Source organism: Rhinatrema bivittatum, chromosome 10 (assembly GCF_901001135.1).
Source record: "Rhinatrema bivittatum chromosome 10, aRhiBiv1.1, whole genome shotgun sequence".
In the NCBI taxonomy this organism is placed as follows: domain Eukaryota; kingdom Metazoa; phylum Chordata; class Amphibia; order Gymnophiona; family Rhinatrematidae; genus Rhinatrema; species Rhinatrema bivittatum.
Window position 1 is genome coordinate 8,061,306 of NC_042624.1, and position 144,179 is coordinate 8,205,484.

Here is a 144,179-nt window from a genome sequence, read left to right on the forward strand (position 1 = left end):
TGTTGTACTTGCCAAGTCTCTGGGGGAAAGGGTAGCACACAAACTAATTTAGATGATGCTTGTTTGATAGTCGGTTGAAGAAAAAGCTTTCTATTAGCCCACCGTGGTCATTGCAAACTTTGTAATTATGTTGTTTCATGATCTGTTTTGCTCCATGACATTCTGCAATTGATGTACCTAGATCACACTCAAGTGGTCTGTCATATTTATACATGTGAATATTTTTTGAGATTGCCCTATGCTTTTGAGCTTCTGGGTTTTTTTCCTTTTTGTGTTCTTTTGGTTTTTGATTTTATTTGTTCTTTAGTCCTGTGATTTTGTGTCATTTGGTGTTATGTATAATGTGGATTATAATGTTCATTTTAATGACATTCAATTGTATTATTTATGTTTATAAGACAAAATTGTTTTTTGAATGAATAAATGTGTTTTTTGGATAGTAAGCTTTTCAGTGAAAGGTTGATACATTTTTCACTGTTCTAGATATGTTTATTCAGCTAGAAAAAAACTTAAGCCCTCTTCCATACCCTTTTCTAAAGGCTGCCGAAGAAGAGTTCTTGCAGGCCGCCATGTAGCCCATACCATCATAGCTGAAAAGGAAGGGACCTGGGAACCAGCAGCATGATGAAGAAGATGAGAAGAGAACCAGAGACCCTGAGCCTGTGAGAGTGTATATGTGTGTGAGAATAAGCAAGCCACTGAGTTTGAGAGAGTGTTTATGCGTGTGAGGGTGAGAGAGTCACTGAGTGTGTTTGTGTACAAATAGCCACTGAATGTGAGAGAATGCTTGAGTATTTATATGTGTGTGTTTAAAGAAGAGAAAACCAATGAGTGTAAGAGCGTGCTTTTGTGCCTATGTGTGTGAAGAAAGAGACACTGAGTATGAGAGTGCCTGTATGTGTATGTCTGTGTGTGTGTGTGTATTTAAGAGAGAGAGAGAGCCACTAAGCATCAGAAAGTATTTGAGTATATGTGTGTGAGTGAGAGGGAGGGAGCTACTAAGTGTGAGAGAGTGTGTGTGTGTGTGTGTGTGTGTGTATGTGTGTGTGTGTGTGTGTGTATATAAGAGGGAGAAAGAACACCACTGAATATCAAGCATGTCTTTGTGCCTGTGTGTGAAGAAAGAGCCACTGAGTATAAGAGTTCCTGTGTGTGACTGTGAAAGAAAATGAACATTTGTGTTAGGGTTTCTGGAAATCAAAGTTTCCCAGTATAGAGAGCAGGGGAATTTTATTATCCCTATTAGTTTTAATTGTTATTTGATATATCTGCTGTTTTTTTAAATACTTTATTGATTAATATAATATTTGCAGTGCTGCTCTTTCCTGGGTAGGGTGATTGATGTTTGAGTTCTGGGAGTTAGTGTTGTTTTGATATGGCAGATTTGTCTCTTCGGGTAAATTGTATTCTTGGCAGAATATGATAGATTTTATTGGACTATGAAAGTATTATCTTAAAATACTGTACATGAACTTTTGAGACAATACAAGACCCATCTTTAGATGTCAATGTCTCTGATCTGACATCTGAAGAAGAAGCCGCTCTAGTTTTAAAAGCTTTTGTACAATATTTTTAAGTACAGGTATTTTTTATTTTGCAGATACTTTTAGATGGCCTGGCTTGCTCTGTTTACCTAATAGGTGGTGTATTGGTGTTCTAAGGCCTGATGTAATATTTTACAGTGTTCAAAAAAAGAAAAAACAAAGGTGTGAAAAGTAATATCATACATCAAAAGTTTATAGAATTACTAAAAGAAACTGGTATCAGAAAGTTTTCTATGTGCGCAGACTTCATTTCCCTGCCTCTTGACTCGCAATGGGCTGCAAGCAGTATCAGGATATGGCACACTATTTAACAGTCATCTACTAGTTCTCAATTTTATGTGCAAAAACATATCATAACTGTTTTTGCATATAAAAATGAGAATTATTTTTTTCTATTTTTGATTTGATTTGAGGTGTGTGCTTACTATTTTTTTTTGTTTGTTTTTAGTTTGCATTAACATATTTGCAGTGTTGCCTTTTCATAGGTAGAGTTGCTACTATTTGAGTACTACAATACTGAAGGAAATAAATCACTAATCCCCGATCTTCGTCGGGGATTAGTACTGAGCAGTACTTATTGAATCACATTGCGGCAGTAATTAATGGAGGAAAGCCGTGGAGTTGAAAACTACTGGAATCTGCATTGAAAAGCACTTTAATGAACTACATGTGATGACTGAGATGAGATCTTATTGAGTACATGATGTTTATATAGGAGTCAATGTAAAACTTTATGATATGGTGCTAGAAATGATATGTTAAATAAATTGATGATTATATTTGTTCACTGCCTATATGCTATTCAGTATGTGATGTTTTAATGTGTGGCTGATTATATTGTATGTATTTAGGGGGTTGTATTAGGATGTATTATTCTTAATAAATGTTTTTTAAAATTATATATGAGATTAATAGTTAAGGTTCTCCTTTTGTGTTGGGTGATACTATTTGAGTACTGGCAGTTAGTGCTGTTTTAGAATGGAAGGTTTACTATATTGTAATTGTTTATTCAAGGCTTTCTGAGGGACAAGCCTACACCCAATGCATGTAATAAAATTCCTAATCATTTTATTTTGACCTAACATACTTAAAAAACCAGGGAATTAGTATCAGAATATTTGTGCTCAATCGTTTAGGCTCTTGCCCTTACAGGGCTGCAACCATTTTCATGGCAACAGTAGCACTTGATTTTTCACCTCATTTACCAATTCCCACTAAAACACAATTTTTTATTTTTCAACTTTTTTCATGTAGAAGGTGATGTGATTGGCTGAGATGGTGGCTGAATGATTTGATTGGTGAGAGCTCTAGGGGAGGAGGGGTGTTTAAATATCAGGAAGTCCTGATGAGATTTTCTGAGCGCGGAGTCGCCGTTTGTTTTTTGTGCTGCAGGGAGGAGTCGTGCAAGGCCAACTAAGCGAGTGAGTCCCGTTGTGTTGAAAGGCCAGAAAATTGTAAAATGGAAAGATTTTTGCCGAAAGGGAATAGTGTGTTAGTGGGTGTGTTTTTTCATTTTTATTATTAGGAAGAATCCCCTGAAGCAGGCGAGATGAGCCGCCGAAACATTGCAATGTCGGGAGGTTATAAATTTTAACAGTCACAAAAGTAGTGGGAGGTTGAACAGCTATAAAAGCAGAGTTAACTTTGAGTCAAAAGAGGAGGTGATGGAAGGAGGTTTCACGGAGTGTTTTTGGAAAAGAAAAAAGAAGAAAAAGATAAGTGACATTAAATTAAAGTGCAATTTTAAAAAAAGTTGAAAAATAAAAACTGTGTTTTAGTGGGAATTGGTAAATGAGATGAAAAATCAAGTGCTACTGTTGCCATGAAAATGGTTGCAGCCCTGTAAGGGCAAGAGCCTAAACGATTGAGCACAAATATTCTGATACTAATTCTCTGGTTTTTGAAGTATGTTAGTCCTCATGTACATTTGAGTATTAAGTGTAGGTATACATTGTGAGGAGAACAGCCCTAAAAATAGAAGTATTGGTTTTCATTTAGAAAATTCCTAATGCCATATGGGTTCCACCTGTTTTTTGTATGATGGGACAGAGGGAGTGAGACTGATGAATACTTATGTGGGTGGGTGGGAAGGGACAGGAGTCTGAAGGCTCTGAATCCCCTACTATAAATGTCACTGCATGCCACTGCAAGCAACACACTCTGCTATGGCAGGAGATCCATTGCTGAGGCATCTGTGGAATGTCTGAAGTGGCCTTAAGTACCTACAATAGCTGACATCATCGCTGGGTGTTCGGGTCAGGATTTCCACCATGGCTCCTGTAAGAGTAGGTGCATGCTTACAAAAAGCCAGAAGGAGCAGGATGAATGAGGAGCCTGGGCAACTTGCCAGCATGTGAGTCACATGGCATGGCCTTGGTAGCAGAGGGTGGAATTCCTGTCACATGCAGGGTCTGTCAGAATCAGGGGTAAGTGAGGTAGCTTGTGCACTTCATAATAATATTCCCCTCCAAAGCCTCTCCACCCCCAAGTTTTCGGGACCTGCTTTTCTTGGAAAATCTCCTATGGAACTCAGCTATGAGTTGGGGGGTCCTGCAGATTGGAGGCTGGCTCCCAAGAATTTTCCTCAGATCCATAGTTTTTCCAGGAGATAAGATGTTGCAACTGGTTTTGGACTCTTCAGAAATCTAAAATTTCCTGGACCTTGAATTGAGTATCTTCTTCCATAGCATCTTTGGAGGTCTGAAGGGGCGGTCTCCCTGCCAAGAAAGAATTGCAGGTTTCCACAGCGAGATGTAGAAATCATCATGGATCCATAAACATGATGGTAATTTGAGCTTGCAAGTCACAGGGCCCAGTTGTCACTCAATGGGAAATGGACACATGAATCGCAGTGCAAACTTTAAAGATGGCATTTTCAAGTGTGGGTTTTTAGTGCTGAGCCAAACCAGGCTTCCTGGGCAAAGGTGAGGTTCCGGCAATGTTTCTTGTCTGCATATCTTTTAAAATGCTCCACTGCTTGCTCTAGGAGATGCTCCACTGCTTGCTCTAGGATATGCTGTGTCTTTTGCCACTGTTCCTGGAGTTCCTGTCTCATCAGATTATCTGCCAGGCAAGAGACAGATGAGGATAGTGCCCGAACACTATGTAGAAGGACCTTCTGACATAAGCACTGGGGAACCACAGTCTTTCCAGGAGGAACTGTGAATGTGGCAGCAACCACAATATTCACAGGATTGATGATATGCTGTGGAGACTACAGAGAGCCCTCAGTATCAAAGGAACTTGAAAGAACATTGACACATCGGTTCTTCTCAGACGGACAGAACCACAACTGGAAGTCAAACTGATTAAGAAACAATGACCAGCGGGCATGCTGGGGATTAGGTATTTGCACTTGCTATAGACATTCCAGGTTTTTGTGATCTGTATAGATAGATGGGTGCTTGGTTCCTTCCAGCAAGTGTCGCCATCCTTCTAAAGTTAGCTTGTCCACTAACAGCTCACAATCAGAAATGATATAGTTGTCTGCCAAAGAGAATTGTTTTGAAAAATAGAAGCAGGTAACAAGTATACCACTATGGTTATACTGTAGTAAGACAGTGCCTACCCCAAGGTTAGACACATCTACCTCCAGGATAAATGGCTTGGATGGGTCTGTGCGGTGTAGACAGATCGAGGGTAAGCTCCTCTTTAAGACACTCAAATGCTTGGATTGCATCCCTAGCCCAGTTTTTGATGTCCAAATCCTTTTTAGTTAGGGCTGTGAGTGGGCCTGCCAAGGAGGAGTTATTATGAATAAATTGCCTATAGTAATTGGCAAACTCCAGGAAGCACCACAGCACCTTCAGATGCATGGGTCGTGACCACTCCAGTATGACTTTTCATTTATCTGTGTACATACGTAGGCCATGGCCAAAGATAATATAACCCAAGAAAGTACACTTCTCTAACCTGGCATAGAAGTGGTGCTCACAGACTCTCTGTTTCACAAGCATTGATGCTCCATCAAATACTTAAGAATATTAGGATATCATCCAGGTAAACTATCACATGGGAGTAGAGAAGGTTTTGGAAGATCTAGTTGACCATAAATTGAAAGATTGCAGGGGCAATGCACAAACTGCAGAGCATCACTAGGTATTCATAGTATCCATCACAGCTGTTAAAGGTGGTCTTCTCAGATTCTGATTAGGTTATATGTCCCTTAAAGATACAGCTTGGTAAATATCTGTGTACCCTGAAGATGATCAAAGAGCTCAGAGATCAAGGGAAGTGAACAGCGGTTCTTCTTGGTAATGAAGTTAAGACCATGGTAGTTAATGCATGGTTGTAACAACCCATCCTCCTTTCCTACATAAAAGAGGACAGGCAAATGACAAAGAGGAGTGAATTAAGGATCTGTTCAAATTCTCTTTTGGTCATAGCCTCAGTTTCAGGAGCAGTAGAGCGGGTATACTCTGCCTCTGGGCGGAACTTTGCCGTGGACCAGATCTATGGCACAGTTATAGGAGACCTCTGCCTGCTGTTTGCTAAACACTTCTGCAAACTCTGAGTATTGTGGTGGCAGAACTGGGAGCTCTGAGGTAATTGTCTGTGACATGGGCACCACAGGTCAAAATGTGGTAAGGCATTGCTCATGACATCTAAGTTTCCACTTGATAATTTGTAAAATGGCCCAGTCAGTGTGGAGCTGATGAAGTATAAACCATGGTAGGCCCTAGATGACTATATTGACTGCTTTAGGCAAGACAGAAAGGCTGATTTGTACTTTATACAGAATCCATGTTTACATAGTGAGGGGTACAGTGGCTCTTAAGAACATAAGAACATAAGAAATTGCCATACTGGGTCAGACCAAGGGTCCATCAAGCCCAGCATCCTGTTTCCAACAGTGGCCAATCCAGGCCATAAGAACCTGGCAAGTACCCAAAAACTAAGTCTATTCCATGTTACCATTGCTAATGGCAGTGGCTATTCTCTAAGTGAACTTAATAGCAGGTAATGGACTTCTCCTCCAAGAACTTATCCAATCCTTTTTTAAACACAGCTATACTAACTGCACGAACCACATTCTCTGGCAACAAATTCCAGAGTTTAATTGTGCGTTGAGTAAAAAAGAGCTTTCTCCGATTAGTTTTAAATGTGCCCCATGCTAACTTCATGGAGTGCCCCCTAGTCTTTCTACTATCTGAAAGAGTAAATAACAGATTCACATCTACCCGTTCTAGACCTCTCATGATTTTAAACACCTCTATCATATCCCCCCTCAGTCGTCTCTTCTCCAAGCTGAAAAGTCCTAACCTCTTTAGTCTTTCCTCATAGGGGAGTTGTTCCATTCCCCTTATCATTTTGGTAGCCCTTCTCTGTACCTTCTCCATCGCAATTATATCTTTTTTGAGATGCGGCGACCAGAATTGTACACAGTATTCAAGGTGCAGTCTCACCATGGAGCAATACAGAGGCATTATGACATTTTCCGTTTTATTCATCATTCCTTTTCTAATAATTCCCAACATTCTGTTTGCTTTTTTGACTGCCGCAGCACACTGCACCAACGATTTCAATGTGTTATCCACTATGACACCTAGATCTCTTTCTTGGGTTGTAGCACCTAATTTGGAACCCAACATTGTGTAATTATAGCATGGGTTATTTTTCCCTATATGCATCACCTTGCACTTATCCGCATTAAATTTCATCTGCCATTTGGATGCCCAATTTTCCAGTCTCACAAGGTCTTCCTGCAATTTATCACAATCTGCTTGTGATTTAACTACTCTGAACAATTTTGTGTCATCTGCAAATTTGATTATCTCACTCGTCGTATTTCTTTCCAGATCATTTATAAATATATTGAACAGTAAGGGTCCCAATACAGATCCCTGAGGCACTCCACTGTCCACTCCCTTCCACTGAGAAAATTGCCCATTCAATCCTACTCTCTGTTTCCTGTCTTTTAGCCAGTTTGCAATCCACGAAAGGACATCGCCACCTATCCCATGACTTTTTACTTTTCCTAGAAGCCTCTCATGAGGAACTTTGTCAAACGCCTTCTGAAAATCCAAGTATACTATATCTACTGGTTCACCTTTATCCACATGTTTATTAACTCCTTCAAAAAAGTGAAGCAGATTTGTGAGGCAAGACTTGCCCTGGGTAAAGCCATACTGACTTTGTTCCATTAAACCATGTCTTTCTATATGTTCTGTGATGTTGATGTTTAGAACACTTTCCACTATTTTTCCTGGCACTGAAGTCAGGCTAACCGGTCTGTAGTTTCCCGGATCGCCCCTGGAGCCCTTTTTAAATATTGGGGTTACATTTGCTATCCTCCAGTCTTCAGGTACAATGGATGATTTTAATGATAAGTTACAAATTTTTACTAATAGGTCTGAAATTTCATTTTTTAGTTCCTGTATACAATTGTATTCCAAAGGAACTGTTGGTATCTGGTAGTGATAGAATAAAGTCTCATGAATGAAGCTGCCTCTTACGCTGATATTCAAGAAGGTAAGAGCATCCCTCAGAGAGAGATGTACTGGTATTAACAGTTGTGAAGGGATGACCTAGGATGGCCAATCTCACCAGGCCTAGATCCTTGAGTTTCCCAACTTATTTGGACAGCAACTTGCAAAATGCTCAGATGCAGCACCCTATAGCACAGGTTGAGATTTTGGTGCCTTTGCTTTTCTCTGCAGATAGCTTGAATCGTTCAAACTGTACGGCCTACACTGTTGCCAGTCCTGGCTCAGGAGGAGAACAAGAGGTCACTGGGTACTGGAAATTTGGGGCAAGGCAGATGAGGCGGCAGACCGAGCCCCTTTCCTGAGCCCTTTCCTGAAACTTTAGGCCTAGACGGATGGTTAGGCGATTAGACCTTCCAATATCTCAGGCAGATCCCTGGCAGCCAACTCATTCTTTATACACTCTGAAAGCCCTTGCCTGAGGATCACAGTCAGACTGTCACTGGCCCAATGAAGTTCAGAGACCAGGGTGCGAAAATCCACTGCATCCACTGCATAATCCACAGACCAAGACCCTTGCCTAATCTGCAGTTCAGATGCCTTGGATGCCATGTAATCAGGCTCGTTGAAGATCTGCTAGAATTCTTGAAAGAAACAGTTCAAGTCTTCCAGGAAAGGATCATTTCTTTCCAGGAAGGGCAAGGCCGAAGCCAGGGCAGAGCCCCCCAGCAACGATAGAATGTAAGTTATCTTGACTTTATCAGTGGGGAACAAAGATATCTGAAGTTTGAACTCTATCCAATACTAATTTAGGAAGCCCCAACATTTCCCAGGATCTCCATTGTACCTCGGTGGCAGAGGCAGATGAGGGGTATGAGTGGTAGGCTATATCATGGGTGCTGGAGTGGAAGCTGGGGCAGACCAGGCAGCCATACCTTGGAGGTACCCGGCCATGGTATTCAGCTGGTCCTGCTGCTGCTGAAGTTGGTGTGCTAGCCTGAAGCCTGAAGTTGGTGTGCTAGCTGAAGCGAGCCTGCTGAGCTCATACCTCAGCAAACTGTAATAGGTGACATGGGTATGAGCTCTTTATGCTGCAGCGTAGTTGACTCAGCTTTGTAGGCGAACCTGTGAGGCCTACACTGGCAGCTGGTAAACACGCCCTGTAGCGGGACAGTCTAGAGCTTCACCTGTACCTGCTGCCTCCCCTGCAGGTTGAGCCTTTGGGTTCTGGCAGCTGGCAGGACTGAGGTAGGTTGCTAGGGCGGTGAAGCAAACAAGAGTCTAAAGGCAGACAGCAGACTAATAGGGTCAGAGATAGGTCAAGTTCGGGGCAGGCAGCTAACAAGAATGGTCAGGTCCAAGCAAGAGGTCAGATCCAGGCAGCAGGCTATCGTGATCAGGTCCAGTCAAGAGGTCAGGTCCAGCTGGCAAGCTCTCATGGCCAAGTCCAAGCAAAGGTCAAGATCTGGAGAGTCAGGCCAAGGTGAGATGGACAAGACAGCTGGATAAGGTAAGGCTGGATGAGGCAAGGTAGGAGAGACAGAAACCAGGAATGCAAGAAACACACTCTGCTATGGCAGGAGACCTGTTGCTGAGGCATCTCTGGGTGTCTGAAGTGGCCTTAAGTACCAGAGGTGGCTGACGTCATTGCTGGGCACCCGGGTCAGGATTCCCACCATGACTCTCTTAAGAGTAGTACATGCCTAGAGAAATCCGGAAGGGGTAGAATGATGGTGGACCATGGCCTTGGCAGTAGGGGGCAGTGTTCTTGCTGCATATAGGGCCCATCAGCATCGGGGGTAAGTGAGACGGCTCGTGGGAGAACCCCACATGGCACGCTTTGTAATAAGTAATCTAGGACTTACTCTTATAAGTCCCTATTTACGTGCATAAGTCAGCCATTTTTAAAACATGCTCACGTCAAGGAAATTAACCAATTTACCAATTAGTCTATCAGTTCTCCCAGTCCTTCTCTGGGTCATTGAGATTTTCCTGGTTCTTCTGCCTCAACTCCCCCTAGTTCACCAAGATCTCCCACTCTGTCAGTACTACATAATTATCAGGTGTAAAAATACACATGTAAGTTGGAAAATGTATGTGTGTGTCTTTTACAATAACAACTTATATATGTAAGTGTTGGCCCTGCTTCAGAATGCCCCAAGATGTATTTGCGTATTTTCAACTTTTCTAAAATATGTTGTATGTGGGTAGAGGCTATTATGTGCATATATACTAAATTTGTGTAATTTTGGAAAATTCACCTTTATTTGTTTAAAATTTTCCATTTGTTCTCTCCCTTTTCTCCTTCCCCATTGTGTCTGCAGTCCCAACATTCCCTCGCCCCCCAATCCAATCCTCCTTCATCTCCAGCTCTTTGTCACTCCCTATTGCCTCCTGCCCCTCACCGCTGCTGATCAGGCGAACAGACAGAGAAGAGTGGAGGAACATCCAGCTACTTCCTCTTTCTTTGCCAGTAGGGTCAGACTGCTGATCTGAATCACGTGAGCCAACATACTACCGCAAGTTTCAACGCGCCAGCCATGCAACCGAGAAAGAGGATGCAAGCTGAGGCAACACTGCTCTCCTTCTTCTGCTGGCCCTGATCAAGGGTGGTTGTACAGGCATCAGTGACAGCCCAGCCCAAATGGGCTGGGCTGTCACTGATGCCTACTTATGTTTTTTTCGCCTGTACCCCTCTGGCAAAGGCATCAGATCTCACAACCTAAAAACATATTCATTCATATAACTGTTAAAATAAGAAAGCAGCCTATGCATTAAAGGTGTGCTACATTTATCTTTATGTATATGTTTAAATATCTTTATTGAGTTTTATCCAACAGATACAAACAACATGCAATAAAAAGCAATGATAACCACAAACAAACGTAGGGTACACATTGATTCTTCCCAGCGTCCCCCACATATATTAGAGAAAGCCCAAATTCCACACCCCCCCCCCATAGCACCCCCCACTATCCCCGTTCCAATGGCTTATCTTTATTAAAGTTGATAAAACATACAAAGGCTTTCCCCGAGGGGGTGATTTTCACAGGCTTGCAAGGTAACGATGCAGTAAAGTCCTGTGCATTAAAACGCTCATTATAATCTATAGAAAGAATGACACAGAATTGCAGTACATGGTGACCACTAACAATTACTGTTTATCTCTTCAAAAGAGGAGCATCTTTTGTTACCCAAGAAACATTGTGCAGTGGGATGATGTAAAACACTGACCACACAACTTTAATTCTTTGCAAGCTTAGCAATTTCTTTCTTGCAGAGATGTGCCTTATAAGTACTTCCTTCACTCTGGATGTCACAATGGTATCAGAATAAGCTGCTCTCTATCTGAGGCATCAAAAGCTGGAGGAACTACTTTTTTTTTTTTTTACACCAACCACAATAACTGTGTCTGTTTGCATATATAATATGTAAAACAGCAATGTGACAGGAGACCAGAAAGAGCTGCAGAAGGTGCAGTAACAGCGTTGCTTTACTTAAGTCAGAGAAAGAGGGGAAAAGTTGTTGAGATAATGAGATCTAGGACCTCATTCTGGGATTGATGCAGCGAAGAAATTAAGGTGACGTAGCTCAAGAGAACGCTCTGTAAGTACTGAATTTCTGTTCAGCTGGATCATCTCCTTCCTTAAACAGCACCAAATAGAAGCTTCCAGGGTGTTTGGTCAAGGGAAAAAAGTAATGGTGCGCTTTGTTCATTAGTACTGGATAACGTAGTGTGGTTGCCTTGCTGAGCCGCTTGAATGAAACAAAATAAAGATCAAGAAATAGTCATTTTGTTTTGACCTGATGAAGGGAGTGTAAATCCCCTAAACTGGTCATGAATTGGATTGAGTTAATCCAATAAACAAGACTGCCTTATATATTTTTTTTTTGTTTTGTTTTTGTTTTTGTTATAGATCTTTATTCCCTTTCATTAATTCTGCATTTTTATACCTTCTTTCAGAAAATACTCTGTATCATACATGATGGAATTACTTTTATAAATAATATAGTGTGCAAAGCTTTATGTAAAACCAAGATTTGATGGCGTTGGTTGATTATGGCTGTTCTTTTGTATGGTTTTACAGAAGAATTGGTTTCTGTTACATAAAACACTGAACATATAATCTCACCACCAATACAACCATGAACAGAACTGCTGGAGGAAAAAAAAAACCTTTGCTTCCTTATAACAACTAATTTTACTTAATGCACTTCTTTTTAACTAAGATGTATTCCTACTGTTCTTTCATGAAGCGGGACCAAGGGGTAAGGTCATGGGCAACAGAGAGCACCAAGACTGAAATCCACACGTAAAGGTTATCATGCATCTGTGTATACTCTCATGGCAGGGCATGTTTCTTTCTCTTTTTATTTTGAAAAGATTTTAGTGAAATTACTGATGCTGAAAGATGCCAGACTGACAGCATTAAAAACTGGTTTATGAATGCTACAGATTCAGCATAGATGTACAGTAGCTACAGTAGCTTGGTGGTGCTGGTGGACGTGAGGACCGCTTAGTAACTTGCCTGCGTAGTGCAAAGGTGGCAGACCTCATGTGTCACCTAGATAGGATTTTAGTCAGTACTAGAAAGGAACTGGCTTTTGTGGTACATGTGGGCACCAACAACAGGAAGGTATAGGAGGGAAATTCTGGAACCCAAAATTAGGCTTTTAGGTAAAACTTTTAAATCTTATGTATGTATATTTGTTAACCGCCTAGTCGGACATGTAAATGTCTTATTGTTTGCGGTATATAAAATTTTTTAAATAAATAAATAGATCCAGAATCTCCAGGGTACCATTCTCTGAAATGCTCCCTGATCCACGTGCAGGATCCCAGATGCAGGCAGAGCTCAGGAGTCCCAATGTGTGGATGAGATAATAGTGCAGAGAAGAGGGATTTAGTTTTGTAAGCAACTGGGCAACATTTTGGAGAAGGGAGAGCCAATTCCGAAAGAATGGGGTCCACTCTGAACCAGACTGTGAGTGCTAGCCTTTAAAAAGGAGATAGAGCAGCTTTTAAACTAGAACATAGGGAAAAGCTGACAGTCGCTCAGCAGCGCATGGTTGGGAGAGAGGTATCTTCAACGGATACTAAAATAACAGGCAATCTAGGCCATCCCAATAGAGAGGTTCCAGTAAAAGTAAGAATAGCCTGTTTCTTTATAAGTAAAGAACAAGATGGCATTAAAAGATTTGACATTACCCCTGTCTACTGATAAACAATACAAACAAAAAACATACTTTGAAATGTCTGTATGCTAAAGCCAGCAGTCTAGAAAAATAAGATGGGAGAGTTAGAATGTGTAGTAAATGTATGAAGAGGTAGACATAATTGGCATCTCAGAGACTTGGTAGAAGGAGGATAACCAATGGGACAGTGCTATTAGGAGTGAGAAGAGGAAAAAATGTTTTGTTTATCATTTCATTTTCAGGGGTTTGATTTTCCAGGAATTTTGTTTCGTCAAATGTTTATTTATTTTTTTATTTCATTAAAAAACACAAAATAAACATTTAAACAAACCCACTTCCAAAAAATGAAAAAAAGAAACAGGACCTCAATGGGCCTTCTAAGCCCTCCACCCAAAAAAAATGCCAGGGACAGGACCCTTCCTGGCCCTTACTTACCCGTTCTGGGGGAGATCCATTGCTAAGGCCTAGGCCCAGCCTGAAACCTAGGCCTAGCATATGCCATAGCCTGAGATCGCGGAGACCTACCATGGTCTAGGCCTATAGAAAGCTGAGGCTTCAGCTTTGGCCTAGGCATTAGGATGGTACTGATGCCTAGGCCCAGACTGAAGCTTCAGCCTTGCGCAGACCTAGGCCATGATAGGTTGCCATGACCTTAGCCTACTCCCCATGCAAGGCACAGGCTTTAAGGCCTGGACCCAATGCCTGGGTGGCTTAGGCTTGGGCCTGGGCCCAGGCTCAATGCTGCAAGTCAGTCCAGAGACTGTGTCCTGACACTGGGCCCTTGACCCAGATCTAGGCCCAAATCTGAGACCTGAAGCAGAGGCTGGGTCCTGACACTTGCGCCTTGCCCTAGCACAGGGCCCTGACCCAGGCCCAATGCTGCAACCCGGTCTGGAGACCAGGCCCCAACACCAGGACCTTGACCCAGACCCAGGCCTGAAGGCTGGGTTCTGAAGCCTGGGCCTTGGCTATAGGATTTACTCACATTTTACTTGAGTAAATGGCTTTTGAAAATTGCTATGATAGTATGTTCCCTCTGACTGTAATTTTTAAACCGGCACGCGGGCATACATGTGCACTCATCAGCCCATGCCCAGGGACGCAACCATTTTATAACATACCTGCATGCATATATATGCATATATAATATGCATATATAATATGCATGCATGCATATTATAAAATAGCCCGACCATGCACAATTTTAAATGGGTGCACTCCCTTGCGCGCAAATGTCACTGCTACTGTGTAAGTGGGGGGATTTGAAAAGACACATGGGCTGATGCCATTGTGTGTTTTCCCAGTTCATTCCCAGTTCACCCAGTTAAGGGATAGGACTTCCAACGCCCCCCCCCCCCCCCCCCCAGTTTAATAGCCTGTCTTCTCCCATATTAGCCTTGACTTTTAAAACCCTGCTGATCTGACCCTAGCAGAAGTAAAGTGACATGGCATCCCGATGCGTGCCAGAGCACATAAGTGTTATTTTCCAGTTTAAATCCAGGAATGCCCATGCCCCACTCAGACCATGTCCACACCCCACCCCTTTTCTAGAAACTTTCATTGGTGTGCTCAGTGGCAAGTATGCACTTATCCGGGAGGTTTTTAAAATCCACTCAGTGTGCGCCGGCCCTACATATTCATGCATCCCCTAATCTTGGCGCCTATCAGGCTTTTAAAATTCACCTATTTATGCACATAAATCCTTTGAAAATTATCTCCTGAGTCTTCAATGTGTTTTTCGGTAACATTGTAGAAGAGCTAGCAGGAAAAGTGTATCTTTTTATGAATGATAAGTCAAAGGGAAAGAAAAGATGAAATGTGATGAAAGATGTGATGATGACTGTGCCATAATGACAAAAATTGCAAACTCATTCATTTGTTAATGAAAGATTCTAAGGATCAAACACCATTTTGGAGGGGAAGAACTAGCAGGAAGATCTTTAATATTGATTCACAGAAAACATATATCCAGATAGATTTAGGAAAAGATACAACAATGGTGATCTACAATGTAAGAATGGTGATCTAAAATGAAACTGGAACAGCCATTGTTGCCTAATTCATGATAAATGATGATGAACTAGCAGTTATTAAACAGGAGAGCTGGGTTTATCATGACTGATGACCTCAGGTTAGCCAGTCTAGGGAAGCCAGTAGTATACTTAGATGCATAAAGACAGGTATCTCTGTTTAGAAGAGAAAAGTAATGTTGTTTCTGTTAACGTCTCTGGTGAAACCTCCACCTTAAGTACTGTGTTCAGTTCTGGCAATCATATGTAGCATCTGCTACTATTTTTTCCCAAGGTCTACATATTTGGAGTCTTTCCCTGGCTTAAGCGATCCCCTTGTTGCTCCCTTGGTGGTTGAGCACGTTCAGAGTCTGAGGATAGGCGATATTGTAAGGTGGAGGAGTTGGGTGGGCTTCACAAAAGTGAAGGAGTTTTGAAGAGTTACAGTAAGTGAGAAGAGGAAGTGGTGAGGATTTTTGGAGTTTGATGTTGCACAGAAGAGTCAAAGGATCGCCCCCATCTGTTAGGGCTGGATTTTGCCTGTAACCTCCGTCTTCCATATTTTTTTTTATCTGTAAGCTGGTTCATGTTCTCTAATGTGGTAATATGTATAGCCCATATATATATATATATATAAAAGGGACCTATTTACTAATGTGCGATACTATGTAATCATTCTCTGAACGGAGAAATTACTACTTGTTGCGCTGGAGGTGGATCCTTGGCCTGGTGCAGGATTGGTATGGCCCTCTGGTCAGACCCAGAAAGTGCCTGCCACCAGGAGGCGGAGCACAGGAGAAGACAGATGCTAGCTGGAGCTTCGCCAATAGCAACCTGGGGTTTCCATAGATTGAGGCCTTGGGTACCCGGGCCGCCTGGTCTTAGGTGGGTCTCTCAGGGTCTCCTAGAGAATGATGGCGTTATTTTGACATTTCCGAATGACGGTTTATAAAACTCGTTAAATTAAAAAAATAAATAAATAAATGGAGAGGAAGTAAAGGGGCGTGCCCACCATGAACAAGGGTGCACAGTCGATGTCCAGGCGAGAAAGTCCAGAGGTTACAGGCCAAAATAGAGTGTCGAGTGGATAGCGAGGATAAAGGCCAGAGTATCAGTCCAGAATGGTCAGCTGAAGCAGGAGTCAATACCTTTAGTCAATCCTGGAGTAGTCAGATCAGGCAGAGGTCAAGTTCCAAGCAGCGGTCAGACGAAGTCAGTGTACAGGTAGAGGTCCGGTTGCAGGCAGCAATCAGACGTGGTCAGTGAACAGGCAGAGGTCAAAATCCGGGCAGCAGTCTGATGAGGTCAGGAGCAAGCAAAGGTCAGTACCATGAGATCAGTCCAAATGGTAATACCAGGAATGGAGAGACGAAGGAGCAGGAGATTCTGGAACAGGACACACTGGAACAGGAGACACCAGAACAGGCAAACTAGATAACACCGGAGTGTACGACCTGATTGCCAAAGCAGGGATCATGGGTTTGAGCTCTACCTTATGTATGGTGGTTCTGTGATGTCATCAGCGTGAACCTCTCAGGGTTTTCCCACGCTTGGCCCTTTAAAGGGTTGCAGGTTGGCCACGCGCATGCCTAGGGGCGGGGCCGAGGACGCGGATCCCCGATGGGAGCTCCGCTGTGAGGCCTGTACGGGAGACTGAGAACGGGGGAGCCAGGGAACTGCCTGCGGCTGTGGAGGAGGCGAGCCTGGAGCTTGTGGACAGGAGAGCAAGGTGAGCAGGGCCGGCCACGGAGCGGATGCGGCCGGAACGTGCAACACTACTTACCTGATAATGTCCTTTCCTTTTGTGTAGGTCAATCCTAGCAAGTGGGTTATGCATCTTTGCCAGCAGATAGAGATGGAGCAGAAACTCACAGCTAGATAGTCCCACCCTGACATCAGCCCACCAGTATTCTCTGGAAAAGCCAAACTGTAAAAAAAACCTGATTAAACTTGAACATTATTAGCAACAGGCAACTATTCATGTTTCTTGACCAACAGGAACACTGAGCTCAGCCAAAAGAAGGAACATATCTAGCAAACTGAGCTAGAGAAGCCACTTACCAGTTATCAACGAAGAGCAGGAATCATACACTGCATCACTCACCCTAAGAAGGCAAACCACAAAATCCAAATCAGGTAGATGAGGGTGAGTCTGGGATCGACCAACCCTTCACTAAAGGAAAGGTAGGTCAATCTCAACAAGTGGGAAGTACAAAAGTCAATCCCAAAAAGAGCGGGAAGTTGCCAGCAGCCCACTCAAAACCATTCACACAAAAGTGGCATCCTCTCTAGCCCTAACATCCAAGTGGTAATGCTTGGAGAAACATAGAAACATAGAAATACGGCAGAAGAAGACCCAATGGCCCATCCAGTCTGCCCAGCAAGCTTTCACACTTTTTTTTCCTCATACTTATCTGATACCCTTGGCCCTTATTAGTAACATTTTGGTTCTAGTTATTTTCCACCCCCACCATTGATGTAGATAAGTATCTGCATCTAAGTGAATTATCTAGCAGATACTTATTTGCTAGATACTTCACTTAGATGCAGATCCAGCACATCTGGATCTGCATCTAAGTGAAGTATCTAGCTTAATTGGTTAGGAGTAGTAACTGCTGCAATAAGCAAGCTACTCCCATGCTTATTTGTTTACCCAGCCTGTGCCATTCAGTCCTTGTTGGTTGTTGTCTGAATATAAATCCTCTTTTCTTCATTCCCCCTGCCATTGAAGCAGTGAGTTGCACTGGATATATATTCAAGTGAAGTATCAAGCTTAATTGATTCTGGGTAGTAGCCGCCATAACAAGCAAGCTACACCCATAATTATTTGTTTACCCAGACTATGTAATTCAGTCCTTGTTGGTTGTTGCCCAAATATAAATCCTCTTTTCCTCTTCCCCCCCCCTGCCACTGAAGAGAAGATGTGCAAAAATGAACATGTCATCCCTCAGCAAATTTCAGCAAGTAACAACAAGCAAAGCTCCTTCCACAATAGTGCCTGATCCCTCGTGGAATGCAGTCTAATCTGCTTCGTTAAGGCAACTTCAGCAGCAACATTAGGCTGCAGTAATGGCTTTCTTATCCCAGCAGGCAATTGTTTCCTACATTGCTGGGTCTCCCTGCTTACCTCCACCATGGAGCACAAACAGGCAATCAGACTTCCAAACTGTCTTAGTCATCTCCAAATAGCGCAGTAAACGATGCTTGACATCCAAAGGATGCAAAAGGTAATATTCAGCTTCATCTCTGTCCCTGTCCAAGGCAGGCAGAGAAATGGACTGATTCAAATGAAAGTCCAAAACCACTTTAGGAAAAAAGGAAGGCACAGTCCGATGCTGAACGACACCTGGCATCACACAGAGAAAAGGCTCATGGCAGAAAAGAGAATGTAGCTCAGAAACCTGAAAAGTCAGACCTACCAAGAATTAGAGAACAAAGTTAAGATTCCACAAAGGCACCAAAAGCCACAACAGGGGACGAAAATGTTTAACACTCTGTCTGGATGGGAAGACGAAGGCCTTCCATTGACTCTTCCCCTGTAACAATCCAGTGCCGCAACTGAAACTTTCAAGGTATTAAGGGACAAACCATTAAGTAAGCCATCCTGTAAAAATTCCAAAAACAAAGGAATATTACCTTGAGCGGTTGAGTACCTCGCGCAGAACACCAGACCTCAAAGACCTGGTGCAAAGAGCTCCTGTCTCTCAGAAAATTAGTTCAATCTCCGGAGGCTAGAGTGGCAGACCTGGAGGAGCTGAGGCAAACAGAGAAGTACATTGATCAGACCTTCAGGGACATAGTAGCCAAGTCCCAAATCCAATCTGGCAGCCTCAGTGCTGCCTTGGATAAGAAAGGTTTCCCAGTTGGAGAACACTACCCTGGTATAGCAGGAAGTGATCCTGTAGCAAGGACCTGCTCTCCAGGTGATGCATTCTCCTCTTGCACTGAGGACAATTCTTCCAGGACTATTGCCCGGGGGAAGGGTTAGGTCGGCCATCATAGTTGGTGATTTGATTATTAGAAATGTAGATAGCTGGGTGACTGGTAGTTGTGAGGACCACCTGGTAACTTGTCTGCCTGGTGCGAGGGGGTGGACCTCACACATCATCTATATAGGATTATAGACAGTGCTGGGGAGGAGCCGGCTGTCATAGTATATGGGGGCACCAACAACATAGGAAAATGTGAGAGGGAGGTTCTGGAAGCCAAATTTAGGATTTTAGGCAGAAAGCTGAAATCCAGAACTTCCAGGGTACCTGCTCCATGTGCAGGTCCCCAGAGGCAGGCAGAGCTTCCGAGTCTCAATGCGTGGATGAGTTGATGGTGCAGGGAAGGAGGATTCAGTTTTGTAAGGAACTGGACAACCTTTTGGGGAAAGGGAAGACTTATCTGAAAGGATGGGCTTCACCTTAACCAAAATGTAACCAGGCTGTTCGTGCTAATTTAAAAAAATGAGACAGAGCAGCTTTTAAACAAGAACAAGAGGGAAAGCCATGCATGGTTCGGATGAATGTATCTTTGAAGGATACTAATGAAATAGGAGAGTTAGGGATCCCAACAGAAAGGTTCCAATAAATGCAAAAGTAGCCCATGTGCCTATAAGTAAAGAATCACCTGAGCTAAAGAATTCCAAATTATCCATATCAACTGAAAAGAAAGTTTTTAAAACAAACAAAATTCACTTTGAAATGTCTGCATGTCAATGCCAGCAGTCTAAGAAGTAAGATGGGAGAGCTAGAATGCATAGCAGTGAAGATTGACATAGACAGACATAATTGTCTATCTATGTCAATCTTCCAACAGAGATCTGGTGGAAGGAGGATAACCAATGGGACAGTGCTATGTCAGGGTACAAATTATACTGCAATGATAGGGAGGATCAACTTGGAGGGGGTGTAACACTTTACGTCCAGGAGGGTATAGAGTCCAACAGGATAAAAATCATACAAGAGACTAAATGCTCAGTAGAATCTATATGACTAGAAGTCCCATGTGTGTTGGGTAAGAGTATAGTGATAGGAGTATACTATCGTCCACCTGGCCAAAATGATCTGACAGATGATGAAATGCTTAGAGAGATCAGGGAAGCTAACCGATTTGGCAGTGGAGTAATAAAGGGAGATTTCAATTACCCCAATATTGACTGGGTAAATGTAACATCAGAACATGCTAGAGACATAAAATTCCTGGATAGAATAAATGACTGCATCATGGAACAATTGCTTCAGGAACCAACGAGAGAAGGAACTATTTTAGATTTAATTCTTGGTGGAATGCATGATTTGGTGAGAGAGGAAATGGCGGTGAGGCCCCTTAGCAATAGTGATCATAACATGATCAAATTTGAACTAATGATTGGAAGGGGGACAATATGTAAATCTACAGCGCTAACACTAAATTTTCAAAAGTGAAACTTTGATAAAATGAGGAAATTAGTTATAAAAAAACTGAAAGCTGCAGCTGCAAAGCTTAAAAGTGTACAACAGGTATGGACATTGTTTAAAAATACAACTTAGAAGTTCAGTCCATATGTATTCCATGCATTAAGAAAGGTGGAAAGAAGGCAACATGATTACCAGCATGGTTAAAAGGTGAGGTGAAAGAGGCTATTTTAGCCAAAAAAACATCCTTCAAAAATTGGAAAAAGGATCCATGTGAGAGAAAATAGGAAAAAGCATAAGCATTGTCAAGTTAAGTGTAAAACATTAATAAGGCAGGCCAAAAGAGAATTTGAAATGAAGTTGGCCATAGAGGCAAAAACTTATAATAAAAACTTTTAAAAATATATCCGAAGCAAGAAACCTTTGAGGGAGTAGGTTGTACCTTTAGATGACCGAGGGGTTAAAGAGGCTCTTAGGGAAGATAAGGCCACTTGTTATTATTTGAGATAATTGTGGATGGATCCTTGGGCTGGTGGCAGATGACCACGCCCCCGGGGGAAGATCCCGAGAAGAGCCACCGGTCAGGCTCAGAGTTGGGAGACAGACACACACTAGATCTTTTATTAAACTGTATAGTGAACCACCAGAGGTGGCAGTAGTGAGCTGGAAGAGCCTGGCTGGGCTGTAGTCCCTCAGGCACTGGAACAGCGATCCCAGGATGGCTGAGCTGTAGAGAAACTGAATATAGTGAGTAGGCAGAGTATGCAGAGTTCAGGAACAGAACTTTGATGATAACACTCATACAATAGTCTCTTGCAGCAGCCCAGAGGCTGGAATGAAGTAGGCCCTCAAGGAGCGAGTACTAGAGATGTGAATCGTGTCCTCGATCGTCTTAACGATCGATTTCGGCTGGGAGGGGGAGGGAATCGTATTGTTGCCATTTGGGGGGGTAAAATATCGTGAAAAATCGTGAAAAATCAAAAAAACGTAAAATCGCAAAACCGGCACATTAAAACCCCCTAAAACCCCCCCCCGACCCTTTAAATTAAATCCCCCACCCTCCCGAACCCCCCCCCCCCCCAAATGACTTAAATAACCTGCGGGTCCAGCGGCAGTCCGGAACGGCAGCGGTCCGGAACGGGCTCCTGCTACTGAATCTTGTTGTCTTCAGCCGGCGCCATTTTCCAAAATGGCGCCGAAAAATGGCGGCGGCCATAGACGAACACGATTGGACGGCAGGAGGTCCTTCCGGACCCCCGCTGGACTTTTGGCAAGTCTTGTGGGGGTCAGGAGGCCCCCCCCCAAGCTGGCCAAAAGTTCCTGGAGGTCCAGCGGGGGTCAGGGAGCGATTTCCCGCCGCGAATCGTTTTCGTACGGAAAATGGCGCCGGCAGGAGATCGACTGCAGGAGGTCATTCAGCGAGGCGCCGGAACCCTCGCTGAACGACCTCCTGCAGTTGATCTCCTGCCGGCGCCATTTTCCGTACAAAAACGATTCGCGGCGGGAAATCGCTCCCTGACCCCCGCTGGACCTCCAGGAACTTTTGGCCAGCTTGGGGGGGGCCTCCTGACCCCCACAAGACTTGCCAAAAGTCCAGCGGGGGTCCGGAAGGACCTCCTGCCGTCCAATCGTGTTCGTCTATGGCTGCCGCCATTTTTCGGCGCCATTTTCCAAAATGGCGCCGGCCGAAGACAACAAGATTCAGTAGCAGGAGCCCGTTCCGGACCGCTGCCGTTCCGGACCGCCGCTGGACCCGCAGGTTATTTAAGTCATTTGGGGGGGGGGTCGGGAGGGTGGGGGATTTAATTTAAAGGGTCGGGGGTGGGTTTTAGTGTGCCGGCTCACGATTCTAACGATTTATAACGATAAATCGTTAGAATCTCTATTGTATTGTGTTCCATAACGGTTTAAGACGATATTAAAATTATCGGACGATAATTTTAATCGTCCTAAAACGATTCACATCCCTAGCGAGTACCTGGTTCCAGGGAAAGGTCTGAGAGAGAAATGGTAGCTCATTGGTGTTGTAGGCAGCGGTGACTTCCTGGCAGAAGTTGTACTCGGTAGCAGGTCCGGGAACATGGGCCCTCGAGGAGCGAGTACCAGTTCCAGACTGCGACCTGAAAAGTCAGAGAGAGAGTGAGGCCCCCGAGGAGTGGGTACCCCTGGTTAAGTTCGAGTTAGCAGAGTAGCAAGGTATGCAGAGAGCGAATCCCATCCGCAGCGATACCTGGAAGAATCCCCTTGCTAACTCGAATAGCTGGCAAAACGAAGACCTTAAATATCCGGGCTTGATGACGTCATCTTAGGGGGATGACCCTGAGGTTCACACCACTGCTGGTACTTGAGTCGGGGCCGTGCCGCGCAAGCACCCTTAGGCTTCAGGAGAACATGGCGGAAGGCAGCATCTAGCCGGTCCAGGGACGCCGGAGGAGGTTGGTAATATGATGCCGCGGCAGCCAAACTTCCATCAACCAAAGAGGGAGTCGCAAAAGAGGTAATGTGGGTGGAGTGGAGACGTCGGGCAGCGACGGTCACAACACCACTGCAGAAAGACTAAATGGATTTTTTGCTTCTGTGTTTACTAATGAGGATGTTGGAGAGTTACCAGTTCTGGAGGTGCTTTTCAAGGGTGATGATTTGAATGAACAGAATCACAGTCTCCAGAGGCACTCATCCAGCAGCACGCATCCAGTCTCCTGCAGCACTCATCCAGTCTCCTGCAGCACTCATCCAGCAGCACTCATCCAGCAGCACTCATCCAGTCCCCAGAGGCACTCATCCAGCAGCACGCATCCAGTCTCCTGCGGCACGCATCCAGTCTCCTGCGGCACGCATCCAGTCTCCAGAGGCACGCATCCAATCTCTAGCAGCACTCATCCAGGCTACAGAAGCACACATCCAGTCTCTAGCAGCACATCCAAGCTCCGGTAGCACTCATCCAGCACCGATCCAACCTGAACAATAATGTACTACTGACCACGCACCTACAAATCACTCATCCCAATCATGATTTCCCCCACTACACAGTTACTAGGACTCACCCTATTCACCATAATCCTATTCAACGCCCAATCTCTCACCAACAAAACTCTTATACTCAACGACATACTGCAGGACACAACCCCAGACGTTTGCGCCATAACAGAAACATGGCTCAAATCCACGGACATCACACTCATTAACCAATTACCAACGCAGACTTACGATTTCTTCTCCATCCCAAGACAAAAAAAAAGAGGAGGGGGTATCTTCCTAGCTGCAAAAAAATCCTTAAGGTTCTCACACCACCCCATCAGTACAGTAACTAAACTAGAACTAGGATTGTTCAAATCAGAACAACTCCAAATCCTGCTAGTCTACGCCCCGCCAGGCTTACTAGAGTCAGACTCCTCTCCTATCATCGAAACCATAACTCTGCATCTCAATCTTGACTCCCCTGCTATAATCCTGGGTGACTTCAATTTACATGTTGACAAAGTTCCCCTCTCTACAAACTGTGAAGCCCTCCTCACCGCACTGTCAGCGATGGGATTCAGACAACAAATCAATAAACCCACCCACAAAGCAGGCCACACGCTCGATCTACTCTTTACAAACACTGGTATTTCTCTTACAAAACAACCAAATTGCAAAAAAGTCCCATGGTCAGATCATTCTCTAATCTCCACCAGTTTTTCCTTACCTCGATCAGACTCCAAACTCAACTCAAGACCCTCTTTCCTATACAGAAAACCTTGCAACTCGGAACATCTAAGTAAAGCTCTAACCTCGGATCTACCACTCATTGAAGTATCTACCCCTAACGCTGCCCTCCAATCCTGGTCCAAAATAACAAAATCTATAGCAAACACTCTCTGCCCACTGACAACCAAAACAAGGTCTGCTAATACATCCAAACGTCAACCCTGGTATAATGATGAACTACGAAAACTCAAACAATTACTTCGGCAAAAAGAAAGAAAATGGCGCAAAGCCCCTTCACCAGCCTCACTCTCTGATTACAAACGATCACTCCATCTTTACAAAAGTACCACGTTGAAAATCAAAAGAGACTACTATGCCCGAAAGGTTCATCATCTCAGCTTTGACTCAAAAGCTCTATTCGCCTTCGTTTCCAGCCTCACTAAACCTATCACTCCAGATATACCACCCGAACAAGCCCAGACTAAAGCAGACACTCCAGATATACCACCCGAACAAGCCCAGACTAAAGCAGACGAATTGGCTCTTCATTTTAACAAAAAAATATCGGATCTCCTTAATCAGCTGATTCCAAACACTACGTCTCCAGATAACACATATCTTCCCCAAAATAAAGACATCCAGCTTAATGCCTTTGAACCCATCACAATCACAGAGATACAAAATGTATTAAAAAGAATGAAACCGTCATCACACCCATTTGATCAAATCCCTACCAAAATGCTTCTTCTTATCCCGGACACAATAGCAAAAACCCTAGCAGATATTATAAACTGCTCCTTATCACATGGCATCTACCCAGATGACCTAAAAACTGCCTCAATCAAGCCACTGCTAAAAAAACCAAATCTAAATGCATGTGATCCCAACAACTTCCGCCCTATTTCCAACCTACCATTTATAGCTAAAATCATGGAAAAACTGGTAAACACCCAACTATCCAACTACCTAGAGGACCACAGTATTCTGTCCCCAAACCAATATGGTTTTCGCAAAGCCGCAAGCACCGAAACGCTACTAATTTCACTCATGGACTACCTACTCTCTGGTATTGATAAAGGCCAAGCATATTTTCTAATCCTCCTTGACTTCTCGGCGGCCTTTGACACCGTCAACCACGCCCTTCTTCTAAAACAGCTGGCAAACATTGGTTTAACAGGTGCCACACTAAACTGGTTCAAAACATTTCTAGAAAACAGAGGATACAGAGTCAAAATTCATAATAAAGAATCCCAATACCACCCTTCTAATAGAGGAGTGCCGCAAGGATCATCACTTTCACCCACCCTTTTCAATGTCTACCTGCTACCACTCTGCCAACTACTAACAAAATTAAGCCTGAAACATTTCCTTTTTGCAGACGACGTACAGATCGTAATCCCTATTAAAGAATCAATCTCAAAAACAATGGAATACTGGGACAGTTGCCTATTAGAAATTAAACTTCTCCTCAACAGTCTAAACCTTGTACTCAATGCTTCGAAAACAGAATTCCTGCTCATATCACCGGAAAACAATAACACACTTCCTAAACCACCCACACTCCTTCAAACAACCCACGTAAGAGACTTAGGAGCCATCCTAGACAATCGTCTCAACCTCAAAACATTCATTAACCAAACCACCAAAGATTGCTTCTACAAATTACATATCCTGAAAAGAATAAAACCGCTGTTTCACACTCAGGACTTCAGAACAATCTTGCAAGCAATAATCTTTTCCAAACTAGATTATTGCAACTCATTACTATTAGGCCTCCCAGCTTCTTACACCAAACCTTTACAAATGGTTCAGAACTCTGCAGCCAGAGTCCTTACAAATTCCAGGAAAATTGACCACATTTCACCTATTCTCAAAAACCTCCATTGGCTTCCGATCCACTATAGAATCATGTACAAAACCATTAACATCATATACAAAACTATCAACCAACACACGCAACTTGACCTACAAATACCACTTAAAAAATTCACCTCCGCCAGGCCTATCAGGGAACACTACAAAGAGTCACTCCAAATTCCAAAGGCCAAAACCTACCAACATAAATCCTTGAGTCTCAGAGCCTTCTCATCAGCAGGTCCAGCTCTCTGGAACTCGATCCCACCTGATTTGAGACAAGAGCCATGCTCTTTAACATTTAGGAAAAGACTAAAAACTTGGCTTTTCAAAAAAGCATTTCCAAGCCTTGAATAAAACCTCCTCTCACTAGCACTAACTCGTATGCAATAATGGAATGTAAACACGAATCAACCAACCTCAAACCCTCTCTCACTAATTCCTGCTGAATATTTATCATACTATTACCATTCACAACTGTCATATTTATTCATTTGATTACCTATGTACCGTTTCATTTTTCACTTGCTATTCTAATGTATCAATAGGCTGAAATGTAAATATTGTGCTGTTCAATTTCTCCCCTTCCATCCCAAGTTTATTTTCCTTGTTTTTTGTAACTTTCCCTCTCCCTTTTTCTGATTCACTGTATTTAAAGTTCAAGGTTCTTATTGAAAATATTGTTTTTTACGTTACGTTATGCTTTACACTCCTTGTTATTTGTAAACCGGGTTGATGTGATGCCTATCATGAAACTCGGTATAACAAAAACAATAAATAAATAATAATAAAATTGTGAACCTGGAAGATAGTAGGCCAGATTGACAAACTAAAGAATTGCGAATCACCTGGACCAGATGATATGCACCCCAGGTTTCTGAAGGAATTAAAAAATGAAATTTCAGATCTATTAGTTAAAATTTGTAACCTATCATTAAAATTATTCATTGTACCTGAAGACTGGAGGGTGGCCAATATAACCCCAATATTTAAGAAGGGCTCCGGGGTGATCCAGGAAACTATAGTCCAGTGAGCCTAACTTCAGTGCCAGGAAAAATAGCGGAAACTATTCTAAAGATCAAAATCATAGAGCATATAGAAAGATATGGTTTAATGGAACAAAGTCAGCATGGCTTTACCCAAGGCAAGGTTTGCCTCATAAATCTGCTTCATTTTTTGAAAGGGTTAATAAACATGTGGATAAAGATGAGCCAGTAGATGTAGTGTATTTGGATTTTCAGATGACATTTGACAAAATTCCCTCATGAAGGGCTTCTAAGGAAAGTAAAAAGTCATGGGATAGGAGGTGATATCCTTTCATGGATTACAAACTGGTTAAAAGACAGGAAACAGAGAGTAGAAATAAATGGTCAATTTTCTCAGTGGAAAAGAGTAAAAAGTGGAGTGCCTTAGGGATCTGTACTTGGACTGGTGCTTTCAACATATTTATAAATGATCTGGAAAGGAATTCAATGGGTGAGGTAATTAGATTTGCAGATGTTACAAAATAATTCTTAGTAGTTAAATCACAAGTGGATTATGATAAATTACAGAGGACCTTGCATTGCTGGAAGATTGGGCATCCAAATGGCAGATGAAATTTAATGTGGACAAGTGCAAGGTAATGCATATAGGGAAAAATAATCCATGCTGCAGTTACATGATGTTAGGTTCCATATTAGGAGCTACCACTCTGGAAAATGATCTAGGCGTCAGAGTAGATAATACATTGAAATCGTTGGCTCAGTGTGCTGCGGCAGTCAAAAAAGCAAACAGAATGGTGAAAGGAATGGTGAACAAACCGGAAAATATCATAATTCCTCTGATTCCTCAATGGTGAGACTGGATCTAGAGTACTGTGTACAATTCTGGTCGCTGCATCTCAAAAAAGATCTAGTTGCAATGGAGAAGGTATAGAGGAACAAGACCAAAATGATAAAGCGGATGGAACAGCTCCCCTATGAGGAAAAGCTAAAGAGGTTAGGGCTGTTCATCTTGGAGAAGAGACGGCTGAGGCGGGATATGATAGAGGTCTTTAAAATCATGAGAGGTCTAGAACAGGTAAATGTGAATTGGTAATTTACTCTTTTGGATAATAGAAGGACTAGGGGGCACTCCATGAAGTTAGCAAGTAGCACATTTAAAACTAATCAGAGAGAATTTTTTTTCACTCAATGCACAATTAAGCTCTGGAATTTATTGCCAGAGGATATGCTTAGTGCAGTTAGTGTAGCTGGATTTAAAAAGGTTTGGATAAGTTCATAGAGGAGACGTCCATTAACTGCTATTAATCAAATTGTCTTAGAGAATTGCCACTGCTATTACTCGCATCAGTAGCATGGGATCTACTTAGTAGGGATGTGAATCAGGCTTCAGATGATTGAAAATATCATCGATATTTTCAAAATCATAAAAAATTAGGGGCTCCCCCAAAACGATAGGAAACCCCCACGATATTGTTCGTGGGGGTTCTCTTATCGTTTTGGGGGAGGGTGGGAAAAACAGCACACAAAAATAACCCCTAAACCCACCCCGACTCTTTAAAACTAATCCCTTTGCTTCCCCCACCCTCCCAACCCCCACAAAAACATTTTACAGGTACCCGGTGGTCCAGTGGGGGTCCCGGGAGTGATCTCCCGCTCTCGGGCTGTCGGCTGCCACTAATAAAAATGGCGCCGATGGCTCTTTGCCCTTACCATGTGACAGGGTATCCGTGCCATTGGCTGGCCCCTGTCACATGGTAGGAGCACTGGATGGCCTGTGCCATTTTTAAAGATGGCGCCGGCCATCCAGTGCCATCCAGGTGAATAAATATGCTTCAACAGCCAAGCCCTTTCAATGGCCAAACCATAAGACAGAACCAACCCGGATGCTCGTGTAGAATGGGCCCCTGACGTAACAGGTCCATCCAAGATGGTAGCCGAAGGCGACTTCCCACCAGAAGTCTCTGGAGATTTGCGTGCCATGTCCTTTCAGGCCAATCCTGAGCTACTGTGTTGGTTTGACTTGAAATTTTTGGTACCAGCCTACCTATGAAAGGCCAAGGCGGTAATGCATACAGCAGGGCGCCATGTGGCCAATCCTGAACAAGAGCGTCCATGCCCATTGCTTTTGGGTTCTTCCAAAAATGAAAAATTGTGGAAATTTCTCCTATATCTGAAAAAAGTATTGTCACCTCACTTTACTTCTTTGGTCATCCTATCTTCCACTTGACCTTTTGCCTTCCTAATTTCCTTCCTTGTCTCCCTCAGCTTCACCAGATATTCTTCTTTGTGCTTCTGTATTTGGGAACCTTTGTACTTCTTGAATGCTGTTCTTTTTGCTTTCATGTTTTTTTAGCCATCTCTTTTAAGAACCAAATTAGTTCTTTTTCCTCTTACTCTTGTTTACCTTTCTTACATAGGGGCGGATACAGTGTTAACCCATGATTGGATGCGCGTTTTCGATGCGCTAACGTTACCTCTTATTTAGTAAGGGGTCGAAAACGCGCATCCAACCCCCCGAACCTAATAGCGCCCGCAACATGCAAATGTATGTTGCGGGCCCTATTAGGTATTCCCGTGCGATTCAGAAAGCAAAATGTGCAGCCAAGCCACACATTTTACTTTCAGAAATTAGCGCCTACCCAAAGGTAGGCGCTAATTTCACCGGGCACCGGGAAAATGCACAGAAAAGCAGTAAAAACTGCTTTTCGGTTCACCTTCCAACTTAACATCATGGCGATATTAAGTTGGAGGTCCCGAAAGTTACAAAAATTTAGAAAAAAAAATTTGAAGTCGGCCCGCGGCTTGAAAACTGGACGCTCAATTTTGCCGGCGCCCGGTTTCCGAACCCGTGGCTGTCAGCGGGTTTGAGAACCGACGCTGGCAAAATTGAGTGTCGGCTGTCAAACCTGCTGACAGCCGCTGCTCCTGTCCAAAAAGAGGCGCTAGGGACGCGCTAGTGTCCCTAACGCCTCTTTTTACCTGTTTTTACTGCCGGACCTAATTTGAATACAGAATCGTGCGCACAGGAGAGTGGTTTGTGCGCTCGCTGGGAAAGCGGGCGTTTGCCCGCTCTCCCACGGACTTTACTGTATTGGCCCAATAGAGAGTTATTCTCTTTGTAATAGCTCCTTTTAATATGTCCCACTGTTTTCCACTTCGCCCATCATCTTCCAGGTTTCTAATTCCCCGTCAAGATGCTTCCCCATTTTACTAAAGTCTGTGTTCCTGAAATTCAAAGCTTGGATTTTCGTATGACTTCTCTCTTACCTGGTTGCGATTTTGAACCACACTGTCTTAATGATCACTAGTGCTCAAGTGAGCACCTACCCGGACATTAGAGACATCTTCCCTGTGTGTGAGCACTAGGGCGAGTGCCACTCCCCGGTTCCATCACCCTTTGTTTGAGCAGAGCTCAGATATTCTGAGAATTGTAAAAGATGTGGGTGTGTGGCTTTGATGAGGAACTGAATTCCCAGTAATGTTTTTCTTTTTTTAGTAGTCATCTTTTATATGAGTTTCCAAGATCATGTAGGTCCTTTCTTCATATAAATTATTTTTAATAAAGTGAGCACTTGTTTATATGCTTTCCGACTTCATTTCTCTTTATTTGAGAGGAGATGATCTTCCTTATATAGTACTCAGTCATCTCCCACCTCATAGGGTCAGAGCCACCAACTGTCCAAGATCATATCCACAGATCAGGGGGACAGAGACTGCTAGTTCATGCTTTTAGAAACGGCGCCTCACCATTTCACTGCTGGCCCAATCAAGTGATGCTGGCGTCCTTCCACCGAAAAGTCAGAGCATAAGCTTGTCTTCTCAGGCACTCGCTTAGAGTCAGAGAAAACGTTCTTGAAAAGGAGGAGAGAGAGAGAAAAGATGGCATTGGCGAAGGGCTTTCTGTTATTCTCACTGCTGTCACTGGGAGAGACAGAGGTGCTGCTGCGTTTTGTCTGTTCCAGTGAGCAGGGCAAAGGGCCAGTGCCAGTGAAAAAACAAATAGTGGTGATATTTATTGTGTATTTAGTGTATGCTCTTTCATTGGTAGCTCAAGTATTAGTGATTTTTGTTTTGTCTCTGAATGCTCAATGCACTGCTTGAGTAGCAGAGAGTGGCACTGCCTTGCCAGTATCTTTTTGGTCAGTTTTTTCTGTGTGTGAAAAAGAAGCTAATCTGAAATGCACACACACACACACTGTGTATGTGTGTGTGTACGTGTGTGTATATGTGTGTGTGTGAGAGAGAGAGGGATTTATTCCACACACTGTGAAGAATAGCCCTAGCCACTAGCCAGACTGAGACAGAGAAATAACCCAGTAGGCACTTATAATACAATCATGCCACTGTGAGCAAAAGGGAGATGAGGGAATGGCAGGGGCAGAGGATTGCGTTTCTTCCTGTCATGCTGCCTATGCCCTGCTGCTCCTGCTACACCTTTGTGGTGTTACTGACGTGCTGCCCTGCTGCTCATTTTACACCTTCGTGGTGTTGCTGCCGTGCTGCCCTGCTGCTCATTTTACACCTTCGTGGTGTTGCTGCCGTGCTGCCCTGCTGCTCATGCTACACCTTCGTGGTGTTGCTGCCCTGCTGCTCATTTTCCATTTCTAGGCCATGCTGCCTAGCTGCCTTGCTCCGGACACTTCACAAGGGGGTTCTTGCTGCCGCTCAGCCTTACCTGCCGTTCACCAGACTCTACAGCTTGGGGTGTTCTCGCCACGGTGGGTGGCTGCTTTGCACCTCTCTTGGTGTCTTGGGGTGTTCATTAGGGATGTGGAGTCGTTTGCAACAAAATAGGAAATAAAGATGATCTTTCCTATTTTGTGGCATTTAGGGAAGGAAAAACAAATGATAGCAAAACCCATGAAATTTCGTGTGGTTTTCCTAGCATATTTTATTTTGGTGGGGGGAAGTATACACCTACAAAACAAACCCACCCCAACCCTTCAAATTTAATTAAATATAAAGCCCCCCACCTTCCCAAGCCCCCCAAGACTCACCCAAACTCCCTGGTGGTGCAGCAGGGGGCCAAGGAGGACATTGGCTGCCAGTAATCAAAATAGCACCAGTGGCCCTTTGCCCTTACAGGGGCTACCGGTGCCATTGGCCAGCCCCTGTCACATGGTAGGAGCAATTGATGGCCCGTTCCCGGGCCCCCCCCCCCCCCCCCATGCAAGACCACCAGGGAGTTTGGGTGAGTCTTGAAGGGTCAGGAGGGTCGGGAGGGTGGGGGGCTTTATATTTAATTAAATTTGAAATATTGGGGCGGGTTTGGGGGGGTTCTAATGAAATATTAACAAACAAAAAAAAATCTGATCTGGGGGGGGGGGACGACCAAAATGGCCCACCCGCAAGTCGAAAACGAAATGGGCATGATTTTTGAATGTTTTTTGTTCTATGTAATTGCTCCAGGGCAAGTATTCTGTTTGTTTCACTGTAAACCGGTTTGATTTGTATCCAATGCAAGAAGATCGGTATATAAAAGCCAAAAATAAATAAATAAATGATACAAAAAGCTATGCACACCTCTAGCGTTCACCCCTCTCTCAGTGCCTCTGTGGGTTTTGTCTGCCACCTTTGCTGCTTCGTTCCCTCTTCATGGTGCATTGGGATGTTTATGCTGCTCTCGGTGCCACACACTTTGCCTCTCAGGCTGATGTCATGGGTTCATGCCGCTGCTGTTGCTGCTCCCTTTTCTAGCCTTGCACGGGTCTTCCCACCTTTGCTGCTTCGTTCCCTCTTCATGGTGCATTGGGATGTTTATGCCGCTCTCGATGCCACACACTTTGCCTCTCATGCTGCTGCTGTTGCTGCTCCCTTTTCTAGCCTTGCACGGGTCTTCCCACCTTTGCTGCTGTGTTCCCTCTTCATGGTGCATTGGGATGTTTATGCCGCTCTCGGTGCCACACACTTTGCCTCTCATGCCGCTGCTGTTGCTGCTCCCTTTTCTAGCCTTGCACGGGTCTTCCCACCTTTGCTGCTGTGTTCCCTCTTCATGGTGCATTGGGATGTTTATGCCGCTCTCGGTGCCACACACTTTGCCTCTCATGCTGCTGCTGTTGCTGCTCCCTTTTCTAGCCTTGCACGGGTCTTCCCACCTTTGCTGCTTCGTTCCCTCTTCATGGTGCATTGGGATGTTTATGCCACTCTCGGTGCCACACTTTGCCTCTCAGGCTGATGTCATGGGTTCATGCTGCTGCTGTTGCTGCTCCCTTTTCTAGCCTTGCACGGGTCTTCCCACCTTTGCTGCTTCGTTCCCTCTTCATGGTGCATTGGGATGTTTATGCCACTCTCGGTGCCACACTTTGCCTCTCAGGCTGATGTCATGGGTTCATGCCGCTGCTGTTGCTGCTCCCTTTTCTAGCCTTGCACGGGTCTTCCCACCTTTGCTGCTTCGTTCCCTCTTCATGGTGCATTGGGATGTTTATGCCGCTCTCGGTGCCACACACTTTGCCTCTCATGCCGCTGCTGTTGCTGCTCCATTTTCTAGCCTTGCACGGGTCTTCCCACCTTTGCTGCTGCCATTGCTCCTTTCACAGAGCTCCTCTGATGCCGTCTTAGAGAAACCCTGCCCCTTTTGTCCCTTTACGGTGACTTAGGCTATCTGTGCCGCTTCGCTACGGTCTTGATGCCTTGTCGTTCTCTTCCCCCTTCTGAGGATGGATACCCAGCAGTTTCATTAGAACTGATTAGAAAACCCCTGTTTTGGAAGCTCCAAATAGGCTGCATTGTTTGCCTCATTAATGGAAAATGAAAAAAAGAAATGGAATGAATAAACACTTTTTTTTTTTCATTTGAAATGAACCAAACAAATGGAGTTAACCTACAAAACAAATAAATGAACCAACATGAAAATCTTGCCTCTGCGCATCCCTGGTTACTTGAATTGATTAAAAAACTATTACAAAGCCATTAGGAATTATTTGCAGAAATTCATGGAAAATGTTTAATACCCCAGAGGCCTGGAAACAGGTAAAGGGGAGGGGGGAAAGTAGGAAGCTGGCTCTAAGAAACCATTCAGCTTCAAAATCTGCAGCAGAAGAAGAACAATGTGTACAAGGAGAAGAACATTCACAGGCTGTGCTCCCAGCCTCTGAAATGCCTTGCCGCCGTCATTCACAGACACCCCAGACCTGCCAACTTTCAGAAAAGCAGCATCCAACGTCCAGCAGCGTCCTGAAGGCCACTACGACCTCATCGAGACCTCACACCAGCCATATCAGTCTGGACCCCCTGAAAATCTGTCTCTTCTCCCTCAGGAAACCACATCCAAGCTTCCCACTAAGCTTCCTACCCCCTCGAAATGTACCTATTTCAGCTTCCACCCCCGAAACACCTGCTTTTACCTTTGCAATCTTTCTCGGCATCCCATACTTTGTAACTAATCTTGATTATTGATGTAGTAACTGACTTTAAACTCTTTTTGTTGGAAAAGTGTCTCGTAAACAAGTGATAGTGCTGGTAAAGAAATAACCATTATGAACAGTTCATGAGAATGGGGGTGCACACGGGGAGCAGAAGAAGGGATGCCGCTACATGCGGAGAGTGAGACACTTTTACTGCCCCTTATATTGCCAGACATGTGAGAGAGGCAGATACGGGGGGCTGGGGAAGTAAGAGAGCCAGTAAGGAGACAGGCTTGCGGGAATGGTGAGAGAGCATGGAAGACAGGAGCTGGGGGTGTGAGAGAGCTGGTCAGTATGGAGGAGAGAGACTGGGTGGGCGAGTTGGGATAGAATGCTAGGCTGATGAGAAAATTAGAAATGAGGGCGTGGAGCGATGAGGCAATTATGAGGAGGCAATGGATGTGTTTATCCTCTTAGTACATTCTTCTTTCTCCAAGACATTGAGGGCAGTCTGCCTCGCAAGGATATATTATTGCTAAGCATAAGCAGTAAGCACTCCTCTCATACAGCGAAACTGCAACCTCTGACATATCATACTATTCTTTGTTAAGTGCATGAGTGTATAACTAGCTTAAAAAATTTGCTCAAAGTGTAATTATAAATATGAAGTGGGTTTCAATAAGGGTTTAGTCTTGAAAATGGAACTGTTCAATATTTCTATTAATGATTTGGATGATGGCATAGAAGGTCTGCTTTTAAAATCTCTGACTGATATCAAGTTAGGAGCAATCACAAGTATCTTAGAAACAGAATGCAAAGCTACATTGAAAAGGGCAAGAACGGCCGGACATAGGAGGAAATTCAACATGAACACAGGCAAGGAAAAAAAGTCAGAAGAATAAATAAAAACCAGTAAAAGAATGACTTAGGCAATGGTGCTACTCCAGAACAGGATCTAGGGAGTTAGAGTCCACCCACAAGCCGAATTTGCATCAGTGTTGTCATACTGCACTGGGATCTATTGAAACAAATATCACTTCTAACAAAAGAAAAGCAGTTCTTCCATTCATCGCAACACCTCAAAAAGGACAGAGAGGAAAAGGTCCAGGGGAAATATTTCTAAACTAATACTACAAACATGGAGAGCAGTAAACTATGACCAGGATCTTAAAAACAAAAGCAAGACCCATAAAAAAAAAGAAAAAAGGATTTTACGTTGCTAGAGGTTGTCAAATGTTCAGCCATTTAACCTCTCCAGGAGCTTATGAAAGTGGAGAGAGACCCTAACCCAGTGGAAGAGCAGAACAGGCAGACACTGACACTACAGGTTTTCTAAAAATGACACCATTCCCAGGATGACCTTTACAGAAAGATTAACCGTTCTTGAAAATGTAGACAAAGAACAAACAGACTTTCATTCAATATCAGGCCAGCTTATCTTCTCTGTCCACCTCTGTTTACTTGGAACAAACACGCATTTATTATGGAAAGTAAAAAGAAAACACACCCTGCATTTACTTCCCAGTGTCCTCTGGCCAAAAGCCCTGCTATGAATGGCTCTATAACTTCAGGTTTTCTTATATTACAAAAGTATATCGTTCTAATTATTATACAGCTTTATTTAATGAGTGAAAAATGGCTCTTTAGATAATTTGTTTCAGTTAAAGCAAACAATCTTTAAGGTCCTCCATTCCTATTTAGATTATTAATTTTTCTTTAAAAATATTGGGGCAATTTTCAAAGGTACCTGCATAGATGCAACGTTTGCAGGTACTTTTGCCCGAGCATATTTTTACAAGTAAATCTTCCCTTTGAAAATTGCCTCAGGCTAAAAAATACCCACAGAGATGTGTCACCTGCTTTTTCTTTGGATTTTTTTTCCACAAAAATAACCTGCAGATTTGAAAATGTAATTTATGGGGCCCACCCATTTTCTGCATACATCACCTTTAATATTTCACTCAGCATCTATGCAAATGAACGACTGTACAGAACATGGGTTTGCATGCCCTTTTGTATGCACAGTAAGTGGTGTGGATTTGGGACAGGGAAAGGATTTAAGTGCATACTGTTGATTTTCAAAAATAGGATTGTCAATTCATATGCAGAAAGTTAGATATGATCTTGAACAGCTCTAACTTTGTATGTGTGCCCTGCACTGGGTCCCGCACATAAATCCACTTTGAAATTCAGGATGAAGTCTAAGGTAAAATGTATCCTCAGACGTTAACCCTACGCAGGCCACTGATTTCTCTTTTTGACCTGGAAGGTCGTATAAAAATATTCGTAATAAATAAATAAATAAATAGCCCTCCCTCTGTGCAAATGTTTTGAATGATCCTCTTAAATAATCATTTTTGCCATCTTAAGTAAAATCACATTAAGATGTTGCACTGCTGATCACCATGAAAATCCCATGTGGGCGCCAGGCTTCACAAGGTGGTTCAATCTGTATAAGCCTGATTATAGTGCAACCCTTCCCCGACCCTCTTCCTCTTCCTCTTTCCAAATGCTGGAGGAGTTGTTGCCTTCTGGCTGTTCCTGGGCGAGTCAGCCCTGGAAGGAAAGAAAGAGGTCCAGCAGCTTGTGTCACAGTCATCTCTTCCAAGCAGCCTGAGATTTCTTACAATATTCTGATGAGAAGACACCAGACTTGTTGTAGCAGTGACATAGGCCACATACTCTCTGGGGGAAGTGATGTCTGATCAGTAAGGTGACAAAGATGGTGAAGATAACAGTCCAGAGGGATGAAAGAGGAAGGGGAAATGGGGTAGGAAGTTGTACTGTTTAGATAAAAGAATAGCAGTCCAATAGGATATGAGAGTGAAGTGGTGGGCTGACTGGGCTATGAGTCTGAGAAGCTTCAGCTTTCCTGAAATTAAATGTAAAGAGAGCTACAAGGGAACACTATTTGCAGGGTCTATCCGCTGCAACCAAGGAAAGAGGTATGATGCCAGAGCCCTGAGGGAAAGAGAGGTCCAAGACCAGATGACAAGAAAGCTAGAACTTTGCTGAAAATATGTAACTGTAGACTGCTATTTTTCTGTTGCCAGCACTGCTGAGGTAAGCAGGATTTGGTTATTTAATTTGCCTTTAAATAATAAGGTCTGTAAAAGACTAGGCAGAATCCAGCCTACTCATATTCTGGCAAGCTAAAGCTTGCTCAAGCTGTATTATATATGGTGACATTCAGTGGGACGTTCCTGCTCTAAGCACCTGCACAGGCAGGGACCTACACTAGCCATAAGAAAAGGAAGACATTTTTATTTCTTTGTCTCTGCTCTGGCAGTTTTGCACAGAGTAGGGACTTTAAAACAGCAACAGCACTGAATAACAAACCCTGTTAAGCTTCCCTGAGTCCTGGCTGCAATTGCAGCCATAAAGTAATATACAACAGGCCAAAGTGGAAAGCCCTGCCTGGACAGACAGAAGAAAAAGAGTCAGCGCCGGACAGGCTAGAAAGGTTTTTTTCGAATAAGGTAAGGATTTGCCACAAGAAAGCCTCTGTAGGGTCAAGGATTATTAACTAACATGGAGCGATTAGTGCAGACCATCACTGAAGGACCACAACAACTCCAGAGAGGAGTTGAAGTCCTACATGAACAGTTTAACTACCTAGCCCAAGCAGTGCAAGCCACCTCAACCTAGATAACTCCATTGCCTACGGAGTTATTTAAAATTAAAATTGGAAGAAGGCCTGGATGTTTTCTTAAGGAACTTTGAGAGAACTGCCCGCATGGTTGGCTGGCCCGAAGACATATGGACCACCTATCTGCTGATGCTGCTTATCAGCAGAAGCCAAGTAGCTTTCAGGCTGCCAACCCAGATGGAAGAGCTAGCTTTTCAGAAATTAAAACCACCATCCTGGAAAGGGTAGGACATACTATGGAAACCTATTAGCAACAGTTCCAGCATGACACCCTACAGCCCAGGGAAAGTCCACAGAGCCTTTTTCATCACCTAAAGGATATTAGATGAAAGTGGCTACAGTCAGAGGTGAAAACAAGCCTCCAAGTAGCCAAGCAGGTCCCCCTGAAACAGTTCCTGGACAGGCTGGACTGACTCATGCAGAATTGGGTGTCTTGATAACAAGGGCTTACCCTAGAGAAAGCACTGGAAGTGGCAGACATCTTCTATCAGTTCAGATGATGCCACAAATAATACAGAAGCCACAAAGGCAACCCACACCGGGTCCCCGCTGTGGCAGTGAGAGTGCATGGTCCTAACAAAGGTCCTCCGAGCAGGACAGCACTGGTTCCATACTACCCGCACAAACCATAAGCCCACCAGCTTATTTTGACTGTGGGAAGAGGGGTCATTTGGCCAAGGTCTGTCGCCAGCACTAGAGATTAAAGTTCACACTGGCAAGGATGACCTTTGGGTCACAGGAGAAAAGAAGTTCCTGAGGTACCTGCACAACCAAGTAGCAAGGGTATAGATATTTTCTCCTTCTGCTCCCTTTGTGCAGAGAATGGGCATGAGGAGGCGTTTTACCCTTATAGGACAGAGGGGAAAATGACTCCTTTGTGGAAAGCAATGAAGTTAAAGCAGAACAGGTCCTGCAAGCATGCTCCCATTGTGGAGAGACAGAGCACACTGTCAAAGTCTGCCCCTGGCTTGAAGCTGAAGAATGGGAGCGTGGATGGGCACATACTTTAGCAAAGCTTCAAAGCTGTAACATTATGGGGTAACTTAAAGACTTTGAGCTAGATGAGATCCCTACCCAAGCTCTGGTAGTTTCAGGGTGCAGGAAGACTCTTATCAGTAAGAAGTTAGCCCAGGGAAGCTGTATATCTGTAAACTATTACATCTCTGTTGCCAGCACTGCTGAGGGAAGCAGGTTTTTGGTTGTTTAATTTGCCTATAAATAATAAGGCCCAGTCTAGTCTGTCCTCCAGCAAGCTGAAGAGCGCTCACGCTGTATTACAGGCAGGGCCGGAGGAACCACTATGTGAGCTAGGCCTGTGTCTAGGGCGCCAAGTGGTAGGAGGCAACGTGGTAGGCATCAGAATTTCTAAAGGGCAAAAAGTGCCCTTTCAAAATATTGCCGCCTACTGCAGTGCCCTGCCTCCCCCCCCCCCCCCGTGGCACCCTCCCGACGCCCCCCTGGTGGTCCAGCAGAGGGCCCGGGAGCGATTTGCTGCTCCTGAGCCCTCGGCTGTCACTAACCAAAATGGCGCCAGTGCCCTTTAGCCCTTACCATGTGACAGGGGCCAACCAATGGCACCGGTAGCCCTTGTCACATGGTAGGGGCTGAAGGTCACCAGCGCCATTTTGATTAATGGCAGCCAGACCCTGGGAGTGGCAGATCACTCCCGGGCCCCTACTGGACCACCAGGTGAGTTTTCTTTTGGGAGGGGGGGGTTGGAAGGGTGGGGGAGGAGTTGGGGCTGCGACCGGGGATGGGGCAGCATGACGGGGAGGCAGCGCAAGGCTGAAATTGCCTAGGGCGCCCAATCCCCTTGCACCGGCCCTAATTACAGGGCCCTCAAGGAAGACCAAGGAAAGCACAGGAGAGAGGAGTAATTTGGGATTGCCACACTTCTTTTTTGCCCTCGAGGTGATTTGTCAGCATTTGAAGGCCTGAAGAGGAATTTGACTGCACAAATTTCCCAAATTTCATCTGCATACCAGAATATCAATGGGCAACTTTTAGTTGTGAGAAGAAATTGGAGGAGAACAATAAGAAATTGTGTTTTTTGGATCCGACAGTGGTCTAACTAAAAAAACACTGAGGCTATTCTGGTCAAAAATAATTTAGTATTGAATCATAAATAACATCATCAAGTCCAAGAACCCGTGTTTGATTAACTTTCCCAAGATGGATTTAATTTCAGCAAAAAATCATTTTTAAGAAATACACTGTATGCTTGAAATACTTGAATTCCACCGGAATCATTACCCCCAATACCTAAAGCTTTTTATCTTCTACCATCAAGAGGAGTGTTGAGGAAGAAAGAACAGGGAGAGGGGTCTACTTTTCATCAGATAACCAGGACTTCATTTTTGTGGAAGGAAAAATTCAGTGCCACTTAGTCAGATAAGTTTTGACTAATCCAGCTAAGTGGTGGTGGCTGAATATCTGCCCAGGATCAGTGCCCGCACTGAGCCAAATAACTACTTATATCCGGCTAAGAAGTGGGTGAGACAGGGGCATAATGGGAGGCGTTCAGCCATAGACCGTTCCTAAAGTTAGCCACATTGACTTGACCAGGCCGCACCACCGAATTTCCCGTGATGTTAGTGGGTTGGGTTTTCCGGCTCAGTAGCTCAGCTGCATAGCGGCTGAATATAAAACTTTAATCGTGAATCTTGTATTGAAGCTAGACCGTGACTGGATCATAAAACTGTTTTGTTTACATAGAGATGAGGTTTTCTGTAAGATAAGAATTTTTCCGGATGTGGCACGTGCTACTCAAAAGAGAAAGCAGCAATTTTTGTTGTTAAGACTAAGGGTGCTGCAGGTTGGGGTGCTTTTTTTTCCCTCAAGAACCTTCTAAATGCTTGATTAAACATAAGTATCTCAAATATGGTTTGTTTTTTTTTTAGCCCAGTCAGCTTGCACTTTTTCTCAGTGGTAAGCCTGTGGCTGGAAATCTGAATTAAAGGTCTAATGCTCCCTATTACTTTGGGCTACGTCTTCAAACTACAGTTTGAGATTTCTTGTGGCAGTAATACTTGAAATTGGGCACCTCCTATCCCTCCTCCCCCATTAGTGGACTTTTGGGTAATTAATTGGTTTCATTTTATTTATTTATTTATTTTTATGAGACTACTGATGTAACACATTTCTTTATGAGTTAGTCTAGGAATTTTTTTGAAACTTAATAAAAAAATTACACAAATAAATAAGATACTGTTTAACATCAGCAGCTTGCACCTTCGTGTCCACCACCTCCCCTGCCCGTTCACCCATCACCAAAGCGACTCCCACAATAAAACACACTTTTACTTAGTTTGGGAAAAACAGGCCACAGCTTTATTGACCGTTAACATACACAATACTACCGGTACCCAAGTCACTGGTGTGACTCACAAGATAAGAGTCCCGGGCATCGTGCCAGCACCCACCATGTTAAGCCAGACTGCCAAACATCTTCCAGCCCCCCACCATGGCTCCGAGCAAGGGGGCCATCTCCTCTGGGCAGCCCACGTCCACGTGATATACTACTTCATCCCCTAGGACTTCCGGTTTGCCCACACCATGTCCTCCAGGTCCCTGTTTGCCTACCAACTTGGGTAGCCTCGCCACTGGCCTGGGATAGTATCTTACTTGTCCCAGCCCCACCACCACCACCACCACTATTTCTGCGGCCTACCCACCATCACTCAATGATCGTTCCAATGCCTCCTGCATGGCATTATTAAAGAGGTCGTATCCCACTCCAGATAGGTATATCTCATCCGGCTGGTATAGGCCCTCGCATAACTCATCTGCCCATTCATGCCTAATTTGTTACTCCCCCATCTTCTGAACCCATGATCCTATCTGCCTATTCACCTTCTTCCTACTCCTGCCCCACAGTTTGTTGTCCCACTACTTGATGCGGGGTATGATATCCAACCATATAAGCTTGGTCCAGGGGGTTATATCTATTAAAGTTGCTAAATCTCTCTTTATCATATCAATCAATTGCTTGCACGAATACTTGCCCAGATCATTACCTCCCAAATGTTTCACTATAATGTCTGGTCTCTAGAATGTGCTCGTGCCGCACCTCAGGTAGCAATTGCCCCCATACTTCAGAACAGTACAACTACTCATATTCTCAACCATCGACTACTGCAACTCACTACTCCTCGGACTGCCATCTTCCTACATCAAACCACTCCAGATCCTAGAAAACTCAGCTGCCAGAATCCTTACTGGCACAAAAAAGAATGATCATATAACCCCTATACTTATATCACTACACTGGCTACCAATAAAATTCCGAATAGAACACAAAACTCTGACCATCGTACACAAACTATTATATAATGAACGAACAGACCATAGAAACATAGAAACATAGAAATGACGGCAGAAGAAGCCCAAACGGCACATCCAGTCTGCCCAGCAAGCTTTCGCACTCCTTTTCTTTTCTCATGCTTATCTGTTACTCTTGGCCCTTAGTAACCTTTTGGTTCTATTTCCCTTCCACCCCCATCATTAATGTAGAGAGCAGTGTTGAAACTGCATCTAAGTGAATATCTAGTTTAATTAGTTAGGGGTAGTAACCGCCGCAATAAGCAAGCTACACCCATGCTTATTTGTTTACCCAGACTATGTAATTCAGTCCTTGTTGGTTGTTGTCTATATATAGATCCACTTTTCTTCATTCCCCCCTGCCATTGAAGCAGAGAGCTATGCTGGATATGCATTGAAAGTGAAGAATCAGACTTTCTCCCCTGCCGTTGAAGCAGAGAGCTATGCTGGATATGCGTGAAGTATCAGTCTTTCTCCCCTGCCGTTGAAGCTGAGAGCTATGCTGGATATGCATTGAAAGTGAAGTATCAGGCTTATTAGGTTTGGGGTAGTAACTGCCGTAACAAGCAAGCTACTTCCCGCTTTTTTGTGAATGGAATCCTTTATTCCACATTACCTTTGCCGTTGAAGCTTAGAGCAATGTTGGAGTCGCATTAACCATGTGTATGTTTATTGAATAAGGGTATTACCTCCATTTAGTAGCCGTCATTCCCGTGAGCCACCCCCTCTTCATTCACATCCTCTAGACTTTATGGATCCATAGTATTTATCCCACGCCTCTTTGAAGTCCTTCACAGTTCTGGTCTTCACCACTTCCCCCGGAAGGGTATTCCAGGCATCCACCACCCTCTCCGTGAAGCAATACTTCCTGACATTGGTTCTGAATCTTCCTTCCTGGAGTTTAAAATCGAGACCCCTGGTTCTGCTGATTTTTTTTCGACGGAAAAGGTTTGTTGTTAACTTGGATCATTAAAACCTTTCAAGTATCTGAAAGTCTGTATTATATCTCCCCTGCTCCTCCTTTCCTCCAGGGTGTACATATTTAGATTCTTCAATCTCTCCTCATAAGACATTCGATGAAGACCATCCACCTTTTTGGTCTCCCTTCTCTGGACCGCCTCCATCCTGTCTCTTTCCCTTCGGAGATACGGTCTCCAGAACTGAGCACAGTACTCCAGGTGACGCCTCACCAAGGACCTGTACAAGGGGATAATCACTTCCCTTTTCTTACTCGATATTCCTCGCTCTATGTAGCCCAGCATTCTTCTGGCTTTAGCTATCACATTGTCACATTGTTTCGCCGACTTCAGATCAGGCAGGTTTAAACCTCACCCCCCCATAATATGCAACAAAACTTACGATCAAACAACATAAGCCTTCTGACAGTCCCCCCCCCATCAAAGATGCACAACTGAGCACAATCAGGGAAAGGGCTTTCTCCATCACCAGCCCCAAAATCTGGAATACCCTTCCGAAAGAATTAAGAATGCAACGCAACCTAAAAACATTCAAGAAGGATCTAAAAACATGGTTGTTCTACAAAGCCTACAATGACACTCAAGAAACATAACAACCAAATCACAACAGACCTCATAACTAAACCCAAGCAAACCCAAAACCAACAACAAGACCACTTGACAGGAACAATCTGCAACACAAACAAGAAGGAGTACCAATTCCGGACTGCTTATGGCAGATTGGAATGATATCGAGTGGGGACTGTTGAGGGCATCTGTCACCCTGGCAGCATGGAAAGCGTATTGCAGGGTTTTAGTAAGGTGCAGGAATTTTGACAGGGTCAAGAATGGGAGGCCTCCGGTATCTGTTGGCGAAACAGATCCCACTTAGCGCGGGAAAGGGAATATGCTATTTGGTTGCTGATACCAGGCACATGCCTGGCTCTGATAGTCGTGTTCAATCGAAAGCCTTGAAGTATCACCTCTCTCAGCAATGCCGCCATGTGAGGGCATCGTGCTGCTTGTTTGTTAATGACCGCCACCATCGCCTGATTATCACACCAAAAAACTATTCTTTTATCATGCAACTTAGCTCCCCAAACTGTCAAAGCTACAAGTATCGGGAATAACTGGAGTAAGGTTGTGTTCTTTACTAAGCTGTTCTCCCTCCACTCACTTGGCCATAGGGCTGCGCACCAAGCGCCCTGACAGAAAGCCCGAATCCCCAGCCGCCTGAGGCATCAGTATGCATATCCAAATCCTGATTTAACACCACATCATCCTGTCAGATGGAAAACCCCATTACATTTGCCCAGGAATTCCAGCCACATCAATATATCTTTCTTCATAGGACCTGACATTCTAATATGGTGGTGTGAGTGCCTCACTCCCCTTGTCACATCAGCTAAACGTCTCAGGAGTGCCCTCCCCATGGGAATCACTCGGCATGCAAAATTCAGACTTCCAATTATCGACTGCATAGCAACCAATGTGACCTTTTTGCTTGATAAGGCCTGCCTAAGCATATAGAAACATAGAAACATAGAAACATAGAAACATAGAAATGACGGCAGAAGAAGACCAAATGGCCCATCCAGTCTGCCCAGCAAGCTTCCCTCATTTTTTCTCTCATACTTATCTGTTTCTCTTAGCTCTTGGTTCTAATTCCCTTCCACCCCCGCCATTAATGTAGAGAGCGGTGATGGAGCTGCATCCAAGTGAAATATCTAGCTTGATTAGTTAGAGGTAGTAGGGGTAGTAACCGCCGCAATAAGCAAGCTACACCCATGCTTATTTGTTTTTACCCAGATTATGTTATACAGCCCTTATTGGTTGTTTATCTTCTCCCCTGCCGTTGAAGCAGGGAGCTATGCTGGATATGCGTGAGGTATCAGTTTTTTTCTTCTCCCCTGCCGTTGAAGCAGAGAGCTATGCTGGATATGCATCGAAAGTGAAGTATCAGGCACATTTGGTTTGGGGTAGTAACCGCCGTAACAAGCCAGCTACTCCCCGCTTTGTGAGTGTGAATACTTTTTTCTTCTCCCCTGCCGTTGAAGTTATGCTGGATATGCGTGAAGTATCAGTTTTTCTTTTCCCCTGCCGTTGAAGCAGAGAGCTCTGCTGGATGTGTGAAGTAACAGTTTTTCTTCTCCCCTGCTGTTGAAGCAGAGAACTATGCTGGATATGCATTGAAAGTGAAGTATAAGAATGGAGTGATCAAGCTAGTTGAAAGGCATCAGGAATAGTCCATAACTTGTGCAGTTTCTCGATTGGCAACCTCGATGTCATTGCCTGTGTATCTAGCTCGATTCCTAAAAAGGATATAATTTTAGCTGGCCCTTCTGTTTTTTCCTATGCTAATGGCACCCCAAACTCCTCTGCCATATTCTGAAATGTCAGAAGGGTTCATGAACAAGTTTCCATACCAGGCAGACCTATTAATAAGAAATCATCAAGGTAATGCACCATATTATTGTTCCCCGTCTTTTTTGCCAATACTCAATGCAAGAATGTGCTAAACAACTCGAAGTATGCACAAGATATGGAACACCCCATAGGCATGCACTTGTCAAAATAGTAAAAACCTCTAAACTGAAAACTCAAAATGGGGAAGCTGTCAGGGTGAACCGGGAGCAATCTAAAGCTGATTTGATATCCACCTTCGCCATTAACGCCTCTTTTCCGCATAGCTTCAATAAGGCAATTGCTGTGTCAAATGAAGCATATTGCACCGAACACTCTTCCTCCAGCAAGCTGTCATTCACCTACTCCCCGGGTGGGTGTGATAGGTTTTGTATTATCCTAAACTCTCACGGTTCTTTCTTTAGCACAACCGCCAAAGGTGATATCATCAATGCCCAGAATGGGGGGTCTGCGAATGGTCCTGCCATTATGCCTAGCTGAATCTCCTTGTCTACCTTTTGCTGAATTATGTCTGAATGTTGGACATCAGAAGGGCCGTTCACTGAAATTGTGTTACTAATTTTTCCTTTAAAGGGTATAATAAAACCATGTTGGAAACCTTCCTTTAGCTTCTAAGCATCCTTGCGCCTAGGGTAGATTGCCAGCCATTTATCCATAGCTGTCAAAACTCAGTCATACTGGTGAGGGTGCCCTGCCAAATTGGCTGTTACTTTCCTTTCCCACAACTCTTTCCTGGATTTCACAGGCCCCTCTTTGTATACTTAGTCACCGGATGTGGTGCGGCACGTACGGAACAAATATGTTCAAACTTACACTTCTGGAAGTTACACCCTGACTTATTAAAATACCAGCATACCTTACTGTTTCCTCCAATGATTACCACCTGACATAGGTGGGTCACTTTATGACCACCCTGCCTTATTGGATACCCCTGCGTCCACCACCTTGTTGGTCATTTGTTGCAGCCACAGCCCCATATCTTGTGTTCCCCAGGACATAAATCGATTTTTCCTCCATCTTATCCCTGAAATTTTCATTGTGATTTAGCCATGCCCATCCCTGGTATTCCCTGTATGCCTCCAGAATAGTGTCTGCATAACTGAGTATTGAAGCATAAGGTGAGGGGTCATCCCATCCTAACACGCTAATCATTCTCAGGACTGCCCTGGTCCAATTGGTTATGTTTCTGGGAACCTTTGCTTCTGCCCTCTTTTTTCTTCCCCATCTTTTTCTCTGCTGCTCCTTTTTGACCTTCTAGTATTGTAAAAATATCTATATATTCCATCTTCCTTAGCATATTTCTCAAGGCCTTAGGTACAGTTTCCCAAAGCTCAGATAAGCTTGGATGAGCCAGTGGTGTACTGCTTGCCTCCAGGGGATCTCACCCGGACCGAGACGGAGTGTCTACCGAGGAGTCACTCCCATCAGAATTGCTCTCCAAACCTGCACTTGAACAACTCTTATTCCTTTTTCTTTCTGTACCCTTCCTTTTCGCTTCACGTGATACCCTTGACTCCTCACCTCGCGATTCTGCTGCTGGCTCTTGCTCTGCTCCTGATCCGGTGGGGGCTTCAGACATCTCTGTGTCATTGCTGTCCTTGTTAGTTGATGTTCTAGCATTCACTCCTGCATCATGCGATGCCTGAACTCCTCCCGATCCCCTGATGTTGCTTGACTCTCCAGCCGCACAGTCGTCAAGATATACCTTGTATCTCCCTGCCGCACCTGGCTTACCGCATCCGTCATCTGTCTGCTTCCTTCTGCCGTAGCTGTATTCTCCGCTGCTACTGTATAAGTCCCGATACCGCCCTGCCAGGTCACTGCTGGCTGCCACCATGGGTTATCCATCTGTGGGTATGCTTGAGGGAATATGGGTGGCCATTGCAGCGCAGTTGTGGGCCATGGTGCGTCTCTGCAGGGGTTCTCATCTTGCCCTCTGCATGTGGTCACTGTCGTGACTTCCCCTTGCAGTCCTGGTCCCATTGGTGGCCACATAGGCCAAAATGGCCATTGAGCTAGGCCGTAGGACCCACCCATCGCATGTCAAGCAGCTTGCCCTTGTTCGATGGTCTGCTCTAGTATGCCTCCTCTGCTTTGCTCGCCCTGGGCCGCTGCAATGCTACTGGTCTGTGGCGTGTCCGGTTCCCTTTCCTGTGTCATTGCCTGTCCCTTCGTGCTTTCCGCTGGTTGAGACCTTTGCCTCCTCGTCTGCAGTCCACCAGGCCTCCCTCCATCCATCTCACCTCCCATAGCCATGCTTAGGACCTCATTTTTTTGTGCTCACTGCGAACAGCCTCCCTTGACTCCATGCCTCTGCCCTCCTGCCTTGGTTGCTCCTTTTCTTCCTCCAGCCATATGGCTTAATATGCAGGCTGTTAGCCCTGTCCTCCCTGCTTCAGCAGGGTCTTTGATTTAAGGCTGGAGGGGAGGTTTCTTCCCCAATGGTGTCGATTGATGCCTACCTTGCATCTCCTGTAGTCTCGTGGGTCCATACTAGGTGGGAGGTGGGTCGGGTGCCCATTGGTCGTCTTCTTGTCCCGGGTCCGCCCACTCGCCTCCTCGTGCCCCTCGATCCGCTGCAACATGCAGCTTGTAAGCCCCTGCCTCACAGTCCTGCAATGTGGGTGCCGGTCGAGCAAAAAGGAAGTGCCAGGCGCCCGCGGCAAAGCTATGGCTGGCCTCGGTCTCGCGATGAACGTGAGGCCGACATCAACTGCTGCGACGTGACATCATCACACGCTCTCTCCGCCCCCTCCCTTTGCTCCTCGATCGAGTAACTCAGCGGAAATGCCATGGCAGGTAAGGGGAGGTCCCTCCGGGCTTATGCCATGTTAATGGGGGGACCCTCCCCACAATGAGCGCGTCAGCCTTTCTTATTATTGTACCTTGGGAAGGGTTTGGGAGTTCTTCCCTACAGGTTGCTGGGCTATCCTGCCATGTTTATGTGCTATTTCCATGTTTTGAGGCTCACTATGAGCTCCAAGGCTCTGCTGTGCTGCCACAGTTAAAACCGCATGTTTCTGAACTGGGTGCATTGGCCTGAAGTTTATTTTTAGAATAATAGAAAGCTGTAACAACAAGGAAGCCTCCAGCAGTAGAAGGAAGTAGGGAACCATCTGATGATGTCAGATGTTACCTGCATCTGATGTCATCAAGCTGCTGTGCTGGTCCCTTTCTGTCGTGGTGGCTATTTGCTTTTGTTGTCATCGATTGGAATAGATGTAAGTTAGGCATTCGTTTTTGGAATTTTCAAGGAATTAGAGAGGGCAATATAATAAGAGATTCAGGAAATGATCCAGAATTTGATGACTGAAAAATGATTGAGAAGAATTACCCTTTGGCCTTTTATCTACCTCTGCTCCTGGATGCTGGATCACCCCAAGAACATCTATGAACTTCAATGTAATTCTCAGTATAAGAGACTGGGACATGCAAGCTTTCTAAAAGTGAATGCTTAATCAGAATTGGTAATATAACCAAGTACTGGAAAAAAGGTTTATGATTGTTTGGATTCAGTGGTAAGAGTTGATAAAAAAAATTTGTTGAGTCATGTTTCCTTTTAAACCCTCTTAAAGAAGCCTACATTGGTCCCTTTCCATTGGCCTGCTGAGCCCCTGATCAGTATGACATCCATCAAGCAGTTTGGTGGGCTGCCTGGGTCCAGGGGGCCTGAAGCCATGACGAACACTTTAAAAACAGGCATCCTGCAGTGCTAAAGCCATGAAGAAAGATTGTGTTGTGATGTTGATTATGGACAAGAAATGTAAAGAAAACATTTCTGCCCTTCCTTTTTTGATTCTGCCTTTCATTCCGCTTTGGGGACCACTGGATAGCCATCTGATTCACCTTTCTACTGCTGCTGAATGTGTAGCTCAGGAGGTTGCAGGCAAGGTCTCATTGAGCCCTGGAGCTCCAACCCCACTGTCTCTATGATTAGCAGTGTGGATTCTCTTCTCATTTGTACCTGCACAGGGGATTCAAGCGCTGGAATCTTGGAATCTCCAGAAGGTGCAAAGCAGATGGCCTCACGTGAAACTGGTCAGCTTCTCCTTGCTACCAATAGGACACGGAGCACAGTGACTGATGTTCGTGCTGAGACTAACTCTGTTCTAACTTAAGTCCATCTGATACGGGAATGGGTATCTGAACTAAGTGCTGTGGTGGTCAAAGGAGGTATTTCTGAACCTTTTGGGGTAACTTTGATGGACATTTGGCAAGTGGTAACCCGAACAGAGTCCTCCATGGTTCAAAGAGTAGCTGAGTTATGTACTATTACCATAGGAACTGTTTCTATGCTTTCAGATCTGGATAATAGAATTAATAATCTCGAAAAGCAATCTGTTTCTATATTAAACTTGATAACTAATGTACAGTCTGTATTAGCTGCTAAAGTGAAGGATTGCTTATACTTACATGCTAAGATGGACAACCACGGGTTTGGAAAACAGACGCCGGCAAGATTGAGCGTCCGTCTTCCAACCCTTGGGCCCGCGGGCAGATTTATAATTTTTTTTGGGGGGGGCCTCCGACTTTGCATGTTGCGGGTGCTATTAGTTTCAGGGGGTTGGCCGCGCATTTTTGACGCGCTATTTTTACCCCTTATACAGTAAGTGGGCTTATAACAGGGGCTAACAGTGCGCTCAGCCTGAATGCACTTTACTGCATCGTCCTGTTAGTCTGTATTTGATGAGGACCTATTTGTGTTCTGTGTTTATGACTGAGGAAAATTATTCTGCTAACATGCAGTTTCTGTGAAGGACTCTGCAACAGTCTGGATTATGCTGTTATCCCAACAGAAGTTATTTGACGCATGCGCCGAGTGTGCTTTTGCAGAGTTTTTTTTGTTGCATCACAGTGTGTCTGGTAATGACCTAAGATGGTCCCTATCTTTAATTAAACCCTGCCTATTAATCCTTTAAGGGGTTCATTTTATTACAGCCTGCATAGATTTGCGGAATGTTATTTGCCTAAATTACAATTTCCAAAGGGAACTTCTAAGTGTAAATTCACTTTGAAAATTATCCCACAAAAACTACTTGCACCAAGTTATACCTGTTACTTGGACAGGGAAAGCTTTAGAAGAAATACACACCTATACTTTTCAAAATTGAAACGTATGCATGAAAGAAACCCAGCCCAGACTTTGCTCTCCCCAGTGCACTTAAAATTACAAGCATGCAGGCTCTTATAACTATACATGTGCATTGGCTGGGCAATTTTCCAAAAGGCCATTTCTTCAAGTAAAGCATCATGTGCTTTACCCACAGAAGTCCCTTTGAAAATTACCTTCTAAATATTTCCCACATTCTTTCCAAATGCTTATTTATCCAGCCGCGTGCATGTTATAAAATCCAGGGTCAGCGCATGCAAGGGGGTGCACACTAGTGCACCTTGCAGGTGCCGAGTGCTAGGGGAGCCCCGATGGCTTTTCTCCTTCCCTCCGAGGCTGCTCAGAAATCGGAGCGGCCTCGGTGGGAACTTTCCTTCAGCCCCCCCACCTTCCCCTCCCTTCCCCTATCTAACCCGCCCCCCAGCCCTAACTAAATCCCCCCTACCTTTATTTTGCCCGCAGCCAGCGCGAGATCCCCTGGCACAGCAGCAAATGGCCACTATGTCGGAGGCCTCGGTCCCGCCCCCACCCTGCCCCTGGACCGATGCCCCACCCACGCTCCGCCCCTTTCACAAAGCCCCGGGACATACGCGCGTCCCGGGGCTTTGTGTGCGTTGCTGGGCCTATACATAATTGGCTCGGTGCGAGTAACCCTTTTAAAATCCACCCCTTTGGTCTTAATGACTGCATAAATTGGTACATTCTATAATAAATTAACTTTTGAATGACCATTTATCACTTCAGCTCTAATATTGAACCACATAATCTGGTGATCACTTGATCCCAGGTGATTATCAACTACAACATCAGAGCTACTGTCCCCGTTGGTAAGTACCAGGTCCAGTATTACCCCCTCCCAGGAAGGTTCCATTGCCAGTTAACAGAACAATTCTTCTTGCAAAGAATCCAGGATCTCCTTATTTCTAGACTGCAGCTGGGATGTCCCAATCAACATCTGGCAGATTGAAATCCCCTAACAATAGTACATCCCCTTTCATAGCAATTTTGTGAATATCCTCCAATAAATCTCTATCCACCTCTCTCTATCAGTGCACACATATGAAAGAGGCGCAGTAGGCTGCAGGCAACTTGAATTGAAATTTGAGGGACAATTGTGCAAGACATTTCAAGAACTGTGCTCTGATTATGGAGTCCACGAAAGCTCCAGACATTTTTATCTTCAGCTAAGTGATATATTATGGCACCATAGAGAGGGAGGATGAGAGCATGAGGTCCCTCCTCTGTTTGAGAAAGTGTTTTGCACGATGATGTTCCAAGGAAAAGTATCTCATTGTTGAATAAGGCCATTATGGGATATCTTCAGAAGAGAGAACTCCAGTTTGCTTGTATTAGGCAGTGGAATGTTGATCTACAGCTGTCTCTGTAGAGGACTAGAGGAGAAAATGGAAACATGCCCACAAATTTTCTATATGTAGTCAGAATGTTGGTCTGTTTTTCACACTGTACATATAGGGAGGTACCTACTCTTTTATGTTAAATTCAGTCCAAAAGTTCCCATATGTAGATAGGAGCCATCCATGCTGGAGGGGTTGCAGCATGGGCGGTTCCTATCTTCATATGTGATGGGACTGTCCTAAAGTGAAGGGTTTCTGGGGAAAAAGGCCAATCGGCCCAGCAAGCTCCCAAACTTATTTTCCCATACTTATCTGTTTCATTATTTTCCCATACTTATCTGTTTCATCAGCCACCAAGTTCAGGGCCCCTGATGGTAACTGTTTGATTCAAATTTCCTACCATCCCCTGTTGTTGATGCAGAGAGTAATATTTGAGTTGCATCAAAGGTGAGCATAAGGCTTAATGGTTAAGGGTAGTAACCACGCATCAAGCAAGTTATCCTGATACTTGGTTACCCAGACTGCACAGATCAATGCCTTCATGGATGTTATCTGAAAGTAAAACCTGTTTTCCACATTTCCCCCTACTGTTGAAGCAAAGAGCAGTGCTGTATATGTATTCAAAGGGATGTAATCAGGCATAATTGGTTTAGGGTAGTAACTGCCGTAATAAGCAAGCTACCCCCACGTTTATTTGTTTACCCAGATTGTGAAGTTCAGTCTTTGTTGGTGGTTGTCTGAATACAAATCCTGTTTTCCACATTTCCCTCTGCCATAGAAGCAGAGAACGACTCTGTATATGCATTCAAAGTGATGTATCAGGCTTAATTGGATTTAGGGTAGTAACCACCGTAATAAGCAAGATTGTGAAGTTCAGTCCTTGTTGATTGTTATCTGAATGCAAATCCTCTTTTCCACATTTCCCCTTGCAGTTGAAGCAGAGAGCAATGTTGGAGTTGCGAAGGCTTATTAAGTAAGGGTAGTAATCATCAGGTAGTAGCCTCCACTCCAGTACTCCACCCCCATGGCTCTTCTCTTCATTCCCATCCTCTAGCCTTTATGGATCCAGTGTTTATCCCATGCTCCTTTGAAATCTTTCACAGTTTTAGTCTTCACTTCCTCCGGAAGGGCATTCCAGTCATCCACCACCCTCTCCGTGAAGAAATACTTCCTGACATTGGTTCTGAGTCTTCCTCCCTGGAGCTTCAAATTGTGACCCCTTGTTCTACTGATTTTTTTTTCAACGGAAAAGGTTTGTTGTTGACCATGGATCATTAAAACCTTTCAAGTACCTGCAAGTCTGTATCATATCACCCCTGCTCCTTCTCTCCTCCAGGGTGTACATATTTAGGTTCTTCAATCTCTCCTCATAAGTCATTTTATGAAGAACACCCACCTTTTTGGTCGCCCTTCTCTGGTCTGCCTCCATCCTGTCTCTGTCCCTTTGGAGATACGGTCTCCAGAACTGAACACAGTACTCCAGGTGAGGCCTCACCAAGGCCCTGTACAAGGGGATCATCACTTCCTTTCTCTTATTAGATATTCCTCTCTCTATGCAGTCCAGCTTTCTTCTGGCTTTAGCTATCGCCTTGTCACATTGTTTCGCCAACTTCAGATCATTAGACACTATCAGCCCAAGGTCTCTCTCCTGCTCCATGCACATCAGACCTTCAGCCCCCATCAAATACAGTTCTTTCGGATTTCCACATCCTATATGCATGACTCTGCACTTCTTGGCATTGAATCTCAGCTGCCATATCTTCGACCACTCTTCCAGCTTCCATAAATACCGTCTCATTCTCTCCACTCCTTCCGTCATATTCACTCTGTTGCAGATCTTATTATCATCAGCAAAAAGACAGACCTTACCTTCTATTCCGTCCGCAATGTCGCTCACAAAGATATTGAACAGGACCGATCCCAACACCGATCTTTGCAGCACTCTGCTTAACACCACTCTCTCTTCAGAGTAAGTTCCATTTACCATCACATATTGTCTTCTGTCCAATAACCAGTTTGCAATCCAAGCCACCACCTCGGCACTCACTCCTAAGCTTCTCATTTTATTCACAAGCCTCCTGTGCAGGCCTGTATCAAAAGCTTTGCTGAAATCCAAGTAGATGACATCGAGCGCACTTCCTTGATCTAATTCCCTAGTCACCCAATCAAAAAGATCAATCAGATTTGTCTGACAGGACCTTCCCTTGGTGAATCCATGCTGCCTCTGGTCCAGCAATTCTTCCAACTGTAGATAGTTCACTATTCTTTCTTTCAGTGACTCCATTACTTTACCTAAAACCGAGGTGAGGCTAACCAGCCTGTAGTTTCCAGCCTCTTCTCTGCTCCCACTCTTGTGAAGCGAGACCACCACCACTCTTCTCCAATCATTCGGCATCACTCCCGTTTCTAGGGATCTATTGAACAGGTCACACAGTGGACCCACCAGCACATCTCTGAGCTTCCTCAGTATCCTGGGATGAACCTCATCAGGCCCCATGGCTTTGTCAACTTTCAGTTTTCCTAGCTCTTCCCATACATTCTCTTCTGTAAACGGAGTTACATCTTCTCCACTCCCCTCCAGTTTCTTGTTAATTAGTGACTAGCGACTTCTCCAGGGTCCTCTTTAGTGAACACCGAACTGAAGTATTTGTTTAATATTTCTGCCATTTCTTCATCTCTCTCCACGTATTGATCCTTTTCACCTTTCAATTTCACTATTTCACTTTGGATTTTCATCCTTTCTCTGATGTATCTGAAAAATGTTTTGTCACCCCGCTTTACTTCTTTGGCAATCCTTTCTTCCGCTTGACTTTTTCCATCTTGATTACTTTCTTTGTCTCCCTCAGTTCCACCAGATATTCTTCCTTGCGCTCCTCCCTTTGGGATCCTTTATATTTCTTGAACGCTGTACTTTTAGCTTTTATTTTGTCAGCCACCTCCTTTGAGAACCAGATAGATTTCATTTTTCTTTTGCTTTTCTTTACTTTTCTAACATATAGATTTGCTGCCTTGGTAATTGCTCCTTTTAGTTTGGTCCATTGTTGTTCCACATCTCTCTTGTTCACCCAGCCTTTTAGTTCTTACTCCAGGTTCTTCCCCATTTCATCAAAGTCCGTGTTTTTGAACAGCAAAACTCAGGTCATCGTGTTTCTTCTCCATATCCTATTTGTGATATGAAACCATACCGTTTGATGATCACTGGTGCTGAGGTGGGCACCCACCTGGACATTAGAGACATTATCTCCATTAGTGAATACTAAATCAAATATAGCTCCCTCCCTTGTGGGTTCCATTACCATTTGTTTGAACAGAGCGCCTTGCAGGGCATCCACTATCTCTCTACTACTGTTAGATTCTGCAGAAGGGATTCTCCAGTCTACATCCAGCAGATTAAAATCTCCAACAATCACCACTTCTCCCTTCTTTCCCATCTTTTGGATGTCTTCAACCAGATCTCTGGCCTGTAAACCACTCCAATAAAAATGGATGCCCCATCATCTTTTTTTAGGTCAGCCCATAGTGCTTCTTCTTTGCCCCATCTTCCCTGCAGCTCAGATGATTGGATATTGTTTTTGACATAAAGAGCCATTCCTCCCCCTTTTCTGTCCTCTCTGTCCTTCCTTAAGTTATAGCCCGGTATTGCCATATCCCAATCATGTGAATCCGTGAACCACGTCTCCGTGACAGCAACAACATCCAAGTCCGCCTCTACCATTAAGGCTTGCAGATCTGGGATTTTATTGCCCAAACTACGAGCATTTGTGCTCATAGCTTTCCAGCTTTTCTTGTTCAGGTTACTGCTTTTCTTGGACTCCTTTTGTGACTTATTTAGTTGAGTTTTGTTATCCACTTCACCCTTTTCCATTGCATTTGTATTTGGGGGGTGACATTCTAATTTCTTTCTGCCACCCCCAGTTTCTAGTTTAAATAACTTATAGGACTTATTTTAACTCTTAGGAGGGTCTTTCACCCTTACTCCAAAGTTGTGTTTTCTTGGATTGTGGAATGATGGGTGCCTTAGCACCTCAAAAAAGGCTTTCCTGAGATATTTGATACTAGCAGATAGATTTGTGATCAGTGGAAACCAATACCAACTATGGAATTATGGTTTAAGCAAGTTCATGAATTTGCACTGATTGAAAAATTGGCTTACATGTTTATATGTTTTTGTATGATAAAATCTGGAACAGCTTTTGGATTTACTGGAATAGATGGGGAACTTGCCCTGATTGATTGATTGATTGATAACTGATAATGGATGATGTGTTTATGCCTCTATTTTGGTGTTGAACCTTCAATTTGTTTTGGGGCTCTTTCTAGTATCCCTAGCTTTCAGGAGAGATGAAGAATTTACATGGAATTATTAGCTATACCCATTGTATATTGTATAACCATATTGCTGTTTTGTTACTGCTGTTTCAGTACCTACCTGCTCTCCAGAACAGTAGGTTGCGAGGGCCAGCTGGCCCCACCCTGCCCCACTCTGCCTCTTTTTAATCAAGCCGGTCTTTGGACATGCGCATATATCCCAGTTTTAACTCACGCCAGTCTTTTAAATTTTGGCTGCTAGGTTCTATGGTTTTTTTTCCAGACTTTTGTGTTACTTTACAAAGTACCTATTAATCAAGGGAGTCTGTGTCATTGTTACCGAGTTGTCAACAGCATTTGAATTTTATTTTTTTGTATAGTGAATAGTAAGAAGGAACAATCGGGTTCAGCTCAATCAGTTATTTCATAGATAACCATCAGGCAATGCTACGGATTTCTATTAATTTATAAATTTATGTGTAACTCTGGTAGGATAGAATTCTGGTGCTGTCCCCAAAGGCACAAGGAAATAAAATAGACCCTATCTGCAGCCAGTTCACATGTAGCTTTTCACTTCTGAGGTCCAAGGCCCTTTTGCATTTTCCAACGTACATAACCCTTTTTCCACTCTCTATTAACAGCACTGATAATCTGCACAATCAATAACAGCAGTGATCACATTGTGAAGCAATGAGGTTTCCAACTTCTTTACTGATAGTTGATAAAATGGACTAAAGATTATTTACAGCACATACATTTCAAATAAAATGGATGAACAATAATGAAGAAAAAAATTAATAAATTTGAAACAGATATTCAAAATCCATTTAGACAAATAACTTAAAAGTTATTTGTCTAATTGGCAAACCAGCATATTGAGTGACTTATCCAGCTAAATTCTAGCTGGATAAGTGAGGAGGGATCCGGGGGCAGGTGGAAGGTGTATTCAGGACACAGACCTGCTCTAAAGATATCCAGATAAAATTATCCAGCTATTTTAAGATAGCTGGGTATATTTAGAGGCATGACCGTGCCACTGAATAAACCCTGCTAGTTAGCTGGGTATGAAATAAGCTGAGCGCATGCACATGTACGCGCAATTTTAAGTGGTGTGTGCGCGCAAATCCTGCTTCTACCTCATAAGTGTTGGGATTTTACAAGAAACGCACATCCATGTCATTGCCATTTTAACCAGTTTGTTCCCAGTTCGCCCAGGCAAGAGATAGCACTTCCCAACCCCCCTAGTTTAATAGTCTCTCTTTCTCCTCTTAGCTCCGACCTTTAAAACCCCGCTGACTAGCCTATATTTTTTTTATTTTATTACTTACATTTCATCATTAGCCGGGGACACCGGCGCATGCACGCACAAATCTCAGTCTTCCCCAAAATGCGCACGCCCTGTTCAGATCACGTCCTCATTCTGCCCCTTTTTAAATCATTTGATTTGTGCATGTAATGGGAGATATCTGCGTATGTAGGCAGTTAATAAAATCTGCCCAGAGCATGCCGGCCCAACTTATGCATGTATCTCCTGGCTTTGGCACATATAAGGTTTTTAAAATTCCACCATCACCAGGCACCCTGCAACATATCACCACCGCCATGAGAGGAAAAAAAATAAAAGAAAATACCAGCGGGAAATGAGAAGGGAATAGCGATGGGAGAGCCCCGATCGGGAGACCCGCCCCCGATGTCATCAAAGGCAACGACGGACCATTAAATGGCGCCTTTCCACCAGGCGCCGCACGCCTTGCGTCGCGCCAAAGGGGCGCGACAAAGGGGCATTCCCCTTTGTGCACCCCTTCGTGCAATCCATAGTGCTAGTTCTAGTTAATCTTTGTAAAAGGATGTCTTTCTTTGTTAACAGTCATATTAATAAGCTTGTAACCTTCCCATGTTTGTAAACCGTTATGATGGCTTTATAATGAAGCCGAATGACAGCATATAAAACCTGATAAATAAATAAAATAAATGAATAAATAAGTCTATCCTTAGCAGTATGAACTGGAATAACTTGAGAAACTGGTCTTTTTCTGTCATCATGTACTATATGAGGCCAATATTTTAAAAAATGATGTTAGGAATGTGGACCCCAGTGATAGAATAACAGCCAACCTTGAGTAGAACTGCTCCAAGATTCGGCCGAGCTGGTCAGGACACGGGATCCACCCAAAGTCTGGGTCGGAGGCAGGCGGCAGGTGGGAGATCCAAATGCAGTCTGGGTCAGAGGCAGGCAGCAAGCAAACAATCCAAGAAGGCAATATGGGTTAGAGACAGGCAGTAAGTAAACAATCCAAAAAGCAGTCCGGGTCAGAGGCAGGCAGCGAGCAAACATTTAAAGGGATGTGCAGAAGAAAAAAATTTGTTTTAGTTTGTTCATTCATTTCATTGGGACCCCAATTCTTTTCATTAGTTTCAAAGGAAAAAAAAAATATTCGTTTATTAGTTTGATTCATCTTTCGTTGCCATTAAAGTCAATGGAGGAAGTATTACAGCCTATTTTTGGCTGCAGAATTGGGGTTTTCTTATCAATTCTGATGGAACTTCTGGGGGAGCAATCATCAGAAGGGGAAAACAGCTCCAAGGTACTTAAACTGTGGCAAAGTGGCACCAATGTGGCATGAATAGCCTAAGGCACTGTAAAGGGGCAAAGGGGTACCAGAAATGGCAGGAGTGCTTTAACATAGGTGCAAAGCATCAGCAAGAGTGTCAAAAACACCCCACAGCTTCAAAAGAGGGCACCAATAACAATTGCATGAACCCTCAAAGGCAGCACAAGAGGCAAAGTGGCAAGCAAGTGGCATCAACATCCTATAACACAATGAAGGGGGAACATAGCGAGCAGAAAGGATGTCAGAAAAAACCCATGGCACCGATAAAGGGACAAAGCAGCAGAAAGACTAGCATCAACACACTGAGGAACCATGATAGTGGCAAGAACGCCACAAGGAGTAAAGTTGTCTGGTGTATGGCAGCAAGGCAGAGTGGCAGAAAATTGATAGGGGCAAGACAGGCTGGCACAGTGGAGGTAGTCAAGTCCCTGTGGTGTTGATAGGGGCATGATAGGCAGGCACAGTGGAGGTAGACAGGCCCCTGTGGTGTTGATAGGGGCAAGACAAGGAGGCAGAGTAAATGAAGTCAGGTCCATGTGCTGATATATCTGGAGCATATGAGGCAGGCAGAGCTGCTGCAAGGCTTTAAAGTGCTTTTATTCATCTTGCCATTCACAGGGAAAATCTGGAAACCCAAGCAAAGGCATGTTTATTTTCAAAAACACTAGCTTTTCCATCAACTATGGTGCCAGCCTTGAGCGATGAGGGCTCATGATTTCCCCTGTCACTGAAAAGACATTCACTGGGCACACTGGTTGGTGGACAGGACAGATATCGCTGAGCCACTTTGGCTAGGTGTGGCCAGACAGTGAACTTGTGTGCCCAATATGCCAGCGCATATGTCTCAATGTCCTCAGTGGGCTCTGTGAGATACTGTGTCAATGATATTTGTGCTGGTGTCTCCTTTGCTTGGGTGGGCTGAGATTCCTTCTTGCCAGCTGCTTTCGCTCTAGCCTGTGCCAAAAGAGATGATTTTTTTAGGGGCAACATGTCTTTGGTGTACTGAAGTGGAGGAGGAAGTACTAACTGTTGCTGACAGCTGCTCCTGCTTGGGCTAGCACTATTCTCTGAAGTACCTGCTGTTTCCTCCTCTGCTTCATGCCTAATCTGTCTCTGCCTATGGCACTCCTGTTCACAGACCTTTTCTAACAACATGTTCTTCACAAATGTGAGACAATCGGACTGTAGGGTGAGTTTCCCTTTCACATGGGGATCACAGACTGTGGCAAGCATGTATGTGTCGTGTTTTGTTAAAGGTCTTAATCTCTCTTGCACCTGCTTCTAAAAAAGTCCAGACAACACAGCACCTCTGCTGTCATTCCTACTTCCTGCTTAAAGCTCTCCAATTTTTCCTTCAGAATATTAACTATAGGGATGATGTTACCCAAGGTGGCACTTCTGGAACTTAGCTCCTCTGTGGCATCCTTGAAGGGCTTCGGGATTTTTACCAGCTGACTCATGACTAACCAATTATGATGCCCTAGTGGACTATGCACACCTATCTCCATTTCCAGAGAAAGATCATGAAGGGGTGCCTGCTGCTCCACTAATCTCTGCAATATCATATAGGTGGAATTCTACCAGGTGCCAGTGTCTTGAATGAGACGCTTGTTAGGCATCCCCAAATCAATCTGCTTTTGATGGAGAACCTGCCCCATCTGCTATGTTCCTGCACTTCTGTATTAATTCCTGCAGGTAGTCATTGTCTTCGTTCTTGGACTCCAACCGCAGAGCTAATTTCAATACCAAGTGCAGAGAGTGTGCAAAACATCAGATGTTCTGAAAGCCCCCTTCGGATATTGTCTTTACCATGTTTGCACCATTGTCTGTGACAAAGAACCCTTACTGAAGATTCCTGGCTCTCTTGTGTAGCTGCAGCCCTCCAGCATGATCCATGATAGAATATTGGCCAAGGTATGGGCCTGGTCCATCAGGTGGATGTGCAGTAAAGCCCACCTGCACCCTGATACTTTCTCACTGATAGAGCTGCTGCCTGCCCCTGCTTCAGCCATGTCCCACTAGTTTACTGTCAGGGAGAGGTAAAAGTGTGAAGTGTTCATGGTGGTCCAGATATCACAGGTCAAATGCACACTCCCCTCTGCTTTAGCTAGCAGTGGCTGGATGTGATTGCAACACTGGTTGTACAGGATGGGGATGACCTTTCTGCTAAATGTGGTTCTGGAGGGGACTTTGTAATTTGGAGCTAAGACCTGCAGCAAACACTTGAAACCCACATTTTCCACTACCTGCAGGGGCTGGTCATCAAGGGCAATCAATTCCCCGATGCTCCTGGTTACAACCTTTGAGGTTGCCTGCCTCCTTTCCCAGGATAGCACTACCGAACACCACTCCATTTCCTCTATGGTGGGTTGTCACTTCTGACGTATGGCAGGGGGTTGATGGCCTGCCACCTGACTGCTGGAAGAGGCTGAAGGTGTGGGATGATTCTGATCCTTTTCAACCACTTTACGCTGCTTGGAAAAAGGGGTACCCTGACTGGTACTGCCACCATCCCCAGATGGCAGTACTGTTAGGTGTTGCTTCTGCATATGATGCATCATTCCAGAATTGATTAGATGGTCCACTTGCTTGCCTCTGGTAATATCTCTGGCACAGTAATTACACTGAGCAAAACACGAGTCCTCCCTCACTTTAAAGTGGCTCCAGATCACAGATTTCTTTCATGATCCCTTCTCTATGGCCTTCGGGGTGGATGCTGGCACTGGAGTTGAAGTAGTGGGTGGACCCTGAGAAGCAATGCCAGGGACATCAGTCACACTCTCTGCCTGTGCTGACTGCTCTTCCTTTTCCTCATCATCAGTTTTCTCTCTCTCCTCCAGCACTGAAGTGGAGACTAAGATGGATCTAACTAATCCTCCTAAACCTTCTTCAGCTATTATTTCTTCCATTTCTGATGAAGGGAATCCCATACAAGATGATTCTTCATCAGAATCAGAAGCAAACAGTGACTGCGCTACATCATCAGCGCTAACTAGAGAAATACACTGTCACACTGCTGCTTTTGGGACTCGCTCTTTTGCTTTCTCCACTGCCCCATCTGCCTTGGATGGCTCAGCCTCCCCTTCCCTCATCTCCAAAACAACAGGTGCTGGCGGTGCATCATCTTTAAATTTAAGTTTATTCTGGCTAGAACTGCTTGCCTCTCCAGAGATTTTGGATTGGAACAGGTCCCTTTTTAACTTTAATGGGGGACTCCCTCTTGAAGTGCCTCCTCTACCAGTGCCAATAACATTTTTCCCTCGACCTCTACCTTTCCCTGACATCATGGATTTTAATGTCACTGCCTACTGGGGATTTGGATTAAAAGGATTCTTTTTTTATTAGTTGTAATGTGCTGAACACCACTGAACCAATATATGTGAGTGTGGAAAACTACACAGACATGCAATGCAGTGTTTTGCTGTACACTACAACTGAGACTGCTCTATGTGCACAAAACCTGAAACTCTAGATAAAACACTGGAAGCTTCAGCCTGACTACCCCTGCTGTGAGTATGCAAGCCAAATTCCTACAGTACTCCTCTCTGTGCACTCATTGTGATACTGCTTATAGTTGTACAATGCCCAGACAGCCACTGCAACTCTCCCACTATCTCCCACCCACACCACCCAAACACTGCCTGCAACCCCAGGGGGGTTAAGATCAGCAGCAAAATGCCACTGCTGGCAGCTTGTCACTCCTTTTCTCTCAGTGAGTGAGACAGAGAGACAGTCTGAGTGTAGTAAAAAAAAAAAAAGAAAAAAGTGCAGTAAAAAAAAGCCTGCCTGCCTGGCACAGCAACAAAAAAGGACAAAAATATTTTTCAGCAATTGAATAGCTCAGATTTGAGACACTAAGAGAGCTCAATCCATCAAACAACCTTCTCAGATAGAACCTAAGAAGAACATACACTGTGGTACACTTGCTCAAGGTAGAAAAAACACCAGGATCAGCATCACTAAGTCCACAAAGCAGTGATTGGCTGAATTAGAAAAATGCTTCACTCTGATATGTTGGCATTCTGGTCTCCTTGCTGACCTGTCCGACCCACTCTATGACAGGGCTGTGAGATCACTTATGACTCACAGTAAAGGGCTAGTTGCTATGGATACTCCCACATGACCTTCTCCTATTGCAAAAGGCTGATAAAGCGCTGTGGCCCAAACAAATGAAAGTAATATGAAATGTTTCATTCGTGGGGGTTGTCATTCATTTCGCAGTCCCACAAATGAAACAAATAGGGACCTATTTGTTGTGGATGTCACATTCATTGTAAACGAATGCACATCCCTCGCAAACAATCCAAGAAGCAGTCAAAGTTAGAGGCAGGCAGCAAGCAAACAATCCAAGAAGGCAATCCAGGTCACAGGGAGAAAAGGTAATCCAATGAAGAGCACCAGCACAACCAAGCTTGTAGCCGAGGCATTTGCTGGTGCTGAAGAGCCAGTTTAAGTAACAATTTTTCCCACGCTGGCGCCAGGCCTGTCAGGAATGTCAGCATGGGGGGAGGAGCTTCACTGGGCTGATTCGTGCATAGCCCGCGGCCATACTGCCGGCGGGAAGAGAGCGCATAGTGTCAGGAGTGCTCTCCCAAAGGAGAGGTAGGGGTCTATGCCGTAACAGTACCCCCTCCGCATGGTTCTCTCCTCTGCCTTTTATGCTTGGGTTTGAGGGGAAATCGCCGATGAAAGTCACCTATTAATTGAAGTGCTTGAATGTTCTTGATTGTTCCCAAGCGTTTTCCTCTGGGCCATAATTTTTCCAGGATATTAAGTATTAAAATGATCAACCTTTTTGTCTACTGTCTAGAATTTCATCCACCTCATATTGCGTGTCCTCCTTCACAATGTCGGGTGAGACTTGTTTAGGCTTTTTGGAAGGCTAGGACAAGATCGCTGGTTTAAGCAGGGAAATATGAAATGCATTGTGGATATGGAGTGTTGGTGGTAATCACAACTTATATATGTGACCTCTCCAATCTGTTTCTCAACTAGGAATGGATCCACGAAGCAAGGGGCGAATTTCAAGGAAGGCATGCGAAGTCTAAAGTAATGGATACTTAACTAGACTATGTCTCCTTGCTGAAGTTGCGGGGCTGGTCTTCATTTCTTGTCTGCCTGTTCTTTTGCCTTGATTGCAGCCTGTTATAAGAGGGTGCAAGTGTCCTTCCATGAGCCCTTCAGATTTTGGGTGGCCAGTTCAACCCCAGGGCAAAATGAAGGGGTGGCAATGGGTAGCGGTATTCAGGTGTGTCGACTGAAGACCAAATAGAAGGATGATGTCCCGTGGCCTGTGTGCAGTGATTATTATGACACATCTCAACCCAAGGGAGTAAAGAAGACCAGATGTCCTGGTGTTGATTCCCATAACAGCGCAGGAATGTCTTGAGTGATTGATTAGTTCATTCTGCCAACCCATTAGTTTGTGGGTGATAGGCTGAGGGAAAGTCGAGTTGTATTCTGTATTTTTTGCACAAATTTTTCCAACAACATGCCGTGAACTGCACTCCTCTGTCCGAAAGGATATGTTGGGGGAGTCCGTGGATTCAGAAGATGTGCTGAATAAATAGACGAGCCAACTCTGAAGCTGAAGGTAAACCAGGAAGGGGAACAAAGTGGGACATCTTAGAACAATGGTCTACCACAACCCATATGGTATTGTTCCATTCAGATAGGGATAGTTCTGTGATGAAATCAGTAGCAATATGGGACCAAGGTCTGTCAGGAATAGATAAGGGTTGTAATAACCCCTAGTGTTGAATCCGGGAGGATTTGTGCATGGCACAAGTAGGACAGGATTCAACGAATGTCTTAGTGTCCTCCTTCCAATATGGCCACCAATAATGGCGGGAGAGAAGCTCTCTGGTGCGCTGGAGACCTGGATGGCTTTCATAATTAATACACCTTAAATAAAGGCTTGCTTGAAGAAAAATGTCTTTAGGAGGCTTTTCAACATCTTGGTGCAGCCTGTTAGCTTGAGCTCCTGAAGGAGTGAGTTCCACAGTGCTGGTGGGGCAATTGAGAATTCATGTTCTCCAGTATCCAGCAATTTTGCTATGTCCAGCAAGGCTCTTTGGTAGGAGCGAACAGCTCTTGTTGGGTTTTATACATGCAGCATTTTGAAAGACAAACAATCAGATCTTTTTTTTTTTTTTAATCTGCAGAAATTATGCACATTAAAAGTGCCTGCATACAGGGATTATTCTTCTCTTAGCAAACTCAATTGTTGCCCTGGGCTCCCAAAGTTTGGCGGGGGGGGGGGCAGAAAACCCTCCATGTACCACCCATCCACTGTGAAGGCATGGCATCGCAAGAAAGAAGGAAATGGATGCTGGGTAGATATGGAAGGTGGAGACAGAGAGAAAGCAGAGTGGGTGTAGATATTGGGAAGAAAGAGTTCTGTGTTGGTAAGGGTAGGTGGAAAGAGAGAGGGGATTCTGATCATGTAGAAGGTGAAAAGAGAGTAATGATAGGCACTGCAAAAAGGGGTCAAAGAGATTGTGGCGATACTGTTTTGCTGAACAAGGAGTGAAGGGGAGAAAAAGGAGGATGTAGCAGGATGCAGGGGGAGTAGAATAGAAGAGAAATGCTGGACAGGGGGGTAGAGAAAAGGGATGCTGGACTGAGGACAGGGAAAATGAAGCAGGATGCAGGGAGAGAAGAGAAATGCTGGACAGGGGGTGTTGCATCGGCCAGCCCCGGCTCCCCGGGGATGGTGAGGGGGTGCCCCCAGTGCAGCTCTCTTCTTTGAAGCCTTGCTGGCTGCCGACGTGTTTTTGGGAGCATGGCTGAGACGCCGCCACCAACTGCTCCTCGGGTCTGCGCTCCTTAGGCACATCATCCCCGGATGATGACACCGTCGGGCCCTGGCAACAGGTCTCCACGTTTGTCATGTAATTAGTTGCTAATCCTTCATTCCTGTTCCTGCTCCTTGCTCGTTTGTTCCAGTCCTGTGTTCCTGTTTCCAGCTCCTGATTACTTTGGATGGATTCCTGGCTCTGATTCTTGCTTCTCCTGACTACGCTTTTGGACGCATTCCTGGCTTTGACTTGTGCTTGTACCTTGACCTTGTTTCCAGCTGCCTGCACTGACCGGCAACTGTCTTCTACCTCGCTCCGATGGACCCTGCCTTTCCACTGCTTCCTGGTACCTTGCCTTGGATACTCTTCTCAAAGATCAACCACGCGGAGGCCCGCCTAAGACAAGCCGGCCCCGGTACCCAAAGGCTCAACCTGCGGGGAATGATGGCTGGTATTGGCAAAGCTCCAGTTGGCCTCCGCTTTCCGTTCAGCTCTGCCTTCCGGCGGTGGGAACCGGTGGGGGCTTCTCCCGCGGGTAGCGCCAACTCCACCTCAGGCCAAGGGTCCACCTTCGCAACAGGGGGGTAGAGAAAAGGGATGCAGAACTCTGTGGGCAGGGAAAAAGAAACAGGATGCAGGAATTCATAAAGAGGTAGTTGCTGGATGGGGCAAGACAAGGGGGATGCTTTGACAGATATGTAAGAGGGCACCTAATATCCATGCACTGATCCTGCCTAAGTAATTATTTATTTATTTAAAACATTTGTGAACCACTCAACCCGAACGCTCAAGACAGCAAACAATAAAAACGCTCATAAAATCACAACTATTGGGAACTATGCAGCCTTTTTGAGAATTGCCTTCCCCCAAAAAAATATCCTTTTGTTCGCAAAATAAACAATATCAGAACCTTCCACATGTGCAAAGAACAAGTAACGGATTCACAACAGCCCTCGGCGAGGACAGGGAATGGAGACATACATAAATTCAACCTATTGGTAGAAATTGTATAAGCAACGGCTTTTTTACCTGAGCACATTCTGCAAAAAAACTAAGCTGCCACGGAATGGAGTTGCTCAGAAATAATTTCCCTTCTCCAATTATGTTTTGTGTAGTTTGCCACGTCTGTAGCACTATTTGCACAAGGTGACATGCAATATAAAAGATGTGTCTCAGGTGAACTGTTGTAATCCAAAAAACAAACGTTAGCAGAGGCATGAAACATAGCATGAGAAACAGATTGTATGTGCCACGTTTAGCTAGCAGGCACTGAATCACAGGCACAAATGATACCCGTCCAACAGCCATCAAAAGAAAATGAGAAGTTTTGGAGGGGAGGCACCATCAACAATGTATTTTTAAGCTGTAAGTACTTTGTTCCTGTCTTACTTGTAGCTTTTTATTTAAATGTTTTTCATTTCCTAATTTCAGTTCAACAAAAGTGCTTTTAGGGTTCTTTCCTCTCTCGGCTTAATGTGCCATTTTAGTTTCTTTGCATTTTCTGTTGCAAGGGTTTCTGGCAAAAAGTGATTTTTCTGTGCCCAGGGTACACAGCGCACCTCCTGGAACCCGCTACAGATTCTGACATTTCACTGTCACGTTCAAATATACTGTTAAATTATCTCTGACACTTTCACAAGTAGATGATGTGTTCCTGAATTACTAAGATTTATTTCTCATAAACACAGAATGGCAGAAAAGTCACTAAAATGACGGTTTCCTCCAAATTCCTTGTGAAATGTCAAGATTAGAAGCAGAAGAGCTTGTGCTTAATTGCTAGCCCTGGCAATGCTTTCTTCTTCATTGGGGTGAGGGTTCAGTCGAACCTGCCTCCTGTTTTCTTTTTCTTTCAGCTCATTCAGACTTGGTGCTTGGATGAGCACTGGTGCCACGAGCCTTCATTCTTTACCCTGTTTAATAGACACAATGTCCCTAGTCTGGTCATTGCAGTAGTGGTCCTACAGCCAGGAGCCATGCTCAAGGGTTCATTCCACAACCTGGATCCTAGGATCTAACTCCAGCCATCGGATGTCACCCTTTCTAATGACCAAGATTCCCTACTCCGCTCAAGGCCTACGTCATCCTTAGCCCCAGCTTACCAGAGGTGTGGAAGACTCACGTCAAGGATCAAACCAGGGACATTCTTCGAGGCAGTGCACTGAGTTGGCCCCTGGAAATGCTTTCTAATGAACGCTGCAGAGGAGACACTGAGAAAGTTGTAGCTTGAGTTCACTGAGAGAGCTGGATCTTGGGATATGTATTGGCATTCGTGGAGAGAAGGCAACAAGATGGCTGCAAGTCAACTAATCCTAAGAAATAAAAGTAACTTTTTGAAAAACAACATAGATAGGAGAATAAAAGCCTGCAGTTTGCAATTTCTGTTACGGAAAGTAGAGAGACCATCAAGCTAGGTTGAGAGAACCTTGCACAAATATCATCTTGGAGTGAGTTTCCTCACTCCAAAGCTCATCAAATCTTCACAAGAGACCACTGTTCTGTTCGTACATCTCACGTTGAATGTCAAAGTGGCCCCTAACCCCCTACACTGATACCTAAACCTCACCTCGAGTTACTAGGTGGGCCTTCCATAGGGATACAAATACATATCTAGGGAGAGGACATTACAGCTAGGTGCTCTCTCTCTCTCTCTCTCTCATATATATTAACAATGGTCCCCCAGTGGTTGTATGCAGGTATGGCACTTATCACAAAGTCTGAAAATGTTAGCACAATTTGTGCTAACTTAGATCTTTGCATAGGTAATTAGCACAAATTGCAATAAACTGTATATTAGCATAAAACACACCCCTATTGCATGCTATACATATTGCATTTTGATAAATCCAGGCCTGAGTTTGGTTTCTCCACCTCTTAATTCTTTCAGACTAATGTGAAACAGACTCATTTTGGGATTTGCCTGGTACTTCCAGGTGATCCAGACTGGCCACTCTCAGAGAGAGGCTGCTCTGCTCAGTGGACCATCGGTCCAACCCTGCATGGCACCTCATGTTAGAAGTATTTTGAAGGAGCTAAAGGGAGACCTTGGAAGCAGAAGGAATTTTAGGCAGGACTCTAAGTATGGTAAAAGGATTGTGGAAAATGGTAAAGCCATGGGAGCAGGTAACCTCAAGGTTAGTAAGGTCACCTTCTTAAAGAGAAAAGCATTAATCAGCCAGTTCTCTTATAGAGTTAGATTTTATTTTATCTGTGCTACCTGTGTTCCATAGGTTAGGAAGCAGGATCCACCCAGAAAAAGGAGCTGCTAGTAAAGAAAGCCAGTTCCAGGCTGGAAGAAATCTGAAGCCTGCCTGTGCATGAGTGCTTTCCTCGGATGATAGCTGGGAAAAGCCTAGCACAGAACCTGAGCAGCCTTATCACAATCATAAGCTGATATACATTGCAAGCGATATCTTTAATCGCATGAGTCTTACCTGTATTAGCTCAAACTTGTAAGAGGTGACATTTTAAGGCCATTAGACATGCTTTCCTCCAGACCTATTAATATAGTTCCTCCAGATTTCTCACTGATCCATAATTTAGAATAACAGAAAATTAATTAAATTGACTGAGAAAATAGGCACTGCTATTACTGCTATTACTAAGAACATAAGAACATAAGAACATGCCATACTGGGTCAGACCAAGGGTCCATCAAGCCCAGCATCCTGTTTCCAACAGTGGCCAATCCAGGCCATAAGAACCTGGCAAGTACCCAAAAACTAAGTCTACTAGGGTGTAGCCACGCGTATCTTATAAAATCCGGGGTCGGCGCGTGCAAGGGGGTGTACATTTGTGCAACCGGCGAGCGCTGCCTGTTCCCTCCCTTTCCCTACCTAACCAATCCCCCCGGCCCTATCTAACCCCCACCCCCTACCTTTTGTTGGCAGATTTACGCCTGCTGAAAGCAGACGTAAATCTGCGCGTGCCATCACCCGACCCGGGGGCTGGTCCGGAGGCCTGGACCATGCCCCCGGGCTGGTGCCACGCCCCCGGTCCCACCCCGAACCGCCCCTGACCCCAGACACGCCTGGACACGCCCCCTCCTCGCCCCTTTTACGAAGCCCCGGGACTTGCGCGCCGGCGGCCTATGCAAAATAGGCGCGCCGGCACGCGCAGGGCATTTAAAATCCGGCCCTTAGTTTTTGGGTACTTGCCAGGTTCTTATGGCCTGGATTGGCCACTGTTGGAAACAGGATGCTGGGCTTGATGGACCCTTGGTCTGACCCAGCATGGCATTTTCTTATGTTCTTATCTATTGCTGTTCTTCCAAATGAATAACAGGAAATAATCTGCTTTGAGATCTGCCAGATTACTGTCAGTTTGCTGGGCTCAGTGGACCTTGGTCTGACCCAGTATGGCATGTTCTCATGTTCTTTGTAATAAATGCTATGGGGAAAGATTCCCTCACAGCCCATGGCAGAAAGGCCCATAGATCTGACAAATGGTCCCATCCTCAAACACCTTCCACACCAGTCCTGATTTTATGTCTTGGCCTCCTGGTGCATGCTGATAACATTAGTACTGATTTCAAATAGAAGAAACAGAATTACAGGAATACAGTGTGATGCAAGCTCAAAAACCCGGAAAAGTCAGAAGGGTTCCTTTAGAGGTACATTTTAGGTGTGTAAACAGCCGTTAGAAAATAGTGCAGAACTCAGTGTGAGGAAAAGCACAAACATTTATGTGCACTGAGGAGCAGTGTTCCTGCATGGCGGGGGAAGGATTACGGTGGGGCGTATCCAAACCTATTTTTATTTTAAAATGTACAAGTGTAGTTTCACCCACACAAGTTATACCAGGGGCTTCCCAAATGTGCCTGGGAACCCCACAGACAGTTGGGTTTTCAGGATATCCACAATGCATATGCATGAGAGAAATCTGCATATCATGGACACTCAGTATATCAAACGTATCTCATGCATATTCCCCAGAACAGGTTTGGAAAGCCCTGAAGTAAACCCTCAATACAGCAGATGTAACTGTATGGCTGAATGTGTGTGAATACCAGGGCTCACATGCAGACAATTGTCAAAGTAAACATTTGCACATAAGTTTGCTTTGAAAATGTGGGAAAAGTCTGTGTGTAAAACTGCTTTGCATATAATTCCCCTCCCTGAAGCCAGGGAGAGTTCCTCGCCTAAGAGCAGGTCTGTCATGTATAATTACCACTGTGATAGCCAATCTAGCACCCACATTTCTGCGATTCTGCACTAAAACTCACACAAACGTGTTTTTTTTTTACCATGCATGCAGTAAAAATTGTTCCCTGTACTCTAAAATTCATGCAACATGCAATGCACCTCATTTTTTATTGTATACATACAAATGATACAACATGTGCTCACACACATTTAACATGCTAACAAAAATGTAGAGAGTCTCTGTACTACAGGCACAGATAGCTGAGCTTGTGCACTCCTCTTTTCCTTAAGGATCTGTTCTCTTGTGGCAAAACTGAATACCTGAGACAGAAATGGACCCCAAGCAAGGAAGGAAAACAAAGGAAATAACTTCCAGGAAAAGGAAAAACCTAACCAAAAGCACAGGCCTCTGCTCTCTGTCAAAGAGGAGTAGGAGGAAGAGGAAACAGCAGAGGAATCGGGGCGGGGGAGGCTGGGCATAACCCTGGACACTGTGCGACACACGCGCGCCATGCTTATGACCCTCACATAACATCCAACTGTAGAATCTGCAGGGAGAAGAACGACGAATCTGCCAGCCCCTAGGAGTTGAGCAGGCTCTCTCCGCAACCCTGTACTTTTGGGGGCAGGACGAGACTTTTTCCCCTGGCAGTGCCATGGGCGGGAAGCACCAAGATATTGGGGAAAAGAGCAGGGTGTGGCAGCTGCAACCCCCTAACTGAGGCTACAATAGCAGGAGGGAAAGGAGATGCGGCTGCAAGGCTGAAGCTGCGTCAATAGGAGAGACACAGTTCAGGAGTCTCAGCGCATCACTGTTTTGACTCAAGACTCAGAAAGCTTGCAGTGGTGACAGAAATGATCATTATTCATCTCGCTCGTGCCATTGTATAACGCATGGAATGGCCATTTATTAGAGACAGCAAAACCTTTGTGCTTTAGTACCGTGAAGAGTGTACAGCAATATTTTTAACTTCGGTTGTCATATGCTAAACCTTTACTGGAAAACACATTTTCGTGGTGCCAATAAATGTGGATTTGAATAGGAAGGTCAAAAGGCTGTGTTGGTGTCCTTTTCTATTCCAAAGAGATGGATAACAAGTTGCATTATTGTTCAAAGGCTTGTGGGTACAGTTTTTAAGTGTCACTTCTTGCACTGAAGTGAACTCGTTTTAAACAAATGCATTTTTTTGAACAGAGAGTCCATTTTTGGTCCATTTCAACTAGAATGAAACAAAAATAAACTTGACAGAAAGTAACCAACATTTGCAGATATGTTTGGCTTCTTTTGAATATTTTTCTTTTATTTAAAAAGAAATGGGCTTTTCCAGAGCCCCTTGCTGCCTCCTTGGTTCCCAGGGCCTCCCTGGACCCTTCTACTACCCCCAACCCTCCTGCAGACCCCCCATACATCGTACATACATGCAGCATACAAAAACACTGGATCGGCTTGTCCTGAGACAGGCACCATTTTGAAAAATCTTATCACCTGTCTCATGGCCAGCCAGCAAGGTGATTTCTGGCAGTTCAAGGATCAGCGGGTTAAACCAATCGACTCCTGAAAAACACAGGTGTTCATAAAACTGTTCAAAAATCCTCATGAGCCAACAATGGTTTGAATTTCTGCAACATACATAACTTGCAGTTCCAAGCTCTGATTGGGTTATAAACACGGAACGTCACGGAGAGCTTCAGTCCAAGCGTTCCCCAAGATCTCGCAACTGTTTAGGGAATCCAGGTACATGCTCTTAAAACTTTAACAAGGGAAGATGATCCAGTAAAGGTTAACCTGCTAAGCATGATAAGTTCAGTCTTAGCAGTGCTCATGGAAAGCCTGCTCTGAAAAAAAACAAAAACATTTCTGGATTGTGGCTAAATAGATTTCTAATGATTTAAATATATGATACACAGAATAACTAACTGGTACAAAAAATTGTATATCATCTGCATATTACTCTGAAATGCAGGTCCAGCTCTGCCAGCAGCTCAGAGTAATGACAGAATATACAGTATATTGAAGAGGACTAATCCCCGAGGAACGCCTTTCTCTATAGGTTACCACTTAGACATCATACATTTCAATATGAAGCTGCAGTAAGTGAACTAAACCACTGTAACACTACACAATTTATTCCATTCTCCTTTAATCACATGAGTAAAATCGTATGACCTAAAGTGTTGAACGCTGCCAACAGAACATATTTCTGGCCTCTGTCAAGTGCATACAAGAGAGATAATATCAATAGTCGAAAGCATCAAGATTTCAGTGCTGTAATTCTTTATAAACCCAAATTGAAGAGGACTCTAGATTGAATGTTCTTTAAAATAGTCAATTGGACAAGGACAGAATTTCCAATTACTTTTGCCAAGAATGTTAATGATGACACTGGATGATAATTGGGGAGCAGGTTTGGGGTCTGATGATAGTTGTTTTTTTAATGGAACAAGCAGAAGCCAATTTGATCTCATATGGTCATATCCTTTCCTATAATGATAGATTAACAAGATTGGCAATAATGGTGAAATATCGGCACAAATAATTTAAAATAAAACATTGGGTATAGGATTCAATGCTCAAGATGATCTATTTAATTTAGGCAATAATTGCTGAACCTCAGTTGAAAACAGATCCTATCCTAAGAATTCATGAGATTCAGTAATGGCCACAGAATCAACAGATGGAGGAAAACTATTATAAAAATCCTCAGTCTTCTTAACAAAATTGTGGTCAGAATTGATGGTTTCTAACTGACTAACTTCCCTCGAAGTCCATCTACATCAATGTGACCTCATTTTGTTACTACCTAAATCACTACCCAAGTCAGATTCTACAGCTAAATTGGATCTCCAACTTGATCAGACCATGTAATGCAAGATCTCACAACAGATCTTGTCAGTTGCTCCATTCACAACTTGCACCTAACCTAGTACAGCCATGGACTCTAAAAAAAAAGAAAATGTCTCACAAGGATACTTGACCCATGTAAAAATTGAAATCACCAAGAATTTTTCTTCACTATTGGCTAAAAATTCAATCAGTGGGGACATATTATAATCTAGTAATCCAGGTAGGCAATATACTAACCAAACAATATTTCATGTAGATGGTATTGAAAAAAACAATTCACCATGGAGATGTGGACATTCGTGCATTTGCAAAGTGGTTTCAGTGAGTTTTACTGCATTAATAGATAATGAGCTACTTTGTATGGTTTTGCATATTATTACTTCATTAGCATAGATTTAGCATTAACATTATCTCAATTTACTTTACACGTTAACAGAACTGCTAACATATGTTAACCAATTGCAATAGCCTTTAATGCGTTTTAATACTAGTGATAGCATTAATACATTTTAGTAAATTGGTCCCAAGGGCACCTAATTCTAGGCAAAGTGCACTTAATACAGGTAAATGGCTTTTGAAAATTGCTATGATAGTATTTACTTTTACATGTGCAACTCCTGTGAAAATTCACCTACTAGGCAGGTTAAATCTTCAACACTTACAGTTCTCTTCTCTTTGGGAACAAACAAGCAGATTCAGGTCCCAAAAACACAGTTCAGGTGCATGGTTTCTCAATCTCATGTGCTCCTCAGTCTGGTCACACATTGGAAAAATAGAAACATGACGGCAGAAAAAGACCGTAAGGCCCATCTGGTCTGCCCATCTATATTTATCCTAAGCTTTCTTGAATTCAAATACTGTTTGTGTCTCCACCACCTCCACTGAAAGCCTGTCCCATGTATCCACAATCCTCTCTGTAAAAAAATATTTCCTAAGATTACTCCTGAGTCTCACCATCATCTCATGACCTCTCCTTCTAGAGCCTCCTGTGCATGGAAAACTTTGAGATATTTAAATGTCTCTGTCGTATCCCCCCCATTTCACCTTTCCTCTGGGAGGTACATGTTTAGATCTTTCATTCTGTCCCCATATGCTTTAGAATGAAGACCACTGACAATTGTAGTAGCCATCCTCTGGACTGACTGCTATCAGTTTATATTCTTTTTAAGGTGCAGTCTTCAGAATTGTATACAGTATTCTAAATGAGATCTCACTAGGGACCTATACAGGAACAATATCACCTCTCTTTTTCTGTTGACATTCCTCTCCTTATGCAGCCAAGGATATTTCTGGCTTTTCCCATCTTAAACAGATGGGTTGCAATCAGATGCTATCACCTCCAGATCCTACTCTTCCTTCATGCTTAGAAGAATTTTACTCCAACACTGTACATCTCCCTTGGGTTACAGTAAATACATTACTCTGCAATTTTTAGCATTAAATTTTAGCTGCCAAACCTTAGACCATAGACCTCCTCATGTTTTCCACACTTTTCTGGCTGTATTCACTGTTTCAGATTTTGTATCATCAGCACAAAGACAAACCTTTCATTATCAACATTCCAATAAGTCGCTCATGAAAATGTTGAAAAGAATCAGTCCAAGAACTGACCCCATAGGCACACCACTAGTAATGTCCCCTTCCTCAGGGTAAACTGCATTTACTACTACCCTTTGTTGTTTCCCATGCAGGCAATTTCTAATCCAGTCAGTCACTCTGACCCATACCAAGGTGCGCAATTTATTTATAAGTTGCTTATGTGCAACTATGTCAAAGGCCTTACTAAAATCCATGTATATTACATTTACATGCCTGGGAACTCTCTGGATTTGACCTGGAGACTCCAGAGTTCTAATGGAATTGCTGGGTCTCTGGGCCAACAGCTGTAATCTCCAGGTGCCCTGCAGCTGCTTCAGCCAGTTTAGAAAGCCCAGCATCCTATCTCCAGCATTAGCCAGTTTGAGATGGCAGTAAAAGGTCTATTTATTGTCGCATGTCCCCAAGGATAAGCATTGATTTTCCCCAGTCTGTTTAGCTAAAACGTTTCCTTCAGGAACATGGTCCCAAGCCTCTTTCAAACCCCTCTGTTCTAATTGCCTTGCCCACGTCCTCTGGCAGCAAATCCCATAGCTTGATTGTGTGCTGAATGAAAAAAATTATTCAAGTATTTGTTTTAAACCTGCTGGTTGATAGTTTTATGGAGTGCACCTTGTCTTAGCACTAGCCAGTATGTTCAGTGGCTCAAAGGCAGAAAATCAGCCTCAAACTAGCACAGCCCTTGGTTGAGGCTACTCAAAGTACATTTTGCCCTGACAAAAGACCCCTTGATTTGGAGTCTTTTGTCCCAAATAAAAAGCCTGGGAACTATTGGCTGTATACCCAGCAGTGCTTTATCATAGATTCAAATGCATGAAACATTATTGGCATTTGTGCATGTTTTGCAAAGTAATGCTTTAGTGCCTTGGCAACATTATTTCATAATGCTTTATTACACTATGAATATAACTGATCAAGCAAAGAGAATCTTTGAATATTTTTTATATAACAAACTGCTCAAGATAGTAATTTATGTATGAGTGTTGTATTTCAGTCTATACTACATTAATGCAATATATCACTAATAACATTCGATTACTATATTGTAACACTCCTATATACAATAACAGCACTCCAGAAACAATAATGTTATTAGGATTTCTGTGACCTACAGCAAATCATTAAACTTCTTTTGCTATGCTTTCCTTCATTGTTTTTTTTCCCTACTTTCCCAGGTAATACAGCCTTGCTCTGGCAAAACAAAACACAATTTCCATTGTATTTGTTTTTCTTTTTAAAGGAAAATGAGCCCAAAGATATGTTGGCTTTGTAGATTATCCAGTACAGAATCCAGTGAAAAAGCATCAAAGTAAGTATGATTGAAAGTCTACAATCTGATATCTCTCAAATGAAACATGAAGAGACATTATTGCTTTACATACCAGCATACATATGATAAGAGACCAAATGGAGTAGGTACATAGATGAAATGCAATAGGATAATCCCTGAGAACAAAATAATTCTGGTAGGTAATATGTAAAGAAAAGAAACTGGTTTGTGGTTAGATATGAAGTCAAGATGGAAGAGAAAGAAGATGAAAAGCTAGGACAAAACCAAAATTCAAAACCTAGGCCTTTAAACAAGCAAGAATGCTAAAATGTAAACCACTCTGGTATTATAACATGTGATAAATTATATTTTGATGTGAATATCCCAGTTTTATTTCAGAGCTCAAAGCGATAACAATACAAAAAAGAAAAATATAAGGAAAGAAAAAACCTACCCTTCCCATCCCCACAGGTTTTACATAGACTGGGCAGACCAAATGGTCTTTATCTGCTAACATTTGCAATGTCACAATGTAGATCTCATGCACACGCCCCTAATGCCATTTGATGTAATAATAATAATAATAATAATAATAAAGGACATTATGGTAACATCTCATTCAGATTTGAACAAGTTATATAATCTTCCTCATCATGCAAAGATCATGAGACTATATTTTGACAGTCACAAAATGGTCAATAGTAAATTGTAGTAGATATAGAAAAAGAACAGATGACTCATAGGCACAGTTTAATGGCAGAAAGCCAACATGGATTTATCTGAGGGAAGTCTTACCTCACCAATCTGCTACATTTTTTTGAGGGTGCAAATAAACACATGGATAAAGGTGAGCCAGTTGATAAAGGTCTAGAACGGGTAGATGTGTATCGGTTATTTACTCTTTCAGATAATAGAAAGACTAGGGGGCACTCCATGAAGTTAGCATGTGGCACATTTAAAACTAATCGGTGAAAGTTCTTTTTCACTCAACGCACAATTAAACTCTGGAATTTGTTGCCAGAAGATGTGGTTAGTGCAGTTAGTGTAGCTGTGTTTAAAAAAGGATTGGATAAGTTCTTGGAGGAGAAGTCCATTACCTGCTATTAATTAAGTTGATTTAGAAAATAGTCACTGCTAGTACTAGCAACGGTAACATGGAATAGACTTAGTTTTTGGATACTTGCCAGGTTCTTATGGCCTGGATTGGCCACTGTTGGAAACAGGATGCTGGGCTTGATGGACCCTTGGTCTGACCCATCACGGCATGTTCTTAAGTTCTTATGCTCTTATGATATAGTGTACCTGAGTTTCCAGAAAGCATTTGACAAAGTCTCTCATGAAAGGCTTCTTAGGAAATTAAAAAGTCATGGAATGGGGGCAGTGCTGTATTGTGTATTGGGAACCAGTTAAAAGATAGGAAACAGAGAGTGGGCTAAATGGTAAATTTTCCCAATGGAGAAAGGTGAATTCTGGAGTGCCCCAGGGATCTGTTCTGGGACCATTGCTTTTTAAGATATTTAGAAATGACCAGGAAATGGAAACAAAGAGTGAGGTAATCAAATTTACTAATGACATAAATTATTCAAAGTTGTTAAATCACAAGAGGATTGTGAGAAATTGCAAGAGGACCCGGCAAAACTGAAAGACTGGATGCAAATAATTTAACTTACCTCTAAACACCATTCAACCTCTTCAAATCCTGCAGAATGCAGGTGCAAGAATCCTTTCAGGTGCCAAAAAGCATGAACACATCACCCCAATCCTCATATCATTTCATTGGCTGCAAATAAAATACAAGATCGAATATAAAGTCCTTTCCATCCTACATAAAATTATATATGAAGAACAGAAAAATTGGCTAAGCCCCTACTTTCAACTCCATACCCCAAGTAGAAACCTGAGGTCAGCAAATAAAGGACTCCTAAAAACACCACCAACGCACTCAGATCAACTCACGTCTACTCAAAATAGAGCGATATCCCTTGGAAGCCCAAAACTTTGGAACTCCCTCCCAACTAAACTCAGAATTCAAGAAAACCTAAAAACATTCAAAAAAGAATTAAAAACTTGGTTGTTGAACAAAGCATATCAAACCACCCAAAGAATCAACTAATCATCACCGCCCTCCATTACAACCTCATGATTAAATGAATATCAGCACAACTATACTTTTCTAAAATAAGAATGAACTCATTTTGATCTTAAGCATGAATTTGTTTACTACTAAGCCTAATAATATGTTATGTTTTTACACCCCTTGATAACCCCTTTATCCCTATAACCTTATTTTGTAAACCGTTATGATGGCGTTATTTTGACGTTTCCAAATGACGGTATATAAAACTTGTAAAATAAATAAATAAATAAATAATGTGAACAAGTGAAAAATGATGCAATTCGGAAAGAGTAGCCAAAATTATAACTATACAATGCAAGGTTCCACATTAGGAGTCACCATTCAGGAAAAGGATCTAGGCTTCATCATTAATAATACATTCAAATCTGCTCAGTGTGCAGAAGCAGCCAAGAAAGCAAATAGAATGCTAGGGATTATTAGGAAAGGAATGGAGAATAAAACAGTGAATATCATAACGCCTCTGTATCACTCCATGGTGCAACCTCATCTTGAGTATTGTGTGTCATTCTGTTCACCACATCTCAAAAAAGATATAGCAGAATTAGAAAAGATACAGAGACGGCCAACCAAAATGATAAAGGGGATGGAACAATTCTCCTATAAGGAAAAGCTAAAAAGGTTAGGACTCTTCAGTTTGAAGAAGAGATGACTGGAGGGAGATACAACAGAGGTCTATAAAATAATGAGTGGAGTGGAATGAGTAAATGTTAATCAGTGGTTTACTCCTTCAAAAAGTACAAAGACCAAGAGACACACAATGAGGTTAATAGATGATATATCTAAAACTAATACATTTATTTTACTCAATGCATAATTAAGCTCTGGAATTTGTTGCCAGAGGATGTGGTGAAACCTGTTAGTGTAACTGCATTTAAAAAAGGTTTAGACAAGTTTCTGGAGGAAATCTGCCATTAAACATTATTAAGGTAGATTTGCAGAAATCTACTGCTTATTCTTGGGATTAGCAACTTGGAATCTATCGACCCCTTGGGATCCAGCCAGGTACTTGTGATTTGGATTGACCATTGTTGGAAACAGGATACTGGGCTTGATGGACCTTTAGTCTGATGCAGTATGGCAAGTCTTATGATCTTATCATCAGCAAAACTGTAATTAAATGTATAATAAAAAAATTATGATCAACTAGATCTTGAAAACTGCAGTAGAAATAATCATCAGCTAGGGAGTTAGGAAATACTCAACACTAGGGATGTGAATCGTGTCCTCGATCGTCTTAACGATCGATTTCGGCTGGGAGGGGGAGGGAATCGTATTGTTGCCGTTTGGGGGGGTAAAATATTGTGAAAAATCGTGAAAAATCTAAAAATCTAAAAATCGCAAAACCGGCACATTAAAACCCCCTAAAACCCACCCCCGACCCTTTAAATTAAATCCCCCACCCTCCCGAACCCCCCCCCAAATGAGTTAAATAACCTGCGGGTCCAGCGGCGGTCCGGAACGGCAGCGGTCCGGAACGGGCTCCTGCTCCTGAATCTTGTTGTCTTCAGCCGGCGCCATTTTCCAAAATGGCGCCGAAAAATGGCGGCGGCCATAGACGAACACGATTGGACGGCAGGAGGTCCTTCCGGACCCCCGCTGGACTTTTGGCAAGTCTCGTGGGGGTCAGGAGGCCCCCCACAAGCTGGCCAAAAGTTCCTGGAGGTCCAGCGGAGGTCAGGGAGCGATTTCCCGCCGCGAATCGTTTTCGTACGGAAAATGGCGCCGGCAGGAGATCGACTGCAGGAGGTCGTTCAGCGAGGGTTCCGGCGCCTCGCTGAACAACCTCCTGCAGTCGATCTCCTGCCGGCGCCATTTTCCGTACGAAAACGATTCGCGGCGGGAAATCGCTCCCTGACCCCCGCTGGACCTCCAGGAACTTTTGGCCAGCTTGTGGGGGGCCTCCTGACCCCCACGAGACTTGCCAAAAGTCCAGCGGGGGTCCGGAAGGACCTCCTGCCGTCCAATCGTGTTCGTCTATGGCCGCCGCCATTTCTCGGCGCCATTTTGGAAAATGGCGCCGGCTGAAGACAACAAGATTCAGGAGCAGGAGCCCGTTCCGGACCGCTGCCGTTCCGGACCGCCGCTGGACCCGCAGGTTATTTAACTCATTTGGGGGGGGTTCGGGAGGGTGGGGGATTTAATTTAAAGGGTCGGGGGTGGGTTTTAGGGGGTTTTAGTGTGCCGGCTCACGATTCTAACGATTTATAACGATAAATCGTTAGAATCTCTATTGTATGGTGTTCCATAACGGTTTAAGACGATATTAAAATTATCGGACGATAATTTTAATCGTCCTAAAACGATTCACATCCCTACTCAACACCAGAGCCTTTCCAGCCACTTGTTAGTGAAGAAACTCCTGGGGTAAATCCATATACTTGGTATCGTTCTCTGTTCCAGTTTGCAAATCAACCTGTTTGACAAGACTCCTTTGCAGTCAAGGATATATTGCCATTATTTCCCTCTGTCAAGAGATCATCTTTTAATTCTTTCCCACTCAGCATCCTCCTCTACTCCAAACTAACTTCCCTCTCCTGGAAGCCCCAGGGGCTCTGACTTTGAGCCCCAGACCCCACCCTCCTCCCCATCCATTCCCCAAGGAGAGCTATAGAAGCAAGATAGGAAGAACAAAGGATTTGCAAGGCATACAGACTTCACTCTCCTCCCACTGGGGAGGATCTGAAATACCAACACAACCCTTACCTCTAACATCACTGTGAAGACCCTTCGATAATAAAGGGCACTTTCCATCGACAAAACTAATTTGTACATGTGTGGCTCAGGCCCTTGAGTTATTCTGCTACAGTCATGCAATTATGTAATGTATATAACACTAACGGGTAGATTTTTAAAACATGTGTGTACACATCCATGTGCACGCGCTACCTGGTGAGCACACATGGACGCGTGATTTTATAACATGCGCGCACAGGTGAGCCACGCATGTTATAAAATCAGTGGTGGTGCATGCAAGGGCGGGGGCCGATTTTGTCTATATTTGCGTGGTGACGCATCGGGGCCTTCCCCAGTCCCCTCCCAGTCCATTCCAATTAAGGAGCAAACTGGGAGGGAACTCTCCTACCCCCTACCCTAACCTCCCTTCCCCTTCCCCATCCTACCCGCCCCTATCCTAGGCCCCCCCCATTTTGTTCCCTTTTTTTTTTGTTGCTCCTGCAAAGCAGCTGTAGTAAGTTGCACGCACTGGCACAGCGGCAAGGGATTCATGTCAGATGTTATCTGCGCAGGTGATGAGAGCATGGAAGTGCATGGTATGCAGCATGAATGAGTAGATCTTTTTCCTTGAGGTGAAGCAGAAAATGTTGGAGTACATTTTGATAACCTAGATGGGTTGTCAGGGTGCAGAAGCTGAGGGAGTTCACAGAGCCTAGAAATGCTGAGCAAATCCAAATGCATGGGGCTCTGAGTCGGGTGGGGACATCCGGTCTGCAGGACCCCCTTCAGAAAAGAGTATTATTAGGGTGACGAGGTATTCCTGTTTTCCTGGATAACAGGTAACACAAGGGATTGCAAGACTCATGGAGCTGGGCTAGGGTCTCTGGGTATGTCTAATGTAGTTCAGGAGATCTCCAACCTTTGTGATCCTGACCAGCGATAGCCAATGGCAAATCATGGGAGACTCGAACATGCTCACACTCTGTCATGGGTTGAAGAGCAGACGCTCAGCTAGAAATTCCATGTTTATGGCCAACGGAGCTTCTCTGGTCAGGAAGATCAAGTTCCAGGCTTTAATCAGGTCTTGATAGAAAACAGACAGCCTCAAGAAGGTCTTCCATAACCTCTCAGATGAGTAGAAGAAAAGCTGCCAGTCATATTGTCAGTTGTACAACAGAGAAGATAGTATCACCACTGCAGAGATAGGTCTACCTCTGGCTCTTCTCTTGCCCTCTTTCCAGGGTTTATTTATCCTTCTCCCTCAGAAGAAATGTTGTCAAAGGGAGAGGTGAACTAGGAGTTGGGAGGATCCGATGCTTCCTCCATGGGGGTTGACTCAAGTGTGAGCATTGACAGGGAAGTCAGTTGCTCTCCTTCCTTAATCTGCTCTATTGTCTCTTTGGTAGCAGCTGAATCTCCAGAGGCTTTCTCCACCCTTTCTATTGAAACTGGGGACATTTGAGGCTTCTGCTGATGGTGGCAGCCACATTCCCATTAGATGCAATCCCCTGCAAGGTGGATTTCACAGGGGTGGCTGCCTCATTCTCATCCGAGACAGTGCCCTGAAAGTTAGAATTCACAGGGGTGACTCTCACAATCTCATAGGAGGCAGTCCCATTCGAGGTGAATTTCACAGGGGTGGCAGCCTCATTCTTATCATGTGAGGTGTTTTTGCAGGGGTATCTGCCTCAGCAGTAGTGAGGTGAGGGGCACTTCTCTTTGGGATGGTGGGTGAAGAGACTGCATCCTCATCATCACTCTGGCATGCCCTGTTAGTTTAATTTGTGGCTTTCTTTGGCACACCAGAGGATGTTGTTACTTTATTGCCAAGTTATGCAGTGGGAGTTCTGGCAATGATGTTCTTGGATGAAATGGAATTAGAGGCCACCCCTATTGAGGCCTGGTGATTCTCAGCATTGACAGCCATATTGGAGTAGTGAACATCTGCAATTTTGACAATGGATGGGGAGGCCTGAGTGGTGACAACTGGACGGTTCCTAGCAGCAGTGATAGGGATGCTAGGACCTTGGCCCCCAGAGGTATTGGTGGAGTTTAGGATGGAAGGCTTTGTAACTGCCAAGGTGTTAATAGCACCTGCAAATGAGGGGATGGCAGAGGAGGTTGTCTCAGGCCTGGCAGACATGTCGGATTTCTTAGCCTTGGGGCATAATTTGTGGGTATGCCCCACCTCCCGGCACAGGAAGCACCTTACCTCATCTATGCTGCAGTAGACAGTGTGCGGAGTCCCCTCATGTGAGATAATGAAAGACCCCGCCGTCTTCTCCCTTCCCATCATGATCACTGGCAGTCTATAGTTTAGGATGTGACCCTCCCCCCCAAGACTTGCCAAAAGTCCCTGGGGGTCTAGCGGGAGTCCAGGAGCGATCTCTTCATCGACTGCCAGTAATCAAAATGGCGCCGATAGCCTTTGCCCATACTATGTCACAGGGGCTACTGGTGTCATTGGTCAGCCCCTGTCACATGGCAGGAGCACAAGATGGCGCAGATGGCCATGTGAAGGGGCTGACCAATGGCACCGTAGCCCCTGTGACATAGGTCAGAGGCTATTGGTGCCATTTTGAGCAAGGCAGGCACGCCTGGCACGGAGGGACAAATCACTCGCGGGACCCTGCAGGACCACCAGTGATGTTAGTAAGTCTTGGGGAGGGATCGGGATGGTGGGGGGGTTGTAAGTAATGCTTGGGGTGGTTTTTAATTTAAAAAAATAAAATGTGCCCCTCCCCCGTACAAACCCGAAAAATGGATTTTCCCTGAAGTTCGGGGAAAATCCGTTTCAGGGTTCGGGGCCCCCGATCCACGACGAATTAGGCAATTTCATTGAAATTGCCTAATTCATGATAAACGATTGCACATCTGCAGTGCTTTATGGAAAGACCGTCATGCCAGGAAGCCTGCTGCATGTCAGAGTCTGGCACAAGTGCGGAATCATTAATTTCGTTAACATGTACGCTCCGAGCACAGGGCCCAGTAGGCATCATTTCTTCAGCCAGATGTTAACCATTCTTGACAGCTTAGATGTCGACGAAGCTATGGTGCTTGGGGGGTGATTTTAACTGTGCCCTCGAGGCCCTGGACAGGACAGCCAGGAACCACGCCAGAGCTGGTCAGTTGTCCTGAGGGAGTTAGTCTGCCGCTTATCCCTGGTTGACATCTGGCGAAAACACCATCCTGAGTCCTCCAACACCTTCACCTTTGTCAGGGTAAGAAAAGGGGTGGTGCCCCAATCCTGAATCAACAGGATCTATATATCCAGCCACCAGAAGTCATGAGCCCGGTCCAGTGCCATTAGACTGGCACTATTCACAGATCACAATGCAGTGACTGTGACGGTTGGCTTGGAGTCAGCAGAGCCCCAAGCAGCCTGTTGGCATTTTAACAACTCCATACTGGAGGGCGTGGGCTTTGTGACATTGGCTGGGAATTTTGGGATGACTGGCATGGCTACGAGGTGGTGGGACATGGGAAAAGTCCATCTCAAGATCCTCTGTCAGGAGAATGCCAGAGGTGCCAGCAGGAGGTGCGATGCTGGGATCGAGTACCTTGAGTGGGAAGTACTCAATCTTGATTTTGTAGAGGTAGTTGCCAGTTTCTCATCTGAAAGTTAGAATTAGCATAAGAACATAAGAAAATGCCATACTGGGTCAGACCAAGGGTCCATCAAGCCCAGCATCCTGTTTCCAACAGTTGCCAATCCAAGCCATAAGAACCTGGCAAGTACCCAAAAACTAAGTCTAGTCCATGTTACCATTGCTAATGGCAGTGGCTATTCTCTAAGTGAAATTAATAGCAGGTAATGGACTTCTCCTCCAAGAACTTATCCAATCCTTTTTTAAACACAGCAGGGGGGTGACTGCCACATACTCATAGGGGGCAGTCCTCTTTGAGGTGGATTCTGCAGGGGTGGCTGCCTCATTCTCACCCAAGGCTGTTCCCTGTGAGATATTATTTGCAGGGTTAGCTGCGGTGAGGAACAGGCCTCTTTGGGATGGTGAGTAGAGAGACTGCATTTTCACCATCACTCTGGCATGCCCTGCTAGTGGCACGCTAGAGGAAGTTGTTAACTTATTCCCATATTTGGCAGTAGGAGTTCTGGCTGTGATGTTCCTGGGGTTCTCTGAATATAGGGTGGCACATTTGATAGTATCACCTTGGTTCTGTGGGCTTCCAGAGGCTTAACTGGTATGAAGACCCCCTTCACCACAATACCCTTATGTGTGGCGGTCAGCTTACGAAGGAAAAATGATATTTTTCCGTACATCCTGCCATCCACCACAATGGCTGCAGGACCCATCACGTCAGCCTGTACCATGAAATGGTCCTCAATAGTTGCCCCTCCCATTGCCGGACACGTTACCCCATGCCTCTGGGTTAGCCTGTGGAAGGGGTAGGTGACATATTGTATTGGGTATGGGGGCTCTACTGCCTGATCCTGGCTGCTGTGCTCATCCTCCATCCCTCCCGGCAGAGCCACCGGCTGCTGCACCTGACACCACCCTCGCATGGGATCTTGTTTGCAGCGGTTTGACTGCAGCAGAAGTGGAAGCAATGACCGGGGAGGAACTGGGGCTCTAAGCTTTGTCTTTATTGTGCTGCTGCTGCGTGAGGTGTTTTATTAATTTCCACAGCAGCAGGGACAGCGCTCGTCTTGCTGGCCGGTGACGCAGCCACCTCTGAGGTGGAAGGAAGGGTAGTGTCGGTCAGAATGGCTGTGTCAGTGGTAGAAGTCGCTGAGGCAGGAACGGTGTTTCCATGGCCGGAGTAGTAGCGCCAGCCACTAAAAGGTCCCCTAAAATAGGGGTCTCTGCCCCAGCAGATAACAGTGTCCTGCAACAGCAGAGGGGTCATTATAAGCTGTTGCTGGGTTAGATGCTGCATTTTGAGGGGGTGCAGCTATAGGGGCAGCTGCAGCTGATGTTGTTGCTGCAGCTTTTGGGCTGCCAGACAGAAAGTCACAGATGTTCTTTGGCATTTTCCAGCTCACACCTTCCCCCTCCACCCCTAGCTTTCTTAGGGCCTTCATAAGGGTGCTTCTTCCCCATTGCCCAGGCTGTTCTTTCTATTGAGGTATGGGCAATGGGGACTGGGATTGAAGCAGCCTCTACTGAAGGACTAGGGGACACTCCATGAAGTTAGCATGGGGCACATTTAAAACTAATCGGAGAAAGTTCTTTTTTACTCAACGCACAATTAAACTCTGGAATTTGTTGCCAGAGAATGTGGTTCGTGCAGTTAGTATAGCTGTGTTTAAAAAAGGATTGGATAAGTTCTTGGAGGAGAAGTCCATTACCTGCTATTAAGTTCACTTAGAGAATAGCCACTGCCATTAGCAATGGTTACATGGAATAGACTTAGTTTTTGGGTACTTGCCAGGTTCTTATGGCCTGGATTGGCCACTGTTGGAAACAGGATGCTGGGCTTGATGGACCCTTGGTCTGACCCAGTATGGCATTTTCTTATGTTCTTAAACTAAAAGAGATGTGAAAGATTCCTTAAAGTGTGACTTTTTTCTTTTTTTTTATTCAGATTAAATGTGTAAAAATAAGTGAAATGACAGTGAAGTTTTAACTGAACAAGTGAACCTGTGCTCCAAATTTAAAAAGAGACTGCACAGTGGAGTGAGAAGTACAAAAAAACTAGAAATAAAACTTACTTAGACAAGGAGGCCTCTTGGCTGCTCTGGGAAGGCCTGCAGCAGGGATTCTGATTAAAGCTCAGCTGGGCTTCAGAGCTTGTGGCCCAGCTGAGCAGCTCAGCCCTCCCCAATTAAAGAAAATAAAAAGGTAAGAGCTTGCTGCTCTTTTAACTTATACAACTAAAATAAAATCAAAAAGGGCAATTGTTGGGGGAAGGGTTGAAATTAAATAACTAAACCAAACAAAACAGTTGAAATAAACCTCTTCCTCCAGCTCCAATGGGAGGCTGAAGAAAAGAGCACAACAGAACTTAAAAACTGCAAAGCAAATAAGAAAGGAAATGTGCCTTGAAATTAACCTTGCCTAAACCAAAACTCACCCTAAAACTGAATCCCTGAAAAACTGTCCCTGCCTAAGTAAAACTCCCTCCCCCCCCTAATCTGCCTTACCTATTTTTTTTGTTAAGTTGCTGCTCCTCCAGAGCAGAAGCAACTGGCGCGCACTCCCCCAGCACAATGGCAAATAGCCTCTCCAGCCCGCCCCCCAGACCACCTCTATCTGCCCCCCAGACTGCCCCCTTTTCAGTCCCTGCCACTTAATCGCATACTGGGGTTAATGCGTGTGGCCAGGCCCGGGATTAAATGGTTTTTAAATCTCTGCTATAGGAGCAATGATGTGCACACAGCCTCTCTCTAAGATGGAAAGCCAGGAATGGATCAGCCTGGCCTGAAACACTGGAGCCAGTTGGTAACCCTAGTGTGCACGGAGAACAGTACTGCTGCGAGACAGTATAGGCAGGTCTGGATTTGCCAACAGGCACACTAGGCCTGTGCTTAAAGTCTATAGATGAACTGAAGATTTGCTGTCTCCTAGCTGTTCTGAATCTCATTAAACAGAGAACAGCTGTCTGCTTCCTGCTTCAGCTCCTCCCCTCCCCTCCTCCAGTTCAGAGAATAGGAGGGGAGGGGTGAGGCTGGAAGGGACAGAGAATAAAGCAGGCTGCTCTCTACTCCAGTCTCTTCCTTTCCTGTGCTGTACAGGGAATCAGGGAACTGGAGGAGAAGGGTGAGGCCAGAGCACACAGCAGGGAGGAAAGGGAAGCCACTCTGCTTCTTTGCCCAGCCTCTCTCTTCTTGTCATTCAGGGATTTGAGGGAATGAGATGAGTCTGGAGCAGAACACAGAAAGCTGTGCCTTAGACCTTCTGCTCTCTTGTCTCTTATCTGGGGAGGAGGGATCTATTTCAAGTCTTAGGGTGGGGGCAGGACAGCCAAAGGCCACTCCGTCCCTTTTGAAGAGGAAATTCCTTTCTCCGGTGCCCCCTGGTGGAGACACCGGAGACTAATAAAAATAGAGGGGAAGGAAGGGGGGAGAGCCTAGGTTGCCCTGCGGCCCTGTTTCCAGCCCTGCAGTCCGGTTCCTAGCCTTTCCTTATTTGCAGTGTCTGCTTTGCCTCCGTTGTCCCGCAGCCACCGCAAGCTCCCTTGGCAGCACGAGGGGGAGGGGGAGAGGTGCCGATAACCAGGGGAGGGGGCCTCCGCCTTTTGGTGGTGGGGAAGGGGGATGCAAGCGCCAACAGTGTCTGGGGAAGGCAAAATCATGAATCCGTTGCTGAGAATAAGTGCACATGCAGAGCACGGCATGCCAGTATGACAGCCGTGGTTTGTGTGTGAGTATAGCTCTGTTTATCCGTGAGACCGAGCACAGCGTATATCCGTGAGACTGAGGACAGCGTATATCTGTGAGACGGAGGACAGCGTATATCCGTGAGACCGAGCACAGCGTATATCCGTGAGACCGAGGACAGCGTATATCCGTGAGACCGAGCACAGCGTATATCCGTGAGACGGAGGACAGCGTATATCCGTGAGACGGAGGACAGCGTATATCCGTGAGACTGAGGACAGCGTATATCCGTGAGACGGAGGACAGCGTATATCCGTGAGACCGAGCACAGCGTATATCCGTGAGACGGAAGACAGCGTATATCCGTGAGACGGAAGACAGCGTATATCCGTGAGACGGAGGACAGCGTATATCCGTGAGACCGAGCACAGCGTATATCCGTGAGACGGAGGACAGCGTATATCCGTGAGACGGAGGACAGCGTATATCCGTGAGACCGAGCACAGCGTATATCCGTGAGACGGAGGACAGCGTATATCCGTGAGACCGAGCACAGCGTATATCCGTGAGACGGAGGACAGCGTATATCCGTGAGACCGAGCACAGCGTATATCCGTGAGACGGAGGACAGCGTATATCCGTGAGACGGAGGACAGCGTATATCCGTGAGACCGAGGACAGCGTATATCCGTGAGACCGAGCACAGCGTATATCCGTGAGACCGAGCACAGCGTATATCCGTGAGACCGAGCACAGCGTATATCCGTGAGACACTATCAGTCAGAGAGAAGACCCCTTTTTTTTTTTTTTTTTAAACAAAACCGGAAATTTTAACCAACTTTGCCTTTTCTTTCAATTTGTTTCATAAACAAAAGAGAGACAAATTATAATTTGTTTCTTTTAATTCCTCTTCTTTTGAAAAAGTATAACTCAACCACCCCAAAATAAAAAAAACAACTTTCCCAGGACTCCTGAGTCCCCGCCAGAAAGCCCTCTTACCCCACTGCTGTTCCTTGCTGGGCAGGAGGAATCCATGTTACTGCTTCCCCGGAGTCTGGCTCCGGCCTGGCTGCTGCCATTTTGTACAGTGACATTAATGATGGCGCCGGCACCGGTCTGCAGGCTGCACGAGTAATCCCACCGTACAAAACGGTATCAGCCATGCCCAGGGCCAGGCAAGGGTCATTTTGCCTGAAAGAAATTAAAAACGGCGCCAGCCTAGATCCCTCAGTGACCCTCACGGGAGCAGGAACGACCGGGGGTTCTCTCCATTTCCTGCTGGGGGAGGAACTGGTAAGAGGGCCAGAAGTGGGTGTGTGTGTAGGGGGGGGGGGGGGGGGGGGGTTATGGATGGGGATGGGGATGAGACCCAGATGAGAACAGATGGGCTCAGGAAATGTTTTAGCTTAACGCTTTTTTTTTAATCGTATTTTTTTTTTTTATTTCTCTGACCTATATTTAAACAAACTTACAAACGTTCCCTGTATACACTTGGGCAAGCGAAGCCTTGTGACCTTGCAGGACAGTGTCAGGAGGTGCATGTGAGTGTGGACTGTGATTAAATCTGGGCACCAGTAACAATAGCCTAACAGCAGATCTTGGGGTCCCTCGCCACTACTTGCATCCTGGCAGCAAGATTTATTTAGTTTTGACACAAGTGTCAAGGATATTTGGATTGCTTTCAGATTAAATGCGGTTATGAGATTTTTATGACATGGCATTTTTATGATATTTTTATGAATAAATAAATAAAAATGGCAATCGGGTGAAGGGACAAAGGGAGGCAAATAATAAATAAATAAATAAATAAATAAATAAATAAATAAAATAAAGGTTCCTAGAGAAAAAAGATGGCTTTGCTTAGCTTGCCCTCCCTGCTGCTTTCGGCACACGGCTGTACCATAAATATTTCCTAGTGATAGCTCTACCTGCGGCAGTGGTTGCTTCTGTTTTCTTCTGTTTCAAAACATAAACATGGACCTGCTCTCTGCACCTTTTTGGGATCTGCTAGGTATTCCCCAGTGACTTGACTTGGCCACCGTCTTTGTCAGGATGCCGGGCTCAGTGGACCTTTGCTCTGACCCTAATGCCACTTCTTATATGCTTATGAGATTTAAGATGCCTTTTGCCTGAGGCATTTGATAGAAAACAATGCACTTATAAGCTAATTGTGATTTTAATGTCCTTATTATAAATGTAATAGCAGGGCCCCCAGCTGGTCCTGTTCACTTGTGAATACTCAACGCAGTATACTATGCGTGATATATTGGCATTATGATGACATCACGGTGTTACGTTTGCTAATGAAAGATTGAAGCTCAATGTATGAAACCACGTTCCTTATCATAAATGAAAATAGCAATTCATAAATGATGATTTTCTTATTAAGTCATTAATGCCTCTGTTCCTGGCTATATAATATTTTCTCTTTATCTACCCCAAGGCTTTCCTTAGAGGAAGTACTACAGTGGTCTCAATCATTTCAAGACTTGATGGCTACTAAATGTAAGTCTGATGGCGTTCTACTCTACTGATATGTTAGATGTCGCCTGGCATAAGAATCAGACAACCCAGAATCTGATACCTGCTACTTATCGCTCTGGCCCACTCCACTGTAGGATCCAACTCTGATTTTTATATAATAACACAAAAAGCAAAAAACATAGGCCAAAAATTCACAGCCAGTTATGTGGATAAAACATGGATTTGTGCATGAAAGTGGCTAATTAGAAGCTTTACTGATGTGTGTAAAAAGAACATGCATAACTCAAACTCACTCTCATGCAACAAAGATGTTTTCTAGGGCGGGACTCAGAGAGTTCAATGTATTTGCTTACTTTCAATTTAAAAAACATAGGGCAGATTTTCAAAGGGTTATGTGCATAAGATACGCGCGTAACCCCCGAAAACCTGCCCCTGCCTGCCCCTGTGCGCGCCGAGCCTATCTTGCATAGGCTCGGCGGTGCTTGCAAGCCCCGGGACGCGCGTATGTCCTGGGGCTTCAAAAAAGGGGCGGGAAGGGGGCAGGTCAGGGGGCATGGCGGCAGTCTGGGGGCCAGGGGGCAGTCTGGGGGCATGGCGGAGGTTCGGGGGCGGTCCTGGGGATGGTCCTGAGTCCTCCGGCACAGCGGCCTGTGCCGGGGGATGGCGAGCCAGTGCGTGCAAGTTACGCCTGCCCGGAAATAAAAAGTAGGGGGGATTTAGTTGGGGCTGGGGGGTTGGTTAGATAGGGGAAGGGAGGGGAAGGGTGGGGGGGGAAATCGCAAAAAAAGTTCCCTCCAAGGCCGCTCCGATTTCAGAGCGGCCTTGGAGGGAACGGGGAAAGCCACTGGGGCCAAGCGCATGTTATAAAATCCGGGGTATGCATGCGCAAGGTGCTCAAGTGTGCACCCCCTTGCGCGCGCCGACCCCGGATTTTATAACATGCACTTAGCTGCGCATGCTTGTTATAAAATCGGGCGTAGATTCGTTCGCGCCGGGTTGTGCAAACAAATATACACCCGCACATAAGTTTAAAAATCTGGCCCTATATGTGTGTGTATTTACAAATCATGCCATGCCAGGAGCAGGTGTAACTTTGTATGGGGCAGTTTGTGTGTATACTTGTGAGACCTTGTGAGTCTGAAAAATTGGGCATCCAAATGGCAGATGAAATTTAATGTGGATAAGTGCAAGGTGATGCATATAGGGAAAAATAACCCTTGTAGTTACACGATGTTAGGTTCCATATTAGGTGCTACAACCCAAGAAAGAGATCTAGGTGTCATAGTGGATAACACATTGAAATCGTCTGTTCAGTGTGCTGCGGCAGTCAAAAAGGCAAACAGAATGTTGGGAATTATTAGAAAGGGAATGATGAATAAAACGGAAAATGTCATAATGCCTCTGTATCGCTCCATGGTGAGACCGCACCTTGAATACTGTGTACAATTCTGGTCGCCGCATCTCAAAAAAGATATAGTTGCGATGGAGAAGGTACAGAGAAGGGCAACCAAAATGATAAAGGGAATGGAACAGCTCCCCTATGAGGAAAGACTAAAGAGGTTAGGACTTTTCAGCTTGGAGAAGAGACGACTGAGGGGGGATATGATAGAGGGGTTTAAAATCATGAGAGGTCTAGAACGGGTAGATGCGATTTCGGAGCGGCCTTGGAGGGAACGGGGAAAGCCATTGGGGCTCCCCTCGGGCTTGGCGCGTGCAAGGTGCACATGTGTGCACCCCCTTATGCTCGCTGAGCCCGGATTTTATAACATGCACGCGGCAGCGCGTGCATGTTATAAATCGGGCGTAGATTTTAAGATCTGGCCCAATATGAAAAGCCTGCAAATCAGTTTCTTTTCCAAAAATATCAGAGAAGGAAAATGAACAGATGGAATTATGCAAGCTGAATAACTCCCAGGCTTTTTAGACCATTTTGTGCTACTTTTGTCTAAAATGTAAATCTAGCCCTAGGAATTCACACAAGGAAACATCTGCCCATGCACCCTATTCTCATTCATGTTTTCAGCAGTCAGGGAGTTGTTCATCCTATTTTCAAAGCTGTCCATTGTAGATGGTTCCTGGATTTTAACAGTGATTACTTAAAAAAACAATCATAATGCTTCCTCTAAACTAAATTTGTTTTAAATTGCTTTAAATTACTGCATTTATCATGAACAATCGCTGAGCTAAGGTAGAAAGCTTCTCACAGTCACTGCTCACGCAATACAAGACGGTGATGTCTATTTCTATATGACTGCCATAGAAACAAATTGACTAAGCAAAATGTACACAAAAGACGTCCTAAAATGCAGAATTTATTAGGGATTTGTCAATAGCTCCAGAATGATTTTGATTGCACAGTTTTCTGGGGTGGACACTGTTCCCCTTCAAAAAGTGTCTGGAAATTAAATGTCTTGGCTAATGATGCAGTCTTTCAAAATTGTGTAAGCAGACTGACCTGCAGAGTTTTTACACTTTTTGAGGGTAATGTTCAAAAGTATTTCCATGTGTGAAAGAGTATATTCTTAAACAGACCTGGCCTTTTGCAAAACTGTACACCCAATAATGCAGGTGAACTTATACATGTACTGTGTGTCTTATTTATTTGTAAATTAACCCAGTCTAAGCAGAGTTCTTCCCGGGGTGAGTCGGGAGGGATTTTGACATCCATTTATTTATTATTTTTATATACCGACATTCATCTCAATCTCAATATCACACCGGTTTACATTCAGGTACTGTAGGAATGTCTCTATCCCTAGAGGGCTTACAATCTAAGTTTTTGTACCTGAGGCAATGGAGGGTAAAGTGACTTGCCCAAGGTCACAAGGAGCAACAGCAGGACTTGAACCCTGGTCTCCTGGTTCATAGTCCACTGCTTTAACCACTAGGCTATTCCTCCTCCCCCATGCTTTCGGATTTCCAAATCTATGCATGTACATTTTCAAGAAAACATTCTGCAAACATTTTAGTAGGTAGGAATGTGAGGCGATAGATTTGGTGGGATAATTGTCAAAGTAGATTCATGTGCGTAAGCCTGCTTTGAAAACTAGAATAACTTGTCTGCATATGTGCCTACCAACTTGTGTGCAATATAGCAGTATTACCCTCTTTATAATCTCTTTTTGCTCAGTACAGTCTGGCTCTAAGAACTTCAGAAGAAAACTGAACAATTTTTGGAGCACAAGTTTAAGGCAAAATGAGAATTTGAAGACTCAGGAGGATTTGGGACATTGGGTTGATCTGTACGTATAGATTTGGGAAGAGAATGTTGCTTGAGGAGGCAGAACGGTTCATTTCAGATGCAAAATTATGATTCAACTTCTGGATTATCATATTGAGATAATTGGGAGGCAGTTAGAAAGAGGCTGAACTCGATGGACTTCTGAAACCCCCTTGAAATGAATTTAGTTGCCAGTGCCGTCTCTGGAAGATTTTACCAAGAGCACTTAAACTGCATTGAAGTCGATACACGGCAGTTCAGTAAGTTTTGCAAAGTTTGCACCGTGTGGAAAAACAGTAAATAGCATGCATAATGTTGCAACCGGGTGTACTATTTTCACTTTTAGCACAAAAACCAAAAAAAAAGCAGACTTTGCAAAGATTTTCATCTTCACAAATAGAAAAATGTCACCTGTACTTTCATGCTTGGGAAATTTTATAATACATTTAGGGGGAGATTTTCAAAAAGCATGCGTGCACACATCAATGCCGATTTTATAACATGTACGAGCTGGCAGACTGGGAGGAAACTTCCCAACCCCCTACAGTAAACTCCCTTCCCCTTCCCTTATCCTACCCTCCCCCTATCCCTATCCTAACTATCCCAAATTGTTTTATTTTACCTATTGCTCCTGCCAAGGAGCAGGGAGCAGGAGCAGGTTGCAAGTGCCCGCCTGGAGGCAGGCACAAAAGATAGGATAAAACTTTTGAGGGGGGTTAGAGTAGGGATAGGGAGGGGAAAGGTTAGAGGAAGCGGTGGGAAGGTCAGGCTAGGGAGAAGGGAATGGAGGAAGGCAGCGCCGCTCGGCGCGTGCAAGTTGCACAACTGTGCACCCCCTTGCGAGTGCCGACCCTGGATTTTTTAAGATGGCGCCGGCTGTCCATTGCTCATACCATGTGACAGAGGCTGGCCAATGGCACCGATAGCCCCTGTCAAATGATAAGGGCAAAGGGCCACCAGCGCCATTTTGATTACTGGCAGCCGACGGCCCGAGAGCAGGAGATCTCTCCCGGGACCCTCGCTGGCCCACCAGGGACTTTTGGCAAGTTTTGGGGGGGTCGGGAGGGTGGGGGTTTGTAGTTAATTGAATTTGAAGGGTTGGAGTCGGTTTGGGGGTTTTTTTTTCGGGGCAGCCGAAAAAATGCAGCCCAAACTACAAGAAAATGAAATTTCCCTCGGCGGGCCAATAACAAAGACCGAGCCAAAAGGTTTGGCCAAATCACATCTTTAGTTTTCATTGTTAAAATATGGAGGTAAGCACATAAGTCTTGGCCCTGCTCCAGAATGCCCATGCCCCACCCCTTTTCCATCTCCTTATTCTTCACATGTGCATGGGTACATTCGTGTGTACATTGTGGCTTTTTAAAATCCATGTTGCTCTCATGGGGCCAACGTAAGCACATATGTGGCAATTTTTGCATGCACCTGTTGGCGTGCGACGCGGACTTTGGGATATTTTTCATCTTTACAAAGAGTAAAATTTTGCACATACTTGTAAACTTGCAAAATTTTATTTAAATTCATAGTTCATGAGTGCTGTGATGCAAAATTATGCAAAGCAGCTGATTGACTTACAGGTGAATTTTCAAAGGAGTTATACATGTAAATGTAATATACTAACATAGCAATTTTCAAAAGCCATTTTTCTCCGTAAGGGCACTTTACACATGTAAAGCCTAAGAATAATTCAATGTCTTAGCAATTTTCAAAAGTCCACTTATATGGGTGAAGTGCACTTACATGTGTAAAACTAGTTTTAAGCATGTAAATGCTTTTGAAAATTACCCCCTGTGCGCGTAGAAAATGTGCACATGAAATTGGTTTTGTAAGGCTAATTTTCCAAAACCTTTAATGAGGTGATTTTTACAAAATCAGCCTTACAAATCCAATTTCATGTGTACTTCTACTATGTACTAATAGTTAATCGACTGCTTTGCATAATTTTGCATCGCAGCAATGCAACTGTAAATGTAAGTAAAATTTTGCAAGCATAAACATTTTGTGCAAATTTTTTTGAAAAGCCTAAAACCTTCACAAAACCTATTTTAACTCTACTTCAATGATGTATATTAAACTTTTTCTAAAGTTAACTGTAGTAAAAGTATGTTAATTTTTTTTTTTTTGCCAGCTTCGTTTGCATGCAGAGAAAAATAATGTGGTCCATCTTCAGCTACTATTCAGCGATTACAGCCAGATTACTTTAGGACAGTCAAAGAACTGTGCGAAAGATAACCTGAGAAACATATCCACCCCAGCTAATCCTATAAGCATGTTCAGTAACATGGGCATGCTTCTTAATATTCCTGGCTATCTTAGGTTTAGCTGGAGAAGTTTAGCTGTCCTAAAGTTATCTGGATATGTTAGCTGAATAGTGGCTGAAAATCAGCATTTATCTGGTTACTTACCCACATAGTTGATTCCACTCTCTAGAATGCCCTTACCCCACTTTAACCTCAAGTAACCCAGAAAATGTTTTAGCCAGATAAAAATTCAGACAACTAGCTCTTAGCCACTCAACGGGGCAGAATCTTCAAATCCTGCCATTTTTCCTTCTGTGTCTGAACTTAGCTGGTTAAAATGCTTTGAATGTCAATGTCACTATTTGCAAAACACCGCACGGCGTGCAAAAATGCACCATGAGGCTTATATGCTAAGGTTCACTGGTTTTGTCTACACCGTTGAGTTTTGTGTGAGATAGCTTTTTATGGATGCAAATGAGCTGGGTAGAAAAATCTTTCATACAGAAAGCTTTGTAAAATCCTCTAACCACATATCATTGAAGTTAAAGTTTTTGTGAAATCAGCCTTCTGACGTCAGTTTTGCGTATCCTTTAACCACATCCTACTGGTTAATAATGAGCTGCTGTGCATTAATAAGCATCACATCAGCTCAATAACTACATTTTAATAACTTTTTGTAAGTGTAAATGTAAGCATAACATTTCGCTATGTGTATGTTAAAAGAAGAAAAGAGTTCATGCAGACACACGTCGGTCACATAAGTTACATTATTCCTCATTTCCCTGCACAAAGCGCTGCAGTCTTTAACGGTGCCTGTACAACCTCCGTGTGTTCAAAGAGTCCTAGCTCAGTCTTGGAATATTTTGTTTTCAGGTGAGCAGCTTGCTTCATGCGAACGTGGTCGTCTCCTTTCTATGAAAGCTTTCACCCGAGAAACTAGAGAATGTTTTTTCAAAAGGGATTTACAGCTGCGTTAGATTATGCCAGATGAAAATGTTCCTCCTAGCAACAAGTACAAATGCACATGGCTTTCACCACACGCATGCTTTTAGGTGAATTGAAAAGGGGAGGGGGTGTACAGCAGACGGTGATTTGATTTCCCAAACTCCGCATACTGTTCTAGCCCTGATTGGCTGCCCGCAGAAATAGGAGGTGCCTGCATATTTCCCATTAGAGAGAAGCTGATATTGTAGGGAGGGGATGAGATGAGAGGGCTGGGGGAATTGAGGGATAGAATTATAAAAAAAAAAAAAAAAAGACGAAGAAGGAGATTGCACTCTACTAAATTTGTTTTCTTTTGTAGTCTGTTATTGTTTAATAAAGATGTTGAAAGATAAAATAGAAGTTACGCGATTGCACCTGAACACCAGGGGCTATCGAAAAGTGTCCTCATACTAGAGAGTATTTCATGCCAACTTTCCAGATCATCTAAGGTTTCATTAAAAAGCAGAAAACATTTTGATGGTTTTGTGAAAAGTAATGCACTGTTGATGACAAATTCCCATAAATCCTTATCTAAAATAAATTGAAATTGATGGGTAAGTTTTTACATGCCTCAATGAGCAGGTTGAAATTGAAGGAGAGGGTTTTTGAAGTGTATGATTTTGGTGTTTGAACTTTTGCAAATCTTTAATCTTTAAGGATGCCAAGGCTGAAGGACCTTTCCTTACCGCTCGTACCCACATCTCCCAGCTCCCTTTGCCAATCAGAAGGCACAGTTCTTGTTCCACTTTTCTCGCTATGGTACCTTATTTTTCCCATGCCTGTAAAAGGGAATTGTTAACTTATTGGTTCAGATGTACATATGAACAGCTTTTGGTCTTCCTACATATTATTATAAACATTTGCATTTTTATTCTGTATTTTCAGATGGTCCAGTAGTATATCGAGCTTTCCTAAAATCTGAATACAGCGATGAGAACATCGAATTCTGGTTTGCTTGTGAAAGTTACAAGAAAATTCGATCCCAGTGGAAAAGAATTTCAAGGGCCAAGAAACTTTATAAAATGTACATCCAGCCCAATTCTGCCAGAGAGGTGAATAAACATTGTCCAGTACTCATGAAAAAGGACGCACAGACCCCCTGGTATCCTAGTTATCCAAATAAGGCAGTTATATATTCTACTGCTTTCCTTACACTGCAAGAAAAGAGACACAGTATAGACACATTGCTAGAAGGGTCTCAATATCAAAACAGGGCTTTTTGAAATAGTATTCTGTACAATATGAATATTTATTTATTTATTTTATTTAAGGTTTTTCTATACCGGCATTCATGATAAGATCATATCATGCCGGTTTACATATAACAGGGGGTGCAAAACTGTTCTTTTAACAAGTGCAACGGAAGCAAAAGTTACAATAAAACAAGGTTGTAGAACTGGGAGAGGAAGGAAATAAGGATAGAAATAAGGATAGAAATAAGGATAGAAATAAGGATAGAATATTATTGTATACATGCCCCAATTAACAATATGAGGGACCAAAACAATAAATTGTTCAAACAGGCAACTCAATATCATGAAGGGATTAGAAGAGTAGCATTGAGATTCAAATCATTTCTCTTCAGAAGATGACAGTAAGTAAATTATCAAACCTGATCTCACTAATGGATATCACTTATCTCATGGGTAAATAACCAAACATGATCTCAAATTACAGAGCAAAACATGTCAAGGCACTGCTCCCACTCTTAATATTTATTGTTGAGTACTAGTCTTCTGAAGAGATTGGTAAATGGCTGGAATCTCAATGCTACTCTTCTGATTTCTCTCTGAAGCCCATTGTAGGCAGGAGTCGGGAGATTAGTATTCAGGGAGACTGCGGATTGTGATACTTATTATATATACATGTACATTTTATTTTAATTATTCCTACAGTGCTGACCATGGTAAAGATATAGTGGTCTTTCAAAAGCTGCTATGTCTGACCATAAGGAATCATCAATGATTATTGCCACAACTTTTTAGCAGTCACCATCAAATCAATGCTTAAACAAACTACTCCCTTTTGCATTTTCTGGAACTTTTAACAGCATGCATAAAGCTGCTTCCTGCTTCTATATGAGGCCTCTGCCTTGCTGTGGTTTTGCATCTGGGTCCAGGCTGGGTCATGGCATCAGGCCTGGGTCCAGCCTAGGATGAGGCACAGGCATTGGGACCTGGCCAGCCTGACCATTACATACCCTACAGTTCAGGTAAGAATCTATTCGGGCGATTGGGTCTCAGCCAAGGTCCCGGTGTCAGCCCAGGTCGGGTGTAGGCTATGGCCCCTGACCTATGCCCTAGGCAAGGCCCCGGCCTTGGGCCTAGGCTCGATGCATTCATTTCAAAGAAATGCAACAAATAAGATTTGTTGTACTCAGAGGGCCACGGTTTATTGTGGGGCCCCTACGAATTAAACTAATTGCCCTTATTCATCAAGTTTTAGAAATTCATTTGAAACGAATGCACGTCCCTACATATGACTGTAAATAGTAGAACTGAAAAATAGGAACTCTAGAATATAAGGCTCTCTTCATCTAGTGCTTTTCTCTCTCTCTCTCTCTCTCTCTCCCTCTCTTTCTCTTTCTCTCTGACCTTCAGACAGCCAGGTTTGGATGTTTGGCTTCAGGAAGATCAAGAATGAGAGAGGAGGAGAGAATGTTAGTGTGCATTCCCCTGCAACACTACCCCCAAAAGTCATAAAATCAAATATAGCACAAAATGTACTTTACATTAAATCTTTCAAATAGTTAATAATACTTAAATAAACAGATACGTAAATTGTGCCAATATATTTTGAAAATAGTTTAAAATGATGAGATGTTGTACACCATGCTAACTAAATACAGGCTGTGATCTGCATGAAAAAATGAGAACTTTTAAGGTAATTTCTTCTTTAAAACACTCTTTTTTATATATGTGTCAAAAAGTGATAAGATCGGAAGACTGATTTATATGAGTATTGGTCAATAAGGCCTGTATCAAAAGCATAATTACGAGAAAAAAAACCCCTCTTTCATTGTATTCTTTTTTACAGAAAAGACTCCAAGAAATATAACTATTGAGGCAGTGCTTCGGAACACTTCATGCTCATTGATGTTTCCAAAAAAGTAGTTATTTGGCAATGGTCTTGACCAATGTTCCCTCTAATTTTTGAAAGACAGTACGGCAAACATTGTCTTTTGTGCAATTTTTTTATAAGCTGAGTTGAAAATTGTGTGCTATGAGCCTGTGCAATACAAATACTATCCAGCAGTGTTTTGCCATTGTGTGAGGATCACCACCTGTGAGCAGGTGCACAGCTTAGAGGGAACAGCGATCCTAACCTTCTATGAACATGACCTGTGCTAAAGCAATGACTTGTCCATCTCTCCATCGCTTTATCTTTCAATTGTCCCTCCCCATCCCTTCTTTTTCCCCTTTTGCTCTCACCCAGTGCTCCCTCTTCTCCTTCCTATAAGTTCTTCTTTCCCCTCCACCATGAGCTCCTTCTCTGCCCTTTACCCATAACTAAACTCCCTTTGTACCCTCAGACTCAAAATCTTCCCTCTTCTTTTTCCTCTTTCTTCTTCCAATGCACCATCTATGTCCTTACTTCTCATCCCCACTATTATACCTCTGTGTCTGATTTCCTCTCCATTTTCCTCCTTCTCTTCCCCACCAGAGCTCCCTCTCTTTTTTCATGTCGGGGCATTCATATCTTGGGATGAAGCCTCCAGGGTACGAGGTGAAATCACACTTACTCATACTTGGGTAAAGAAGCATCTGAAAAATGCTCTCATTCAATCCAGGCATTCATTGGAAACTTCCTTTAGGCAGGATTGGAAAACAATGCCTGTAAATTGTATTTTCAAATTTGCCTGTGTTGTTTCTTAACAGAAAGAACAGGTGGAAATGTTTATGGTTCCTTGTAATCTTGGCAGTTGTCAATCAGGCACAAGGCCTAGGGGTACTTTGTACTCGGATGGGCAGTTTGAAAATGACTGCACTCCTGTAGGGGTAATGGATGCACATTGCCCTGACTGGTTAAGATGTATCCCAATGCTGGCAATATACTGAAACATACATTGTGAGTGAGCTGATATGACAAAAATGTGAGCGTGGCCACCATTGAAATAATCATGAATTGATTGATGTTATGTCCTTTTGCATCAAATGTTTGAGAGGAGTGTTTCTTCAATATTGGTATATCAGGCCTTTTTTGTGTGTTTTATGATAATATTACACCAGGCTGCACAGTTTAAATTAGCTCACTCCCTCCAAAATAAGATTTAAAATATCCTAAAATAATTCTAAAATAATTAGTTGTAAGGTTTCTATATATCTTTTATATACACCAGCTCTGGTGTTCAGGAGACTAAGCATGAGATAGGTTTGCATACACTCCCTCCATTGTATACACATCTATCTCATTCATATTCATTGTGGATATCCTGAAAACCTGGAGTATCTGTGGCTCTTGAGGATTGGAGTTGGCCACCCCTTCTTTATATTGTCCAGAAAGTTAAATGCTTTTCACTTTTCTCTTCTTCTTTGATCAAAACATTGATTTTATTTTTCTTAAAACTTCATTATTTATTTATTTATTTATTTAGTAACTTTTATATACCGACGAACGTTGGGAACATCTCGTCGGTTTACATATAACAGAACTGAGCAACAGGCTTTACAATTTTTGCCCAGAATACCGTGGTTTACCGCGGTTTACATATAACAGAACTGAGCAACAGGCTTTACAATTTTTGGCCCAGAATACCGTGGTATGCAGGTTTGCGAAGGCTCCTGGTGGATTCTCTTCTCCAGTTTCTGGCTCACAGTAAAATGAAAATAAAATAAAGATAAAAAAAAATAAATTAAAATACAGAAACTGGTATATACCTCATGGTAACAAAAAATCTAATTAAATGATCAAAGCTGGAGCTGGGCCGTAGTACATTTTGTGGAAGGGAAAGGTGGGAAAAAATGAATAGGAAGGGGGGACGCATAAGGTGGAAACATGAATGATGTTAAGCATTGGGAGTAGGGAAGGGGTTGTTATGTTACTGAGTGTTGATTATTTGAAGTAGTGTGTTGTGGATGGATATTAAATGCTATTTGAAATAAATATGTTTTTAATGATTTCTTAAATTGTTGGGTATTGGATAATGAACGAAGTAAATTGGGTATAGAGTTCCAAATGGTGGGTCCTGCTGCAGAAAATGCTCTTCTTCTGGTGATATCAAGTCTAGCCTGTCGTGGAGAGGGGATGTCTAATAAGTTTTGAGTTAGTGATCTTAAATGACGGGTAGGTTTGTAAATGCGGAGTAATGAGCACAGCCATGTGGAAGATGAGTTATGTAGTAGGCCATGAATAATGGTAAGAACTTTGTATTTTATTCTGTATTTTATTGGTTACTTCTGAAACCAAAGTATGCCCCTAGGTGTTGCACGCGCCAGCCATAGAGTTCTGCGGCCGGTTGCACACATTCAACGCAGCCCTGGTCCAGTCTTGACTCTTCTTGCAGCGGCAGAGAGCCATCGCAAGTATCAAACCTCTCCACGGCTCAGGGCCACTGCTCAGGACACAAAAGCCCGACCCCACTGGCAACTTCCTAGGCGCGTGTGCGCACCTCTCCACTGTCCTTAAAGGACCGCGGTGGGAAAATTCCCATGATCCCTTCTAATAACGTAAATGCTTCTGCCTATTTAAGGTTGTTCCTGCCTGCAATGTCTTGCCTCAGCAACAGGTCATGCTCCTTGTGGGTAGCTAGTTGCCTGTCACCGTCTTCTCCTGGATTGCTTCTCTGGTCTTGATTCAGATTGTCTTGGACTTTGTTTTGGATTGCTGCCTGCCCCGACCTTTAATACATTCCTGGACTTTGTTGGATCTCTGCCTGCTGACTTCTGGTAAGTCTTGGACTTTGCTGGATTGCTGCATGCCCTGACTCTTGGAACGGTTTCAGACTTCACTGGATTGCTACCTGCCCTGACTTCTGGAACGGTTTGGAACTTCACTGGATTGCCGCTTGTCCTGACTTATGGTTCATCCTTGACTCCGTCGGCTTGCTGCCTTGTGGAGTTGCTCTTCTCTTGAGACCCGCTCATAAGTCCAGCCAGCCCTGCCACCCAAGGGCTCAACCTGAGAGGAACGAGGGCTGGTACTGGTGAAGGTCCTGTTTTCTCCGCCTACCAACAACAAGAACCTGCAGGGTCTCCTTCCTGCAGGTGGTGACAACCTTGTCTCAGACCCAAGGTCCACCTTTGTAACACCAGGAACACAGAGGCCATGGAGTAACTCCCAGATTTTTAGCCAGATTGAGGGAAGGCAAGTTTCAGATGCAAAGGATTGCAGAACTCATTTTGAAAATGACCTTCCAGGTGCTCTCAACTAAAGAATCAGTATCCTTTGTTTACATAGACAAAGGAACTGATGAGAGAGGGAGCAATGTTAAATCTAATTCTCAGTGGAGCACAGGATTTGGTGAGAGAGGTAATGGTGGTGGGGCCGCTTGGCAATAGTGATCATAATATGATCAAATTTGAATTAATGACTGGAAGGGGTACAGTTAGTAAATCCACAGCTCTAGCACTAAACTTTCAAAAGGGAAACTTTGATAAAAAGAGAAAAATACTTAGAAAAAAACTAAAAGGAGCAGCTACAAATGTAAAAAGTGTGAAAGAGGCATGGTCATTGTTAAAAAAGACCATCCTAGAAGCACAGACCAGATGTATTCCACACATTAAGAAAGGTGGAAAGAAGGCAAAACAATTACTGGCATGGTTAAAAGGTGAGGTGAAAGAGGCTATCTTAGCCAAACGACCTTCCTCAAAAATTGGAAGGATCCAAAAGAAGAAAACAGGATAAAGCATAAGTGTTGGCAAGTTAAATGTAAGACATTGATAAGACAGGCTAAGAGGGAATTTGAAAAGAAGTTGGCCATAGAGGCAAAAACTCAAAGTAAAATCTTTTTATAATATATTTGAAGCAGAAAGCCTGAGAAAGAGTCAGTTAGACCTTTAGAAGATTGAGGGGTTAAAGGAGCACTTAGAGAAGATAAGGCCATCATGGAAAGATTAAATGATTTCTTTGCTTCGGTGTTTACTGAAGAGGATTTTGGGGAGATACCCAATCTGGAGAAGGTTTTCATGGGTAATGATTCAGATGAACGGAACCAAATCATGGTGAACCTAGAAGGTATGGTAGGCCTGACTGACAAACTGAAGAGTAGTAAATCACCTGGACTGGCTGGTATATACCTCAGGGTTCTGAAGGAACTCAAAAATGAAATTTCAGATCTATTAGTTCAAATTTGTAACCTATTATTAAAATCATCCATTGTACCTGAAGACTGGAGGGTGGCTAATATAACCCCAATAGTTAAAAAGGGCTCCAAGGGTGATCCAGGAAACTACAAACCAGTTAGCCTGACTTTAATACCAGGAAAAATAGTGGAATGTGTTCTAAAGATCAAAATCACAGAACATATAGAAAGACATGTTTTTATGGCAAAAAGTCAGCATGGCTTTACCCAAGGCAAGTCTTGCCTCACAAATCTTCACTTTTTTGAAGGGGTTAATAAACATGTAGATAAAGATGAACTGGAACATGTAGTGTATTTGGATTTTCAGAAGGCATTTGACAATTTTTTTTATGAGAGGCTTCTAAGAAAAGTAAAAAGTAATGGGATAGTTGGCAATGTCCTTTCATGGATTACAAACTGGTTAAAAGACAGGAAACAGAAAGTAGGATTAAATGGACAATTTTCTCAGTGGAAAAGGGTAATCAGTGGAGTGCCTCAAGGATCTGTACTAGGGCCCATGCTTTTCAATATATTTATAAATGATCTGGAAAGAAATACGACGAGTGAGATAATCAAATTTGCAGATGATACAAAATTGTTCAGAATAGTTAAATCACAAACAGATTGTGATAAATTGCAGGAGGACCTTGTGAGACTGGAAAATTGGGCATCCAAATGGCAGATGATATTTAATGTGGATAAATGCAAGGTGATGCATATAGGGAAAAATAACCCATGCTATAGTTACACAATGTTAGGTTCCATATTAGGTGCTACAACCCAGGAAAGAGATCTAGGCGTCATAGTGGATAATACATTGAAATTGTCGGCTCACTGTGCTGCAGCAGTCAAAAAAGCAAACAGAATGTTAGGAATTATTAGGAAGGGAATGGTGAATAAAACGGAAAATGTCATAATGCCTGTGTATCACTCCATGGTGAGACTGCACCTTAAATATGTGTACAATTCTGGTAACCGCATCTCAAAAAAGATATAGTTGCAATGGAGAAGGTATAGAGAAGAGTTACCAAAATCATAAATGGGATGGAACAGCTCCCCTATGAGGAAAGATCAAAGAGGTTAGGGCTGTTCAGCTTGGAGAAGAGATGGCTCAGGGGGGATATAATAGATGTCTTTAAAATCATGAGAGGTTTAGAACAGGTAGATGTGAATCGGTTATTTGTCTGTTGGATAATAGAAGGACTAGGGGTCACTCCATGAAGTTAGCGGCAGTCTTGTAGATCACAGGCCTGACCCCGAGGAGCTGGGAAGGCTAGTCGAGGAACTCACAGGTTGTTGCGGTGTTCCAAGGGAGACCTGGATTGTAGAAGCCGGCAGCAGAGTAGAACCCAAGCGGCACAGGGCCAGCCCAAGAAGTGGGGTAGGCCAGGAGAGCAAGTCTCCGAACAGCGCACACTGACCCCCGAGGAGCGGGTGCCAGACAGGGTCCACGGGCACAGCAGATAGCAGCGGCATCTCAGGAACACAAAGCAGGAGTTGAGGACTTGTACTGGACTTGTTGCAAAGTCTACTAGCTGGGAGTGAAAGTGGAGCTTAAATACAGGAGTCTGATGACATCATCAACCAGGGATGCCCCCGAGGTTTCCGCTGAAGAGGCTTCAAAGGCGAGGCCTGTGACGCGAGCGCATGCCTTGGAAGGCCCGGCATCAATGCAGGAAGTAGCAGCGACCATGTCGCCGTGAGGAGACCCGAGGAACATGGTGATACAGGCAGGCCCGTGCAGCAAGCAGACCTGGGGAGGGCAGGAATGTGGTGCTGGCAGTGAGTACTCGCGGTCGCAGCCATCTGCGACTGACAGGCATAACATCTATGTCTGAAAAATAATAGCTATTATTCAGGTTTTTTTCATATTTTTGCCCTTTTCAGGTCAAACATGGCTATTTTATAACCTGCTCATGAGAGGAAGCTGTTGTTATTTTCTTCTTATTGTAAGTTTTTTTTTCATTTGCTTGCAGGCCTTGTTTTTTTTATTGTTTATTGGAGTTTGTTTTGTATATTGTTGATTTTACTGTACTCTGCCTTGAGTATACTTTTAAGGGAAGATGGACTATAAACTAACTAAATAACTATATAAAACAATTCAAGTTGAATTATTCTTTTTTTCACTTTCAAAACATTTCTCCTCTCATGCTCTTCAAATCTGAACTGAAAACTTAACATGTTCCATCTTGCTTTTCTATAAGAATTTGTCATGATCCATGTTTTTTTTACCCTCTCTTAGTATAGATTCCCAAAGTTGATATTGTAAGGCATACATACTAGAGATGGGCATTATACAAATGCCAAAAATAAATACTTTACTGACCCTTCAGTATCCATTTGTTCTTTTGGGTTTTTGTTATTGATGCATTCTATAACACCACTCTGTTTGTACTTTTTCAGATTAACATAGACAGCCCTATCAGGGAAGCTATCATTAAGAACCTTCAAGCCCCAACGGAGCAGTGTTTTGCAGAAGCCCAGGAAATAGTATACAGGCATATGGAAAGAGATTCATATCCCCGATTTCTGGAATCAGATATTTATAGAAATCTCCTCAAAGCTCGTCAGGCTGAAAAGCTTGTTGGAAACATTCAAACAGGATGCAATGGATAAGCTGAAAGACATTCATGGGCTGTCTTGGAAAATATTAGCTTTGACCTAATATTTTTATCATATTTCAATGTTGTCCAGCTCAGGAACTAACTGGAAAACTGCTCAGATCATTTTCTGTTTAAATTCTCACCAGAACAAAGACTCATCTATCATGGATGATGCTTTAATGTACCTGGAAAGTTAAAGAGGAGTCCGGAGGACACCTTGGAGCACTGCGTCCCAAAACCATTCTGATGACCCTACAGCCAATCGGCTTTCAGCAGCTCCATAATGAATATGCATGAGACAGATCTACTTATGCTGGGTCTCCAGTGCTTGTAAATTGAACTCATGAATCTTCCTTGCAGATATCCTGAAAACTCATCTGGCTGTGGAGTCACCAGGACAGGTTTGGGAAGATTTGCCCTGGAAGAAATCAAATCTTAATTTAGCTTCCCCATGACATGTAAAAGTGGCAGATACAAAGGATAAAGTCACTGTTCCAGATGCAGAAGTATAACATTTTAGGTGTTTGTTACAAAGCATACGTCTACAATATGCCATTCTCTGACTGATCTACAATCAGATCTAGCATCTCAAAACTGGAAACCAAACATATGAATTCAAATTGATACGAATGTCTGGCAAATGCAGTATCTATAAATAACTTTCATAATGTTTTTGCCTTTTTTATTATTGTATTATGTGTCCTTTATCTGTTTGGATCCTTGAAATTAGCCTTTTCTTTCCTGAATCAATGGAAGAGGGAAGAGAAGCCTGCTAAGAACAAGAATTGCATTCTTTATTCTAAACAAACAGCCATAAATAAATGTGAAGAGTTGGATGTATTTGCACAATGGGCCATTTTCTCATTTCACATTTAATTGTGCAAATAAAAAACAGTGATACAATAAAATAAGATCATATGTCAGAAGACACTATTAACCTGTAAACTGACAGCATTTCTAGGAAACAGTAATGTAATTCCATTGTGTTTCTGTGCTCTGAATTGCTAGCAAAGCTAATACTTTTTCTATTTCCCAAATAAATGATGTCAGAAAGAAAACTGCATACAAAACTTTTGAGATACTCCTTATATACATTTATAACTTGACAAATTAGTGTCAGATTTCTTGCTAAGATGTAAACTTCACACAGTATACATCAGTTATAATTAGGTGGTGGGAAAGTTTGTACTGATAAATAATAATGAAAGGAGACTGGATTGGTTCATATGGGCAGAGAAAATTCGATGGGCTTATGCAACTCTTCTCATTGAGGCAGATGCATTACACTTTGTTTCCCTGCAGACATAAAATGGGAAAAACACTTTAGGACATCTGGCCCACAGAGACTTAACGCACATGACAAATAAGGAAGCAGGCAGCAGGAATTAATGTGATGACCAACTTTCTATTCAAATGACATGCAGCTACACACGAGACTTAACAGGCACTGGGAATAAGTGCAAACTGCCAAGAAAGCTGCGAACAGAAACCATGTCTTTGTAATAGATAAAAGAGTCACATTTTTAGTTTTCCTGTGTGTTTTGTTTTGTTTTGTTTTTAGCTATACTGGTTTCCAGGTTAGGAAATATATTGGTCTTCATGCAGGAACGGTTTTACCTGCAATGCGTGACAGAAATGTTATTCATGCACCTTTCCTTAGGGCTGGTCTGCTTTTACACGTGCAAGGAAGCCCATTTTAAAACATGCATGTGTGAAGGAAATAATTAGAGATGTGAATCGTGTCCTCGATCGTCTTAACGATCGATTTCGGCTGGGAGGGGGAAGGAATCGTATTGTTGCCGTTTGGGTGTGTAAACTATCATTCCGGACCGCCGCTGAACGACCTCCTGCAGTCGATCTCCTGCCGGCGCCATTTTCCGTACGAAAACGATTCGCGGCAAGAAATCGCTCCCGGAACCTCGCTGGACTCCCAGGAAACTTTTGGCCAGCTTGGGGGGGCCTCCTGACCCCCACAAGACTTGCCAAAAGTCCAGCGGGGGTCCGGAATGACCTCCTGCGTCGAATCGTTTTTGTCTATGGCCGCCGCCATTTTGCGGCGGCCATTTTGAAAAATGGCGCCGGCTGAAGACAACACGATTCTATTGAGGGGGCCGTTCCGGACCGCCGCCGTTCTGGACCACCGCCGGATCCCCAGGTAATTTAAAGCATTGGGGGGGGGTTCGGGAGGGTGGGGGATTTAATTTAAAGGGTCGGGGGTGGGTTTTAGGGGGTTTTAGTGTGCCGGTTTTCCTGCCCTCCCCCTTCCCCCGATTTACGATTTTTTAACGATAAATCGGGGGAATTGGTATTGTATCGTGGCCCTAACGATTTTTTGACGATTTAAAATATATCGGACGATATTTTAAATCGTCAAAAAACGATTCACATCCCTAGAAATAATCAGTTTGCCCATTGGTCCATTAGTTTGCCCAATCTATCTCCAGGTCACCAGGATCCCTTTGGTTCTTCAGCCTGCACTCCTGACAGTCTCACCCAGGACGTTTTCTGACTATAACAAGTTTTATTCTGACTTACACCTGAAAAAGAGCAGAAGTAAATAGGCGCAGGTAACCTCCTGATGTTCACTGTGTTTGCTGGATTTAAAATCAGGGTTTATTTATGTAAATGTTGGCCCTGCCCTGGAATGCCCCTGCCCTGCTCAAAATCCACCCCTTTTATGTGTGTATATGTGCATCATTTCCCAGTTTAAAAATGAGTTGCTCATGCTCTGCCCATATACTTACCTATATGGGCCTTTTAAGGTGAGCAGCTATTTACAAATGACCTCGGCTGTAATGCTATGTACTGCAGTTAGAATATGCAGGTTCAAGTTTGCTGTCTGTCAGAGACAACTAGGGTCAGATGTTGCTTGATCCTGGGGAGGGAGGGAAGATGGACGGCTGCCATAAAATGTGCAACTGTGAGATCATCCCACAGGAGACACCTCTTTAGCTCTTGAGGGAGGAAGGTTCCCAGGTCCATCTGGGCATGCTGTTTAATGTGTGTGTGTGTGGTGTGTGTGTGTGTGTGTGTGCATTAGGGGTGTGCATTCTGGGCATGCTGTTTAATGTGTGTGTGTGTGTGTGTGTGTGTGTGCATTAGGGGTGTGCATTCGTTTTTTGCCATATCGGCGATCCGCAACATATATGTCAGTTTTCGTTATATACATGGGGAGGCAAAACGCATCGTGACTCCCCACGAATATAACTTATCATCCGTTAAATACGTTGCACGGCGCGCGTGCTTTTCTTCGCCGCCATTTGGAATCATTTTACAAAATGTCAGTTCTCATACCCTGCATTCCGGAATGCAGCGTATTAGCGCTGACATTTTGTGAAATGCACTGAATGCAGCCAATCGCGCTGTTATTCAGTGCTCTGTGAGGATTTTACTGATGAGCCAGCACTATATATATATATCAGCACGAGGCGTGCCATGCACTTTCTTTGCAGGGGTGGTGTGGGGAGGTGGGCTTTGTGGAAGGAGGCTGCACTGAGAGCAATTTTGGCTAGTTAGGAAAGAGAAAAAAGATTTTTATTCTTAATTTGGCTGCAGTGTCTGTGCCAGCTAGCCTTGTTTGTGTTTGTTTGAAGCAGTTTATTATTTAGGAGATCTGAGATGGTCTGACTGTGCCAGGGAGAGAAGCTGCTAGCAGTGCCATTTTTTTTTCATTCACCCTCTGGGCTAGGCTGCAAGCAAGCACCATTTGGGTGTTGTGGCTGGGAGAGATATATTCAATTTTGCTAGAATTTGCATTGGAAAATATATTTCATCCATTTTCCTGGTGTGCCAACAATTCCAGCTTTTTTAAACTGAGTTTGTTTAATTCAAGTCACTCAGTCTCTCCGTGCACTGGGCTTCAGTGGGCAGTGGGTAGTTGAACAGACTGAACTTTATTATAGGGATGGTCTGTGCAGTGAAATCCCCAGTCTGCCTCTTTTGTGCTTACAAGCAAGCTACGTGTGTGTGCACACCACACACGTTACATTAGTGCATAGCAAGGCACCGTGTCAGTGGGCAGTGGGTAGTTTAACAGACTGAACTTTATTATTGGTCCGGTCTGTGCAGTCAAGTCCCCAGTCTGTCTCTTTTGTGCTTACAAGAAAGCTGCATGTGTGTGCACACCACACACGTTACATTAGTGCATAGCAAGGCACCGTGACAGTGGGCAGCCGGTAGGCACTAGGCAGTGACATTAAATCCATAATTTATTTAACATGTTTCTATACCGACCTTCATGGTAATAACCATATCAGATCGGTTTACATCGAACAGGGTAAAAACAGAAACAAAAATAAACATATGAACGGAGGCGGCAAAGTTACATTCAACAAGAAGGGTGAATTTGGAGGCTTAATCAGCTGGAAAGAGAGGCCTAGGATGGCAGAAAACGAGTAATATAATACAATAGGGTAAGCGGGATAGTGCTTAATGAACTTAGAGGTACAAGGTTCCATCGCTCATGAAGGGAATTAGGTCATCTAGTGTGTATCCGGGGGATCTGAGAAGGCTTGGCGGAAAAGCCATGTCTTAAGTTTTTTCCTAAATGTTGGGAGGCATGGTTCCAGCCTGAGGTCTGAAGGGATGTTATTCCAAATAGTTGGTCCTGCTGTCGAGAAAGCTTGGTCTTTGGTCGAGGTGAGGCGCGTGGCTTTAGTTGGAGGAGCTTGCAAAGTTCCTTTGTGGATTTCTCTAATCGGTCTGTTGGAGGTATGGAGTTTGAGGGGGATTTCGAGGTCGAGTTGAAGTTGATTGTGGATGGATTTGTGGATTAAGGTGAGTGATTTGTGTAGGATTCTGAAGTTAACTGGTAACCAGTGTAGGTTTCTGAGGATAGGTGAAATGTGTTCTCCACGGTTGGTGTTAGTCAAAATTCTGGCTGCGGCATTCTGAATCATCTGTAGTGGCTTGGTGGTAGAGATGCATAGACCTAGGAGGAGAGCAATGCAGTAGTCTATTTTGGCAAATATCAAGGATTGGAGAACTGTCCTGAAGTCGTGGAAGAATAGGAGGGGTTTGAGTCTTTTTAGAACCTGGCGTCTGTAGAAGCAATCTTTAGTTGTGATGTTGATCATTTTCTTTAGGTTTAGGCGATTGTCGAGAATTACCCCCAGATCTCTTACATGCGTATGAGTGAGATGGGTGTTGTGGAGGGACTGTGGGAGGGAGTTATCCTGGTTGGAGGAGTTGATGAGGAGTTCGGTCTTCGTAGTATTAAGTACCAGGTTTAGACTGCTGAGAAGGCTAGTGATGGATTGTAGGCAGTTATTCCAGTGAGTGAGAGCTTTTGAGATGGATTCTGTTATAGGGATCAGAATCTGCACATCGTCTGCGTAGAGGTAGTGTATTAGTTTAAGATCTGTTAGCAGTTGGCAGAGGGGGAGGAGGTAGATGTTGAAGAGGGTGGGAGATAAGGAGGATCCTTGCGGTACACCAAGTGAGGAATTTGTCGAAGGTGATTCTTTATTGTTAATTTTTACTTTAAAGCTTCTGTTGCTGAGGAAAAACTTGAACCAACTGTGGACTGATCCGGATATACCAATGTCTGATAGGCGATTCAGGAGGATGGAGTGGTTGACGGTGTCGAATGCCGCCGAGATGTCTAGCAGGACTAGTAGAAAGGAGTGGCCTTTGTCTAATCCCATAATAATGTGGTCTGTTAGTGAGATGAGGAGAGATTCCGTGTTGCGTGATTTGCGAAAGCCATATTGCGATGGATACAGGATGTTGTGATCTTCTAAATAATCTGAGAGCTGGGTGTTTACCACTTTCTCCGTTAGTTTAGCTAGGAATGGGAGATTAGAGATGGGGCGGAAATAATGTCAGGGAAATCTAGATGTAGTCAAGTGATTGGGACTGGCAGAGGAGGCACTTCAAAAGACACTAGTGCTACTCCCCCATTAAAATTAAAAAGGCACCTGTCACAATCTAAACTCTTTGTAGGGACGGGCAGTTCCATCCAGAAAAAAATGAAATCTGAACATGATGCATCGCCATCGCCACCACCTGTTTCTGGCCCTGTAGTTTTGGAGGTGAGGGAAGAGGAGGCGGAGTCATGCCAGACAAAATGTCGACACCCAAAAGCAGCAGGGGGACAGAAGTCTCTACTAACACTTAGCGTTGACAAGGTAGCGCAGTCACTGTTTGCTTCAGATTCAGATGAAGAATCTTCTTGTGTGGGATTCTCATCAGAAATGGAAGAAGTAATAGGTGAAGAATCTTCGGGAGGATCAGTTAGCCCTGTCTTAGCCTCCACTTCAGTGCAGCAGGGGAGAGATGAAAGTGATGATGATGAGGAGGAGGAAGAGCAGTCAGCACAGGCACAGAAGGTGACTGAGGCCCCTGGCATTGCTTCTCAGGGTGCACCCACTACCTCAGCTCCAGTGCCAGCATCCACCCCCAATGCTTTAGAGAAGGGAGGATCACGAAAGACATCTGCGATCTGGAGCCAGTTTAAAGTGAAGGAAGACCCGCGTTTTGCTCGGTGTAATTACTGTGGCAGGGATATTAGCAGAGGCAAGCAAATGGGACATCTATCTAATTTTGGCATGACACATCATATGAAGAGGCAACACCCAACAAGATTACTGTCATCTGGGGATGGTGGCAGTACCAGTCAGGGGACCCCTTCCAAGCAGCGTAAAGTGGTTCAAAAGCAGCAGAGTCAGCCCACTCCCTCATCCCCTTCTAGTAGTCAGGTGGCAGGCCAGCAACCCCCTGACATGTGGCAGAAGCGACAACCCACCTTGGAGGAAATAGGGTGGAGTGCGGTAACGCTATCCCGGAGTAGGAGGCAGGCAGCCTTCAAAAGTTGTAACCAGGAGCATTGGGGAAATGATTGCCCTTGATGTCCAGCCCTTCAGTTAGTGGAGAATGTGGGTTTCAAGTGTTTTCTGAAGGTCGTACTTCCAAATTACAAAGTCTCCTCCAGAACCACATTTAGTAGAAAGGTCCACCCCAGCCTGTACAAGCAGTGTCGCAGACGCATGCAAGCGCTGCTAGCTAAGGCAGAGGGAAGAGTGCATTTCACCTATGATATCTGGACCACCATGAATGCTGCACACTCTTACCTCTCCCTGACAACACACTGGTGGAACCTGGCTAAGGCAGGGGCAGGCAGCAGCTCTATTACTGAACAAGTGGTGTGTCATGCCAAAATCAGGGTGGAGGTGGGCTTTACTGCACACCCACCTGATGGACGAGGCCCATACCGCAGCCAATATTCTAGCATGCATCAGACAGATGCTGGAGGGCTGGCAACTACACCAGCGAGACAGGAATCCTCAGGCAGGGTTCTTTGTCACAGACAATGCTGCAAACATGGTGAAGGCAATAAACGACGGGCGCTTTAAGAACATCCGATGTTTTGCACACACTCTGTACCTGGTAGTGAAGTCAGCTCTGGGGTTAGATTCCAATGACAAAGAGAATGAATACCTGCATACATTAATACAGAAGTGAAGGAACATAGCAGCACACTTCCACAGAAGTGTGAAGGTGGGGCAGGTTCTCCGACAAAAGCAGACTGATTTGGAGATGCCTCACAAGCGTCTCATTCAAGACATTGCCACCCAGTGGAATTCCACCTTTATGATGCTGGAGAGGTTAGTGGAGCTGCAGACACCCCTTCATGAACTTTCTATGGCAATGGACATAGGTGTGAGGAGTCTCCTAGGGCATCATGATTGGTTAGTCATGAGTCAGCTGGTAAAAATACTGCAGCCCTTCAAGGATGTCACGGAGGAGCTGAGTTCCAGAAGTGCCACCTCGGCTGACATCATCCCTATAGTTAATTTCCTGGATGAACATTTGGAGGCCTTTAAACAGGAAGAGGGAATGACAGTTGAGGTGCTGCAGTGTCTGGACGTTTTGCAGCAGCAGGTGAAAGAGAGATTAAGGCCTTTAACAGAACAGAACACATACATGCTCGCCTCAGTCTGTGATCCCCGTGTGAAAGGGAAACTCACCCTACAGTCCAATTGTCTGACATTTGTGAAGAATCAGCTGTTAGCAAAAGTCCAAGAACAGGAGCACCATAGGCAGAGACAGATTAGGCATGAAGCAGAGGAGGAAACAGCAGGCACTTCAGAGAGTTCTGCTGTTAGCCCCTTTGCCCGTTTAAAGTACCTTAGGCTATTCATGCCACTTTGGTGCCACTTTGCCACAGTCTAAGTACCTTGGAGCTGTTTTGTTATTCTGATGATTGCTCCACAGAAGTTTCATCAAAATTGATAATAAAACCCCAATTCTGCAGCCAAAAATAGGCTGCAAATACTTCCCCCATTGACTTTAATGGGAATCGGAAAACGAATGCACGTATCAACGTATAGGGGTGCCATTGTACGAATGCAAAGAATATGCCTCCCGATGAATACGTATCCTGAATGCAACAAATACTTTCTGTCTGCACATCTCTAGTGTGCATGCACTGGGGGGCAAGGAGAGAGGGGGGTAAAAGAGGGTTAATGGGAGAAACGATGTTCCAGCTTATTTTCTGTAACAAAAAAAAGCAGTAGAAATGCTCACCTTGTATCTTGCATATTTTAAGGTTCTGGAGGTAGAACTAGTCCTTCTCCACCCTTCTCCTCTTTCTCATTGTCCCCTTGCCCTCCCCTCTCAATTAATGCCCCTATTCTTCTTCATCATCCCTTTTGTACCAGTGATGCTTCTTCTCACTCTACCAAGGGTGATGTTTGTTATCATCCTCCCTTCTCTGCTACCTGTGCCACCAACACCTCTAGCCTGCTATTCCTTAGCTGCACGCCTTATGGTCTCCCACATCCCAGCACATGGCTCTTCCTCTCCTTCTCTCCACTTCTCCCCATGCTAGCCCTTTTTACTCTTTCCCAATGGGATTTCCCCTCACACCCCTCCTTCATTAGTTATACTCCTTGAATATAATGGGCAGGGTTTGGGTGGTGCCTAGACTAGGGGGATGAAATAGGGCCCCTGTCAATGCTCCCATAGTAGTTTCAGTGGTCCTACTGGCAAAGTGCAGAAATTCAGCATGACTGGGGGCCTCTAATCCTGTACATGCTCACACGCGTTTTCCCTTACCCCTTATTCAGTAAGGGGAGGAAAATGCGCGTCCAACCCGCGGCACCTAATAGGAACATAGCCAATGCATGTTGAAGGCCCTATTAGGTATGCGCACGGGATACAGAAAGTAGAATGTGCAGCCAAGCCGCACATTTTACTTTCAGAAATTAACACCGACCCAAAGGTAGGCGCTAATTTCTTCCGGCACCAGGAAAGTGCACAGCAAAGCAGTAAAAACTGCTTTTCTGTGCACCCTCCATCTTAATATCGCCATGCTATTAAGTCGGAGGTCCCGAAGAGTAAAAAAAGTTTAAAAAAAAAAAATTTTGAATTCAGCCCGCGGCTCTTGGGCCAAAAACCGGACACTCAATTTTGCCGACGTCCACTTTCCGAGCCCGTGGCTGTCAGCGGGCTCGAGAACCGGTGCCAGCAAAATTGAGCATTGGCTGTCAAACCCGCTGACAGCCACTGCTCCTGTCAAAGAGGAGACACTAGGGACACGCTAGTGTCCCTAGCGCCTCCTTTTGCCTGTTTTTACCGCCGGGCCTAATTTAAATACTGAATCGCGTGCACCGGCGGGTGGCCGGTGCACACGACGGCCACCCGGTGCATGCACCGGGTGGCCTGTGCATGCGCCAGGAGAGCGGGCATTCGTCCGCTCTCCCGCGGACTTTACTGTATCGGCCTGAAAATTTGTAACTTGTACATCTGCCCTAGGGGATTGCCCCAATAATACTAGGTGGAGACTTTAGTTGTGTAAATGACCTGCTGTTGGATAAGTGTACAGCTTCTAAACTTGCTAAGCTGGAGAAAGGGAAGACTTTTCAATTTCTTTGTAAATTTCTTTTTCTATTGAATATATGGAGAGTGTTACATCCTGATTTCTGAGACTATGTTTAATGAGGGGGTGGGGGGGGGGGGGGTAAGGCAGAGTTAGGGAACCTGGTGATATCCGACCATTGTCCTGTGATTTGCTCAATGGGGGGGACATGCTGGGTTTGAATCTCTGTTTCAATGGAGAATGCCAGAATGGTTGTGTAAAGAACCAGAATTCAAACAGTTTTGATGGAATCTAATAACCAACATAAGAATAATCCAGCCCTTTTCTGGGAAACAGCAAAAGCTGTAATGAGGGAAGAAATTATTAAATTTGCAGCCTCTAAAAGGAAACAAAGAAATAAACAGATTCTGGATCTGGAACAACAAATGGCATATTACAAACTGGATGGAATAAAGAAATTCTGAGGAATGGAAAGTTAGATTTAGAAATGCTCAAACTATTTTAAATGACTTACTGCACCAAAAAGCCATAAGTGCTATATTTCTATTTAAACAGAAAATATTTCTCCAAGGGAACAACCAGGGTGAATGATAACCAACCTGACAAAGGTCCAAATGCAATCTAAACTTATTAAGAATATTAAGAAATAAGATGGTTCCTTTGCTAATACTACATCAGAGATAGGGGAATAATTGTATAAGATTTTTTATCAACATTTATATGGCAAGGAAAACCCCAATTTATAATTTCAAAGGGAATTTTTTGAAGGTTTAAAATGAATCAAGGTTTCTGACACACATTTAAATGATTTCAATAACCTCATTTCTGAACTTCTCTCAGTTATTAAAGAACTGAAACTACACAAATCTCCAGGTCCAGATGGTTTAAACTCTTTATTTTATAATTCACTCCAGGATCCAGTAACACCGGGCCTAAGGGACTTATTCAATCATATGGTGCAAAATCACGTGAACTCAGAAACAATGAAAGTTTCAGCGATTATGATACTATCTAAACCAGGAAGTGACCTAACAGATCTGGGATCATATAGGCCAATATCTTTATTAAATCAAGATGTAAAAATGTATGCAAAAGTTATAGCAAATTGACTAAAATATATTATGCCAGATTTAATATCCCAGGAACAAACAGATTTTGTATATGGTAGAAAATCCGCAGATAACATTAGCCAACTGTTAGAAGCTCGGGAAACATGCCATTACTCAGGGGTAGTAGATCCATTGATGATCAGCTTTGACAGGGATAAAGCTTTTGATAGGGTGGCATGGGATTTTCTTTTTGCTTCCATGGAAAAAATTTGGATTTGTGGGTCCAATTATTTATGCCATTCATATTTTATTTAGTGACCCTAAAGCTTTTATTTGTGTCAATTGATCTACCTCCAGAATATTTGGATTAGGTAGAGGCACTAGAGAGGGATGTTCCCTATCTCTACTTCTTTTTATTCTGTCTTTGGAGTCTTTGGTGTGTAAAATCAAGCAGGAAACCAATATTATAGGAATACGAGTAGGACATCAGGAGCTTAAATTATTGCTTTTTATGGATGATATGATGATGGTATTAGCTAATGCCCACACAACTCTCCTTCTAGTGCTGGATCATATACATAGGTTCAAAACATTTTTGGGTTTGAAATTAAACTTGACTAAGACCTGAAATTAAACTTGACTAAGTCCTGGACCCTAACAAGACAGAGTTTCTTAACATCTCCCAAGATGACAACAACGGTCTAACCAACATACCAATCACTTCCCAATTAAATTTCTCCCCATATGTCAGAGACCTGGGCGTAATTCTGGACAATCAGTTTAATCTAAAAACATTTGCCAACACAACAACTAAAGACTGTTTCTTCAAATTACTTGGGATGTGAATCGTTTTTTGATGATTTAAAAAAATCGTCAGATATTTTTTAAATCGTCAAAAATCGTTAGAGTCGCGATACAATAGAATTTCCCCCGATTTATCGTGAAAAATCGTAAATCGGGGGAGGGCGGGAAAACCAGCACACCAAAACAACCCCTAAACCCACCCCAACCCTTTAAAACGAATCCCCCACCCTCCCGAACCCCCCCCCCAAATGTTTTAAATTACCTGGTGGTCCAGTGGGGGGGTCCCGGCGCGATCTCCCGCTCTCGGGCCATCGGCGCCATTTTGACTGCCACTAAAAAAATGGCGCCGATGGCCCGATAAAAAAAAAACCCACCCGACCCTTTAAATTGACCCCCTTAGCCTCCCCCCCCAAACCTTTTTAAATTACCTGGTGGTCCAGTGGGGGCACGGGGAGCGATCTCCCGCTCTTGGGCCATTGGCTGCGTTAATAAAAATGGCGCTGATGGCCCTTTGCCCTTACCATGTGACAGGGTATCCGTGCCATTGGCCAGCCCCTGTCACATGGTAGGAGCACTGGATGGCCAGTGCCATCTTTAAAGGAATTAGGGAAGCTAACAAAATTAGCAGCAAAATAATGGGAGATTTCAATTAGTGAGGTAAAGTTTCTAAATGAAATAAGTGACTGCTTCATGGAACAGCTGATACAAGAACCAACCAGAAGGGAAACTATTTTAGACCTTAGTGGAATACAGGTTTGGTGTGAGAGGTAATAGTGTTGGAGCCATGATCCATTTTGACTTAGTAACTGGAGGGAGGACATTATAGAAATCTACTGCAACAGCATTTAACTTTCAAAAAGGTGACTATGATAAAATGAGGAAAATGGATAGGAAAAAAACTGAAAGGAGCAGCTGCAAAGGTTAAGAGTTTAAAAATACCTTCTTGGAAGCCCAGATCAGATGTATTCCATGCATTGGAAAAGATGAAAGGAAGGCTAAATGACTACTGACATAGTTAAAAGCTGAGGTGAGAGAAGCTATAATAGCTAAAAGAACATCTTTAAAGAAATGGAAAAGGGATCTGAATGAGGAAAACAGGAAACAGCATAAGCAATGGCAAGTTAGATGCAAAGCATTAATAGGGAAGTCAAAGAAAGAATTTGAAAAAAAGCTTACCATGGAAGCAAAAATTTATAATAAAACCTTTTTCAGATACATTCAAAGTAGAAAGCTTATGAGGGAATTAGTTGGAGCATTAGATGATCAAGGGGTAAAAGGGGCACTTAGGAATGAAAAGGCTATAGAAGAAAGACCAAATGAATTCTTTGATTGTCTTTACTGAAAAAGATGTAAGAGAGTTACCCATACCAGAAATGATATTCAAAGGTGATGATTCAGAGGAAATGAAAAAAATCTCAGTCTACCTGGAAAATGTAATAAAGAGAGGCAAATTACCTAAACCAGATGGAATACATCCCAGAGTGCTGGAAAAATGAACATAAGAACATGCTATACTGGGTCAGACCAAGGGTCTTTCAAGCCCAGCATCCTGTTTCCAACAGTGGCCAATCCAGGCTACAAGTACCTGGCAAGTACCCAAAAACTAAGTCTATTCCATGCCACTGATGCTAGTAATATCAGTGGCTATTTTTAAGTCAACTTGATTAATAGCAGGTAATGGACTTCTCCTCCAAGGACTTATCCAAACCTTTTTTAAACCCAGCTATGCTAATGGCACTAACCACATTCCCTGGCAACAAATCCCAGAGTTTAATTTTACATTGAGTGAAAAAGAACTTTCTTCGATTCATTTTCTGCTCAGTGTGCAGCAGTGGCCAAGAAAGCAAATAGAATTCTAGGAATTATTAGGAAAGGAATGGAGAATAAATCAGAGAATATCATAATGCCTCTGTATTGCTCCATGATGCAAGATCACCTTGAGTAGTACTGTGTGCAGTTCTGATCACCACATCCAAAAAAAATATACAGAAGAATTAGAAAAGGTAAAGAGAAGGGCAATCAAAATGATAAAGGGGATGTAACAATACCCTTATGAGGAAAGACTAAAGAGGTTATATCTCTTTAGCTTGGAGAAAAATGGCTGAAGGGAGATATGATAGAGGTCTATACAATAATGAGTGGAGTGAAACGAGTAAACTTTAATCAGTTTTTTTCTCTTTCAAAGAGTACAAAGACTAAGGGACACACATTGAAGTTACTAGGCAATACATTTAAAAAAATAAGAGAGAAAATGTTTTTTTTTACTGAATGTATAATTAATAGAGATGTGAATCGTGTCCTCGATCGTCTTAACGATCGATTTCGGCTGGGAGGGGGAGGGAATCGTATTGTTGCCGTTTGGGTGTGTAAACTATCGTGAAAAATCATTAAAATCGTGAGCCGGCACACTAAACCCCCCTAAAACCCACCCCCGACCCTTTAAATTAAATCCCCCACCCTCCCGAACCCCCCCCCCCCAATGCTTTAAATTACCTGGGGATCCGGCAGTGGTCCAGAACGGCGGCGGTCCGGAACGGCCCCCTCAATAGAATCGTGTTGTCTTCAGCCGGCGCCATTTTTCAAAATGGCCGCCGCAAAATGGCGGCGGCCATAGACAAAAACGATTCGACGGAGGTCGTTCCGGACCCCCGCTGGACTTTTGGCAAGTCTTGTGGGGGTCAGGAGGCCCCCCCAAGCTGGCCAAAAGTTTCCTGGGAGTCCAGCGGGGTTCCGGGAGCGATTTCTTGCCGTGAATCGTTTTTGTACGGAAAATGGCGCCGGCAGGAGATCGAGTGCAGGAGGTCGTTCAGCGGCGGTCCGAAACCCCCGCTGAACGACCTCCTGTAGTCGATCTCCTGCCGGCGCCATTTTCCGTACGAAAACGATTCGCGGCAAGAAATCGCTCCCGGAACCCCGCTGGACTCCCAGGAAACTTTTGGCCAGCTTGGGGGGGCCTCCTGACTCCCACAAGACTTGCCAAAAGTCCAGCGGGGGTCCGGAACGACCTCCTCCGTCGAATCGTTTTTGTCTATGGCCGCCGCCATTTTGCGGCGGCCATTTTGAAAAATGGCGCCGGCTGAAGACAACACGATTCTATTGAGGGGGCCGTTCCGGACCGCCGCTGTTCTGGACCACCGCCGGATCCCCAGGTAATTTAAAGCATTGGGGGGGGGGGGGTTCGGGAGGGGGGGGGATTTAATTTAAAGGGTCGGGGGTGGGTTTTAGGGGGTTTTAGTGTGCCGGTTTTCCTGCCCTCCCCCTTCTCCCGATTTACGATTTTTTAACGATAAATCGGGGGAATTGGTATTGTATCGTGGCCCTAACGATTTTTTGACGATTTAAAATATATCGGACGATATTTTAAATCGTCAAAAAACGATTCACATCCCTAATAATTAAGCTCTGGAATTCAATGTCAGAAGATGCAGTGAAAGACATTAGTGTAGCTGCATTTAAAAAAGGTTTGCACAAGTTCCTGGCAGAAAATACTGAAAATCATTATTAACATGGATTTGTAGAAATCCACTGCTTATCTCTGGGATAAGCAGTATGGAATTTATCTACCCCTTGTAATCCTACCAGGTACTTGTAACCTGTATTGGCTACTGTTAGCAACATGACACTGGACTTGATGGACTTTTGATCTGACCCAATATGGCAAGTCTTATACCTTTATGCTCTTATGAAACTACACCGTATGGGTCTTGCTGCCACCCTGCCTTTTTGCCCTGCTCCTGACACTATACCTTGGGAGCCTTCTTGTTATTCTGCCTTGCTGCCCTGCACCTGACACTATATCTTAGGGATCTTGTCGCTTCAGCTTGCTGCCAGGCCTCTAACCCTGCACCTTGGGGGTCTTGCTGCCACTATGATTTTTTGCCCTGCTCCTGATGCTATATCTTTGGGGTCTTCCTGTCGATCAGCATTGCTGCCATGCCCCTGATACTACACCTTAGGAGTATTGCTGCTACTCTGTCTTGCTGTCATGCTCCTGACACTATACCTTAGGAGTATTGCTGCTACTCTTTCTTGCTGTCATGCTCCTGACACTACACCTTAGGAGTATTGCTGCTACTCTTTCTTGCTGTCATGCTCCTGACACTACACCTTAGGAGTATTGCTGCTACTTTGTCTTGCTGTCATGCTCCTGATACTATACCTTGGGAATATTGATGCAGCTCTGTTTTTCTTTTTGCTCTTCACACTAAACCTTGTGAATATTGTTACCAGGATGTCTTTCTTCCATGCCTCTGATGCTGCATTTTTAAGGTTTTGCTGCCACTCTGCAAGCTACCATGCCCCTAATGCTACACCTTGTGGATCCTACTACCACTTCCTACCTGTCAAGCCCCTGACATTACAGCTCGGGGGGGTCTTGCTGCCACTTTGCCTATCTGTTGTTTGCCACTTGAATCCCAGCCTAGATCTCCCTCCATGCTTTTTTTCAGTTATACTGTAGTATTTTGTCCCCAAAATAGAATGTGAAGAAAAAGAAATACAAGTTTCTCCTTCCACCCGACCTCTTTTGTAGTTCTCCACCACAATGAGTAGTTGTATCCCTCTAGGATCACAGACTAGTTCTTGCATTTTGCTTCTTTCTTGTTTATACTGGTATTTTTTGTCTCTAAAATAAAATTTAAAAAAAGAAAAAATATATTTCCCTTCACATTCCACCTCTTTTCTGATTCTGTGTCTTTCTGTTTGTCTGCCATTGTTACTGTTCAGCCTGCTCTTGGCTCTCCCATGATGCCTTGGAGAACACCTGCCACTACAGGCACCATTTTGCCACTTTCAAGTTACTTTGGAGAAATGCATGTCACAGTTGGTGCCCCCTATGCTGCTCTTTTGGTGCCTTTACTGCCTTGGGCTGTTTATATCCCTTTCATGTTTCTTGGGGCTTTTGATACTATGTGCTGTTTGAAATTCCCCCAATCTACACTTTGGTGGGTTTGTTGGCTCTGTTCTGTTTGCAATAGACTGCACTCTTCACCTTAAGGGTTTTTATGCCTCTGTGCTGTTTATGATTCCCTGCACTCTATGCCTTAGGGTTTTGATGCCTCTGTGCTGTTTGAGATATACCAAATTCAGCACCTTATGAGTTTTATTGCCTCTGTGCTGTTTTAAATTCCCTTATATTGCTCCTGATTCTACGCCCTTTCTTCCCATGACACCTCATACAGGAGGTTCTTTTCCATTGAAAGAAGTCCACTTCCTGTGCATTTATTCCTTGAATGCCGCAATCGTATCTCCCTATTCCCTTCTTTTCTCTAGGCTCCCGTGCATGAGTGTCAGGCCCAGACCCTGGCATTGGGCCTGATCTGGGCTGAGACCCTGGTATCAGGATCCAGCCTCCGGGTCAGGCTATGGCCTTGAGCCTGGGCTCAGACCCTGGCCTATGCCAAGGCCCAGGCTTTGAAACCTGTCCTCTGGATCATGCCCTGGCATTAGTCCTGGGTCTGAGCTGAAATCCCAGCATTGGGACATGGCCTTTGGGTCAGACTGCAGTGTTGGGATTAAGGCCCAGGCATTGGACCCAGCCTCTGGTTCTTTCATATTTCTAGGTGGGAGGGATGGTGATGGGGTCAGGAGGCCCTGTTCCATGTTTTTTTTGTTTTTTTTTTAATGATTCTTTCATGTTTTTTAACTAAAGAAATAAATCAAACAAACCACAAATTGAAATTCATGGGGAAAATATCTCCGGAAAATGAACCAAAAAAAATGAAACACATTTCTTACCCTTGCACATCTCTAGTATTTGTTTAATATTTTTGCTTTTTCCTCATCTTTCTCCAAATAATGACTCCTTTCAAACTTACAATATCACCTCTGGTCTGCGTGACGTTGGCCACGCCTCTACACGTGCACACACAGCGCGCCCTGATTGAAGGAACTACTTAAGGAAGTTCCTATCTGCACTTCCTTGCCTTGGCAATTGGGTCGGCATTGTATTGTGTGCTAGATTGTCATTGCGCTCTAAGCCTTGTTCCAGTCTCGTTCCAGTCTCGTTCCAGCCTCGTTCCAGGATCTTACTGTTCCAGCCTTGTTCCTGCATCCTACTGTTCCAGCGTCTCTCTGTTCCTGCATCTGTCTGTTCGTCTCCCAGTTAGTACCCTCAGACTGTCTCTCTGGTACTGACTTCAGCCTGTTCCTTGACCCTTCTATCTGCTGCCTGCCTCCTGACCTCTGCCTGCCTTGTGACCTAGTCTGACTTCCGGAACCTGACCTCTGCCTTGTTGACTACTCCTCGGACTGACCCTTGGATTCTGACCTCTGCCTGATTGACCACGTCTCCTGATTCTAGCTTTGTCCCTTGCCTTGTCATTGCCTACGCTGTTCTGGTCCTCCTTGCTCCATCTGACCTTCAGTCTCAAGTCCGACCATGCTCCCTTGCTGTCCAAGGGCACGCCTGTCTACTATCTCTCCAGGAGACCCTGCGATGCCCACCTAAGTCCAAGCGGCCCGGGTCCCTACAGGCTCCACCCAGGGGGACCGCGGGCTTCCAGTGGTGAAGCTTATCCAAGCCTCTGTCTCCTCCAGTGCTCCGCCCCCTGGGATAGGTGCTTCCTGGTCCCTACCAGGGAGCCATTCTCCACTGCTCCAGGACAAGTGTCCACCCCCGAGCGCAACAGGTTGCCAAGGCCATGGATTCGGTGGGGTCTCCCGCCTCCAGGGCCATACCGGGTTTGGCCGCCACAGTCCAAGAACATCGCAGGGCTTTGGAATCACTAGCCTCTTCGTGTGGAAGAGCTCCATTCACAGCTGCGAGATACAGCTCTGGCCGAACCCGTGAGCCTATCGGCCTCTATGCTACCTAAAGTATCGTTGGCACTCCCTGCACCTCCTCGATATAATGGGGACGCACGCTCCTGTCGTGGCTTCCTCAATCAGTGCTTCATGCAATTTGCACTGCAACCCTCCTTGTTCCTGAAGGAAACCACTAAAGTGACCTTCATCCTCTCCCGCCTGGAAGGGAAGGCTCTTGCATGGGCCTCTCCCTTAAGGGAATGCTCTGATCCCATACTTTCCAAGTTATCCGAGTTTGTTGCTCGCTTCAAACAGACCTTCGGAGACCCAGACCGCCAGGATGTAGCCAACCATAGTCTACTCCACCTCCGTCAACAGTCACAGACCCTCTCTGAGTATACGGTGGAGTTCAGGACTCTGGCTACTGAGCTTGGGTGGCAAGAAGATTGTCTGCAAGCCATCTTCCTAGATGGACTCTCCAGCGGGCCTACTCCAACCACTTCCAGCACCCACCGAGGCATGGTCCAGCATTTCAATGGACTTTATTACAGAGCTGCCTCCGTCCCAGAACAACACCGTAATCTGGGTCATCATTGACCGTTTTTTGAAAATGGTTCACTTTATTCCCTTGCCAGGCCTCCCATCAGCCCCAGAATTAGCCAAGTTGTTTCTGAAAAACATTTTCCATCTCCATGGACAAAGGAAATTATATCTGACCGAGGACCACAGTTTTCCGCCAGGTACTGGCGCTCTCTATGTAAGAAGTTTAACATCGCCTTGAGTTTCACGTCGGCCTATCACTCACAGGCCAATGGTCAAGCTGAAAGGACCAACCAAACTTTAAAAACATTCCTCCGTTCCTACGTGAATGATCAGCAGGACAACTGGTCTGATCTACTACCCTGGGCTGAGGTGTCGCACAATACCCATGTCGCTGCTGCCACTGATGTATCTCCATTCTCCGTGGTATTCGGACGACAACCTCGTCTGCCATTTCCAATTCCTCTGACTGTTCCTTCTCCAGCTGCGGATTCCATGGCCCACACCAGGTGTGGAACCAAGTCAAAGAACACCTTACTGAACTTTCCAAGCGTACTTCTGATGCCCATAGATGTCCTGCTCCACTCTTTCATCCTGGCCAGAAGGTGTGGCTGAGCGCCCGACACATCAGATTGAGACTTCCTTCTCATCGCTTGGCTCCCAAATACATTGGCTCAATTCTGGTGATTCGAAGAGTGGGACAGTATCGTATCAGCTCCAGCTGCCACTTGCCATGGACATCCATAACACGTTCCATGTTTCGCTGCTGAAGCCCTTGGTCCTCTCCTGGCCCTCACGTAGAGTTCCCTCTCCTCCACGGATCTCTACCGAACCAGACACATCTCTTCAGCTAAGAGAGGTTCTCGACATCTGTCGGCGTCAAGGGAAATGGGAATACCTCCTAGCCTGGGAGGGTTACGGGGCCGAGGTGAACTCGTGGGAACCTTCCTACAATATCCTTCACAAGGAACTCCTGTAGACCTTCCATAAGACTTACCCTGACAAGCCACGGCCGCATAGAGGGAGGCCTAGAAGGTGGGGTACTGTTGCGTGCCTGTCCACATCTGGCCCATGCACATGCCTGCTCACCTCTCTGGCTCCTCTGCAGATCCCAGGACGGCCTCTCTAGCGGCAGCCATGAGCTCCTCCAGGCCTCAGCATCCTGTGGCTGTAGTCGCCGGGCCTTCACTGTGCACTAGGCCTCACGCCAGGGTTCGGCGTCTCCCGTGGCATAGGCCATGCCCCTAAGTGCGCACACGCGAACCGCCCGGACTCTTGTAGGGCCAGGGGCGGGTCCTAGTTCCACGGCATGCCCTGATTGAAGGAACTACTTAAGGAAGTCCCTGCCTGCACTTCCTTGCCTTGGCAATCGGGTCAGCATTGTATTGTGTGCTAGATTGTTACTGCATTCTAATCCTTGTTCCACTCTCATTCCAGTCTTGTTCCAATCTCGTTCCAGCCTCATTCCAGGATCCTACTGTTCCAGCCATGTTCCTGCATCCTACTGTTCCAGCGTCCCATTGTTCCTGCATCTGTCTGTTCGTCTCCCAGGTAGTACCCTCGGACTGTCTCTCTGGTACTGACATCGGTCTGTTCTTTGACCCTTCTGTCTGCTGCCTGCCTCCTGACCTCTGCCTGCCTTGTGACCTCGTCTGACTTCCGGAACCTTAACTCTGCCTCGTTGACTACTCCTCGGGCTGACCTTCGGATTCTGAACATTGCCTGATTGACCATGTCTCCTGATTCTGGCTCTGTCCCTTGCCTTGTCATCGCCTACGCTGTTCTGGTTCTCCTTGCTCTATCTGACCTTCAGTCTCGGGTCCGACTGCACTCCCTTGCTGTCCGTGGGCACGCCTGTCTACTACCTCTCCAGGAGACCCTGCGAGGCCCACCTAAGTCCAAGAGGTCCGGGTCCCTATGGGCTCCACCCGGGGGGACCGCAGGCTTCCAGTGGTGAAGCTCATCCAAGCCTCTGTCTCTTCCAGTGCTCCTCCCCCTGGGGGCAGGTGCTTCCTGGTCCCTACCAGGGAGCCGTTCTCCACTGCTCCAGGACAAGGGTCCACCCCCGAGCGCAACATCCAGGACTTTGATCTTCATGCAACTTCTCTCTGTCTTGGCCACTATAGCAAACTCTGCCATCTGAGATCACTGGTGCTCAGGTGGGCACCTACCCAGACATTAGAGGTACAATCTCCATTTGGAGGTATTGTTCAAAGGAGTTGTGTGGATAAATGTTAACATACTATCATAGCAATTTTCAAAAGTCATTTACTTGAGTAAAGTGAACTTACATGAGTAAATCTTATGCACAATTCAATGGCAGATATTTTAGTAGTTTTCAAAAGCCCTCTCACTTGAGTAAAATGCATTTATATGTGTAAAACACAATTTTAAGCATTTAAATGATTTTTAAAATCAGGCCCTTTATGAGAAGTAGGTCCAGTATGGCTCCTCCTCTCATGACTTGCATCACCATTTGTCTAAGTAGAACACCTTAAAGGGTATCCACAATGTCTCCACTTCTTACAGCTATGGAATCCCAGTCCTAGTCACAGAGACCTAATTTGGAGTGGGGCCCAGGTTTTTAAGAACTTACAAAATAGCAGTAGTTCTTTTATGTCTAAGTTCCTTATGAAAGTTGTTCCAAAACTTAGAAGCAAATCAGAAAAAAGTTTCTATTGTGGGCAGTGACAGATTTGACCTTTGGCTCGATGGGATAATGTGTCATCTTATATTCTCAGAGACCAGGCTGGGTTTTACCAGTGAAGCTTGTCCCTAAGATAACTGGGCCCCAGTCCATGCAAGTCCTTAAAGATTAAGCAAAGGACCTTGAATTTGGCCTGCTCAGGATCGGGGGAAATATGATATCTCAGGAGACATCAAACCAGCACACGAGATGCCACTTTCTAAACCAATTTCAACATCCTCATCTCAGTTAGCAAACCCAGAAATCAGATTTTGTAATTGTCCAGACCCAAAACCACAGGGGCATGGGTTGGGGAGCTAGTTCTGAAGCCATGAAATAAGGCGTTTTCACTAACCTTAGCCGCCAGAATCCAATTCATGAGACTCTAGTAAAGTGTGATTGCAGGTTCGAATTGTCTTCCAGATCAGTGGTTTCCAAGCCTGTCCCAGTTATGTTTTCAGAATATCCACAATGAATATGCATGAGATAATGCTTTAAAATCTGTCTCATCATTATCTGCATTTAATTTGTATAAGAAGAAAGCTCTCTGTGCTGTATTGTACTTTTAAAATTATGCATCCACTGCTGCAAATCCTTCTACAATGACATCTCTGTCGGGGAACTTCCTTATGCAAAAGAAGTGTGCTGATAACAGCGCTATTGTTAAATGAAGGCTTCAACATGAAAATTCTATGTCGTCTTTTATATTCACATATTCAAAATCTGTAAACCTAAAGCTTCAAAGATACAGTACATGATCCAGTCTATTCCTTATTGTAACATATTTTTATCCATTTTACTTTCATATATTATATAATATATAACTGAATTAAACACAGTCACCAGCTAAAGGATATTGCTATATCACAACTAATTTTACATGCTATCTATACAATTCAGAACCCTAAGCTCAAGTAGTGACAAACATTAATTGTGGTGTAGCAATGTTCTTTGCCTGGTGATTAGGCGGCATTATTTATTTTATTTATTATTTATTTATTTAAACATTTTATATACTGTTGTTCCAAAAGAAGATCACAACAATTTACAAAAGCAACATTCACATTAAAGGTCAACACAACATCAAAGCATGTTAACTGGATTGTTAAATTAGTAATTTGTGGTAAATAAGTTCCTTTTAGATGATCTTCATACAGCAGTAATTGAGTTTTCTTAAAACTCTTTATGTCTCTTTAAGGATTGTCACTCGTTCATCAAATGATAACTATGTAGTTTTCTATAAGTTGTTATTTTATGTTAGGTCATATGCATTTTTGAAGAGCCATGTTTTCAGTTCACATTTGAAGCTCTTTTTTTCTGTACTCAGATGTAAAGATTTGGGTAGAGAATTCCACAACTTGGGGCCCTCTATAGAAAACATTTGGTCTCTTATTTGCATTAGATGAGTGATCCAAAGTAGTTAATAGTCCTTTGTTTTGTGATCTTAGTGATCAATGTGGTGAGAATGGTTGGAGAGTCATGCCTAATAAGCATGAGTTTCTGTTATTGATTATAATGAAAATTAGTGTTAGTACTTTATAGTGGATTCTTGATTGGCAGCCGGTGTAGGTCTATCAGTGATGGTTTGATGTGGTCAAATTTCCCTGTCCCTAATAATAGTCTTGCTGAGGCATTTTGTAGTAGCTTTAATGGTTTTTCATTCTTATTATATGTGAACCGATATGATGACTGATGTTGAATGTCGGTATTCAAAAAAGTAATAAATAAATAAATAAATAAATAAATAATAGACCTGACAGACGGGTAGGCCTAGTAGAAGAGAGTCGCAGCAATCTACGGGGCTCATTCTCTAACGCATGTGATAGCTAGCTCGGGGTGGAGTCGGCCCTGGAAGAGGAGATGTCGGGGCGGCACCAGGGCCGACGCTGCGGACACATTGCTGCCAGCAAAAGGTAAGATTCCTTATTACCGCCAGTTTTGCGCTGAATAATTACACCTTTTATGGTGCATTTATTCATCGCGAAAGCCGGCAGCGATCGCACCGCGGAGGTGCGATCGCTGCCGGCTATCGCAGGACCACCCCCCGCTTCGTCCCCCCGCCCCCCGTTACCGCCAGATTCTCTAAGGTCTGCGACCTTAGAGAATCCAGGCCTAAGTTTGAGAATATTAGTGTTTGTAAAACAGTTTGGAAGTCCTGGAACGTTAGTAAAGGTTTCAGCCAATGTAAGATTCGCAGCTTGGAGTATCCTGTTTTAATTAATTTGTTTATGCACTTTTTCATTGCTATGTGTTCATTGATCTGTATTCCTAGATTCCATACTTGTTCAGAGGGTGTGATGTGAAAATTACCCAGGTCTAGTGGTGGCGGTTTAATTATAGATTGGTTTCTCCTTAGCCACACAATTTCAGGTTTTTATGTCTTTTGTGTTTGTTTAAGCTGAGATAGCTTTTGTTGTATTGTCTTCATGTATATTGAGAGTTTTGATGCTGTATTGTCAATTGATTTGGTGATAGGAATATAGAAGTTTATGCCATCAACATATAAGAAGAAGTTGATTCCTAATTCTGCTAGTAATTTGCATAGAGGAAGCATATAAAAGTGTGGCCGAGAGTGCAGAGCCTTGGGGGACACCTGTATCAAGAACATAATATAAGATATGCCATACTGAGGAGGTACAACAAGAGGAGGAATGAAGAGCAGGAATCAGGAGAGATGCTGGAACACAGAGGACCATGGGAACACAGGAACCCAGGAGCACTAGAACAAGACAGGAACGCAGGAACACTGGAACAAGACTGGATCAAGAAAGCAGGAGAACACAGGAACGAGGAACAGCAAACTAGCTACACCGAAGTGTCGACCCAAATGCCAAGGCAAGATTCTGGGGACCGGGCCTCGCCTTATATACAAGGCCTACGTGATGTAGGCACCGCAGACCGGTTTCCTGCGCTGGGCCCCTAGGCAGGTCCCGTGCGCGTACCTGCCTAGGGGTGGGGCAGACATCGAGGAGGATGCTGAGCCCCGGCGTGAGGAGCACTGAGAGTCAGATGGCCCTGACAGGCCTGGGGACGCCCGGGAACACCGCGGGCAAGAGGATCTGGCTGCGGCTGCTAGGGACGAGGAGCCGGAGCTGGTGGAAGGCAGCGCGAGGTGAGCAGGCACGGTCGTGGCACCAAAGCGGTCAGGACGCGCAACACTTAGGATATCAACAATTTTACCGATGATTTTTTCCCAGGAATTGAAAGCGGCAGTGGCATTAGCTTGACTGAACTCAACTAGCTTATTTTTCAATGATTCTTCAAGAATATTCAGTTTTATCTTTGGTCTAAAGGTGAAATTTTGGTTATTATTTAAATTTCTTTGTTTAGTGTTGAGGAGTGTTATTTCTGCTTTTATTAGTTGGTGATCAGACCAGGGCAATGCATTATGGGAGGTCTTGTTAAGCAATTATTGTATTTGACAAATATTAGATCTAGGATTTGTCTAGCTTTATGAGTGGGGTTGGTTACAAATTGTGGCCATCCTATTGCTTCCATTGTATGTAAAAATAATTCACATGCTGCAGTTCTTGGTTTTCTATCTACATGTAGGTTACAGTCTCATACTATTAATGCAGAGGCTGGTGATGGAAATGCTTTAGTGAATAATTTGATTAGGGGTAAGCAATCATTTTGAAGAGCAGCAGGGGGGGGGGCAATAGACTGTTCCTGTGCTTAGTAGTGGTGATTTTAGTATTGCCACCTCCTAGGGTGGAGTAATCTCTACTTTGTAAGGTGTGAGTTCTTTTTTATTTATTATTAATATGCCTCCACCTGGAGGCATATGCCTGGAGAGATGGAAGATATCATAGTTTGGATAATCAATTTGATTTAAAAGAACATTATCTTTGTATTTCAGCCAGGTTTCAGAAATGTAGATGGATTTATATCTTCCAACAGATCATTAATCAGTGGGATTTTTTTTTTGCCAATGACTGGACATTCAATAGTAGGAGTGTAAACATTAGGCAGGACAAGATTGTAGGAGAGCTGTTACTCACCATGTGGAGGATTTGTTTTGTATTCCTTTTTTGGTTCTGTTTTTGTGTTTGTTTTCTTAGATCACTGTGGATGCCCTGCCGAAGTATGGGTTCTATGAAGGTTATATGCTCCATTATTAGAGTGGTTTCTGTGGTTATTGTGGTAATTGTTTAGCAGGCTATCACTTCAGGCATGCACAAAGGCAGGACCTTATTCCCTCTGTGGTGGTGGTGGGCGAGCATGCAAACCTATCTCATACATATTCAGTGTGGACATCCTGAAAACCTGACTGGATGGGTATGCACTCAAGAATGGGTTGAGAAGCATTGCTTTAATTAATATAGCACTTACAGGGAAAACGCAAAAGAAAAGTAGTCCCCAATACAATAACCCTGTGCCTATTATCCAAAAAAGCTTTTCACCTATTACTACATTGCTCTAGAAACATCAAGAACAATTGCTATCCTATTTCTAAGAAAAAACATTTCCTTTAATCTAAAAAAAACATTTTGAATATAGTATTCTTATTCATTTCAGACTGTTAGGTTATAAACAAAGTAGCATTCAGGAAAATCTTCCTCAGAGTTAGACAATATTTTTTCCTACCTCACTATTCTAAGCCTAGAGAATTAACTCAGATGTATTTATTTATTTATTTGAACGTTCTTCCAAATCACCAACACACAGCCCTGAATGATTTACATTCCTAAAAAGCAGTAAACACAAACAACACAGAACAGACATGCTCGAACCATCTTGCCCAAAGTACAACTGCTGCCTTTAGACATTAAAAGCCAGCACAAGCAAATATGAAGAATTAGCTATATGGTTCTCAATCCCTCCCATAGGGAGATGAAATATTTTAATAATAGCTGGAATCACATCAAGGAAACTTTTAAACAATCGCCAAAAGACTTTTAGACATATCCAGAGCTGTAACATTCTGTCGCTTTGGAAAATTTAATAATCGTAAATTCAGCCTACAAGTATCATTTTCAGAATTTTCAAGCTTATGGTGAAGAAACTAATTATCTTTGATCAAAACCAAAGATGAATTAATTATAACTTGTGACTCCAAATTAATAGTTTTCCATTCATGCTGTTACGGCTATGGCTGCTGTGCAACCGCCTCACCACCAGGGGTCCCTCTAGAGCTGGATCTCCTGACAGGCCCAGTCCATCTCCCTTCTCCTCTCTATGTTCTGGGCTGTCCCTTATAATCCTGCCTGACAGTTCCCTCAGTGCTTCGGCATCGAGCTCGCCTGGGCTCCCTGCTCTAGCCTTCCTTGCTTGCTGTGCATTTGGTCCCTGGACCTTCCCTTGCCTTGCGCGGCCTTCGGGCCTTATTCCTTGCCTTGCCTTGCCTTGCGCGGCCTTCGGGCCTTATTCCTTGCCTTGCCTTGCCTTGCCTTGCCTTGCCTTGCGCGGCCTTCGGGCCTTATTCCTTGCCTTGCCTTGCCTTGCCTTGTGTGGCCTACGGGCCTTCTGTGTGTGTGTGGCCTACGGGCCTTCTCTGCCTTGCCTTGCTTACGGTGTGTGGCCTACGGGCCTTCTCTGTGTGTGTGTGTGGCCTACGGGCCTTCTCTGCCTTGCCTTGCTTACGATGTGTGGCCTACAGGCCTTCTGTGTGTGTGTGTGGCCTACGGGCCTTCTCTGCCTTGCCCTGCTTACGGTGTGTGGCCTACGGGCCTTCTGTGTGTGTGTGGCCTACGGGCCTTCTGACCTGCCTTGCCCTGCTTACGGTGTGTGGCCTACGGGCCTTCTGTGTGTGTGTGGCCTACGGGCCTTCTCTGCCTTGCCTTGCTTACGGTGTGTGGCCTACGGGCCTTCTGTGTGTGTGTGGCCTACGGGCCTTCTGACCTGCCTTGCCCTGCTTACTGTGTGTGGCCTACGGGCCTTCTGTGTGTGTGTGGCCTACGGGCCTTCTGACCTGCCTTGCCCTGCTTACTGTGTGTGGCCTACGGGCCTTCTGTGTGTGTGTGGCCTACGGGCCTTCTGACCTGCCTTGCCCTGACCCAGCCTGAACCCAGACACTGCTACTTGCCGCCTGCCCTGACCCAGCCTAGACCCAGACACTGCTACTTGCCGCCTGCCCTGACCCAGCCTGAACCCAGACACTGCTACTTGCCGCCTGCCCTGACCCAGCCTAGACCCAGACACTGCTACTTGCCGCCTGCCCTGACCCAGCCTGGACCCAGACACTGTTTCTAGCCATTCCTGTCTCTCTCCACCTGGAGCCACCCTGCTGGGTGGTGTTCACAACTCCTGACCGGAGCCCAAGCGTAACACATGCTCTTGAATGAGTTGGGACTGAGAATCAGACTGAGAATGTAACTGCTCTAAGGAATCCATAGGTCCTTCTATCTTACTAGATAAAGAGTGCTCCAAGCTTTTAACCACTGACCAAGCGGTCTCTATAGTGACAGAAGAAGGCTGAATCAATATGGAGTGTGAAGACACAACAGGTTGATCACCCACCAATGGTGCAAGTCCAATCCGAGAACTCTCCAGCACATGGAGGCAAACTGGAAACTACAGCTCGTACCTGTCCTCCCTTTCAAAATCTTTTCATGCTCCAATTCTGCAGAAAGTGGAAGCTTGGTATCAGGACTGAGAGATTTTAAGGCCTCAGAAAGCACGGAGCCTGGATTAATGCATATCCAAACGGATCTCAGAAAAGGATAATGGAGTGGCCACTTTGGCTGGGATAGAATGAACCTCTCCCTTCCTTTTCTTACTCATAAACAGAGAAATAAGGTGGAAATGCAATCTCAACAAAGGGGTGCATGCTGGTGGCTGCACACCACAGGCTTCCAAAATTTATAATAGAGTGGCCCTTGATGATGTCATTCAACGGCGCCAGATGCAGATCACAGGGAGGTAGGTTACGGCACTCCAGTGCCCCATGAAAATAAATTATCAGTCATACACTCGATCCCCCACAATCTCATTATAGGCCGCAGCAGTTTATAACAGAGGGCCCCTTCATGATGTCATTCAATGGTCAGATGTAGTTCACAGAGAGGTAGGTTACGGCGCTCCAATGCCCCATGCAAACAGTCACATGCTCAATCTCACCCCATATTTTTTATTTTTATATATATATTTTTTAAATCACCTTTTCTGCTTACATAATAGCATAAAATTATCATGTCTTTAAGACAAATTAAATACATACAAACCATTGCAGTGTAATATTAAATTTACAAGTTATTTTTATTAATTTCACTGGAGACAAAGCTGGAATCTTTCTTAATAGTGACTTACCTGCTGCAGTCAAATTATGCCCAGGAAAACATTTAAACATTTTTAAAACATGGACTATACTACCACTTAAAGGCACAATATATGAAAGGTTGATTAATATTTTGGTTTATTAGTTGCTGGCACTTTCCTTACTGAACAGGTGTACAGATCCACAGGTTATGAAAGGAACACACAGTGACTTTCAGAACTTTTTTACATATGTACTAGACAGCAGTTATTAGCACAGAATAGCTTTAAATTACTTAACTGGTCTGATAAAAATTTCACCCATAAATTGTAAAGTAAGCATTTTACTCTGACAATGTTATGACTAGATAAATATTCCTTTTCAAGGAGTTCCAATTGATGTTCCTATAGCTTTTAAGGTACACCTTGTACCTAAGTGCTCTTGGATTAACAAGGTGGCACAAAAAGCAGCTCATTAAGCCATAGGATAATGTGAGAAGCTGAGTGCACGTGTTAAACGAGCCAGTCTGAAAGCCACGTCACAATTCTACGAAGGTGACCAGGAACACAATGTCCTACATAATTTCAGCAAAACCTGTGAGGGTTTCGGCACCAGCATAAATGCCCAAATCCTTGGACTTTACAAATACATTTTGCTAAAAGCAGTAACTAGTATTCTTTTAGTATGTTTCCATAGCTCAGTCTAATAGTGTTATAGAATTACAATTACAGATATAACTAGGGCTGGCTCAAAGCTTCCCAATAGGATAAAAACATAAGAACATAAGAAAATGCCATACTGGGTCAGACCAAGGGTCCATCAAGCCCAGCATCCTGTTTCCAACAGTGGCCAATCCAGGCCATAAGAACCTGGCAATTACCCAAACATTAGATAAATCACAAGCTACTATTGCTTATTAATTACCATCATAGCAGTTTATGGATTTATCCTCTAAGAACTTATCCAAACCTTTTTAAAACCCAGTTACACTAACTGCTGTAACCACATCCTCTGGCAATGAATTCCAGAGCTTAACTGTGCGCTGAGTGAAAAAGAAGGATTTTGTTTTAGAAATATTGCCAGTTTAGGGCATATGTTAGCATTTCACAAACTTATTTTGTTATTTGGATGTTGCATGGTGCCTCGGATGGCCTTTTAGTTAAGAAACGTTTTAAAATAAATACAGAAAAAATATGGCTCAGGGGCTGCCTGCTCTCCAAAGACTTCATGAGTGGGGCCAGGATACTGAGGGTACTTGAACCTATTGGGTTCCTATCTAAGGAAGCCGAACCGTTCCAGGCCAAAACATGACATGAAGCTTCAGAACTAAAGATTAAGAATAAAACCACAGTATATCTGCTATGACGGCTGAACCCGGATAACAGTTTCAGAGGCCGTATCTCACACTTCTATTTAGGTGGACACTGAAGCTGTTCCATTAGATTTATTTTCCAGGGTTTCTTGCGAGGGGTGAGGTGGGGAAATCTCCTTTCAAGGCCCTCAGAAGGGCACGTGCAGGGGGGGGGGGGGGAGAATTTATTTATATAAACTCTGCACGGCGATGCATTCGAGACTTCCCTAGTTCCCTCCCAGTCTGCTCCAGTTAAGGAATGGACTGGGAGGGAATTTCCCTACCTAAACTCCCTCCCCCTCTCCTCCCCACCCCCCTAAACCCTACCTTTTTTCTTTTTTTTGTTTTATAACTTATTTCGGATCCCCAGCTGAAGTAAGTTGCGTACACCCGGTCGGCTGCCGGTGCGCCTGTCTTTGGTACAGTATTCAATGGCGCGGTCCCACCCCTCCTTGCCCAGACCCCACCCCCGACCTGCCCCTTTGAAGAGGCCCAGCACTTGTGCACGCACCGGGGTTTACACGCGTGGCCGGGCCTCTTTTCGCATGGCGCACACAAGGCCCGGCCAGGGGCGTAAACCCCGGATATTACGCACATAGGCCTTATAAATCCGGCCCATATTCCTTATCCCGTATCAATAGGGGACTAACAGGATCCAGCTTTGTTCAGAAGTGGAAACCTGCGGCTCAAAGTCCAACAGGGAACAGGGGACTACAGCAGGAAAAACCTGAGGCAGGGACCATATTAAATGTATCTCGCCAGGAAAAAGGGAGGCTGAGACTCCGTAGCCATACGCATTATTTGTGTGCTTTCAAGATAAATACAAAGAACAACATTTTGTACAGTAGCATGGTGAGAATTATTATAAAACAATCAATAAGAAAAAGCAGCTACAAAGTAGCATTTTTCTGACATGGGGGGGAGAAGGGATTGGGGGGAAGAGTGGGGAAAAACTCAGAAGAGTAAGTAAAAGAAATAAACTATGAAGTATTGCCACATTGGCTATCCACCCAAAACATAACATAGATACTCTCGCAATACATCAGGGACTAATGGGCATAGTCCCAGTTCTAGCATCCAAAAAACCCCTTAAGCTGTTCAGGAGCAAAGAAAACAAAAGCTTCAGTATGTAACTTGATCAAGCATTTACATGAGGAGGCTTCAATAGGCTGAGCCTCCTGTCGCAGAGTAAGAAAGAGTTTTCATCCATCTTGTGCTGACTTAGCCAAATCAGGGTAAATTCTAACAAAAGCACCAAGAAAATTGACATTCATATTTTTTAAATGATTTTTCATTACTAAGCTCAGATCACTTTCACATAGAAAGGAAATAATTAAAGTTGCTCTCTCAATAATTTCAATATTGGCAATCTCCAAAAAAGCAGATACATTTCCCATATCAGTACAAGGTTGAGACAATCGCTGTTGACCAGTTTGGGGCTTATAAGGAAAGAAGAAAATGATAACGTTAAAAGCTGGGAATTGATCTTCAGAGACCTTAATACCTCCATCAAGTATTTCCTCACAGTGATATGAGGCAATTCGCCCATAACCTTTGGAAAATGAGTTAACCTTAGATTTAGATATCCAAGGCAGTTTTCCACATTTTCCACTCTCCTGGACAGGAATCCTCGCTCTCATATAATTGCATCATTACTGCCTGAATTTCCTGTACATTTTTTGCCCAAAGTTTGAAGACTCCCAGAGAGCATAGAAAGAATACTCTGATGGTCCTGAGCTAAGGGGTCTGCCTTTTGGGACACGGCATCAACCCTATGCAAGTGCCTAAGTATGACTGAGACAATTTTGCCATCAAGTCTCATAGGGTTTCAAGTTTATTTATTTATTTATTTAGTGATTTATTTTTTTTATATACCGCGGCACGTTAAAAACATCACCTCGGTTTACAATAAACAATAAATCAGCAACAAGCTTTACAGTCAATATGAACTACAGTGAACATAATATAAATCGTGTCACAACAGCTGGTTTAGCCAGAATTTTAAAAGCCCTGAAATACAGAGGGTTCACTCTCTGAATGGGCTTGATTCAATGTTAAGAATCCCTCGAAGCCTTGGTGCCAGAGACTATTTTCTCTGCCAAAAGGACTCATCCACAAAGAAGAAGAGACCACCTCTGAAGCAGAAATAGCCCTGGTTACTCCCTCCGTGCCGGAGTCTATGGTGAAATCATCTCCAAGCACCGTAGCAACTCCTGCATCATATCGCGGGGGTATCGGTGCTTGTGTGAGAGGATCAAGCAAAGTAAGCGTTATATCTCCGAGAGAAAGAGGAGCTCCTTTCTCTCCTTCTCCAATGGGGCTCAAAGACCGCGAACCAAAATTGGTTGATGCAAACTCTTGGATGGGGCATGATCTGGAGGGAGAGAGGTAGCAGATGGATAGACCCTTTTCCCTTCCTTTTTGCTTAGGTGGTATAATGAAGTAACAAAGAACAAGAAACCAGGGAGCAGCAGGAAAACACAACATCATGACGCCACCCCCCGCCATTTATATGTTCTTTATGTTATCTCACAGTCCCAAAATATAAATAAAACCAGCAATGAGATCTCCAAGGATATCTAAGTTCCCAGCACATCACATCTAGCTTTATGTAAACATTCTGAGAAGAGGATAAAAATTAAGGTCCAGATGCGATAAACTGAAAAAATGTGCACTATTTGCAAAATAACACATGGTATTTTTCTACCATGACTTATACGCAAATAAGCCCAAAAGAAAAAAGGCATGTGGAGTTTTTCTCCTGGAAATTTTGTATAAACTTACACCTAATTGAAACATAGTTAAAATATTTGTGAAATCAACTTTGTGAAGCAAATTCCACATGTAGTTTAACTATGTGCTAATAATAATTTTGCATCACAACTCCTTAGTAGTTTTAATCACATTTTACAAGCACAAAAGTACATGTGAAATTTAATTTGCAAAGTCTGCGTCACATGTTAAAACGGCAAGTAATGCACGCTATCACAATTAGCATGCAGTATTTTCCATTTCCGCACATGAAGAGGACTTTGCAAAGTGTTTCATGGTTTACTATATGGACCTTTATAGGTGGTTAAACTAATCCAAATCTTCAAGTCTGCTACTATGCCTGTTTAATGTGATTTACAAACTTAATGGAAAGGATTTTTGCATTTTGCAGAAAGTATGTGCTAAAGATGTTTTGATACCGCTACACTGTTTTTAGCAAGTGACAGTATCAGTGCATCATTCAGTTTGTGGTGAGCTGAAATAGTAGCTGTCTTTTTTTGATAATTCACATGTATGTCATGTGGATGATGCATACTTTAGTTCCAATAGCTTGAAATAATTGTCTGAAAAACATACAGGAAATATATTTTTATGTTTTCACTGATCAAATTGACATGATTTTATTACACGACAGCAAAACATTATGGGCCTGATTTTAAAAAGCATTTATTTATTTATTTATTTATTTACTTATAGGTTTTTTTATACCGAAGTATTGGTGAAGGCCTTCACTCCGGTTTAGATTTTAAACAACGAGATACAGAGAACAATCAAATGATAACTAACATGTAGCTTAACATGTGTAAACTGGGTTTTACTTGAGAAAATGCACTTTACTCAAGTAAGCAGGCTTTTGAAAACTGCTACAATATATGCCATTGAATTGTCCGTAGGATTTACTTGCATAAGTGCACTGTACTGTGGTAAATGGCTTTTGAAAATTGCTATGATAGTATGTTATATTTACGAGCACTACTCCTTTGAAAATTCACATGTATGGTTATATTTTAGAAGCAGAGAACTCTTTCACAAAGGACCTTGTTTGAATCCCTGATTAGGGGCCTCATTTACCAATATCGCATTGGTAACGCATTAAGGGGCATGTCCCATGCAAATGATGCTTTTTTCGTGCAGTGGGGAAACATCGCGTACGGCGATGTTTTCGCGATTTGCGCAAATGTGTACGCAAATCGCGAAATATCTTCGCGATGCGCGATAAAACCAACCAAAGAATCATCGCACTGCATGAAAGTGTCTGGACAGCCTATTTCCGCTCTTAGGTGCTGCAAGCAACATGTTGTATGAAACTGAGCAATTGTCTCACACCTCTTTTTAGATCCCAGACAGGCATTTGTTGCATTTTTGACTATAATGGGGGGAGAGAGCGAGAGAGAGAGAGAGCCTTGCTATAGATCCTACTCCCTAGACAGGTATTTGTATCCCCATGGTAGGCCCACCTAGTAACTCGAGGTGGGGATTAGGTATGAGCGTAGGGGGTTGGGGGCCACTTTCACATTCAACATGAGACGTACGAACAGAACAGTGGTCTCTTGTGAAGATTTGATGGCCTTCGGAGTGAGGAAACTCACTCCAAGAAGAGATTTGGGCAACATTCTCTCAACCTAGCTTGTTGTTGCCCAGGTAGAGTGTCCATCAAGCTAGGTTGAGAGAACCTGTCTAGGGAGTAGGATCTATAGCAAGTCTCTCTCTCTCTCTCTCGCTCTCTCTCCTGAAATAAGCTGTTTGGAATTGTCATGGACCGCAATAAACCTTTACTGGCCTCTAGCACACAATGTAACGCGAATGAAAGGGTTGTAGCTATTAGCCGCAATAGGAGCCATGCTAACTTTGCGGCACACGATAACTGTTTCCTGCTTTACATATACTCCGCCCCCTGAATAACAAATTTGCATTCGCAAATCGCGTTAACGGCTGTTAGCGCGATTTGCGAAATTATCTCCCGCGGTAACTCCTTGGAAAATGACCCCCTAGGTTTGTAAAGACTCAAATGTTCTCAAAATATCAGCATCACTGTCAACTCAATCTAAATCACACCATTTTTTTTCCCAAAGAATTGAGATTCAGTCACATTATTTCAAGTTCATTTATTTTTTATAATTTGATGTATGAATCACCTCACTCTAAACATGACTGAGGGCAGTTTACATAGCCATTTATACCATAAAAACTACAAGGGATAGATAAATACATACAAAAAAATGAACTGCTAAATGCAATAAGAAGCTAGGATATAAAAATAACAATATCATCTTAAAAATCTAAACATGTCTACCCATCAAGCCCCAAAACATCAGCATCCCACAGAACAACCTCCCTCTCAGACTCAATTTCCACAACATTGATAAACAAATAAACCATTGTACATATATTTGAATGCAGCACAGAAAAGAAAAACAGTTTTTAATTGTTTGCTAAAATGTGGAATAATCATAGACTATTCAAAGAACGAGGGCAGTGAAGAGAAAACTCCAGGAATATGGAGCAGCGCTTTCTGACATGACCTTCCCATATGTCCTGCAATGTAACTAGACAGCCTGTTAGTCAACGAGCTATGTCTCATATCATGCAATGATTTAAACACTAGCAAGCGAATTTTACATTTGATGAGAATTTCTATCAGAAGTCAATGCAATCTTTCCAGTTTTTGGTGTAAGATAATCAGTAAAATGCAAGCCTTCCGCCATCTTTGCTGCAATATGTTGAATCAACTGTAATTTCTTTAATAGCTTATTTGGGATCCTTCCCCCAAACCACAGTACAGTCTAAAGTAGCCTGACCACTATAGCCAAATTGTGAGCAGATAAAAAAGGTATCAATTGATGCATTTTACAGAGATGAACAAATGATGAATACATTCATTCACCCACCGTATTCAAGATCCTTCCCCAGGAAACATCATCCAGGATTCCCACATCATTCACTATTTCTACGCAGATGACATCCAATTATGGATCCCTCTCGGCACAAACCAAACCAGAATCAAACCATAGCAAACTTCAATATGTCCCTACAGAAAATTGCCAATTAGCTACACCAGAACAAAACCTGCACGGATTATGAAAAAAAGAACCCAGTCATCTGAAAATGATCCTTGGAAGAGCACCTTCTAACCTTCAACTCTCAAGTCTGGAATCTAGACTCCCGAATTTACCACCAAAGCTCAAGACCATGCAGTAAGCAAAAGAGCTTCCTTCCAACTCTGCTAACTCCTCCATCTCCTCCTGCTGCTAGAGGACCCTGCCTTTAGAATTGTTATGCAGGCCACAGCGATCTCTCCATATTGGTGTTTTCGCAGCTCACATACTATTCTTGGGTACAAGACTGACAGCTATCAGCAGTAGTGCATTTTACCAAGGCCAGGGTTGAAGCCTTGACAATTTGCCCTCCTGCTCACAAATTTCAAACTTGGGCTAATTCAAATCCTTTTTCTGTCTGTGCTTTGCTCCGCACTGTCTGCTTCAGGATCACCTCTTCCCCTTCTGCTGCC

General features: G+C 44.0%; 1 protein-coding gene across 3 annotated transcripts; it reads left to right on the forward strand.

Moving 5' to 3' along the window:
• Positions 1–11,414: 11,414 nt before the first annotated feature.
• Positions 11,415–108,395, forward strand: RGS13 (regulator of G protein signaling 13). Of its 3 annotated transcripts, none has more exons than XM_029618733.1 (5): positions 11,415–11,575; positions 76,782–76,850; positions 91,344–91,405; positions 98,714–98,880; positions 107,511–108,395. In XM_029618733.1, the coding sequence occupies exons 2-5, from the start codon at positions 76,786–76,788 to the stop codon at positions 107,721–107,723; spliced, it is 507 nt and encodes a 168-aa protein (XP_029474593.1). In that variant the 5' UTR covers positions 11,415–11,575; positions 76,782–76,785; the 3' UTR covers positions 107,724–108,395. The 3 variants fall into 3 exon arrangements, with proteins under 3 accessions (XP_029474593.1, XP_029474592.1, XP_029474594.1); XM_029618732.1 differs by lacking the exon at positions 11,415–11,575 and adding an exon at positions 17,275–17,358; XM_029618734.1 differs by lacking the exon at positions 11,415–11,575 and adding an exon at positions 67,162–67,324.
• Positions 108,396–144,179: the final 35,784 nt, after the last annotated feature.

Bases quoted from the DNA above. Each gene is read 5' to 3' on its own strand.
- RGS13 (XM_029618732.1), top strand. From the start codon at position 17,315: ATGAGGGTGAGTCTGGGATCGACCAACCCTTCACTAAAGGAAAG. The intron at 17,359-76,781 runs GTAGGTCAATCT...TTCTTTTTAAAG, and splicing joins AACCCTTCACTAAAGGAAAG to GAAAATGAGCCCAAAGATAT. The intron at 76,851-91,343 runs GTAAGTATGATT...ATCTACCCCAAG, and splicing joins TCCAGTGAAAAAGCATCAAA to GCTTTCCTTAGAGGAAGTAC.